General features: G+C 48.9%; 2 protein-coding genes across 16 annotated transcripts in view; both read right to left on the bottom strand.

The window, feature by feature from the left end:
• NLGN3 (neuroligin 3) overlaps positions 1–69,705 on the bottom strand; it is a 78,535-nt gene extending 8,830 nt beyond the window's left edge. The window contains exons 1-6 of one of the 6 annotated variants that reach the window (XM_081848285.1): positions 69,521–69,705; positions 21,184–21,895; positions 19,836–19,895; positions 12,754–12,816; positions 8,646–8,795; positions 5,665–5,850 (exon numbers count right to left, since the gene is read on the bottom strand). In XM_081848285.1, the coding sequence (XP_081704411.1) occupies positions 5,665–5,850; positions 8,646–8,795; positions 12,754–12,816; positions 19,836–19,895; positions 21,184–21,664 (940 nt within the window). In that variant the 5' untranslated portion in view covers positions 21,665–21,895; positions 69,521–69,705. The remainder of the gene's footprint in view (positions 1–5,664; positions 5,851–8,645; positions 8,796–12,753; positions 12,817–19,835; positions 19,896–21,183; positions 21,896–69,520) is intronic. The other 5 variants (XM_081848288.1, XM_081848286.1, XM_081848289.1 and 2 more) reach the window with 5 other exon arrangements.
• Positions 69,706–90,951: 21,246 nt separating this feature from the next.
• On the bottom strand, positions 90,952–142,005 carry MED12 (mediator complex subunit 12). Of its 10 annotated transcripts, none has more exons than XM_081848265.1 (45): positions 141,690–142,005; positions 139,417–139,521; positions 138,417–138,608; positions 137,413–137,572; positions 135,820–135,995; positions 135,588–135,698; positions 134,506–134,760; positions 132,994–133,170; positions 132,674–132,773; positions 132,171–132,307; positions 129,607–129,738; positions 128,136–128,262; positions 127,752–127,978; positions 127,540–127,623; positions 126,760–126,933; positions 118,821–118,965; positions 117,489–117,607; positions 117,082–117,126; positions 116,719–116,862; positions 114,851–115,014; positions 113,891–114,022; positions 113,562–113,789; positions 112,789–112,933; positions 111,747–111,867; positions 111,511–111,612; positions 110,336–110,449; positions 110,041–110,195; positions 108,683–108,862; positions 107,422–107,493; positions 106,826–106,980; positions 106,496–106,657; positions 106,274–106,385; positions 105,607–105,696; positions 105,164–105,273; positions 104,632–104,767; positions 103,546–103,707; positions 102,603–102,977; positions 101,888–102,038; positions 98,303–98,511; positions 97,637–97,714; positions 96,422–96,636; positions 95,091–95,249; positions 92,556–92,700; positions 92,357–92,438; positions 90,952–91,372 (listed from the first exon to the last, which is right to left on the bottom strand). In XM_081848265.1, exons 1-45 carry the CDS (start codon positions 141,786–141,788, stop codon positions 91,329–91,331), a joined length of 6,507 nt encoding a protein of 2,168 aa, XP_081704391.1. In that variant the 5' UTR covers positions 141,789–142,005; the 3' UTR covers positions 90,952–91,328. The 10 variants fall into 10 exon arrangements, with proteins under 10 accessions (XP_081704391.1, XP_081704390.1, XP_081704388.1 ...); XM_081848264.1 differs by having other exon boundaries at positions 92,556–92,696; positions 95,090–95,249; positions 97,637–97,717; positions 141,690–142,004; XM_081848262.1 differs by having other exon boundaries at positions 97,637–97,717; positions 141,690–142,004.
• Between the last annotated feature and the right edge of the window lie 731 nt (positions 142,006–142,736).

Here is a 142,736-nt window from a genome sequence, read left to right as displayed (position 1 = left end):
ATGGAGCAAAAGCAAGCAAACAAACAAACCCCACAAGCTTTCCCATATCCTCAGCATACAAGGATGCTAAAAAACCCCAACAGCCAGCTGCCCCAATGGAAAGTTTGCACAAGTGGGACACTGACTGTCTCCAGCAAAGGGGCTGCCTCCCGCCAGCCAATTTGCCCCCTTTCTCAGGAAGGGCAAAGGTTTGTGTCAATTCTGCTGCAGAACAGATGCATCAAAAGGTCTTGAGAAAAGGGCCAAGCCTGTAGCTATTTCTGAAAGAGGGTGGTGGTGAGAATAGTTTTGTGGGGCTCATTAAACTGCATTGACATCTTCTCCCGCCATTCTCTTGGCTGGCCCTGAAAGGATCACTTCAAGGATCCCAGGGCAAGGAAGTGTTCGTTATGCAGTAGTTTGGTCACCTCTGTGCGCTCACTAAATTAAAGGTGGGGAAGCTCAGGGCCCTGGGAATTAGGCAGCCCTCCAGGTCCCTAGGACTCTCCCCAGGACACATTCCCCACTGCCCCTGCTTTGCACCTTCCTTCGTGGATGCTTTTGCCTGGCTGGAATGTGTCCCTGGACTCTTGCTTGCCTGCATGGAGGACAGAGAGGGACGGGCGTGCATGCACATGCAAGCGACCCAATTGCACAAAGGTAAACCTGGCATTTATTGCTCTGTGCACTTTTGCCTCCAGCCCCGCTCACCACTGGCATGTGGCCCTTGGAAAGCAGCACAGAAAGGGATGTGGTCCTCTGACTGAGCATTATTCCCCATCCCCGTAGCATGTGCAACAAAAGCAGCCATGTGCTAAAACTGTCCCTTGTATCTGCCCACCTTGTGCTCACCACTAAGCTGCATGTCGGCCCTTTTTTTGCTTCCGATATACACTTCTCCAGCATGGTTTCATTGGGTTCCAGTGGCCACAGGGGCATCCTTTGCCTTCCCAGCTCAACAGATAACAGATACTGCCTTTCAGTGAGGTAATATCCAAAAGGAAACATTCTCCCTGGTACATGCACTGGTAGGGGAAGGCACCCCACACCTGCTGCCATGCTATTAGAAAATGGTCTGCTAGCTCCCTCCTGCCTGGTCCTGGTCCCCTCCCCTGGCTGGCTCAAAGAGGCCTGTTTATTCCCCGAGTCTGGCATATTCCTGCCAGCCTCCTTTGCTAGCACAGGATGATACTGCCTCTAGCTTGAGTGACAAGTTTTGCAGAAGCTGCACGACAGCAGCAGGGGGAGTGGCAGAGACCCTTCCTGCGTCTGCTGGTTTATGAGCCTCGGTAAAGAGCGAAGAGGTTCCACCACAGACGTACAAGAGCCTGTTTGGAATCAGTTCCCTGCAGGCAGAAGTGAGGAAGGCCAGGATGATGAGAGGTGTATTGCTGGCTCTTGACAGAACCATCAACGGGCCAGAGAGAGATTGGCGGCAGCCTCTCTCCAACTTCTTTGGGGCTGCTTAAGGAAGATCTGTGGGGAAGTAAGACACCAGACTATGCATGCTAAGCACATGGCTCCTCCCAAACAATTCTGGGCACTGTAGTTTGTTTGCAAAGGGTACTGGAAACTGTAGTAAGATATTGGTAAGGTACAGTGCCCAGGATTCTTTGGTGAAGCCATGCGCTTAAAATGTGTGATGGGGTTGTTGACCGAAAGGAGGGCCAAGTTCAGGAAGCATGCGCCAGCCATTCCTGAAGAGGCTTTCAGTTGGCCTGAGGGGGACTCATATTGCTCTGTGCTTTATACCATGTATTTGTTTCTGTATTTTAAAGCTGAAAACTGCCTTGACGGAAAGGAGGCATATAAATGAATGAATGCTCTAGGCCTCTGCTCTGCAGGCTCGAATTTGACCAGAGTTTAATGCTTTAGAGCAACAGAGGGAAAGAGAGAGAACACAATCCTGGATGGGCTCAGCATGTGCAACATGAGTAATGGGCTCCCAGCATTTATCAGCACAGTGCAGACACGCCCTCCCCTGTAATCAGCGACATTTTGTGTGACCTTTTAAGAATAATAATAATAATAATAATAATAATAATACAACCACCCTTTATCCATAGATCCCAGGGTGGTGTACAACATCAAAAACATAATTTACACTGCATAATAATAATGACCAAAGGTCTGGGTAAAGAGGAAAGTTTTCACCTGGCACCTAAAGTCCTGCAATGATGGTGCCAGGTGAGCCTCCCTGGGGAGAGCATTCCACAGATGGGGAGCCACTGCAGAAAAGGCCCACTATTGTGTTGTCACCCTCTGAACCTCTTAGGGAGCGGAGGACACAAAGAAGAGCCTCAGATAACGAGTGCAGGGTCTGGAACGATTCGCTAGGCGAGAGTTAATACGAACTACCTGCCGTTGCCCCACTCCCATCTTGCTAATTCAGTTTCCATTTACATATTCCATTCACACACACACACACACACACACACACACACACACACACACACCCCTCTGAAGATCCATGCAGTGAAAGGCAAAGAATCATGGATCATGAAAGACTCATTAATGCTTCTCCTTATTTACATAACTGCTGCTAAAACATAAATATAAGGACATATGAAACTGCCTTTATATCAAGGTCACCTGCATTGGCTCGGTCCTGTCATCTCTGACAATGGTTCTCAGAGGTCAACTTGGACAAAGGTGTTTCCTAGCCCTGTTGCCCAAGAACATTTTAACTGGGGTAGACTGATTCTGAGATTTTAGGCACACAAATGATATGCTTTCCACTAAGCTCTGAGCCTTTTCCATAAGTCAGCCTCTTCCATAGTGCAAGCTCACAGACAGAAATGAGCGACAGCCTCCATCCTGCTCTATCTCTTTTAGCAGCAGCCAGTTTGGGTTTTCATTCTGGAAAATGGCACAAGGCACAAGCACAATTCATTCCACACATGCATCCAGAGACTCATGCACACATAGGTCACATTCCAGAAGACCAACAACAACCCTGCAATTTCAAATTCCTAGCAGAATTTCTGATTCTGCATTGCAGCGGTTTCCTAGCCCCAAACAAGTCAATGGAAAGATGAAATTAACTACACCAGAGTCAAGCAGCTTCTGGTCTAGTTAACTGCAGCCCAATTAAAATAGCTCTTAAATTGTGAGACAGTGCTGAGAAGGAAAGTGGCATGGCATTACTTTCTTCAATCTGTAAAAACAGATCATATGATTGCTTGGTCAGTTAATACATGGACCCAATACCCTTCTAAAAATGTTATGCAAAGCACTGATGTATCTGCTATGTGATGTCTTTGGTGATGTCACAGGCACTGCCCAATAGGGTCTGCTGACAACTGTTCACACTCAAACAACAGCAGTACCAATAGCGCCACCGGGGCTTGTACTGGTGCCTGTGATGTTCTTGATGTTGGCACCCATCTGTCTTAAGACAGAATGTTCTTGATGACCCAGCCCTGAATCAGCTCTGCCGGTTTCCACGGTCAGTTTACTAACCTCATTCTGCCCAACCTTTGCTTCAATTGTAAGATACTCTCACTGCAACCTGCCAGCCAGGATTTAGAGTAAGTGAGAGCGTGAAGCCTTTGACCTAATTAAAACTCTTGAGTATTGCATTAGTCAGCCCCACAGGTTTTGTAAAATACAAATAAAAATAAAAGATTAAGCAGGTATTTTGTTCACAGCTTCCTTAGTTATGCATGGCAAGCTTCCAGATCTGTTTTACAAGGTCACTTGGAATGGATGGGTGGGCTGCTCTGGTTCTTTGCCGAAGCTGAGCAGAAACATCTCACAACAGACCTGACCTGCTGCAGCTGTTCTTTTTAGACTTGAAAAATGCCTCTACAGCACTTTTAACCCCTATCGGCCTTGGCTATTTCATGGGCTATCAAGCTGTTTCCCATCACTGCTGCTGATTTCCCCTTTAGGCCCATTATACAGCCAACATTTCTTTTAGTGTGGCTCCCTCTGGGGCTCAGGAGTTTTGCATGCCTCTGTTCAACTCCTCATGCCTTCTATGAATCTGACCCTAGGAAGGTCCTCAGACCATCTTCAGTCCACCCAGCTCCTTTTTTCTTCTCAAATGAACAGTTCCTTCTGCCACATTTGAATTCTACCGCCAAACCATTCCACACCAGCAAAAGCTGTGTGTTTTCATTTCTTTGCAAGTGTGCAAAGCACAGCACAGGGCACCAAACTCAGCACCCTGAGAATCATCCTCATTACAGAGGTTTTCTAAAAGAAATATCAAATGTAGAATGCTAACCCTCTTTCCAAACCATTCTAAACAGGAGTTTTTAACTTGGTTAAAATATATTACAAACGTGCAGAAGAACTTAAGAAGAACCAGGTGCCTGTAGGAAACCCGCCAGCAGGACCCTGATATTTCTAGCAACTGGTATTCGGAAGCATTACTGCCTCTGACAGTGGAGGCAGAGCAGAGCCATAATGGCTAGTGGCCACTGATGGTCTTATCTTCCACGACTTTGTCTCATCATCTTTGAAAGTCATCCAAGTTGGTAGCCATCCCTGCTTCCTTTGGGAGCAAGTCCTGCAGTTTAACTATGCACTGCACAAAGAAATACTTTGTCTGTCCTCTGCCTCTCACATGTATACGTGGATTTGCACTGTTGTACCTATGCAACCTTTCAGATAGATTGCTTGTTAATTTCATTTACCCGTTTCCTGTAAAGCAGAGGAGCAGCTTAGGCACTTCCTGATCCCTCAGTGCTGACACTTTCAGAAGCCTTTGTTACCATGCACCACTCCTTCTTTCCTGAATCTACTTTGCATTTTACTTAGATCTCCAAGATCTGGACCAAGGTACAAGAGCCACACACTTGAAGGGCATGGTGCCTCTCAGCACTTGCTGGGTTAAAAACGGGGTTTTGTTCTGAACATCAGGACTGAGCAAAGGCCACTGTATTAACAATAATAACAATAACAATAATTTATTATTATTATTATTATTATTATTATTATTATTATTATTATTATTATTATTTCTACCCCACCCATCTGGCTGGGTTTTCCCTGCCACTCTGGGCGGCTTTCAACAGAACATTACAAATTTCCACAAAAAAAATATTTTCCTATTTACCCCAAGGTCTCTTTGACAGTCTCATTTTGAGTGGAGGGAACTAATTTTGTGATTGATATTGTTAGAACAATTAGGAGTCCGAAATCCTTGCAAATCGCCCAAACCTCTACAAGTAGAGCCTGATCTGCTGACGCCTATGGTATATCTTTGCAGTCAAGATTATGTGAGCGTTAATTCAGAATTACTTTAACAACAAGAGCAAAGAGGCATACACATACCGGCTAAGCACCCGGGAACCTGCCATTCCCAGAGGAGCTAATGCATCAATGGGAGGTGCACATGAATCCTGGGAGCTGCAGCTTACCCCTCACAGAGCTACGGTTCCCAGCATCTTCGACAAACTACAATTCCCAGGATTCCTTGGGTTTGGGTGAAAGTCATGTGCCTTAAATGTATATGGTGTGTTTGTGCACAGCCATACACAAGGATAAGGAGGGTGAAAAGCACGGCTTCTCATGTCAGCACGGCTGGAGAGGCAGAGAAGTCCAGTAATTTCAGGACGGAGATGGGGGAAAATCTGCGCTCTTTCCAAACCCTTCTCCGACACACTCCACCTACTTGGCAAACGCAGAACTGGGTGCTGGAAAGAACTGGGTGCTGGAAAGACGCCGGTCTCTTACCCTCGGAGTGGTGCGACAGCGTGAGCAGGCTGACGCAGGAGGCACCAATGCCCGAACCGAAGACAGTGATGCGCAAGGGGTCGCCGCCAAAGAAGGCAATGTTTTCGCTGATCCAACGCAGAGCCTGGATCTGGTCCAGCAACCCATAGTTGCCCTTGGCAGCCTGGTCCCCGGTGCTCAGGAATCCTGCAGGCAAGATGATAGTAGTAAAATGGCACTGGCCCCAAGGCAATTCTCGCCTGCCCTTGCCCCTCATGCTACGCACTACAAAGGGCAAAGGCCACTGCCATGGGTCCCAGTTTCTCAGCTGCGACTGACCCCTTCCCTCCATCCCCTCTCAATATTGCGGAGATCCCCCACACCGTGCATTTGAAGCGCACCTCCTCACCCTGGCCCAAAGAATCTTGGGGACTTGTCATTTACCCCCACAGAACTGTCATTCTCAGCATGCGTAACAAACTGTAGAGTTACTGGGATTCCTTTGGGTGGTAGTGGAGTTAATGTGCTTTAAATGTACGGTGCATACACAGCCAAGAAGAACAAATGGGTGCAGTCTGCTCTGCATGCGGCTGTGGCTCTTTTGGTGTCTGCCTGTGGCGTACAGCCATTTTGGAGGGCTTGCCTCAGGAACGAGCCACCGTATTTTGGGAGAAGTGATGGTTCGTGTTTGTGTGGGCGTTGGGTCAAAACAAGTCAGCCTCTGTGAGAGGGGGCAGCTAGCAGCAGGGAAACGAGACCCTTGTCTGGGGTCAAGACTTGTCCTCTATTCCCTCACAGCTGACCCAGCCCCCCTCTGCCATCTTGGGCCTGCTGAGGGAATCTAAGGCCTCCAGACCTTAACTAGGTCAGAGCCTTTACGTACTTTGGCGCACTGAACAAAGCAGTTAGCCTGTTGGGGGAATTTTTATCTGTTTCCTTTTGGATGCTTTTTTTTCTTTTTTTGGAACAACTGATATATTTTATAGACATACTTTCCTGCAAGCCGCTTTTGGGCAACGTTTAGAAAAGCAGCTTTTGGACACTAGTGAGTCAAGTGGGATGTTTTACTTTTTTGTTTTACACCCACTCACCCACCCACCCCGATGAATCTTAATGAGCTAGGTGGGGTTTGTTCTTCTCCCCTGATTTTATGGTGGATATTTCCTTTGGTTTCTGGCCCAGGCCTTCCCTCCCCATGTAGTTATGAATGCTGTGTGATTCTTGTTTTTATTTATTTATTGTATATGATATATATCTTAAGAGCAAATGTCTCTAACAAACATTAATTTGCTAGGATGCATAATTGACCCTAGTGCTCCTGCTTAGAAGGGTTGTCAACTTACTAAAATCTTCTTTTAAAGTAGCAAATGTATCTTATTTCCAGACAGTGCCCCAGATTACCACACAGGCACCCACAAAATCAGAGATGCAGTTGCCATGAACAGTGGCCAAGGTCCCTCTGTCTTCCGGTGCAAAAGAAACAGATCCTCGGGTAGGGACTTGTTAGGGAGGGTGGCTTGTTTGCTTTTTTGTAGGGCAGACTGAGCTCCAGGGTACAGTGAGCAATACTCCCTTCGGGAAAAGGGAAGGCCCATATTCAGAATGCAAAGGAACGTGGAAGCCTCCTCAGGTCCCCCAAAAGGTCTAGCAATGTTGCCCCTTTAGCGATCAGCCATTGCCAGTCCATTTCCAGAGGAGGCTTGGCTGCACCCCAGCGATGGGGACATAGAATACTCCCTCTGGTGCAGCTCATTAGTGGCGCTTGCCAGGCCCCGCAGGAGGGAGGAGGTGAGTAAACACGTTTATTCAATATTTAACCGCAGATCAATATTTGCTCTGTGCTGTGTCAGGATGTGTAAATGAGAAAGAATTCCCAAGCAAGGGACCTAACGCCCTTTTGCACAGCCGACTGGCCACTGCCACAGCTTCTAGCTTGGAGAGAAATGGAGGGTCTGTGCTGGAGACACGTTGCCCGTGGAGAAATGCCCCCACGCCAGCTAGACAGCAGGTATGGGGCAGGGGACCTTCCTCCACCACACCTTCTCAACATGCCTTTGGCACGTAGGTGGAGCAGTTGGGCAGGGGTGGAAGAAGGCAAGAGGGTCCCCTGCCAAGGAAACATCATTGGGGCAATGTCTGCACCCCTCAAACATTTGGAATAAACACCTGGTCAGACATGCCCTTCCCACCCTTCACAGATATGTACACTGCCAGGAGGTGATGGTGTATTTATTAGTATCGAGGTTGCAAAATGCTCTGGCTGCTAGAAAATTAAGGGCGAGGCATTAGAAACAAACCAACCTAGAAGGGCGGGTGGGATGTTCTTTTGCTCCATCATGCACTAATTTATATGATGTCCCTTTTGTTCTGGAGAGGAAGTCTTATTTTAATTCCCCCCTTCTTTTCCTTATGCATATCATCTGATGGAATGTTCCTGGTGCAATGTGTTAAAATTGACCATATTTCTGTGGGTATCAGACTGCAATAGAGCTAAGGCTCTAAGCGATAAAAGGTTCAGTTCAATTCGCCAGGCCAGGTCCTGGGGTGGTGGGGGTCAGCATGAAGCATAGCATTTGGGGGGAAGGGGTGGCTACTGAGAAGAAGGCGGGTTTGAACAGTCTTGCTTGTATCCAGGCACCAGCTCCATGCAGAGCAGAACAGGACACTCCCTTCCTCATCCTTGCAAAGTTTGCTCCCAACATGGAAAGGAGCCTACGAGGATGTGATGGAGATAGGCAAGGACAACTTGCTGAATGGCTGTGGTTGTGGCCGTCCACCAATGTGGCTCTCACGGTGTCAAGAGAAGCCACATGGAAACCAGCATGCCTTTGGCCCAGCAGGGAAGTTGGGTCACCCAGATTCTGACCCACTCTGGTCTTGAAGGCACAGGTCGAAGCATCTCTGCCCATCTAGAAGGCTCATGACCTACTGCAGCACCTCTTTCCCCCCTGCCCCCCACAGCACCTCTGCCCCCCTGTGAAGCGGGCCCATTGGATCCATACCCAGCACTCCCACACGGTAGTTGAGGGTGATGACGATGACATTGCCGTAGCTGGCCAGCACGCTGCCGTCAATCATGTTGCCTGTGCCTTCCATGTATGAGCCGCCATGGATGTACACCATCACCGGCTTGGCCCCACTGTCTCGGATGTCTGCAAGGGGGAAAGCTAGAGACAGGAGTCCGACAGAACCACCTCCTCACCTCCAGCCTCATTGAGCCAATGGGGGGCAGCTCCTGGCACAGGGGTGTGGGGAAAGAGGCCCAGCCCGCCCACCTGCATTCAGAGAGACCACGGGCTGATGCTCAGCCCAATGACTTTTCCAGCAAGGCAGCCAGCATGAGAAAACCCTGAGGACTTGGCAGGATGCACAGCTCGGTTGAGTCTCAAACTGCTGCACTTCCAAAGCCAGACCCAGGATGGAATAGGGCCAGGGGCGGCCGGCGCAGGACCAGCGTTCCACCTTGTGAATAAACCATTGTGGTTTGCATTGCCTTCCCTGGGAGGGGGCATGGGGAGCCAGGAAGGGAAATGGGCAGCCCGCTCCCTCCCCCCAGATTTGTGTGATAAGAGGGTGATTTGAAAGGTGGGATGATTGGGGCCAATAAGGTCTCAGGGCCAGAGGGAGAGGACAGAAAGCAAACACCGCCTCTTCGCTCTGCCAGGGAACCAGCCCTTTCCACAGATGCTGCCAGAAAGGGCTTGCACCAGAGTGATCCCACCTTGCTCAGCCTCCATATTCCTCTCTCTCTCTCTCTCTCTCTCTCTCTCTGTGTGTGTGTGTGTGTATGTGGAGGGGTGGGGTGGGGTGGGGTGTGGGTGTTGCTCCTTAAAGACAACACATCCATCACAAGCAAGCTTTGTACTGGGAAGAGGCTTGGGAACGCCTCCTCCCAAAGAGCCCACCCATTCTGCTCTCATGGCCCCATTGCATCCACAACAGCTGTGCCTGACCCAGCTTCACGGAGCTGGACTCTACACCTGCCAAGGTGACCCACGGGCACCAGACCCCTCACTCCAACATGCACAGATCAAAGCGTCCTAACAGGGAGGCCTACATTGTGCAGGGCACACCAGGCATGGACAGAAGGGGGGAGGGGAGCTTTCTTTGAAATCCAATTGAGAGGCGATGCAATTGACTGAAGGAAGCCCTGTTCTCAGTAGCCACCTGTCCCCCCAAATAACAGCTCAGCGAGGACCCTTGTGGTTCTATATCCAGGTGCTTATTGCTGACGTTCTCAGCACAGCCACGAGGCAGCAGCCTTGGCAGAGGAGGGGAGAGCAGCACAGGGACTCAGAAAGAAGTGCACTGCCTAATTTAGTCTTTGTGTGGTAGAGGTCCCTGCATACGACTTTGGCCCAAACGGACTGGGCGGGTGGGGTGGGGGGGCCTTGCAGCCAAAGCAGGTCAAGTCCAGAAGCAGAAAGGTAGCAAACAAGACAAAAAGGACAAGGCGTCAGCATTGCTCCTGAAGGGTCCAGACCTCCAGAAGCTTCCAACACTCCATCCAGAGACTCATCATCAAATTCTGCCCCAAAAACCCAAACCAAGGCCTGAAGGTTGAGGTTGAGGGCTGGCCCTGGAGCAGCATCCTTGAGAATCCGCTAGGAAGATGGCGAGAATGCAGGAAACAGCCTTATCCTGAACCAGGCCACTGGTCCACCCTGACTGGCAGCAGCTCTCAGGTTTCAGGCAAGGGTTTCTCCCAGACCCACCACGAGATGGTAAGGATTGAACCCTGGACCTTCTCCAGGCAAAGAGGACGCTGTGCCACCAGGCATGGACCTCCAGCAGGAATTCACAACAAGCTCAAATGGAAGTTGCTGGCCTTCTGAGCTCTGAAACAAGTTCAGGTTATGGAGTCCTCCATTGCAGAAGAGAGGGAAGGGGAAGAAAGAAGAGTGTTGGCTCCTGGAATGGCTCTCCAAGTCCAGTCCCTGTTTGCTTTTCACAGAGGCTGCCCACCATCATGGGTGGCGAAGTTGCTCCATGGGGTTGGTGAAATACCTTATCACAGTGGTGTTTCATGAAGAACTCAGAATTTTGACCCCCTGCTGGGAAAAAAGGCAAGTCTGATAATCAGCTTCCAACATGGGTACAGCTGGGAGGAGGTCGAGTTCATCAGTCTGAAGTGAAGCCACAGGTCCTTGTCAACAGTGGGCATGATCTCAATGCCCACCCGCCCGCCCACCCACTTGCCTCCAATATATCATTGCAGCACCTCTGAAACCTTCCATGATGCAGAATGCTGTTCATGCCTGGTTTCCATTCTGCTGGTCTCTGGGGGTTACAGACACAGTCTTATGGTGGCTTCGCAGCCTCCAGCTGATGCCTCAGTGCCCTGATCAGGGTGGTGGAAACAGTTGGGAAGTTACCACCTAGAAGGAAACACATAATGCTCCCCAAAGCATTATGAACCCATACGGGGGGAAAGCCAGGAGAGGCGTCTGAAAAATGGTTGAACGTCTCTTGACATTTTCAACGTACTCAAAGAGTGAACCAATACAATGGGGCTTACATTGTCCCCCCAGCATGGTAGCTGTTTTGTAAAATTTGGTGCCCATCAAGGAAGACAAGCTTATCCCTTGATTGATTATGGTTCAGGAGTGGTGAGTGGTAGGCTGAGTTACCATGTGCTCTTTCAAAGGACTACACCACAAGGTATGCAATGGTATCCAACTTGAGCCTTTCAGATGCTGTGGACTTAAATTCCCACCAGTCCCAACCAGCAGAGCCAATGACCAGGCATAACACCTGTAGGGCACCACCCTGGCTACAGTCTCCCAGACTGGCAACCATTCTGTGGTTATTGCACGGCATCTGGGGAAATGTCAGATGGCTACTTGCGACTGTTGGTTCCAAGTTTAGTAGCTTCGGCTGTTGAAAGGTGGCTGCACACACACGCAATTAATTCATGAGTGAGTTCTTCATTGCAATGAATCTGCCAGTGCCCCAAAGTGGTGCACATCTTGCAATTCAGGAGGGGGGCCTGGGATGGCCTGCTGCAGTCTCTGGCTTCTCCATCATCCACTGCATCTACCTGCCCTAAATATAGCCACTGCCTAAGGACAGCTTCATCCTCCACACCTGGGTGTTGGTGTGAGCATTCCATCTGCTGCAGAGCGATTTGACCTGGACCTTGGGCAGATGAAGGTCTGTCCCCATCCCCCCCCCCCCAGATTCTGCATCTCCTGATCGCTTTGTCTGCCCTCTCGGCAACGGGATGGCTGCGTCCTCAGGATGCCTGCCTGGGTGCAAAAAAGAACAAGTCTCTTTTCAGCAATTTTTTTTTGCAACAGTCAGGTGACAATGTCCTCCTGCCCCTGGCAGATGCACAGCTCCTTCTGACCAACATGAGAGAGGCTGTTTGTGCCAGAGGGACTCAATCCTGTTCCCCACCCCTCCGGGTATAGTTGCTTTGGGAAAAGATGCTGGCAGGCACAGCTGAGTGGAAGGCTACTCTCCCTCCTGGGGGTGGGGGGCAGGTGTCAAGTGTGTGAGAGAGAAACAGAGAGAAAGAGCTGTGAGAGACACGCATTGCTGGTTGCAGGGTGCACAGAGGTTCTTCAGACCTGAGCCTTCTCCTGCGACCACAATACATGCTCCCTGCAACAAGCCAGCAGGCAGCAGGCCTTTGGGAGACCAGACCTGCTGAGCAGGAAATCCAAAGGGGACACCTTTTTGTCCAAACAGGAGATTGGTGACAGCTGGTATGTAACATTTATCCCAGCTCACCATGCTACCCACATCGCCAAGTGAGACAAGGTGGGGTTGGGGATGGGGGCAGTGAGCAGGCTCCCATAAGCAACCACATGCCCAGATCTGGGTGCCCCTTCCATCTCCCTCCTTCACTGCCCCCTGCCTGCCCACCCTGCCCACCTCCCTGGAAGAGGAGGCCGAGGCTCAGAGAGCATCGCCACCATGCCCCTCCCATGCAGCTGCTCAGCACAAGGAGACAGAAAGACACACACACACAAAAAGAAAAAACCAGCGGGGACTTCCTGGGATGGCAGCAAATGAGGAGCGCGCATGAAAAGGAAAGCGTGAGAGAGAAAGAGAGAAAGAGAGCAGGTTCATGCAGCCACAGCCACCTGGCGCGCACACAAATACCTTCGTCTTCATCCCCGTCATTATCCGCTAAGTCCTCGCCCTGTTTCTTAGCGCTGGAGCCGCCTGGGGGGGACCAAACATGAAGGAGACAGAACAAAAAAAAGGGGGTGGGAGAAAATGAAGAGGAGGGTGGGGGGAAGGGAAGAAAAACAAAAAAGGAAGAAAAAGAGAAACAAAAGAAAAAAGAAACAAAAAGAGAATTCAAAAATAGCATGATTGCAGAGAAGGTGGCACGTTACCTGGGTAGCGCTTGGGCTCCACACTAAAAAGCATCTTTTTGCCCCCCACTCTCTCTGACCTCCAAAAGCAGCACTGGGGGGGGGGGAGCAGGGGCTGTCTGGAGCAGTTTCCCTTCCATTTCCAGGTGAGGCAAGAGGCTACTCACAGCAAGGGGAGAAGGGCAAGCAGGGACACCTCCTTCAGGGTGCTCACCTGCCTGCCCTCTTCCAGGCAGGGGATTCTGGAAGTCAGGCCCGAGGAATGCATGGGAAGAGAGGGGTTGATAGAACCCATGGGGACCCTCCACACTGCAGATTCAGGCCAGGTACCCGCCTGCTCCCTTCCTTATCCCATGGGGGACAGGGATGACTCCAGGACTGATGCCTGAGTTTTGGGAGGTACCAGTTCCCTAGGAAAAGTCAACAACCCTCAAGAGACCAGAGGGGAAGTTGTGGGGGAAGGAACTGCCACAGCTGCCTTTGCCTGGGGAGGCAGCAGTGTTGGGTGGATTTACGGGCAGCAGCATACGTGATCAGTGTATGCTTTGTGATCAGACTCAAGTCATCGGTTGCTTGCACATGGGTGCCAGTGAACAAGAAGTCCCTCACTTGCCCATTGCCAACCACGCTGTACATGCACAATTCCAGTGTGTGTTCGTGGGAGGGAAGGAGGGAGGGGAGGAAGAGGTGTGTGCGTGCACATTGGTGTGAGCATGCTCACATGCATGTGGCAGAGGCTGGTGGAACAGTGGGAAGTCCTAGCAAGGGACAGAGAGGAGCACCCCATCTTCCCCAGGTTCATGGGGATAAGAGGCTGTGTCCATCTCATCTGGCCAACAACTTGGTTGCTCATGGCAGTAGAGCCTTCTATGAACATACGAAGCTTCCTTGGAGTGTTGATGCACCAAGCCCAATATACCACCTACTCAGACTGGCAGCAGCTCTCCAGGGTATCAGGCACAGAGAGGGCGGGGGGGGGGGGGGGGGCTTTCCTGTCCACTTGTTTGATCTTTTCTACTGCAGTTGCCAAAGACTGGGACTTTCTGCATGCAATGCATAGATACAATATTCGCCACAGGGAGGGTTCATTTAACTTTCCATCACTTTGCAGGGTGGTGTTGTGGAGGAGGCAGGCAGATTGCTACTTTAGGAGAACTGCAGAGAGGTAGTTCAGCAAGTTACTTCTTTGCCTGGCAAATCACAGGATGGCTCCTAGCAAGTTCACACGCATGGCACCACGGACGCCTTTTATTCTCTAATGCCTGAGCATTCTTCATGCGCTCCAGAAAGCGTAAATGAGCCACTTGCTGAATCAAAGACATGTATTCTAGTATGAGTAGCCCTTTCATTTTTTTTTTAATCCCTTATTTTTCACTTCCCTTGTGAATGCACACTCCGGAAAGCCACCTAGCACAGACTACCTTTCTAGTTTCCCTTGTCTGAGGCCAGCTTGGTTTTCCAAATGTAGACAGCCAAGGGCTCTTTGCTTTGCAGGCCCATCACTGGCATGGCTGTCAGGAGACAGCTGGGAACAGAAACTTGGCTGTGTTCATCTTAAAAGTTATTGCTTGCTGGAAAACAGGCAAGCCAAAGGATATGCAGAGAGGGATCCATGGGCTCATGGAGCAGCCACAAGCAAAGACAAACCAGCATATTTTTACCCAGAAGAACTAGGTTATCAGTTCAGCTTGCAGGACCCATTATGCTGCTCCCCACCACTGCCTCTGGAAGACAGAAAACCCTGACCTTAACCACCCACACAAGAGCACAGGCTAACAGCCCCAGCCACCTAGCCCTATATCACAGAAGCAACGAGTGACTTTTGTCAATTTGTTTTTCCAAGTTTTCATTTTTGCAATGTTCAGTGCATTGGTATTTCCACATCAGTTTGCAAAAATCTTTGGGGGGAAAGTCCTCATTTATCCTAATGTATAGATTTTGCAAGCATTTCCCCCAATGCAACACATTTCTGCATGTTATTTCCAGAAATATATGCATTTTAATGCAGACTTGCCCTTAGTTTCTGCTTCCTTGTGCACCTTTCTTTTGGCTGGAGAACTGCATTTCAATATTTGGGAAAGCACAAACTTTGGAGGATAGCAGTGCTTTGGTTTGCACAGCGTCTTGGGAAGTATGAAGTACACAGGTTTGCTTTACAATGTGAACCAAACTGAATTTATCCCCTCCATTTCTACTCTGCACAGGTGTCACTGTGACTGAGCCACAATTCCCTGGTCAGAGGGGATCACCTGCCTACACACTTTGCAGCAAACCATTCTGATTTTCCAGGCTGCAGGCAAGCTAGTGGCAGAAAAAAAAATGGGCTACAGTTAAACTAGTGGCCCTGAGCATCACCATCTCTCTCTGGTCTGCTGCAACACAAATGGGCTCCCAATGCCCACCCCCACCCCGGCCAAAGCCGTTGGCAACCTGAAACACTTGCACCACCGTGCAAGGGAATCTGCGTAGAAAAGCGTGAGGCAGGGAGGTAAGAAAGACCCTGCAACGCTGGGGGGCAGGAGATAGGCTGGGGCCAGAACAAAGCCTTGCCTGGACTGAACAAAGCTCCCCTGTCTGCAGCCGCAGTTCAGATTCCAGGCCTGCTCTGTTGCCATGGAAACCAAGGCAGAAAGAGACTGCATTTCCCATCAAGGAGCACCAGAGTCCCTCCCGCCTTCCGCTCGCTCCTATAGGGACCTCCATCCTGCCGGGGCTGGGCACAACATCTACCCGTTTCCCCTCCTGTTGTCACCCCCCTCTCCCCTCAAAAGGAGCTGACTTTTGGAGACAAGAGGAATCCACGGGAGGTGGTAGCTCCTTGTTCCCGCCACCACTCCTCTCCCCGCATCCCCGCTTGCTGCACGCAGGATGTGGCAGCCTTTGGGGACCCCAGAAGGCCTAGACAATGCACTGCATCATTCCCAAGGCCAACTGCCGGCAGCAGAAAGAGAAAGGCACACTCACGCACCCAGGGACCAGTCTCTGCTGATGGGCTGCTGCTGCTGCTGCTGCTGCTGCTGCCGCCACGGAGAGCCAGGCAGAGATGGGAGATGAAGCTTCAGCTGCACCAGGCAGAGGAGACAGGCATGCAGGGGTGAAGGAGGGTAGACAAAAACCAGGGTCCTTGGCAAAAACTTCCCATGGCATCTTCAGCAGCAAAGCGTGGCCCAGAGAAACAGCCCTTTTATTTGCAAATGCAGTCAAGAGTTGTAAAGGACATGCCTCCCTATTGTGCTCCAGACTGGGGCCTCAGGAATGGCTCATTACCCCACTGCCCTTAACTCCCTCTGTGTGTGCAGGTGCATGTTTGCAGCAAAGGGTACTCACCCTCCTATGTACTTGCCAGCCCAGTCCTGAAAGAGGGCAGGGGAGGAGAATGGTGTCACCCGACAGCCCTGGGCATCTCATTGCCTTCATTGGCTAGCTGAGTTCCTTTCTCTGAAGTGGAGAATGCAGCCTCCGTCCCCCACACCCAGAGAGCGTGGGTGAGGAACAAGTAAAAATGATCCCAGTCATTAGAACATAACAGATCTCTCTACTTACAATCAGAATCAGAAGCATGAGTGTTTGTGTTTGAATGGAAGTGTGCAAGGCTATACTACTTGAAATGACCATCTTGGTTCCTTTGTTTGTGAATGGTGCACAATGGTGAGGCCCTCAACTTGAAATCTCACCACAGAGGAGCAAAAACTAAGCAATTCATCGAAATGACACAGAATCAGGGTTCATTCCAGTTTGCAGACTGATACTCAAGACTTGCATGTCTCTTAAATAATTTGAAGGTTGTTGTTGTTTCAAGTTAACTTTTACAGAGTAGTCAGGATGTAAGGACTAACAGCAAGGGACGCATGCAGCCTGCTTTAACCAAAGCCTTCTAAACAAGAGGCAAGAGAAATGCAAGATCTCATCTTGAAGAACAGTAAAGGCTGCTGCCAGTGGAATGAAGGGTTTAACACTTTCTCCCTGCATTGCAGTCCTGGTCAAAAACACCCCTCCCACAAGCTGCTGCCCAGGGCCACATTATTCCTGTAAAACAGAGAAGGACATAGACTCCAAAGTGGTAGTCAAGGGACATGGCCTCATGGATAACATTTCCGGCTGCTAGCTTCAGTCAAGTTTCTGCCCTTCCAGCACCAAAACCTCCAATGCAATTCTACTTCAGCATTAGTCAACAAAAAAGTTAACATTTCTGCAGATGAGCAATCCCCATCTCTTTCTCTCATTGGACTTCCTCTCAACAGACCTATAATCACAGAACCAAAGAACTGTAGAGTTGGAAGGGGCCCCAAGGGTTATCTCATCCAGCCCCCTGCAATGGAGGAATCAAAGAATCCCTGACAGATGGCCATCCAACCGCTGTTTAAAAACCTCCAATGAAGGAGAGACCACTGGCTTCCAAGGGAGTGGGTGCAACTGTCAAACAGCTCTTACAAGCTCATTCCAGCGAGTCTTTGAGCAAATATGGGAATGCTTGCCCAGCTTGAAACAGTGGACACACCTGCACAGGGGCACACTGGAAGCTGTACCAAAGGGCTGGCACACCTTTCTTCAATGGGGTCTCAGTATTCGTGGCTATGCCTCCAATTTCCCCAGGTGCAGGTGACCTGGGAACCTGGCTGGGCCCATCTGAGATCAACCCCCCTGGAGAAATGAGTGGAGTATTTCCACTGACACAGCTGTACTGGATATTTCAGTAGACTCAAGGATCCTGAAGGAGCCAAGTCTTGTTCTTCTGCAAAGTTTGTTTCCTAAGCTTGGCAAACTTGGATAGCAACCTGCTCCCTCCTCCATCTTTTCCTTCAAATCTTGCCTTAAAACCCACCTTTTCTTCAAAGTCTTCAAGCACAATCTCCTTGTTCCCATCCTAGGCTGAGTACACAGACGCTCACATCCACAGTGTACATTTAAAGAACTCTTAAACAACTTTAACAGCCCTGGCTTCCCCCAAAGAATCCCAGGAACTGTGGTTTGTTAAAGGCACTGGGAACTGTAGCTCTGCAAGGGGTCTCTCAACAACTCTCGGCACCCTTAGAAAACTAGAGTTCTCAGGATTCTTTGTGGGAAGCCATAATTGTTTAAAGTGATATCACAGTGCTTCAAATGTAACCCTGATATAATGTTACGTTCATTTCCCCACTTTAACTCATGCTCCTCCTTTGCTGAACATTACAACCACATCCTCCTTGGGGAAAGTGACCTGTTCTCCTATCCTTCGTGATGCACCATGCAAGTTCATTGCGCTGCAACAAAAACGAAGTGCACTTACATGCAGTTTGGGGGACTTTGACAACCTTCCAAGTGGTTTTCCCCTCTTCCACCACCCCAAGTGCTTTAGGTCTCTTGCCATGCATAGAAGGATATGAGCAGAGGACATTTCCAGGGAACTTCATTAGCTGTGGGGCTTCCACATTGACACCCTGGGGACTCAGTTGTGGAATAATGGAAATATATCTTGACAATATTTTTACTGTCGCATTATCCATCTGGAAGCTGCCGTTCCATTGCTAAAGCTGAGCCAAATGCTTGCCAAGGAAGAAGGGAACAGGGTGTGCAGGCCATTCTGGGGCTTTGTGGATCTATGCCAATTTGGCAAGTGCTTGGAAGACCAGAGATCACTCTGAGGGCCCGTGCTGGGAGCCCCTCCAGGCAGAGCTGGATCTCCCTTCCCTGCCAGCCAGCCTTTCCTTGCCCACTTCTGCACACCTGGAGTTAACAGGCCCAGCCAAGGAGCTTCAGGAGGTGAGCCAGAGCTTTGGAGTGGCCATGACAATGTGCCAGTGCTGGTCCCTTGAGAAGCAGCCCTGGTGCCCAGAGAGATGCTGTCTCAATAGCCGGGGCAGGCAGAAGCTGGCGAAGCAAAGTGAAGAGTCCGAAGAGGACCAGGGCAGGGTGAGGAATGAGAGCAAAGGCAGCTTGCCTTGTAAAGTACCAGCTGAGGAAGAGAAGGCCAAGCTCACCATGGCTCAGGTCAGGACCCCCTCTCAGAGGAGATGCACATGCTGCCTTACCCATCTCTGCCACGGCAGGAAGGAGGGGAGATAAGGAGGAAACCCACCCACCCCCAAAGCGAGGCGTGTTGAGAGGAGGGTCTCTTGGGGGAGCGCGTGAAAGAGAGGAAAGGCAGGGAGGGGGTTGCAGCTGGGTGCCCAGGTGTGTTTGGCAGCACAGCCCACCAAAGAAACTGGGGGGGGGGGGCAGCAGCTCTACACAGGATGCAATGCCAGGACAGAGATGGCACAGGGAACAAGGCAGTTCCTATGGCAACCAGAGCCAGTCACGTCCCCCTAGCCGCACACCCAACATACAAAGCTCGGGGCCTGGGGGGGGAATGCCAGTGGAGGGGGACAGACTCCATTTTGTATGGCCCTCTCCGCTTTGCTGCTATGCTGCCCACCCACCCCCATGCATGACATCCCTGGTCTGCTGCTGGAGAAGAAGCAGAACGGTTTTTCCAGAGACGGATGCTGTTGGGTGTTTCTCACAGCTCTGCCAGTGGGGAGGGCAAAGGGAACCCCCATATCTGAAGGCCCCTCCCCAGATGACAGGCAGCCCACACCTACAGGGCAGCTTTGCATCACTAGGAAGACCAGCCCTGATCAGAGTGGGAACAGCAAAGGGAGAGAGTGGGGTGTTCCAAGGGGGAGCCGCCTCCCTCCCAACAGAAGATGGACGGACAGAAAGACAGACAGATCCTCTCCCCTGTGAGCTCCAGAGGAGGGCCCTCCCCCTCCCTCCCAGAGAATGAGGAGGGGGGGAACGCTGCTGTGGATGGGGCAGGCCAGGCGCCCCCTCGCGCTCGCTCCCTCTCTCTTGCCTCTCTCTGCGCCCCTCTTGCCAGCCCCGCCCCCCCGGCTCGCTACCTACCTCCTTTCCTACATATTTTCTTGTTGGGTTTTCGGGCGCATTCCTTGGAAATCCGTTTTACTGTAAAATGAATAAAAGACTACAAAATAACAGGAGGCTCCAGCGGACGGCGCAGGCATGCAATCCAGCCTCATTGTAACCCCACCGGTCCCCCACCACCCACACCCTGTCCCCCCTCCACCCGCAGCCTTTCCCTCCCCCCACCCTTGGGACTGACCGCAGGAGGAATGAGAGGGGGAAACTCAGGGTGGGGGTTGCTGCTGCTCTGGGAGAAAAACTCTGGAGCCAAGAAAAAGTGAGCTGGGTGGGGAAGAGGGGAGGGCACGCTAAGCAGGAAGCTGCCACCTCACCCATGGGGGGGGAGGGGTCACCAGCCCTCCCCAGTGCTGCTCTGTACAGACAAAAGCCCCCCCCCCCCGCCCTGCCTTCCCCAATGTCTCTATGGCTGGGCTTCCCCTCCCCTTGTGGTGAGGCTGAAAAAAGGTCCTTTCCATGCTGTGCTACTTACGGTTGGAAGAAGGAGAACCCCCTGGAAAGGAAGGGTTAAAGGAGAAGGGCACCCAGCCTCACCACAAAGGGCCAGGCCCCCTTGCGCTCCCCCCCCCCATGCAAGCCCTTGTCACTAACAGTGGCACCAGAGAGAGCGGGAAGTCCTGTAACTCAGCCTTGGTTTCTGGGGAGTTTCAGAAGCAATGCTGTCCCAGCAAGAAAGAGAAAGAGAGAGAGAGAAAGTAGGAAAGGGAAGAGAGGGAGAAAAAGAGAGACAGTCCCTACTCCCTGCCCTCTGTAGAATAACAGCACATGAAACCTCAGAAAAGGTGTGGGGAGGGGGGAGAGAGAAAGAGAAAGAGAACAGGAAGGAGGGAAGGACAACCCCAAACCAAACTCGGGGCCGAACTTGGCCGAACCTGGGTGCCCGGGAACCAGCCACTCGCCATGAAGATCTGCAGTCAGCCAGAGAGTTTTCTTTGTTTTTGTTTTGTTGTTGTTATTGCAACACAAGAGAGGAGGCCGTGATGAGGATGAGGATGCCATGGCAGGAGAGGGGCATGATGGGCAGAGGCACAGCACATATGAGACAGAGAGAAAGGAGTGTACACGGCAGAGAGAGAGAGAGAGAGAGAGAGGGAACAGGGAGAAAAAATGTCAGCCAGGAGGAGGGCACAATGCAAGCAGCGTGGGCAGAGAGAAGCATCTCCACAAACAGACAGACATGCATTGGGCGGCCAGGGAGGGAGGAGCAGGAAGGGAAGGGGGTCAACGCTGGCATGCTGCAACCGCATGAGACCAACCACCGAGAAACAGAGAGCCGCCGCGTCTCCTGGAGGCAACCCCGCTGGGGACTCACCATCCTCAGTGGGGATGTAGATGTTGAGGTACAGGCAGTCCTCATTGGGGTCCTGGATGTAAGTGGCCACAATGTCCAGGTTCGAGGTGAACCAGATGGGCAGCATGATCTCGGGGACGGCTGTGTGGATGTTCTGCGGGCACACCGGGGAGAAGTGTGTGGCGTTGCGGATCCCCGACCAGGAGGGGGGTGGCTCGGGGGGCATGAACCGCTTCTCCCCAATGGGGGGCGCTGCGTAGGGGACCCCCAGGTACTGGTCCACGGGCCCCAGGATCTCGCTAGGCAGGGGCACCCGCACGCCCCGCAGCTTCCCATAGTGCGTGTTGACGGTGGGAGAGTACGCCTGGCTCTCCATCTGTACCACGGCTGAGGCGAAGCTGAGGATCCACAGCGCCAGGCGGGCCTCCCAGCCGGTGGCAACTTCGGTCACTTGCAGAAAGGGGGAAAGGAGCGGTGGGCCTCGGAGGAGTGACCACCACATGGTCTGGGGAGGGTAGCACCGGAAGCCAGGCCTCAAGCAGATTCTTGGGGCTCACAGAACCCCCATGGCAGAGAGGGAAGGTTTTCTGAGAGGGGGTGGGGGGTGCGTCGTCCAGAAGCAAGGCGGAACAAGGCAGGTGGCAGCCAGCGGGTTTGTCTTCAGAGTCCTCGGTGTGCCCACGATGACCTCTCCCTTTTGGCAGGTGCTGCAGCTCCTCCGGTGCTGATGGTTCTGCGAGGAGGAAGAAGAGGAGGACACACAGGAGTTCAATAGCCACGGCCTCATTGGGGGTGACATCAGGCACTAAACATGTGCTATATTCCAGCATATTTATAGAACTCGCTTTGAAGTCGTGTGGCAGCTCAAATACAATGCAGATATTAACTGTTAGGGGAAAATAAGTAAAACAGGGTAAGCTGCCATGTGAATGCAGCCTAAGATGCACTCTTGCTGATTATATCCCCAATCATTATACATTGCAGCGATGCCAACCTATCAGGAGGTCCATGCGCTACAATGAAAGAATTGGGACTTTAGCCTGGTGGCACCTAACATTTGGATCTCCCGGCTGCTTCATATCAGACAGGCACCAGACCCCCTCTACTGTCTTTTTTGCACCTTACTGAAGACTTTCCTTTTTTCAACAAGCCTTTTAAGTGGAGGCCCGTATTCTAGTCTGCAACCGCATTGGACTTTAAATGGCTTGTGTTTTCATTGTTGATGTTTTTATTGTTGCTTTTATAATTTTTTAAAATTGTTAATCGCTTTATAGAATCATAAGAGTTGGAAGGGACCCCCGAGGGCCCTTTGCTCCAATCCCCTGCAATGCAGGGATCTCAGCTAGATCATACATGAAAGGTGGCCAGCCAATGTCTGCTTTGAGATAAACGAAACAGAACAAGATAAATAAACAACGATAATTTATAGGATCCAGGTTGGGTGGTGAGCAACCTTTCAGAGAAACAAACTCTGCATGCCCCCCAAGGAGTATGCCCCCAGCTCCCTCCACCTACTGAGTGGAAAGGGCAGGGCAATTCTGCTCAGAGCAGCAGAGGTGTAGTCCAAACAGGTTGGCCTGGTCAAGCAGAACAACCCCTGCAATGGCCGGAGACCACACTACTGCTTTGCCAGCCCAACCTGCCCAGGTGCCTTGAGAAGCCTATTTATGGGGTTGGTCGGACCTATATAACTGTTGCCCCAGGCTTGGATCCTTCATCTGAGCAATGTAGCTGTGAGAGGAGGTGCTGAGCCAGGGGTAGGGAGCATTCCTTTGGGGCTTCAAGGGAACAATCAGGAGGTTAAAATGAGCTCCTGGTTGTTCCTTTGCTGGTCTATGGTGCACTCCCACCCACATATCAGCTGAAGGGTTATGGGAGGTCACAGAAGTGCAGGGGAAGCTGCTTCTCCCTTCCAGGACTGCTCCTTGAATTTCCAAGAAAACCAGAGGTCCAGGTGTTGCTGTGCTTTCAAGCCCGATTGCCAGGACTACAAAGTGCAGTGTGAGGCTGTTTTGAAAGCGTTTTGTAAATAGTCCACTAATAGATCATTCCACAGTCTGGCCCTAGCTAGTGGGAGAGACGGATTAGAATAAAAAAAGTAGAAGAGAGGCGTAGATGAAGCTCAGTGTTAAGGCTTCAGGTTTTTTTGGGTCAAAAAGATCACATTTTAAAGGTGAAAACAGAAGCATATAAGCAAAAGATTAAGGGTATAGCGACAAAGCATCAAGGTAACAAGTGAGTTAAGCAGCTGATTATGTGCAAAGCAGGGCAAAGATGTGAAGGCAGTTCCTCCTCAAAGTGTCCTAACAAATCCCAGGCTTGCAGGTAAATCAACCCAATAAGCTACAGAAACATATATGCAGGTGGAAAGTCAATAGGGGCGTGGGAGCTATTTTGCACAGAATGTCACATGTACAGTGACCTGTCTGCTGAACAGAAGTTGTGTGTGCTCAGTGAAATGAGCTTCTGGTCTTCAGGGAATGAGATTGCTCCTCCTGAGGCCACAAAGGGTGAACGACCTGGAGAAGCTGAGAGAGGCACAGAGGCTGTTGGGTGAGGCCTCTAGGGTTGTGATGGCTTGTGTCCGGCTTCCACAGTATGACAACTTCCTTGCTGCCATGGAAAACAAGTGTCTTGGTGAAGGAGAGCATCAACTCAGGTGAAGAAGTTATTATTCCTTAGCATAAGGAACTCATTCTTCGGGGAAGGGGAGCAAGTCGTTAGCATCTCATGCCAAGGGTTATCCTCCAGAGGCTGGAGTTTTCCTAGTAATGGAAGGAGCCCACCATTAGGGACACAGACAGCCTGTGTTTGTGATGGGTGTGCAGATTGCAACGTAACAGGCCTGCCCTAGTTGTAGATGTCCTAGGCGATCTAAACAGCCTGGTGGATAGTGCTCAGGAGTAGTGTGTGGTCATGGTCCATGTTAGGGCGTTGGGGAAATGCTAGTTGTGCTGTCCAGGAAGCAAAGTATACACTAGTGGCCAAAATTGTGGAAACCTTTTGGGGAAAGTGTATTTCTGAGGTTTGATGGCTCACCAACACCACTTTTTTGGAGTAATACCATAAAATTATATATCAATGGAAAGATATTTAATGAAGAATGTAATGCAGCAAGGTTTGTTCAATTATCTGTATCCTATCAAAAGTTATAGCCAAATAACCAGAAAAGGGAGGCACAACTTGCTTAGGTTGATATGCAGCAGCTTTCCTTCATTTGAATGTAGCCAATGAGTAGGAGTGTTTAGAGAGCCAATCAGGTGTTATGAGCCATCAAACCCTGGAAATACATTTTCACCAAAAGGTTTTCACGATTTTGGCCGCTAGAGCAGGCTGCTAGGTAGGAGGTTGGTAGCCAGAACCTTCAGGGTAGCTTTCTCAGAGTGCTTCTGGTGTTCATGTGCAGAACCAGCTAGACAGGCACAGAGATGCAGTCTCAAAGCATGGATGAGGTGGTGGCATCTGAGGGAGAGGTTAGGATTTGTTAGGTTACTGGGCAATGTGTTCAGATGAAATGGACCTGTGCAAAATAAGATGGGCTCCACTTGAACCAGGAGAGAGCCAGGCTGCTGTACTTAAAACCAATGGATTTTAAACTGATTGCAGAGGAAGGTTTGGAACAAATTATCCTCACCCACCCCCAGAATGAACATGAAAGGTTTTGATGCACCAGGCGCACCTGGAGGTACGGTCCGCAAACAAGAGGTAGCGATGGCCACCAAATCGGATGGCTTTAAAACAAGATCAGATAAGTCCATGGAGAATAAAGCTACCAGTGGCTGTTTGCCACAACAACTATATGTTCTCCCTCTACCATCATAGGTGGTATGCCTCTGAATACCAGCTGCTAGGATCCCAAGTGAGGAGAGTGCTGCTGTGCTCTGGTCCTGCTTGAAACCACTATATCAGAATCTCTGCTAGAACAGAGTCAAGGAAGCTATTAGAGGTAAGAAGACTTCCTTCAGAGAAGGGACATCTTGCCCAAGAGGGAACAAAAGGAATGTGGAATTTGGCAAAAAGAAATGGAGAGAGACAATAAGGAGTGCAAAGAAAGATTTCAAGGAGCATATGGCTAAAAATAAAGACTCACATCATAAAAATTATTTAGACACGTTAGTAGCAGGAGACGAGTTAGAGAGGTGGTTGGACCTTCGGGTGACACCAGAGTGAAAAGAGTGCTCAAGGAGGAAAAGGAGATTTTAGAGAAGCTGAATGAACTCTTTGCATCTGTCTCCACAGTGTAAAATGCACCCTTATTGACAAATTTTAAATTGACAAATCACTGGGTCCAGATGGCATTCACGCAAGAGTTATTTAAGAATTCAGATGTGAATTTGCTGCGCTTCTAACAAAACTTTGTATCTTGTCTTTAAGATCAGCTTCCGCACCTGAGAGAAGTGGCCAATTTAGCATCTGCTCTGGGAAACCGGAGGTATGCATTATTAACGATAGAATCATAAAAAACATAGAAGATCCACTGCACTGAAGCAGACCACTCTCACTAACCTTTTAGAGTTCTTTGATAGCTTCAATAAGCACATAGAGGTGATCCAGTCAACACTGTGTCCTCAGACTTTCAAAAAGCTTTTGATACACTACCTCACCTAAGACTCCTGAGTAAGCTTAGCAGTCATGGGACAAGAGGAGAAGTCCTCTTATGGATCAGTAACTACTTAAGCAAAATGAAGCACAGAGCAGGAATAAATGGTCATTTCTCCTAATGGGGGAATGTAAAATGCCAAGTCCCCTAAGGATCAATATTGGGACCTGTGCTTTTTAACTTCTTCCTAAATGATCCAGGGTTGGGGGTGAGCTATGAGGCGGCATATGTGCTTATGATACCAAATTGTTCAAAGAGGTGGGGTTTTTTGTTTTGTTTCTTGTTTTAACAAAGGGATTGTAAGGAGCTCCAAAATGACCTCTCCAAACTGTGTTGGCAGCAACATGGTAAATGCAGTTCCATGTAAACAAGGGTAAAATGGTCACAATGGGGCAACACAACCCCCCCAAGTTTGAACATACAGGCATACCTCCGCTTACATATCCCTCTGGATACGTAAACTTCAGGGTGCGAACACGGCAAACCCGGAAGTATTTTTCCGGGTTTCGCCCCGTGCGCATGAGCAGAAGTGCTCTACACGCCACACACATGCATAGAAGCAGTAAATGGTGCCACATGCATGCGCAGAAGCAGTCCTCTGGTTGCAAATTCCTCGGGATGCAGCCGGACCTCCAGAACGGATCCTGTTTGCAACCGGAGGTACCACTGTACTCTAATCAGGTGCACCAACTCCTGGGGTGGAGGGGTCTTTGACCCCTCAATATCTGCTGGCAGGGGGCCAGCCCTCCTCAATGTTGAGGGGGCAGAGGACGGCAAATGCAGTGCGGTTCAGTGGCTGACTCCTCCTGAGCACAAGAGAGGAAGCCCTGCCACACTGGGCTCTGCACTGGGCCTCCTCCCAATGTCATGTGTGCATGACATCATGCACATGCGACACAAGTCAGCCCCCCAGTCTTGGGCACGACACAAACGGTATCTGAACTGGTGGTGAATAAGCAGGATCTGGGGTGACCTTAAAGTCACAGTGGACAACATAGTAAATATGTTGGCCCAGTGTGTGGCACTTGCTTAAAAGAAATAGCATGTTTGGGATTATTAGGAAAGAGATTGAAAATAAGCTGCTGCACTTCTTGTAACTGCTTTTCTGGTTCCCGTCCAAACCGATTTGCTTAAAGGTGCATCAGAATTCTCTGTGTTCCTTGCTCCCCATTGTTACCTGGCTGCATGTTAAAGCCTTTGAAGAGCTCTGTCGTTAAACCAATGTCTATTTGTTTAACAAATATGCCACTTTTCACAGAACTCACTTCTGAGTAGAAAGGTTTAGAATTACCCTGTAAGATTCTTTTAAAAAAGATTCTCAGTTCCTCAATGAAAGCATGAGGAACAGTAGTATTAACACCCCACTCAAATACCTTTCATTAAAAAAAATCTCCACCTTTCCCTCTCCATCATTATCTGGCTGCATGCTTAAGGCTTTGAATAGTTCTTAAACCAATCTATCTGTTTAACAAATATGCCACTTTCTCAGAAGTAAGTTGCACAGAATTCAGTGGCACTTCGTTTTTCATAGGCAGGTATGGGGCAGCAGAGCAGAGATCAATGAAGACATTTTCAAGCTTGGCAGATCGGAGCTCAACAGAACTGAGATTGCTAACAATGTTTTTTGTGATGGGCTGAGAGGTACCTCTAATGCAGGGGTCCCCAAACTAAGGCCCGCGGGCCAAATAAGGCCTGCAGGACTCATTTATCCGGCCCACAGCGACCCTCACCGCTTGCTGCCGCCGCCCGCTCTTACTGCCTGCTGTGCTGCGGAAATAGCTTGTGCTCCTCCGACCCGGAAGTGTGCCAGAAATAGCGTGTGCACATGCATATGGGCATGCGCTCCCCCACCCTCTGGCCCACTGCGTGATTGGTGCTGGAGGCACCGGCCCGAGGCTTGGTAAGTTTGCTGACCCCTGCTCTAATGCAAACTGCATGACAAAAAAACCACAAGCGTTAGCTGAGCACAGACAAGAAACAAGCCCCATCCCCAGCTGGGAATCACAAGTGGGGAGAGGTGCTGTTGCACAGAGGTCCTGCTTTCACACCTCCCATTAGGACATTTGATTGGCCACTGTGAAGTCCTCTTTGGCTGTGATGCAACAGGGCCCTTGTTACGTTCTTATGGCAGTCACGAAGGCCTAAAAACTTTCCCTGCTGACTTTCCTTAAGCAATTTCAGTAGTCTAATTCAGCATCTCTCATGGCTCAGTGGTCTCAGCTCACACATAACAGTAAGTTATGGCTCATTAAACCATGATTTTGTACTATGTGTGGACACTGCTCAGTGGCCTAACCATGGTTTGTTTACTGCCAACAGATGTGACCTGAAGCTGTGGCTTCTTGTTTGCTTATGAACATTGTTCTGCTTTAACTATGACTTAGTGTTACAGGAGAACCCAGCACCCTTCCTTTAACCATGGTTTGTTTGGTGCACCACCCCAGATGCTCACCAAGCTACAAAGTTCACAAGGCAAGAGTTGGCCGGAAAACAAAACAAACTCTAGGGAAACAAGCCATGGTTTGTTTGACCATCTAGTTTCTTAAAGAAGCCAGGCCTTAGTTTTATGAGCAAACCAGGGGTAGTTTCCAACGGTGCTCAGAATAGACCCATTTAAAACAAGTTTTTAGTGTTTGATGTTGTATTGTGTTTTTATCATTTTTTGGGGGGAGCTACCCAGGGTAGCTGGGGCAACCCAGTCAAATGGGCGGCATATAAATAATAAGCTGTTATTACTATTGTAATGCATGTAAGTTAGTCATGTCCATTAATTTAAACAAGTTTACAGTGGTACCTCGGGTTACATACACTTCAGGTTACAGACGCTTCAGGTTACAGACTCCTTTAACCCAGAAATAGTACCTCGGGTTAAGAACTTTGCTTCAGGATGAGAACAGAAATTGCTTGGCAGCGGCGGGAGGCCCCATTAGCTAAAGTGGTGCTTCAGGTTAAGAACAGTTTCAGGTTAAGAACGGAGCTCCAGAATGAATTAAGTTCTTAACCCAAGGTACCACTGTATTCTGAGTAGAACTTGCACTGGATACAACCCCAGGGCACTGCTTCTTATTCCGCCTGAGAGTCTATTGCTTTTATTTAAAAATATGTATAGATCACTGTTGATCAGAACACTTTCAAGGCAACCTGCACACAAATAAAAATGCAACTTTTAAACAGTGATAAAAGAAAATGCAATACAAAACTTTCAAAACAACCACAACACTGATATAACCAGGAACAGCACGTACATATCTAGCATGGAAACAAAAGACACTTTTAGCAAATCCGTCAAGCAAAAGGAGTACAGTAAAGCAAAGGGAATAACACTTGTGAGAACAAGTGGCTATTCAAGGCCATTCTAAAATCCTGAAATGTGGCAACTTTACGCAGGTCAGCTAGAAGCAAATTCCAGAGCTGTGGGGTCAAAAAGCCTTCCTATTCCTCTCTGTAAAATGCTTTGAGAGAGACTTGACCTGAAAAGCAACAAGCAATTAACTGGAGTCAATCAATCAATGAACGAATGACCCAGGGGCAAGAGAGATGTATTCTGTACATGCTCATATGCCTTCAGCATAACTCTGTAAGTTTCAGGGCTAATCCTGCCAGCTGAAACAAAACAAATTCCTTCCAGTAGCACCTTAAAGACCAACTAAGTCAGTTCTTGGTATGAGCTTTCGTGACTATGGCAGACCAACACGGCTACCTATCTGTAACCTGCCAGCTGAGTTTAAGCCACTATCCAAAGTTTTGCACTAGGCAGAGTTTGCAATGTGTTTGCATGGTTCGCAATGCGACGCATGGTTCGCGCCAACAAAAGTGAATCCATGGGGACTCAAAAGGAAAGCACCGAGGGCTGGAGGGGTCTGACACAACCACAGCTCAGAGCCCCCACAAAAGCAGCTCCTGGTGGGTTCCTACATATCTTATTACCTTGCCTCTAAGTTTTGCACATGGAGGGGTCTCTCCCTAACACACTGTTCTGATCATTATTCCCCTGGACCATTTTTACCGAACAAACAGCTTTAGTTACAGGTAGGTAGCTGTGCTGCTCTGCCGTATTCGAAACAAAATTAAAAAAATTTCCTTCCAGTTGCACCTTAGAGACCAACTAAGTTTGTCACTGGTATGAGCTTTCGTATGCATGCACACTTCTTCAGAAAGCTCATACCAATAACAAACTTAGTTGGTCTCTAAGGTGCTACTGGAAGGATTTTTTTGTTTTGTTTTTGTTTAAACAGCTTTAGTTTTCCACAAGGCTAATGCAATTTAAGCACTTGACTGGCTTCACTCAGGTGTCTGAAGGTACAATTAGCATCCTTAACTTCACCTTGGAACCAGCCCAGTACCTCCTTGTGTAGCACCCTGCTTGTGGTTAACGCTTAGCTGGAATGAAATATTCAACGCAGCAATAGAGAAATTAAAATAGTAATTTATTTGTCAGACAAATAAATAAGAGGCACAGTGGTACATGGTTACCAAGCTCTGGCCTGGCCTCCTGCCATTCTGGCCAGCACTTATATTCCCTTAATCCAGCCCCCTTTGCTCCTCCTGTGGCTGCCTCTGTCCAATCAGCCTGGTTGAAATTCCTATTGGCTGTTTGCTAGAGCCAATCACAAAAGATACACCCACAAAAGATACACCCACTTCCTTGCCCTTATATGGGAGACAAAGAGCTATATATAAATGACAAATAAGTAATAATATATCTTACATGGAATCTTAATTACCAGCTCACCTCTTGCCCTTCTTGCCCTATTGCCTTCTAAAACAAATGGTTTAATCTTACATTTTATGTTCAACAGATGTCAAGGATCTTGAGTTTCACATCAACATTGAAAGATTTCCTTCATTTAATGTTTCTAAACAAAATGCCTGACAACTATATATCAAGACTGCCCGGATGGCGTCTTCTGTCTGGCAAGGGGGGGGCTGGTGGCTGACTTAATTTCAGGATAAATACAACTCTTACAACCATATGAAATAAGAATCTAGCATTCCTTAAATCCTTTGCATAATTACATTTAAGCCAATATATTTAAGCTAATATATTTCATACATTTATCATAGGTAGCCTCTTAAAAGAATAAAGCTTCTCAAAGTGAAAAGGAAGGAACTCAATAAAACACAGCTTTTAAAAGAAGCCTCTTTAGTTTGCACCTCCCCCTTTCCCCCTCCTCTCCAGCCTCAAAATAAAATAGGAAGAAGCTGCTTCTTCTGCCAAGCCAGTTGCCTTTCCAACATTTAACACATTTTAACCTTTTTTAACTCTCTCAGTTTAAGAAACAGCTTTAGAAGAGACTTCCCCAAAAATGTTCTCTTTCCAGCTAAATGTTTCTCCCCATTGCTCCTGGCCTTTTAACCTTAGAAAGAAGATCTGGCTCATTTTACTGGGAGGCACTTTAGTATTATCTTTCCCCATTCCTAATGGTGTTTTCTCAGCCTTGGGGCAGCATATGTAATTCTCCCTTTTTTATGACTTTGAGAATTGTTTTTCTACTATAAATCAATGGGGCCCTTCTTGTCTTAGGAGGAAAAACATCTTGCCAAGGTTCTTTTAGGCAGCTGGTCTTTTGCCTGGCATGAAACATTTGAAAATCCTTTTTTTTTTTTAAGCTCATTTTTAAATACAAGCCTTGATTGAAATATATAGAAGCTTTGATAAACATGCAGGCTTATGATTAGATGCCTCATTCCCCCCTTTCAAGCTCAAGGACCTTCATCCCAAGTGTCCTTGATAGCTTGACCTTCATCATATTCCTGAGGTAAAGCTCTGTATAGGGCCATGATATGAGGTAGAGTTTCATTTGAAACCATCTTGCTAATTGTACTTCTAAAACATGAAATGATACATGGCATCATACATAAAACCAATACTACTACTGTCAAGAAAAACAAGCAAGACAATAGTATCCCTTTGAGTCCTGTGACATTAGGTAACCAATTGGTGAGCCATCCCATATCCCATCCTTCCCATGTTTGTACTGGGACATGTGCTATATTCTCCATCTTTGTGGCCAACACACGGATTGCCTCACCATTATCAGAAATGTTAAAGCAACAGGCATTCCCTGTCAAATTCAAGACTCCACATAGGCCTCCCTGCCTGGCAAGTACATAATCCATTCCCATTTTCAGCTGCAAAATGGCGGCTCTACTTTCATCCAACTGTTGTGCAATAAGTCTCAAACTCTGGGCCGTTGCATTGGTTACAAGTTCCACTACTGCTTGCAATCGAATTATTCTGTTTAGATTATAAATAGGATCCCGTGCCCCTTGTATGAGCTCACCAGGATTCCAGGAGGCAGGATCATAATAGGCTATAATGCGCTCTGGCGGCCAATCATCAGTACCGCTCCAACTTTGGGTACTTCCTCCTGCTATATGAGAAATATCAGCATTCCTTCGTGTTCGCCTGGCCGAACTAGTGGGCATAATCCACATTGGTGGTAATACCCAACCCAAGAAACAAGTCCCACTCCATTTGGAAGGGAGTTTCTTGTATGCCCATTCTCCACATATCCACCACAACCATCGGGTCTGAGGTTTTTGGTACGGGGAATACAGAAGGCGAAATACCAAAAGGGGTAGAGAGTTCACAGTGCAGTATGTTAGATTGCCTTCTTCTGTCACAGTTATGTTCCACACCACTTTCCATGCATGAATAAAAGGAGGTGCACAGGGCAAGGCATTCCGAGTTCGATAGGTAGTACCGTGTGCCCAGGTATGACTATTCTTCTTATAATCCCAAGTATAGTGACAATGAGAAGAGCCTATCATGGGAGAATCAGCTGCATCTGATGATTTATGTACACAGAATTCCCCTTGTACAGGTATAACTCGTAATGGTTTAGTTGAGTTCCATCCGGGGAAATTCTGTATTTCAGTTTGGTGTGGCATTTCGCTTACCATACCAATAGCATCTAATGGTATCGGTAATAAGGGCATACCTCCCTCTGAATCATCTGGCCCAAGAGAGCAAACAAGGCAATTGGTCCTATTTGCAACATTAGCTACCATTTCAGCTAAACCTACCCACATATTGTGGTCATGGCTGAATCCATATTTAGCCAATTTGGTCAGATTCAAGGACCCTTCCCCTTCCCAAGGGATCAGGATTAATAAAATCATGTTGATGTCTAGTATATGCATTCCTTCCACAAAAGATTACCTTATTGTGATAGCAAATAATTATTAGCCCCAATATAATTCCCCCAGTGACAGAAATGGGGAACCACCAAGACCAAAACATATATCCCGAGGATCCCCAATGAGTAATATCTCTGATAATTGTTCCACAAGGGGGGGGGGCAGTCAATCAATTGTATTAGAGAATCTTTCCGTTCACAGTCGCTGGTTCAGACGCTCCTCAAGCTTCAGGCGTGCGCAGGTCAGCCAGCTTCCAGGTTGTGGCTGCAGCAGGCCGGTCGTCAAATGTTGCCCGTGACCTAGCCCGTTCCCGGTAGGGCTAGATACAGGGGTTTTTGGAGAGAGTTAGTTTTAAAGGATTAGAGGGGTCACCTTTGCACGTCCAACTGCCTTCAGACTTCTTCAAACGAGAGTGATGAATCCAGGGGGTCACCTCAGCTACCTTCACCGCTGTTGGAGTAGAGAGCAAGACGGTGTAAGGTCCACGCCACTTAGGTGCAAGTGGATCACGTTTCCACTCTTTCACCCATACGCTATCGCCAGCCTGGAACTGATGAATCGGCTCGGCAATGCTGCACGGCGTACGCTCGAGGGCCCACCTGTTAAGAGAAACAAAAACACGGGAGAGAGATTGCACTTGTTCCTGTGTCACATGATCTCCTATTTGTTTAAGGTCAGCTGGAATATCCTGAACAAAGGAGGGCGGTCTCCCATACAGGAGCTCAAAAGGTGACAACTTAAGTCTTTTTGTGGGTGCACACCGAACACGAAACAGTGTTATGGGTAACACATCTACCCATCCCAATCCCGTTTCCTGGGTTAATTTTGCCAATTGGGTTTTCAGAGTCCGATTCATTCTTTCAGTTTTCCCTGAACTCTGAGGCCTATATGCTGTATGCAGTCTCCATTTTACTTGTAGGACTCGACATACATCTTGTACTACTTGATCAATGAACGCTGGCCCATTATCACTTCCAATGCATCTAGGTAATCCAAACCTTGGGATCAATTCAGTGAGGAGTCTTTTAGTTACCTCTCGTGCCTTTTCAGTTCGGGTGGGAAAAGCTTCAACCCATCCGGTAAGAGTATCTACAAACACAAGGAGATACTTGAATCCCTTAGAAGGGACCAGCTCTGTGAAGTCCACAATTAGGCTTTCCATGGGGACGTATCCCACATGCTGAATTCCAGGAGGTTGTACCGGTCCCTGCCTGGGATTGTTTTTAGCACAAAGAACACATTTCTGTGAAATGCAAGTTGCTAATTGTGATAGATTAATAATATACAACTTCCGACTGAGACTCTCTCTAGTTGCAGTACCGCCAAGGTGAGTAGATTCATGATAATTTCTTACAATTGTGCCTGCTAGATGATGAGGTACATAAATCCTATTGTCCGGCAGGATCATCCAACCGTCCTTCACAACTGCTCCTTCCTGTTCAGCCCACTTCCTCTCTTCTGGGGTATAGTGAGGTTTAACTTCTTCTGGAACTACCTCTGGTATGAGGGCTGCTATAAATCCTCCCACAGGCTTTTGGGCTGCCTCTCGGGCTGCTTTGTCAGCAGCATGATTTCCTCTGGTTATTGGATCCCTTCCTCGTCCATGACCTTTGCAGTGCATTACAGCAATCTGTTCTGGAGCCCATACTGCTTCTAACAGGATTTCTACTTCAGGTCCATATTTCAAAGCCTTCCCGTGGGCTCCGATTAGACCTCTTTCTTTCCATAGAGCTCCATGTGCATGCAGGGTTAAGAAGGCATATTTTGAATCAGTATAGATGTTTGCCTTACATCCGGCTGCCAATTGCAGAGCTCTAGTTAAACCTATAAGTTCAGCCTTTTGTGCTGAGGTGCCAGCAGGCAAAGCTTCAGCTTCCACAACTTCCTCATTGGTGACCACAGCATATCCTGCTCGTCTGGCACCTTCATGCAGGTAACTGCTACCATCCGTATAATATACAACATCTGGATTTTTTAATGGTTCATCTTTCAGATCAGGTCTACTGGAATAAACTTCATCCATTACTTGGAGACAATCATGTGATTCCTCATCATCTACCTCTGGTAGGGGCAGCAAAGTCGCTGGATTGAGCATATTCACTACTCGTAGATGAATCCTGGGATTTTCACACAATAGGCCTTGGTATCTAGCCATCCTTGGGTTCGTTAGCCAATAACTACCCTTATATTCCATGAGTGTCAGAACAGCATGAGGTACATTCACATACATCGTCTGGCCAAAGGTAAATTTATCAGCTTCTTTGACAAGGCTCGCAGTGGCCGCTACTGCCCTTAGGCATGGAGGCCATCCTTTTGCTACTGAGTCCAATTGTTTAGACAAATAAGCTACTGGACGGTTCCAACTTCCTAATCTCTGGGTCAGGACTGCCGCTGCAATCCCATTCTGTTCATGTACATACAGCTGAAAGGGTTTTTCCGAATTAGGCAATCCAAGGGCTGGTGCCTCCATAAGTCGCTGTTTGATAACTAAAAAGGCTTGTTTCTGCTCAGGTCCCCATACGAATGGGTCCTTTTCTGCACCTCGAGTGCTTTCATGTAAGGGCTTGGCCAGACTACTGAAATCAGGTATCCATAGTCTACAAAACCCTGCTGTTCCCAGGAATCCCCTAAGTTGTTTTCTTGTGGTAGGTTCCTTGATAAGGCAAATAGCTTCTTTCCTCTCTGGTCTCAATGCTCGTTGTTGGTGTGAGATGTCAAAGCCCAAATATTTGACCTTTTCTAAACATAACTGTGCCTTTTTCTGGGAAACTCGGTAGCCAGCTTCCCAGAGCAAGTGGAGCAGTTCCTCTGTCCCTTCTTTACAGGTATCAAAATCCTTTGCAGCTAGTATAAGATCATCCACATATTGCAGAACCACCTTTTCTCCCGGTGTTGAGGGGTAACTTGTTAGATCCCTCGCCAAGGCAGTGCCAAATAAAGTTGGGGAATTTTTGAATCCTTGGGGCAATCTTGTCCAGGTTAGCTGGCCTTTTGTTCCTGTCAAAGGGTCTTCCCACTGGAAGGCAAATATAGGTTGGCTCTGTGGTGCCAGCCGGCAACAGAAGAATGCATCTTTCAAGTCCAATACAGTAAAAAATGTTGCTTCTGGTGGGATCAAACTCAGCAAGGTATATGGGTTTGGCACATTTGGGTGCAAGGTCTCGATAGCCTGGTTTACGAGCCTCAAGTCCTGCACTGGCCTATATTCATCTGTCCCAGGTTTTCGAACAGGCAAAAGGGGTGTGTTCCATTCTGATTGGCAAGGCTTAAGCAGACCATATTTTAATAGGCGGTCCAAATGTTTCTGGATGCCCTCCGCTGCTCGCCGGGGTAAGGGATATTGCTTTACAGATACAGGGGTAGCCATAGGTTTTAGGGTTACTACAATTGGAGCTATATTCTTAGCCATTCCTGGTGGGCTATTTTCGGCCCATACTCCTGGTGGCACCTGTAGAGTTCGGAGGAGCTTGTTTAATTCTGTATCCAATGTGGGTTGGACTTGCAAGGCTGACATTAGGCGCCATGATTGTTCCTTAGGTACTGAGAGGGTAATTATTCCTGCTGCTTTTGATGGCAGTTTCATTTCTGGACCTCGAGGAGTGAAAGTGATTTGGGCCTGCAATTTGGACAGCATATCTCTACCTAAGAGAGGTATTGGACACTCAGGTATATACAAAAACTGATGAGTTAAACGATGTCCCCCAATCTGGCATTCCAAAGGTTGGAGGAAAGACCTCTTAGCTGACTGTCCAGTGGCACTTTTAATGACTACACTTTTAGATGCCTTTTTCTGCAATAGTTCTGGGAGTACCGAGTATTCAGCCCCAGTATCAATCATAAAGTCTATTAAATGGCTCCCTAATTGAATCGTGACCGTGGGCTCCTGGAAGCCTAACTTTATGGAGTCCGGTCGTTCCTAGTCTTGGGTAAAATCCTCTTCTGCCAGTCCAATGAAATTGTCTCTACTCCGTCCCTGTCCTGGTCTCTGATATCTTCCATCTCGGATCATTCCCCGTCCCCGTCCCTGGTTTCTTGGGCCGGAGCCTGGGCCTGGGCCTGGGCGCACTTCTTCCAACCTCAGGGGTTCAGGACACTCCCGCTTCCAATGACCCTCCTTCTTGCAATTTGCACATTGATTCCTTCCCAGTGGTGGATTCCTTCCTCGCCCTCGCCCTCCATTTAAGGGGCGGTGGTCTTGCTTCACTGCTGTGGCTAGCATTACCATCTTTTCCTTCTGCCACTTCTTCTTCTCTTGCTTCTCAGCCTCATCCCTATTCCGATAAACTCGGCGTGCAATGGCCATAATTTGGCTCATCAGCATCCCTTCCCATCCTTCTGATTTCTGAATTTTCTTACGAATGTCAGAAGCGCACTGGGCCACAAATGTAGCAGTAATCATTCTACTGTTTTCAGGGGCTTCAGGGTCAAAAGGAGTCCATATACGATAGGCTTCTTGCAGCCTCTCTAAAAAGTCTCCCGGACTCTCATTTGGTTTTTGTTCTACTTCTGAAACTTTAGACATATTAGTGGGCTTCTGGCATGCCCTGCGGATACCTTGCACAAGTGTCTGGCGGTAGGTGGTAAGTCTGGCCAGGTGAATTGCATTGTTTGGATCCCAATTAGGATCTTCCAAGGGAAAGTTATCTTGGAGATGACGGTCAATATTATAAATATTTCCCGCTCTGGCCTGCTCACGCAAATATATCTGTGCCTTTTCAATTATGTCTCTCCTTTCCTCAGTGGTGAACAGAGTATTTAGGAGCTGGCGACAATCTGTCCAAGTAGGGCTATGAGTATTTACTATTGAAGTCACCAAGTCCATCATAGCCTGAGGTTTTTCTGCAAAAGATGGGGTGTGTGTTTTCCAATTCATCAGATCTGTAGTTGTGAATGGAATATATTGCAGGGTCGAAGTTCGAGGTGGCCGTGGTCCGGGTTGCCCATTAACCAGCGCAGGCTCCTCAAGTGCATCAAATACTCTTCTAAGAGGGGCTACTACGTGATCTTTCTCTTTACTTTGCTCTAGGGGCCTCAAATCATAGGGGATGGTATCTGTCGCAAGGCGTTCTTTTAGCAGCTTTATACGCCTGGCTGTATTGCTTGCTGACCGAGCAAGGTCTCCCTGTAACTTCTGTAACATTTCTCTGGGACTTGGATGTACAGGGGTTTGGGGTGGGCAATCAGTTGTTCCACTAAAGGAGACTGTAGATGGAGGTCTATTAGGAGTCACAGGTGGAATAACCACTTCTGCTTGGGCTTTATTATAGAACTCCAATGCCTCCTGAAGATATTTATCATAATCTATCAAGGAATCAAGCTCTGTGACTCCACTCCCATTATTCATTCCAGTTTCTTGCCTTGGGGTTACAACTGGTGGAGTGTTTGGATTAAGCTCCCTTCGATGTGGAGCATAGGGTGGAGGTGGAAGCACCTCTTCCTCTGGCCCCTCAAAAATGGGTTTGAGTTTATTTGGCAAGATTCCTTTCCTAGCTTCGGCTTTTACAGCCAATAATTTGCATCGTTTGACTTTGCATTCCCTTATCCATGGAGGATTTTTATTTAATGTGCTCAGCCAGGAATCTATATATGGAAATTGTTCTGGGCACCCTCCAGTTTCTTTGGCGATATCAGTCCAAAGTTTGCTTACTAAATTTATATCAAAGGTTCCCTGGGATGGCCATCCAGTAATTTGTTTTGGCCATTCTAGTTCACATAACGTTCTCAAGCGCTCTGGCGTCATTTTGACTCCATATGCCCCTGAGAAGGCTTTCTTAAAATTATTTAACATACACTCAAGAGGTGTATTTTCCCCCTTTGAACCCCCAACTCCCATTGTATGGCCCTGTGAAGTATCCACTCAGTCACTCACAGACGCGCTTCGTGGGTTTCCTTGCCTAGATGGAGTCGCCTCACTAGGAATCGAAGTACTGCCCACTCCACACTCGGGTCAGCTACAGATTGCTCTGTACTTTCTCACACATACAATGCGCTGGATACTTCACCACACTCTACCTCCCAATTTTTCCTTTCCCTACACCAGATCACCATCTGATGTACCCAACCACCTAGCGTACTCAGTTTCCCCTTACTGAGACGCAGAAGTTTGATCAAGACTTCTCTTCCTCCTAATTAATTGGAGGGCCAAAAATCCCTTTGTGCACTTACCCTTGGTTGGTTCCCTGTTTCCCCCGGTCCGTCGCCGCCAGTGAGCAGGGTATCAGACAGACGAGTCTTCTGCGTTCCCCCTGGAAAAAATTACCAGTGCGCGCTTTGGGTAAGCAGTTGTCCTCTCTCTTGTACCCTGCCCAGTAGGGCGAAGGGGCTGCGTTCCAGCAGACCACTTATCCGAGTCACAGGGCACCATAAAATGTAGCACCCTGCTTGTGGTTAACGCTTAGCTGGAATGAAATATTCAACGCAGCAATAGAGAAATTAAAATAGTAATTTATTTGTCAGACAAATAAATAAGAGGCACAGTGGTACATGGTTACCAAGCTCTGGCCTGGCCTCCTGCCATTCTGGCCAGCACTTATATTCCCTTAATCCAGCCCCCTTTGCTCCTCCTGTGGCTGCCTCTGTCCAATCAGCCTGGTTGAAATTCCTATTGGCTGTTTGCTAGAGCCAATCACAAAAGATACACCCACAAAAGATACACCCACTTCCTTGCCCTTATATGGGAGACAAAGAGCTATATATAAATGACAAATAAGTAATAATATATCTTACATGGAATCTTAATTACCAGCTCACCTCTTGCCCTTCTTGCCCTATTGCCTTCTAAAACAAATGGTTTAATCTTACATTTTATGTTCAACAGATGTCAAGGATCTTGAGTTTCACATCAACATTGAAAGATTTCCTTCATTTAATGTTTCTAAACAAAATGCCTGACAACTATATATCAAGACTGCCCGGATGGCGTCTTCTGTCTGGCAAGGGGGGGGCTGGTGGCTGACTTAATTTCAGGATAAATACAACTCTTACAACCATATGAAATAAGAATCTAGCATTCCTTAAATCCTTTGCATAATTACATTTAAGCCAATATATTTAAGCTAATATATTTCATACATTTATCATAGGTAGCCTCTTAAAAGAATAAAGCTTCTCAAAGTGAAAAGGAAGGAACTCAATAAAACACAGCTTTTAAAAGAAGCCTCTTTAGTTTGCACCTCCCCCTTTCCCCCTCCTCTCCAGCCTCAAAATAAAATAGGAAGAAGCTGCTTCTTCTGCCAAGCCAGTTGCCTTTCCAACATTTAACACATTTTAACCTTTTTTAACTCTCTCAGTTTAAGAAACAGCTTTAGAAGAGACTTCCCCAAAAATGTTCTCTTTCCAGCTAAATGTTTCTCCCCATTGCTCCTGGCCTTTTAACCTTAGAAAGAAGATCTGGCTCATTTTACTGGGAGGCACTTTAGTATTATCTTTCCCCATTCCTAATGGTGTTTTCTCAGCCTTGGGGCAGCATATGTAATTCTCCCTTTTTTATGACTTTGAGAATTGTTTTTCTACTATAAATCAATGGGGCCCTTCTTGTCTTAGGAGGAAAAACATCTTGCCAAGGTTCTTTTAGGCAGCTGGTCTTTTGCCTGGCATGAAACATTTGAAAATCCTTTTTTTTTTTTAAGCTCATTTTTAAATACAAGCCTTGATTGAAATATATAGAAGCTTTGATAAACATGCAGGCTTATGATTAGATGCCTCACTTGCTCACCTCCCCCGTCACTCGTTAAATGAGGTTTTTGGCCTGCATCCTTAGTAAGTCCAAATCTCAGATGCAAACATTATGTTCTTCCGCCTTATATTTTAGATAAAAGCTTTGCTATGCCAGGATTTTTTATTTTTTTTATTTTTTTTTAAGATCTCTGAATCTGGCAGTGTGAGATGTGTTCCTGTGAGACTTTGTGCTTTACAGAGATGCCAGCCAGGACATGCAAAGCAGATCAAGTGACACATCTTAAAGCTTATTAAGTTATATATTTTGGAGCTTGGGCAGGAAAGCATCCATCAGTCTATATCAGACAGTGGCTCACCAGTCCAGAAAATGGAAACTTGGTGCTTAGTTTCTTTAGTTTGTAGGAACTGTTCAAAGGAGTCACTAAAAAGAAAAAAAGGCTTCTGATAGGATAGGTATTTTCACTCTGCGTGAACTTTATCCAACTTATGTCTTCTTGAGTTGGAATTTCATAGATGGGGAGTGACTGGGATTTTAAAACCTCTTAAAAACGAACACTGGCCTACCTGCAGTACTGCAGTTGTAAGGCATGCCAAGATAATGCACATGACGTGCACTTGGGGAAAGCACCATATATTGATAGCCAGAGTAGCATAGTGGTGAGTGCTGGGATAGAAACCTAAGAACCTAATAAGAGCCTGCTGGGTCAGACCAATGGCCCATTTAGTCCAGCGTCCTGTTCTCACAGTTGGTGACCAGATGCCTGTGGGAAACCTGCAAACAGGATTCGAGCACAAGAGCCGCTTTCTCCTCCTGTGGTTTCCAGCAGCTGGTAATCAGAAGCATTACTGCCTCCCGCTATGAAGGCACAGCCTGGCCATCATGGCTAGCAGCCATTGAAAGCGCTCTACCTCCATGAATGTGTCTAATTCTCTGTTAAAGCCACCTAGGCTTTAACAGACAAAGAATCCTTTCTTTTATCCACCCTGAATCTTTCAACATTCAGCTTCATTGGATGTCCCCAACTCCTGTCATTATTCTCTAAACTACAGTGGTGCCCCGCAAGACGAATGCCTCGCAAGACGAATAACTCACTAGACGAAAGAGTTTTCCGTTTTTGACTTGCTTCGCAAGACGAATTTCCCTATGGGCTTGCTTCGCAAGACGAAAACGTCTTGCGAGTTTCCCCCCCCCTTTTTTTCCTTTTTCTAAGCCGCTAATAGCTGCTAAGCCGCTAATAGCGCTAAGCCGCTAATAGCCGTGCTTCGCAAGACGAAAAAACCGCAAGACGAAGAGACTCGCGGAACGAATTAATTTTGTCTTGCGAGGCACCACTGTAAAAAGTTCCAAACACTGCAACCTTCGTTTATAAGAGAGCTGCTCCATCCCCTTGATAATTACGCTTGCTGTTTTCTGAAGCTTGGGAAAGCAGAGAAATCCCCGCTTAACTATGAAGTTCACTAGCTGGCCTTGGGCCAGCTGTTATATCTCAGCCTAACCTACTTCACAGGGTTGTTGTGAGGGTAAAATGGAAATGGGGTGGGTGGGAGAACCATTTATGCCACCTTAAACTCCCTGGCAGAAAGACGGATAGAAATGCTGTAATAAAAAAAAATCAGTAAATAGACAAATAAACATGAATATTATCACTGATGACGATGGTAGTGGACCATGTTCTAGGCCCTGCCATGGGCCCTCATTATCTGCCAGCTCAACCCCTCCTCTCTGGGAGGCACCTGGCTCTGAGATGGGCGCAACCATCCCTCTCAATACCAGGGAAGCAGTGGAACCAGGTCAGTGTGACAACTTCAAGAACAATTACAACAGAAAGTAAACACACCTGCCTTTGGCAGCCCTGGCGATAAGGGGGAGGGGAAATTCATTGATCTGGGAAGACACGGGGTGGTGCAGAGTTTGGATGGGTTGGGCAGGGAGATGCCAGCGAGACAACCAGTCTGCTTAGACCGGCAATGCCAAACCTCACCTACAATCACCCCGAAGCATCTCAGCATCATGCAATGAGCAGCAAGGCAGGTTTCCCCTCACCCCAGACAAGAGCTGCCTTCTGCAAGGAAACAGGCAAAGGGAAAGAAGCAAGTGCAGGTTGCAGAGAAGGGAAGCAGAGAAATCAGGAAGTCGGGAGAACCCTGATGAAAATGGAAACAGACGCAAAAATTGCTAAAGTTTGATTTCTTGTCCAGCAGAAAAGAAACTGATCCGGTGAACACTGACTGATATTTGCTGTTGGGGGTGGAGGGGTTAAAGTCCACAAATTATAGTGGGGGGGGGGGTTCCCATTTAAATTGTGTGTCCTTAGCATTGAACTAAATGGCCTTTGCATAGAAAGGAATGGTGTGGAATTAATTACGTCATTCATTACATTAAATGCACAGCTTACATAAATAATTAGGTGAATTAGATTAAATATCAGGCAATGAGATGAATAACGTCGTATTTGGCAGGCACCAAACTGCAGTGGAACAAAACAGTGATGGTTGTGAATGGAAATAGCTGCTGCCATATATCCCTATGGAGAAATACATGTGGAGAAGTCCACCATCTCTCCTTTGGTGAGGCCGTAAGAGGACGAGGTGGAAGGGCCAAGCCAAACTGCTTAAATTGTGCCCTATGTAGCAGGTGGGGACCACTGCGGACCAAACCACGTGAGGCTTCCCCACCACCACTGCTAGAACAATAATACCATTGAACAAATCTGTGGTGCAAGGCGCACCTGGGATACTGTTCACAGTTCTGGATGCCTCGTCTCAAAAGCAGTAAGGTAGAGCTGGAAATGATTCAGAAAAGGGCAGCCAAAATAATCAGCAGGATGGAGCAACTCCCCTATGAGAAAAGATAATAACATTTGAGGCTTTTTTGTTTAGAGAAAAGCAGAGTGAAAGGAGACAGGACAGACGGGCTTATAATTATGTATGTTGCAGAGAAAGTGGATTGGGATAAGATTTTTTTCCTTTTCTCTCTCTCCTAATATGAGGGACATCAAGTGAAGTGGGATGTTGGAAGGTTAAAGAAAGAGTCCTTTTTTCACCCAGCAAATAGTTCAAACAACGGCATTCACTCACAAAGGACGTAGTGATGTCCACCTACTTGGAGGGCTTTAAGCAGTAGACAAATTCATGCAGGACAAGGCTATCAGTGGCTCCTAGCAATGATGGCTTTGCTCTGCCACTGCAGTTGGAGACAATTCTTCTGAATGCCGCAGGACGGAAGAATGCTCCTGCGCTTTGGTGCTGTGCCCCTCTGTGCCCAGTAGCCATTTGAGAGCCCTTCATGTGTCACATAATTAAACTGTGGAACTCGCCGCCACAGGAAGCAGTGAAAGCGGCCAGCCTTTAAAAGGGGATTTAGATAAATTAATGGAGGCGGCCATGACTATGGTAGCTATGCTCTGCCTCCACTGTTGGAGGTGTTATGCCTCTGAATCCCTGCTAATGGGAACTGCAGTTTGGGAGAGGGCTGTTGCGCTCGGATTTCCCAAGAGGCCCCTGGTTGGCCCCTGTGAGAACAGGGTATTGGGCTGGATGACCCACTGGCCTGACTCAGCAGGCTCTTCCTATGTTCTTGTGAGGGCGCTGAGACACAGGAGACGATGGGAGGAAGACATTAATTTCCTTGAATCCGGCAGATGATTCTTTGGGGAGGGCTCAAAAGGGCTCCGCCAAGCCGCTTCTGAATTACTGGAGCATGAGAAAGTGGCCTGCCGGCTGCAGAGGCAGCTCTGGGCAAGTGGCGCTTGCTCACATCTAGAGCAGCTCCATTGAAAGCAGCAATGTGGGGTAGCGGAGTGGCCGGGGTGGGGGCAGGGAAACAGACCTGAGGAGCTTGCGTTGCAATGGAGCCAGGACTGGGCCAGGACGAAACCCAGGGAAGCATGCTCTGTGCTGAGCACCACCATGCCATTGGTAGGAACAGGGTCAGCTAGAGAGGTGAGGAGTGCTTCAAGGGCAGAGGGCTGCAGCTGGCCAGGTGGCAGCCCTGCCGACCCAGGTTCAGCATGGTCCAAACAAACCATCCAAATGCTCTATCTCCATTGTACACAAGCTGGCAGGAGAGATGCCTCCCACGGGCCTCCCTCTCCTCCTCTTGTTCAGTGCCTGCACGTGCTCAGAGGCCACAGCCTACGAAGGAGGTGGGGGGCCATCTTCCAGCCCCAGAGGCCACAGTCCATTGTGGGCAGCCTTCCAGGGGAGGAACAATGGGTTGGACCCTTTCCTATGCATGGGAGGCTACATTGCAGCCACATGCAAAATCCAGAGGTTTCCACATCAACACCCCCCCTCTCCCCATCTGTCCAGGCATGGCATTCAGAGACTCCCAGTGCCTGGCAGTGTGGCTTCAGAAGCACAAGTTGCCTAGGCCAGTGGTTCTCAAGCTGTTTCCTCTGGGCCATGATTTTGGAATAAAAACTTTCTCGCGCCACATTGATTTTTTAATTGGTAAGGAATACATTGGAAAAACAAAAAAGGAGCAACTCCAATCAGGGCTCGATTTATACAACACAGAACACAACTACTTTATTACATCATCACGGAGCATCAGAAAGTATAAAAACAAAGCAGGTTACCTAAGAACATGAACTGCTCCCAAAATATAACTATAAACGAGCCTCTTACGTATGTACCTTAAGTATGTAGACAAACTCAGTGAGAGGTGTGAACTTGCTTTTGCTGGGTGATCTCATTTAGACGAGGTCTAATTTGAGACAGTCAAGCTCTCGTCTCCTCATCAACACAAGGGAGCCTTTCTCTTTTCTGATCATTCACATGTTAGCAACAAAATGTTGTGGAGAACTGTAGAAGAATAGACAATGCCATTCTCCAGCACTCTGAATGGTGACACCGGATCACAACCAGGATTGTCCACAGTATCCCTTGATGCTCTCATTTTGGAAAAAAATTAATCTCTATCCATATTCTGAAAATAAAAATATTTTCATACTATACTACACTGAAATGTTTAAACATTTATTTGATTGTCCTAGAATCTTCCTGCCACGTTTGCCATCCTCTCCTGCTGCACTCTTTGAGAACCCCTGGCCTAGGAAACTGCCCAGCAAGAAACCCCAGTAAGACAGGGCAAGAACTGGGAACAAGGGAAATCTGCCTAATACTAGGCTGAACTATTCATCCCACCAGTCCAGGACTGTCTGCTCCCCAGGACCTCAGGCAAAGAAGAAGGGTCTTCCCTGGTGCCGGCTGCCTGGAGGTGCAGGGGGTTGAACTTGGGGCCTTCTGCACCCAAAGCAGGTGATCTCAGTGGTGGCTGGTAACCATAGGGACTGGGGGAAAGCAGGGAGGCCAGCTGTAGGGAGAGCTGGAGACAAAGGCAGCCAGAGCCAAATGGTTCTCGTTTTATCCCTGTGCTCCTCCCTGCCGAGTTCTGCAAGGGCAACACTGGGACCAAGGAGGAGGAAGTGGGCAGGAAGAAAGCAAGTGAGCGTGAAGGAATCAAGAGGCAGGTTGGTGAGGCAGTGCTCCATTTGTCCTAATGGAACAGCTTCCACTGGGTGTGCTGCCCCCAGAGCTATGGTTCCCTCTCCTAGCACGTTTGCGACACTGAGCCCCAAAACTATTGTTACTATATTGGCACAAATATAAGCCACCCCCGAATATAAGCTGTGCCTTTAAAGCTGGAGGGGGGGGGGAGAAAAAGAAAAAGAAAAAAATACCCATATATAAGCCAGTCACTTCCTTGCTGCTTCTGGCTGCATACTAGGTGGCGGTGGTGGTGGGGAGCTGCGTTGTTGGCGGTCTTTCCCCTTCCTGGCCTTGGGGGAGAGGATGGGGGACTACATACGGGGCAGGCACTGCTTTGCTGCGCTCCTGGCACTGTTTGCCCCGTGCTCCTGGCTGCGCACTGTAAGATCGCAAATATAAGCCACACTATAACTTTTCAAGGTCGAAATTTGGCAAAAAGTGAGGCTTATATTCAGGCCAATACGGTACAAGGTGACATCTCCACAAGCCAACCTGTTCCAGAGGAGTCTGGTGCAGCAAAAAGGCATGTCAGGTTTGCAACTCATTGCTCCTGCCTGTCTCCCACTTGCTCTTCTGTGAGTGCTGCCTGCAGGAACACAGCCACCTTCTTCCAGTCACAATGGAAGAGGGGAAATCTTGGCTGCACACCCCCCACACATTTAAAGCATGTACTCCCACCCCCAAGTATCCTGGGGACTAGCTTGCTAAGGGAGCTGGGAACTATAGCTCTATGTGGGATAAGCTACAGTTGCTAGGAGTCTCTGGAGGGACATGCTTTAAACACATGGTTGGCATGCAGCCCTGGTGTCACCCTGCAAAGTGAGGGCAATGCTATTTCCCACCTCCCACCCGTGAAAATGGTAGCAAGTGCTGGAAAATTCACAGGTTCCAGCGGCAACAGCAGCAGCTGGCAAATAAATGGGCTGCTCAAAATGGCGCAAGGGCAGGGGAATGGACTTGTGGCGTATCTGCCCACAATGATGCCATGAGTGCTGTCCAATAGGTGCCAAGGCAGCCAGTCCCCAGGGCAAAAGGTTCTTTCCCGGCAACTATATTTAGCAGTCTTGAGTGCACAGGAGAAAAGGGGAGATTGTTTCCTGACAATGGGACATCTAGGTGGATTAGGGACAGCAGTGCAGTCTGCTTGGAAGGGAGAAACCACAGAGTCTGTGAAAGCCCCAGTTATGTGCCATTGTCTGGTATATCGCAATCATTACTTTGAGAGTGGGGAGGCTGAAAACTGTCGCCCCCATTAGAAGAAGGAGCTGTTTAGGCTGGCCTTCTGATGGATGCCTTTTAATAGCAGCCACCCCCCCCCCAAGGATATTCCTTTTTCAATGCTGTCATTCCTTCGGTATTTCAGAAAACCAAAGGCTTTTCCAAACTAATGAATAGCTTTGCACATCTTTCCATCAGGATAACAGTCCATTTATTTATATTGTGGCTGCATGTAGCCCAAGGTGTTACCACCTCAAAAAACCCACTCCTGTCCCTAATCTCAGCTGGAGGAGTAGCTCCTGGTGCAGAGGCACCAAGCTCTAAAGAAAGGCACAAATTATCAGGGTCCACCTTAATTTCCTTGCTTAAGCAGACTCCCTGCTTAACCTCAAGACACAAGCCCCAGCCTACCACTTCTCTGTTGCTGAGCAAAGCAGCCATTTGGTGCCCTCAGTTAAGATGGCCACCATTTCTTCATAGCCACTGGAGAGCACCCTAGAAGCACTGGATCTCAGCCTTTTCGAAGGCAGTAGGCAAGGAATTGCCCTGAAGGGACATGGCTGAAACTGCAGTCCCACAGAAAGCACGTTTGGTCTTTGTTTTAAGACTGCCCACCTACACAACAAATACACTGTTTTAACTGTGGCACACATCCTACCTTTAAGCACATGGCTTCTTCCAAAGAACCCTGAGGGCTGTAGTTTGTTGAGCATGCTGGAAATTGTAGTTCCATGGGGGGGGGGTTTAAACTACAGTTCCCAAGATTATCTGGGGGAAGCCACATGCTTTAAATGCATGAGCTGCACACAGTGGCTAATGCCTGGGTCAGAAAACCAGCTATGGCCACAATGACAAACAAGCAGTTATGACCAAAAACAAACAAACAAACAAAACCACACACCCCAAATCCCACAGCCCTCTGGGAACAGTTAGCTTACTGATGGCCAAGTAATACTGCCTGTGTCCAATGGGGTGGGGGCTGTTTATACAATCAAGAGTAAGACACTTTGATCTTCAAGGGTTATCCTAAGATGGTAGTATCTGACAGTTCCAGAATTTTTTGTTCACATTTATCACTTGTTTTTACATATTTATATTCTGCTTTTAAGCAGGGGGAGGTAGTTTCACAACAAGGCAGCTTGCAAAACAGCTAAAAATGATCACAACGAAAAAAGCAACAACAAAACAAGTCAGCCTGCCACAATAAAAATCCTAAAAGGCTTTCCTGACTAAAGCCTCTTGGGTTACCCCCAGCCCTCCTGTTCTGTTGCAGAGCTGTGAGCCTCCCCATAGAAGAAACCAGTCCTCCTTCTGCTTCTGCTTGTCTCACGAAGAATTGCTCTCAAAAGGAAGCTGGGTAATATGGAAGAGTGAGGCTCTGCCCCCCAGAAAATGCCAGCTACCTTTCTGGCATCCTGAATTCTGGTGCCAGTTCTGGCGTTGATGCCAGGCTCAAATGATCCAGAGGCTTCTTACAGACTGCTTATCCAGGAGGCCGACACGGGAACCCCTTTCTGCCAGAATCCCTTCCTGGATCCCTTCAGCCTTGGATCCCTTACAAGACTAAGCCCTTGCCTCTATTCCCACTTCCCCACGGATTAAAAACAAGCAAACACAAAACCCCATCCTGGCTTCAGCAGAGCGGCATCCCCTCTGGTCTTCCACAGTTCTCTGTAGCAGAATGGCAGAGAATCCTACCTTTGTCTCCAAAAGCCTTGGCGCCTGATACATATGGAGCAGCTGCTCATGGGCCACAGTGCCAGCCCTGCCAGGAAGAACCCTGGGCTGAGCAGCAGCAGCAGCAGCTACCCCTTCTCCCTTGGGCTGCTGGCATCCCCAGCAACCAGGAATTTCCGACCCTCAGAAATTGCTATTTATGTAATCTGCTAGTCACCTAACAGCTTGGTTGGTAGAGCATGAGGCTCTTAATCTCAGGGTTGTGGGTTTGAGCCCCACCTTGCACGTAGGATTCCTGCACTGTAGGGGGTTGGACTAGATGACCCCTTGTGGTCCCTTCCAACTCTACAATTCTAAGATTCTATGAAAAACACGGGGGGGGGGGCGTGTGTGCATCTACTTTGGTGTGTGTTCTACTTTGCGTAGGACTTTGCTGGGTACAACCCATGCATTATTATTTTTTGTAAGAAGGACAAGTGTCAAAATTTAAGCAATCGAATCAATGCATAAAACACTAAGTTCTGCTGGGTCAGCAAATTAGGGTGAGGAATGGGACATAGTAGCAACTAGAGTGGCAACAACATCAAGGTTTTCTCATTGAGCAGAGTTTTTAGCAAACAGGAGTGGGGGTTTTTTAAGCTATTAACTTGCAGTCCAAAGTGTTACAGTCTGTTCTACTAAATGTAGGGAATTCTCTCTCTCTTTCTCTCTCTCTCTCTCTCACACACGGTCAAAGTGCAAGGTAGGAAACAGTTTTATATTTTCCCAGAACTGACCACTCTCTTTGAGCCAAGATGACCCTCTGCTTTCCAACATTCAAAACCCCTGACTGCCTATCTAAATATTTACCCAGGAATACTCAAGTGAAGCAGAAGGTCCTTCTCCTGACACAATGAGGAAGCTGACAGCAGGGATACTAAAAATATGCAGGACTCCCTGGAACTCAGATTTTCAACCAAGAGTCCAGCCCTCAAGATACTACAGATTACTTAGATAAGTAAGAAAGACAGGGAAGAACCTCAGCAACCCTCTCTGTAAGATTTTCAGGAATTACCCCAAAGGTTAAGGCCAGGGGTGGGGAAACTCTGGCTCCCTAGATGCTGGACTACAACTCCCATGTGCCATCATCGCTGATCACTGGCCATGCTGGCTGCAAGGACCTATGGGATTTGAAGTCCAAAAGCATCTGGAGAAGCCCAATAGGTTCCCCATCCCAAGTCTCAACCTTTGGGGTCATCCCTGAAAATCTTACAGGGAGGGTCTCTTCCTACCTGTTGGGTATTTTATTACAATCAAAAAGATATAAATCTCATGAAATAAGTAAATGCTGCTTGGGTTAGACCTTCAGTGTAAAGCAAGGCCCATCTTAGCAAGTCAAACCGTGAGGAAATCTTACTTGAATGGCCCACGACTATCAACGGACGCCTAAGGACATGTTGAACGCTGGCTCTGCTCCAAGGCACAAGCAAACCTGGCCTTGAACCCTTCTCACAAACAGAGGTGAAGTGGCCCAGGGTCATGGGGAGTTGTGGATCTGTTCTTATTTCTGCACCATCTTCAGCCTCCTACAGCTGTCCAATCAGCATGAAAGGGGAGCCTTTATAGCTGCTGCAAAGAAGCCTTCACACCCAGAGTGAGAGGAGGCGAGTCAGACACAGAGGATTGGCTCCCGGGGTCATTCCAGGGGAGGCATGTGGCAAGAGCCCCGAGGAGGAATCATTCTGTGTGCTCCAAAGCTGAGGAACACTTCAGTTTAAGAGTGGGGTGTGCAAGTGCTGTTGCTCATGATGGAACTTCAAGGAAAACACAAGTTAAGGCACTCTGAAAGAAGACACTTGAGCACTTCAAACCATTTGCCCATTGCTGTGCACTAGCTCTAACAGAAAGGTAGTGCGGAAAAATCTGCCCTGATCACTGCAATGCACCCCTCATTATTATCACTGTATGATTACAAGATTATTGCATAATATTGGGTTGCTGTATAATCTTAGAAGGGGGCATGGCTGTGGCTACCATGAAGGGGGCCTTCACTTCTGAATTTGCCACAAGCAGCCTGTACCACTTTAGACCCACGTGATGGATTGCTCCTCCATACAGAACAAGAAAAGCACACCCACTGCAGAATTAGGTGTCAGGAAGGGAACCATATATAGCCTTTCCCCCAACATGCTACTTCTGTTATCTGCATGGGCTTTCTTTGTTTAAGGAAGACATTAAGGTTATGGTGTGAGGCTCTGCTTGCAGTCTGAAGTGGCAAAGGCCAGAGACATGTTCTGCAAGTTTGAGAACAGTGATAAGAAAGTTCACCTTCCTTCCTCACACAGCAATGGGCAGGAGGGGTCCCTTCAGTGCCACCCAGTCCTGTCTCAGCAGAAAACAGAAGACAGAAGAGAATAGAAGCATGGGAGACCTACCTGGATATTCTCTGTTGCCTATTCAGCCCCTGGTCAACTTAGGAAAGCAAAGCTACTGCTTTATTCCATTAGGAACACTTTGCAATGCAAGATGAAGACTAACAAAATAAGAGGAGCTATACATTGCGCACAGTAGACCTCAGGTCTAATCCCCAGTGACATTTCCAGGTAGGAACAGAAACGACTCGAAGCCCTGGGGAGCCACTGCCAACCAATGTAGACAATATTGGGTGAGGTGGAGCCATGGTCTGACTTAGTGTAAGGCAGCTTCCAATGTCAAAGACATTTGCCTAGAGGAACGATCATAGCTCCGTGACAGAACATCTGCTTTGCATGCAGAATGTTCCAGGTTCAATCCCCAATGGCATCTGCAGGTTGGCCTGGGAGACTCTGAAACCCTGGAGAGCAACTGCCAGTCAGTGCAAACAGTGTCAAGCTTGATGGAACAATGGGTCTGGTTCACTATCAGGTAGCTTCCTTTGCTCCCGAGAGATCCCCAAAGATCTCACCAACAAATAAAGAACAATAAAAGCTAAACGGCCTATGTGTGATTAGGAGAGGAGCCACGGAAAGTAAGAACGGCAACTTTCGAGCCCTGGTGGACAGAGAGGACCACTCCACCTTCTCAGATGTGGGAGACTAACGTGGTCAGATGCGGGGATGGTGAAAGGAAACCAAGAGCTTCTTCCTCGTGTTCAGATTAGTCACTGCAGCCATTGGGGAAGTGGCAGGGAACCCCCAGCCTCAGCAGGACACTCGTGGTGCAAAGAGGCATGAAGGGATCCTGACCATCTTAGCGGAAGGAAAGACCAACAGCAGCAGCAAGCTTCCCCTTCACCTCCCCCCCAAAGGCTTCCCAGAGGTTCCTGCAGCAGCTGCTGCTCCTCCAGCATGACGTAAGGCTCCCTGGGGGAGGCAGGCAGCGAGGCTGCATTTAGCATGCAGCCAGCAACCTGCCCAGACTTGGTGTAAAAGCCCAGCGAAAGAGGCCTGCTCTTCACTAGCCACAGGTTGCCTACAAATTGAATTTCACACTTGTGCGCCCTTGAACAAAGCCCAGGTTGGCTGAAGGGAGGGTGGTGGAGGTGGCTGAATCAGGCTTTCCTGAGTGGTGCTGGCCTGCATACTCACTGGAGGCCCAGCCTTTCTGCCACCTGCGGTGCCCCTTCCTCTGAACCACAAGCACGCCTTGGCTGACCTGCTACTGGGGAGAATCATAGAATCATAGAGTTGGAAGAGACCACAAGGGCCATCGAGTCCAACCCCCTGCCAAGCAGGAAACACCATCAGAGCACTCCTGACATATGGTTGTCAAGCCTCTGCTTAAAGACCTCCAAAGAAGGAGACTCCACCACACTCCTTGGCAGCAAATTCCACTGTCAAACAGCTCTTACTGTCTGGAAGTTCTTCCTAATGTTTAGGTGGAATCTTCTTTCTTGTAGTTTGGAACCATTGCTCCGTGTCCGCTTCTCTGGAGCAGCAGAAAACAACCTTTCTCCCTCCTCTATGTGACATCCTTTTATATATTTGAACTTGGCTATCATATCACCCCTTAACCTCCTCTTCTCCAGGCTAAACATGCCCAGCTCCCTTAGCCGTTCCTCATAAGGCATCGTTTCCAGGCCTTTGACCATTTTGGTTGCCCTCCTCTGGACACGTTCCAGTTTGTCCGTGTCCTTCTTGAACTGTGGTGCCCAGAACTGGACACAGTACTCCAGGTGAGGTCTGACCAGAGCAGAATACAGCGGCACTATTACTTCCCTTGATCTAGATGCTATACTCCTATTGATGCAGCCCAGAATTGCATTGGCTTTTTTAGCTGCCGCGTCACACTGTTGGCTCATGTCAAGTTTGTGGTCAACCAAGACTCCTAGATCCTTTTCACATGTACTGCTCTCAAGCCAGGTGTCACCCATCTTGTATTTGTGCCTCTCATTTTTTTTTGCCCAAGTGCAATACTTTACATTTCTCCCTGTTAAAATTCATCTTGTTTGTTTTGGCCCAGTTCTCTAATCTGTCAAGGTCGTTTTGAAGTGTGATCCTGTCCTCTGGGGTGTTAGCCACCCCTCCCAGTTTGGTGTCATCTGCAAATTTGATCAGGATGCCCTTGAGTCCATCATCCAAGTCGTTGATAAAGATGTTGAATAAGACCGGGCCCAAGACAGAACCCTGTGGCACCCCACTAGTCACTCTTCTCCAGGATGAAGGGGAACCATTGATGAGCACCCTTTGGGTTCGGTCAGTCAGCCAGTTACAAATCCACTGAGTGGTAGCATAGTCAAGACCGCATTTTACCAGCTTCTTTACAAGAATATCATGGGGCACCTTGTCAAATGCCTTGCTGAAATCAAGGTAGGCTACATCCACTGCATTCCCTTCATCTAACAGGGTTGTAATTCTGTCAAAAAACGAGATCAGGTTATTCTGACATGACTTATTTTTCAGAAATCCATGCTGACTATTGGTGATCACAGCATTCCTTTCTAGGTGCTCACAGACTGTTTGCTTAATGATCTGCTCCAGAATCTTCCCTGGTATTGATGTCAGACTGACTGGGCGGTAATTATTTGGGTCCTCTCTTTTGCCCTTTTTGAAAATAGGGACAACATTTGCCCTCCTCCAGTCTGCCGGGACTTCACCTGTTCTCCAGGAATTCTCAAAGATGACTGCCAGTGGTTCTGAGATCACATCTGCCAGTTCTTTTAATACTCTTGGGTGCAGTTCATCTGGCCCTGGAGACTTGAATACATCTAAACTAGCCAAGTATTCTTGTACTATCTCCTTAGTTATTCTGGACTGTGTTTCCTCTGCTGAATCATTTGCTCCAAATTCTTCAGGTCGGGCATTGTTTTCTTTATTGGAGAAGACTGAGGCAAAGAAGGCATTGAGGAGTTCAGCCCTTTCTGTGTCCCCTGTTTGCATTTCACCATCTTCTCCTCTGAGTGACCCCACTGTTTCTTTGTTCTTCCTTTTGCTACGAACATACCCATAAAAGCCTTTTTTGTTGCTTTTAACCTCTCTAGCAAGCCTGAGTTCATTCTGTGCTTTAGCTTTTCTGACTTTGTGTCTACATGTGCTGGCTATTTGTTTGAATTACTCTTTGGTGGTTTCCCCCCTTTTCCATTTTTTGTACACATCCTTTTTAATCTTAACTCAGTTAAAAGTTCTTTAGATAGCCACCCTGGCTTCTTTAGGCACCTTCCATGTTTCCGTCTCATTGGTATTGCCTGAAGTTGTGCTTTTACTATCTCCCTCTTAACAAACTCCCAGCCATCATGAACTCCCTTTCCTTTTAATATTACTGTCCATGGGATCTCACCCAGCACTTCCCTAAGTTTTATGAAGTCGGCTTTCTTAAAGTCAAGAAATTGAGTCCTAGTATGCTTGGCTGCTCCTTTCCGCTGTATAGTAAACTTCAGAAGAGCATGATCACTCGCGCCTAATGATCCTTCCACTTCTACCCCACTAACCAGATTATCAACATTGGTTAGGACCAGATCTAAAATGGCTGTTCCTCTTGTTGCTTCTCCCACTTTCTGGACAATGAAGTTGTCTGCAAGGCCAGTGAGGAATCTGTTTGACCTTATGCTCTTGGCTGAGCTTGACATCCAACAAATATCCGGGTAATTGAAGTCCCCCATTACTACTATCTCCCTTCCTTTTGCATGCTTGGCCATCTGTTCCAGGAAGGCATCATTTATGTCCTCCGTTTGGCTTGGGGATCTATAGTAAACTCCCACAATGAGGTCCCTGGTATTCTTCTCTCCCTTAATTTGGACCCAAATGCTCTCACTTTGGCTTTGAGGTTCTAAATCTTGGATCTCTTCACAGGTATACACATCCCTGACATATAACGCCACTCCTCCTCCTTTCTTGTCTGGTCTGTTTCTCTGAAATAGATTATATCCCTCCATTATTACATTCCAATCGTGGGACTTATCCCACCAGGTTTCAGTGATGCCTATTATGTCATATTTAGTTTGCTGTACCAAGAGCTCAAGCTCATCTTGTTTATTTCCCATGCTTTGCACATTAGTGTACTGACATTGAAGTCCATTTATCATTCCCCCGTGTCTCTTATTTAAGGATTTTTTCCTCCCACCACTAGGTCTGCGTGCTGTTTGCTCCATTTGGTCTATGACATTTGGATGATCATCTTCATCAATTGATAGACTCCTACCTTCAGGAGCACTGTCTCCCTCCCCCACATTAGTCAGTTTAAAGCCCTCCTGATGAGGTTTCTGAGATTTTTGGCAAAAACATTCCTCCCAACCGTTGTGAGGTGCAGCCCATCGCTTGCCAGAAGTCCATCTTCAAGAAACTGCAGTCTGTGATCTAAGAATCCAAACCGTTCCTGTTTACACCATTTGCGAAGCCAGCTGTTCACTTCCACTATTTTTCCCTCTCTCCCTGGGCCACGTCGTTCAACTGGGAGGACAGATGAAATGGCAGATGAAGGTGATGGACTACACGGAACTGGCGGAAATGACTGGCAGAATCCGAGACCAGGGAGAAGAGTCGATGGAGGAAGATTGGAAGAAATTTAAAGACTATTTACAGAAACATTGTAAAATTAATAACTGTTAGAAGGATGTTGGAATAATATGATTTTAGCAGAAATGATATAAAGGATTTGGGAATAATTGACTGTTAATTGGTGAAAGGAGGAAAAGTAAAGTTACATTATATTAAGATAATTTACAGGATAAAAACTTTAAAAGAGGGAAAGGATTTGCTGAAATGGATTATTGACCTAGAATACAAAAAAGGGAGGTGTGAGGAGGTCAAGGAAATAAGCTAATGAAAGATAAGTAATGAGGAGATTTGATATATTTTTCTTTGTGTTTTTGTTTTTGTTTAATGGATTTTATTTTTTTGTTTTCTTATATTGTGATGCGTTGTTTTGTTTTTGTTTAATGTGGTATTTTTACTTTTTCTTTCTGTAACCTTTAAAATTTTAATAAATATTATTTTATTTTTTTTAAAAAAAAAGACAGATAAGATGACAATTTGTGCATTTAATTGCTTCAATTTCCTGTCCAGAGCCTCGTAGTCTCTTTTGATCTTCTGGAGGCTATTGCTTGCAGTGTCATTGGTTCCCACATGAACCAAGAGGAAGGGGTATTTGTCAGTGGGTTTTATGATTCCTTGCAGTCGTTCAGTTACATCTTGGATCTTAGCCCCGGGGAGACAGCACACTTCCCGAGACATCTTGTCAGGCCCACAGATCACTGCTTCTGTTCCCCTCAGTAGGGAATCCCCTATCACCACTACACGCCTCCTCTTAGGTTTGGTCGGGGTTTTTCCGTGAGCTGTCCGTTCCAAGGTCGCCTGCACATTCCCTGAGGACTGACTTTGCTGCTCGTCTTCATATACCTGATCGACTATAATGAGGGAGAGATCCTCAAATGGAGTCTGCTCTTCGTCTTCCATGCTAGGGGAGAGGACCTCAAAGTGATTGTGTATTTCTAAACAATCAGAGCGAACCCTGGGCCTCCTACTTCTTTGAGTCACGTTTCTCCATATATCTGGCTCCTGTGTTGGTGAACTAGCCTCCTTCTCAGGGGAGTACCCTGTCTCCTCCTTGGTGGAAACGGTGTGCTCTGTTGCTTCCAAGAAGAGCTCCAGCTCTCTAATTCTTTGGAGCGTAGCTACACGTTCCTCCAGTTGCTGGACTTTGTCTTTTAAGAGGGCAATCAACATGCAATTGCTGCAGGTCAAGCTGCCTGCAACCTTTGGCAAGATGGCAAACATTGTGCAGGAACCACAGGCGACTGCAGCTGTTCCCTCACTCTCCATCTTGAGAACGTGTCGTTGGGGGTGGCTACAGCGGTCCTCCATCATAAGAAGCATGCAGACAGGACAAATAACTCTCCCCCCCAAAAAACCCTAGGTCTCCCCCAACAAACGTTTGAGACTAGCTCCCCTAAATCTAAAAGATAGATCAAACTGTGCGCGCCGCTAGGCGCGTGCCGCTGCCCTGCAAGCTCTGATAAGCTCCTCCCACAGCTAATCACCTACCTCAACAGAAACCCTGCCCCCTCTGACCTTTGCACAGGGAAAGCAGCTAATCAGCCACAAGAAACACACACATAAGAAAAACCCTTTTTGCTCCTTCTTCAGCCGCTGCCCTGCAAGCTCTGATAAGCTCCTCCCCCAGCTAATCACCTACCTCAACAGAAACCCTGCCCCCTCTGACCTTTGCACAGGGAAAGCAGCTAATCAGCCACAAAGAAACACACACACGAGAAAACCCTTTTTGCTCCTTCTTCAGCTGCTGCCCTGCAAGAGAAAGAACTGGCTGAGTCGCAGGTCTGTTTTAGGGGAGGCTGCACAAAAACCCACCTCACATGCAGAAGGTCCCAGGTTCAATCCCCGATGACATCTCCACTTAGGGTCAGGAATGCCCCCCTGGCCTGAAAGCCCAAAGAGCTGCTGTCAGTCAGCAGAGATCACTCACTAGTCTACAACTGGAGGGTAGTAGGCACGGCTTGGTCCAAGGTGGGTTGGAGCAGTAGCAGCAGCAGCAGCAGCATTTTCACCATGTAAATATATTGTAAAGGATTGAGAAATGCCACCCTCCATGCATGTTTGTGTTAAAAGTGGGTCCTGGGTTCAAGAAGGTTGAAGGCTACTTGCATAGGCAATGCAGAGCTAGATGGACCAATGGGTATATTCCCATGCTCCCAATTGAATCAGCTCTTCATTCAGAACCATGAGGACTAGAATCTTACTTTCTTTTTAGGTGATGGGCCATAGCTCAGTGGCAGAGCACCTGCTCCATACCCAGAAGGTCCCAGGCTCAGCTCAATCTGTGATGGCATCTCCCGATAGAGCTGGAAAAGCCCCCTGCCCAAAACTCTTTCCCTCTCCTTCACACGGCGGCACCTCCTCCCTCCCTCCTCCTGGCTTCTCTCAGCCCCGCCTAGAGGAGGAAGGGGGCTGGGCTTTGTTGGTGCCAGCAGCAGCAGCAGCAGCAGACCCTATCCGGAGCCCTTTTGTGCACCGCTCACCATCCTGCCGCCACTGCCAGCCCCTGCTGCTCACAAGACACAGGTAAGCAGCCAGTGGGGCTTGTGGTGTTCTTGCATCATTTTTTCCCTTCAAAATATAATCTGGCCCCCCACAAGGTCTGAGGGACAGTGGACCGGCCCTCTGCTGAAAAGGTTTGCTGACCCCTGGATAAAAGGGCCTTGGGCCAGGGCCAGGACACCTGCTTTGCATGCCGAAGGTCCTAAGCTCGATCTCCAGCATCTCCAGGTAGGGCTAGGAAAGACTTGAGAGCTGCTGCCAGCCAGTGTAAACAGTACAGAGATAGATAGACCAATGGCCAGAAGCAGTACAAGGCAGCTTCCCATTCTCTTCCTCCCATGTTTGAACAAACTATAGTTTGTTGAGCTGTTAGGCAAGGTTAAAACCAATCTCTGCCTCTAGAAACCACTGCTAAGGGAAGGTGCTCAGTGGCGGAGCATCTGCTTGGCGTGTTTCAGGTCTGAGGTCCAATCCCTGGCATCTCCAGGTAGAGTTGGGAATGTCCCCTACCTAAAACCCTGGAGAGGTGCTGCCAGTCAGTGTAGGCAGTGTTGAGCCAATGGTCTGACTCAGTAGAAGTCAGGCTCCTAAATTCCAGAGTCTTTCTGTGTAGAGTCTGAGACCAGACATGCCTTACTCCAAGCCCACATCGCACTTTAATAGGAAGCATTTCACACTTTCGTCTGAGACTCATTAAGAGAAGCAGGGAGACGTGTCTGGACCAGCCTTGAGCCATCAGCCAGCGGATGATAAGCATCAGCTTAGCACACCAACATGTGGATAGGACTCAGTGTCCTGATATGCCAAAGGAAGTTGGGCAACTGGCACAGAATCTGTATTCTTGGGGAAACTCGGCTTAAATCTCTCCCTCCAGCAAAAAAAAAAAAGGGGGGGGAGGTTTCTGGCTTTACATCTGCGAAGCTGCAGATAATGCTGCCCAGTGGCCAATCTGCCTGGTGGCTTCCATCGCTCACTAGCCTCTTTCCTTCCAGCCTCTGTGCCACTCTTGGCCATGAAATCCCAACTCCTGCCAAGGCTCAAATCCTGGTGTCAGAGTCAAGCATGAGAGAAGGAAGAGCTAATGCAAAATGCATGAGTCAACGGATTAGTACGCGAACACGGTATTTCTTTTCACAAGGTGCCAAGCGAATCATCCCCATGCAGAACACAAGCTGGTCACTGAGTACATCTAAGTCCCTTTCCGCCTCTCTCCCCCCAGCAAGCAGCCAGCCCACCTGGGGCAGCCACCTGTACAGATCAGGTGTGGGGACCCTATGGCCCACAAGGTTGAACTGTTGAACTGCAACACCCATCACCCATCCCTGGCCACAAGCCATGCTTGCTGAGGCTGATGGGAGTTGTAGTTCAGCCAAAGGCTTTCCACACCTGGAGGCAGAGGCTGGTTTAGGTGGCAGCAGACATACTCTGCGTTTCAGTGGCACTTTTCTGCATGTTTCACACACAATGAATCCTAGAGTTGGAAGGCACCACAAGGGTCATCAAGTCCACCCCCCTGCAATGCAGGAATCCTTTTGCCCAATGTGGGGCTCAAACCCACAACACTGAGATTATGTTCTACTGACTGAGCTATCCAACATTGGTTGCTCTCAGTAATCTTTACAACAACCACATAGGGTAGGCAAGCAGCAGCATCCCTACATTGTGGACTGGAGGGCAGAGCTAAGAGGAGAGTACTTTGCCTTCCCAAATCTGGGCCCCTCCAGATGTTTTGGACAATATTGCTGGTACTGATCAAGAGTGCTTATTTGAAAACACATCTGGAGGACAGCAAAGTGGGGATAGATAAACTTTTTTTTTTGCTAAAGTTAGGATCTAAAAATTGTCAGCTCATTTGTGTACCTCCACAAATTCCTAATAGGATGTATCCTAATTGTAAACTGTTTAGAGAAGAAATCTTGTGTAAAAAGTGGGGTATAAAATAAAGAGGAACAACCTTTTTTTGAACTGTGAATAGACTGTCCATCTGAGCAAGTCATTATAAGAACCCTGTAACATCAAACATGTGGTGCCTGATTTTAGCTCACTTTCCTCTTCTCTCCTCATCCCGTTTTTCCTTTTGTGTCAAGTCTTTTTTACACTGCAAGCCTGATGGTGTGCTCCGTCTCATTTTACTGCTTTGCAAGCCACTGTGTGAGCTTTTCCAGCTGAATGCTCTGAATGAAGGAATGAATGAGGGAAGGAATGCTCTCAGCCACTGCAGTTACATCAGTTCTCCTGTGGTGGCTGTTAGTCTGGCCTTATTACCCAGACTCTGTAATCTGAGTGCATGAGTGAAACCACTGGCCCAGCTGGCTTGCTACTGGACACTCCGGCCAGCAGAAGCCACACACCCCTGCCCCACCCAGCAAAGTCTCAAGAAAAAAAGAGGCACTTCCAGGTCTGCTTTAACTGGAGAGGCATGTCCTCCATCACTGAGCAATGGACCATCCCTGAGAAAACACCTTTACAATAGCGCATCACCACAATAATCCCCACTTTTTGGACCATTTGCAGTGGTGCACAACCATCTCTGCATGTGGCAACTGTGACCATGAGGAGCACCTTAAAGCAACCTCTACATCACACCTGCAAAGCCCTTGCTTCTCTGAGGCAGAGAAATAAGCTACGATCTTTAGCTGAAGACTCTTTGGGTGCATCCTGCGCAGGGCCCTGAGCAGCCACCAGGATCGGTCAATATATGACAAGAGCTTGCGGCTCCTAAGGGGGAGGGGCTCAGTGGCAGAGCACCTACTTTGCATGCAGAAGGTCCCTGGTTCGATCCGCAATGGCATCTCCAGGTAGAGCTGGGGGACAACCCTGCTTGGAACACTGGAGAGCGGCTGGCAGTCAGTGTAGACAATACAGAGCTAGGCAGACCAATTGTCTGATTCAACACAAGGCAGGTTCCTGTCTCTCCAAGCCCTACCTGCAGATGCCAGGAATAGAGCCCGGGACCATCTGGAAATGCTTCCTCCTCCCCTTCCTGTCCGCCTGAAAGCCTGCCTGTCAGCATAGACCATCCTGGACCAAGAGTCTCACTCACCATAAGATGACATCCACAGGGAATGCTGCTTGTTTATCCGACCAAGGTAGGCCTTTCCTTCTCTGACCAACGAAGCCACAGGCTGCATATTCCAAGACATTTTGGTGGCAGCTTGGTTGGCCTAAGGCGTTGCCCTAACCCTGAACTTTGGAATCTTCCTTATGGGCCAGAGTTGTCCTCCTGTGGTTGATCTGTTTACCATCTAGCCTGAGGAACAGTTCTGAAGAACTCGGAAGTTGGCACACTATTTTGTGATGCTGCGGTTGTCCTAAAAAAGGAGGGTATTGCTCTGATAGCAAGAGAGTGGTGCAGAGAATAAGCTTTTCTGTTGGAATTGGTCAGGCACCATGCACATCCTCCTGCTGCGGCTCCTGTCCACCCAGATAACCTGGCCCCAAATGCAGACTCCTTCCTACAGCTCTACTAAGATTCCAATCCTGCTACTGCAGCTGGGAGGAGAAACTTCAACTGATACAACAAACACACTCAGGAGAAGAAGGCTCTTTGAAGTCATGTGGGGTATCACCTGCTGCAGACAGCAGAGAACAATGTATGGGAGGGAATCTCTGGCCCAGGGGCCAAAAGGCTCTCTATCAGGTCCTTGGGGCCTTCTCAAAGGCGCACCTCCCACTTGTCCACAGACCCCATTCCTCCCTGGGCCTGTTCTGTATGATTCTCGAGAGCTTTCCCCTGGCCAGAGATGTGCCCTTGAAGTCTGTTCATACCGCTTAGTTGCCTGGATGGAAGACAGGTGTGTGCAGTGCTAGGAACCAGCCAGGTGCCGGGCGCATATTGCGACTGACATGGGTCCACTTGTGACCACGTGGAGCTCTCTGGATGCCAGGCTGGCGACTGGGGGAAGCAAAATGTCACTTGGAGAAGGATCTGAAATATTTTCCTTGAAGCTTGAATTTGTTTTATTCCGAATTGCTTAATTTGATGCTTTAATGTGTTGCAAACCACTTTGAGATCTGCTCTTTAAAATATAAAGCACTAGAGAAATGAAATTTATCATAATAATAAACTCCATGGGGGGGAGGTGCCTAGACATTCCATTGTGTGGCTTAGGTTTAAGGTGCCGTTTGGCGATTGAATTATATGCCAGAGTTTCTGAGACTGTGTGTGTATGAGAGAGAGAGGGGGGGGGCGAGTGGTGTGTGTAGAAACTTGCCTACTGCACACAATGCTCCACTCGCTTTTGCCTCTGGCCCTGCCCATGTGGCCCCTGGAAGGTTAAGGTTAAGGCGAAGGGAACGCGGCCCTCAGGCCAATAGGGAGAATGGTAGGGAAGAGGACTTCAAGTCTCTGACTGCCTCTGAACATATATAGACATATATATAGAGACATATATATAGACATATAGACATATATAGAGAGTCAGACTGAAGAAGGACTAATAGGAGGAGCGCAGAGGACGCCTTCATCTTCCCCACCTGAAACAAAACATGTCTCTCTGCAGCAGGCGCTGTGACTCTCCAACAGTTTGACTTCACACACAAAGATACTCCTCCATCATCTCCTGAGCTAAACAACTTAAGCCTTAGACTGAGCAGAGCCATGACCAATTCCCCAGATGGACCCAGGTTACCTTGGGTCAGCTAGTCTCACTCAGCCTAACCTTCCTCATTGCATCGTTGTGAGGAGAAAAGGGAGCTGGGGGAATCATATAGGCTCCCTTGAGCTTTTATAGACATGTTATAAATAATGCGGGTGGCACTGTGCTCTAAACCACAGAGCCTAGGACTTGCTGATCAGAAGGTCGGCGGTTCGAATCCCCGCAACGGGGTGAGCTCCCGTTGCTCGGTCCCTGCTCCTGCCAACCCAGCAGTTCAAAAGCACGTCAAAGTGCAAGTAGATAAATAGGTACCGCTCTGGCGGGAAGGTAAACGGCGTTTCTGTGCGCTGCTCTGGTTCGCCAGAAGCGGCTTAGTCATGCTGGCCACATGACCCGGAAGCTGTACGCCGACTCCCTCGGCCAATAAAGCGAGATGAGCGCCGCAACCCCAGAGTTATCTGCAACTGGACCTAATGGTCAGGGGTCCCTTTACCTTTAATAAATAAGAGCAAAGAGTTTGGGACCATAGGACCCATGGTAAATGGAGGCAGCACCTCCTAAAACCATACCTGGCAGGGAATGTCAATAAAGATGCACACAAACACATACAAATAAACTTTGGGTTTGTTTTGTTTTAACCCCAGAATCTGCTGTCAGGTCCTTTTCATGGCAGTATTGCTACTGCTGCCAATTTATCATTTTTTGGAGGAAGTGAGAGAAAACAGGACATTCCAGTTAAGCAAGACTACAAAAGCCATTGGCCAATAAAAAATACTAACCAACCCGCCCCACTATAGTAGTCATTTGTGGCTTTCCAACGGCTTCAATGAGAAAGGGAGAGGGAGAGGACGAACTCTTTCCACATTTCCAAAAGGTTCTCTGCCAGGGCACTAGAGAGGATCCTTCATTGCCTGTGGCTCAGAGGCAGAGCACCCGCTTTGCATGCAGAATGTCGCATCTCCAGGTAGGGCTGAGAATGTCTTCCGCTTGAAACCCCATAGAGTCGCTGCCGGTCAGTGTTGACAATACTGGGGTAGATGGACCAATGGTCTGACTCAGGATAAGGCAGCTTCCTATATACAGTGCTACCTTAGGTTAAGTACTTAATTCGTTCCAGAGCTCCATACTTAACCTGAAACTGTTCTTAACCTGAAGCACCACATTAGCTAATGGGGCCTCCTACTGCTGCTGCACCGTGTGAGCACGATTTCTGTTCTCATCCTGAAGCAAAGTTCTTAACCTGAAGCACTATTTCTGGGTTAGCGGAGTCTGTAACCTGAAGTGTATGTAACCTGAAGCGTATGTAACCCGAGGTACCACTGAATAGCTCAGTCGGTAGAGCATAGAATCTTGGAATTGTAGAGGGGGAAGGGACCCTGAGGCCATGGTGGAGGAAGCCAACTTGGGTGCCTGGGGTGGGGCGAGCAGCCCATAGGCGTGGGGGCAGGACCGGATGTGATGATTTAGGTTTGATGATGAAGGTAATGGGGCCCTTTATATGTCCAGCTGTCCTTATTGCTTTTTTGTGAATATATGCTATATGGTCATTGATGGACCTAATAGGTATCTAAAGCCATTTGCACATAACAAAATATTTATTTTATCAAAGTAATTGTTGAACTGAAATACAATTAAGAAGCATATTAATAGTGAAATTCTTTTAAATGTTTTTGGGGGCCCCAGGAGAGTGGGGCCCTAAGCTATAGCTTGTTTAGCTTATGCGTAAATCTGGCACTGGGCGGGGTGAGCCACCCATAGGGGTGGGGCGCACTGCAGGGCCTCTGGAGTCTCAGCCGCCCTACAGCTGGAGGGAGGCAGCAGGCAGACCATTTGGGCAGCACAGAGCCTGCATGCGCTCAAGCCACCACATCTCTCCCAGGAAAGACGCGTGGTTCAGGTGTGCTGCAGGCCCCACGGTGAGTTCTGCCCAGCATTTTGTCACCCCCCTCAGTGGTGACACCTGGGGTGGCCTGCACCCAGCACACACCCCTTCCTCCACCCCTGCCCTGAGGATCATCTAGTCCAGGTGTCAGCAAATTTTTTTAGCCGCGGGCTGGTCCACTGTCCCTCTGACCTTGTGGCGGGCAGGAGAAGCGGCATGGGGGGACTGGAAGAAGAGGTGAGGGGGGCAAGTACTCCTCCCCACCCCCAACTGATGCACTAAATTTCCCAGGGGCTGCCACTGCCGCCGCCACCACCACCACCGCCATTGCTTCTCGTGGGTAAGCAGAGCGAGCTTGTCTGCTCTGCTCTCTGGCCACAGGAGACCAGGGTGGCGGCAGCGGAGGGACGATGAGCAGCGCGAAAGGGCTGGTTCCGGAGAGGGGCTGCTTAAAATGGCACTCAGCCAGCTCAGCCCAGCTCAGCCCAGCCCCCTTCCTCCTCTAGGCAGGGTGGGGAGAAGCCAGGAGGAGGGAGAGAGGAGGCGCTGCCATGGGGGGAATGGAATGGTGCGGGGTGGCGCATCCCAAACAAACAGAATCCCCACGCTGATCCACGGACAGTCCGTGGGCCAGATCCTGAAGGCAATTGGGCCTGATCCGGCCCGCGGACCTTAGTTTGCCGACCCCTGGTCTAGTCCAACCTCCTGCAGTGGGATGAGGGTCAGGGTCATATGTTCATGGGTTGTACTAGAGCAGGGCTGTCCAATAGGTGGATCGCAATCTACTGTTCGATCAGGGGGCGTCAACAACTCTGGCTTCCTAAAAAAAGCTCAACAGCTCTGACAATGGGTAGATCACTGCCAGTTTTTTAATACTGTGAGTAGATCGCAGACTCTTGGAAGTTGGACACCCTTGGACTAGAGGATGCTTGTACAGTCATACCTCGGGTTACAGACACTTCACGTTGCGTTTTTTTTGGGTGGCGGACTGCCAAAACCCGGAAGTATGGTAACGGGTTATTTCCTGGTTTCGGCAGTCGCAAATGCACAGAAGACCAAATCGCAACCCGTGCGTGCGCAGACATGCCGCTGGGGGGTTGCGAACGTGCATCCCGCACAGATCACGTTCGCAACCCGAGCGTCCACTGTACAGTCATACCTTGGGTTACAGACGCTTCTTGTGCGTTTTCGGGTTGCGCACCACACCAAACCGAGAAGTACCAGAATGGGTTACTTCCGGGTTTCGGTGCTTGCGCATGCGCAAAACACTAAATTGTGCTTTGCGCATGCGCAGAAGTGACTAATCGTGCGTGTGCAGATGGGGCGCTGCGGGTTGCGAATGTGCCTCCCGCATGGATGACGTTCACAACCCAAGCATCCACTGTAGTCCCTTCCAACGCCACAATTCTAGGATTCTGTGATTTATAGGCTTATCCCGAGAGCATGGCTTGAGTTCAGGCAATCTCCAACCCAAGATTAACCACTGTTTGCCGGGGCCTGATTCAGACCCTTTTCCACTGGCCAGTTGCCTTTTGACCCTCACAGTAACCTCTGTGCGAGCCTGGCCACTTACCTCCATGGACAGATCCTTGGACGAGGGCTATGAAGCCCTAGGCTTAGCACATGCAGTTACTGCTCAAGGATTTGGACTTCCAAGTCTTGAACCACATCCAGTTCTCAGCAGATCATCTGTGCTTCTGAACAACACCAGCACAATGCAAACATTGCGACTGGCCTGATCCAGTACAGGAGGCAGCTTATTATAGCAGGAACCATGGGGGAGGGGGTTTATGGCGGAAATCTTGTGGGGTGACTGCCATACCCACTGCCATCAGCAAAGCCTTGTGGCAACAGGGTGTGCATGAGGGCAACCGTGTCCCTTTCATCCATACATGTGAACTAGACATAAGTTCACTTCCATGGAGCAGGGAGAATCTCTTTAATCTCCTTCCCAGAGCCTGCTATGCTGATGGTCAAGAGTAGAGACACACACAATCTTCCTGATTGCAGCCCTTTCCCTTCGCTTCAGTTGCATTAGAAAAATGAAAAGGAATTTTGTTTGGAACAAGGAAAAGGAATTGCAAAATGGGAACACCCTCAAAAAAGGGTGTAAATTTTGTACACACACACACCTACCTCAGGGCTCCATCGAACTCTACAATTCTATGATTATATGATCCGTGAGGTACCCTGGACCTAGGTTTTTGGATAACACAGTTGGTTAGAGCATGGTGCTGATAACACCAAGGTTGCAGATTCGATCCCCATATCGGACAACTGCATATTCCAGCATTGCAGGGGGTTGGACTAGATGATCCACAGGGTCCCTTCTAGCTCTACAGTTCTATGATTCTGTGCCATTCTCACAGCTTGCAACTAGATACGCCAGTGGGAAGCCTGCATAAAGGACCTAAGAGCTAAGAATCATTCTTTCTGCTTGTGATTCCCAGCAAGCGGAATTAAATGGTGTGAAGTGGGAGCAGAACAGAACCATTCTGGCCAGTAGTCTTCTGCTCCCCTGTGAATTTTGTCTAAGCCTCTTTTAAGTCCATCCAAACTCATGGCCATCACTCCCCCCCCCCCCCAGTATCCTGGCAGAGAGGCAGCTGGGAGGCTTCAGCAAGTCCTAGTTCACTGGTGATGCCCACACAGCTGTAAGACAGAGTGGCAGGAGCCCCCTTCTCCAGCCAGCCTTCCTCCATCCTTGCTTCAAGAGAGTCTCAGCAAGAAGCTCTACCCAAGCGGAATGAGCCCTTTTCTGACAAACACGTGGAGGGTCAAATCGAAGTTACTAGTCCCTCGGGAGGAGAGAGACACCGACCTAATTCTACAGCACGCTGAAGCATATCTTAACACACACCACAGTGTGCTGGCAAGCATGAAGCCAAGGGTAACTGCTACAGCTAGTCCTATCTGGTCTTCCCTTCAGTTTCACTCCTGAGAAAGGGTCAACATCCAGGTCTCCAGCGCTGAAATCTGGAGGAGACTGGAACAGCCAGTCGGAGGGGCTGCAAAGTTTCCTGCCCTCTGCTAGAGGGAGGGAGTTGTGTAACCATGGGAACTAGGCCGGAAGGAGGGCCAATCAGGTGCCCTCCAGGTGTTTTGAACTACAGCTTGCAGCCGCCCCAGCCAGCATGCCCTGGGTGGCACAGGAGGGCACCGGGCTGCAAAAGGATGATGGGCAGAGTCGGGCTCACATGGCTCAGCTGCAAGGAGGAGATGCTCCTGCTGGAGACCGTCCCTCTTTCTCCACAGAAGCCCAACACTGCAGGCTTCCCTTCTGCCACTCCTTCTCTCCTCACCCACCAGGCGAGGGGAGGGTGTGCTCGTCTGCACCAGCACACGCACAAACGGAGGCAGGGGTACCTAAGTACCTCAACCAGGATGGGCCCGGGAAGGCTCCCAAAGGCAGCCAAGGGAGAAAGGCACTCTCTGCACATGCTCACGGGCCCCTGGCTCTCTTGCGCGCCACTGCAGGGGGAGGCTTCTGCGTGCCAAAGGAGTGCCTGGACCAACCTTGGTACGGATGCACAATCCAATGGCCACACTCCCGTAGGGACATCACCAATGCTACCCTTGCCTCCATAGGGAAAGGCAACTACATACTCCCCAACCTTCCGGAGATTTGGGGGAGGAGGGCCGAGCAGGCCGCCGCTCCCTGAGGGCCCTGTCTGCCAGCTTTGGGCCCCAAGTTCCCACCCCCACCCCCATTAGTCTGCCCGCTTGCCCCGAGACCCTCCGTACCCCAGGATCGAGGCCAAAGGGCCGGAAAGCGGCGTCCCAGCAGGCCTGGGCCGCCGCGGCAGCAGGAGGGGTGACGAGGCCTGCTGTCGGGGCTCCCCAAGGAGAAGGGGGGAGGACGCGCGATGGGGACGCGCAGGGGAAGTTGTGCACCCTCGTGGGCAGGCCCTCCAGCCATAATCATGGCGGATTGGGGCCACCCCACGCGCCAAGCTCCCCCTCCCCCGCAAGCACAAACCTCGATGCCGGCCACCCACCCAGACCCCTTCCTCGGCAACAAGGGGCGAGGAGTGAGGGAACGAGCGCCCGGTCACGCGTCCCCAAGGCACAGACACACCGACAACCATCGCCGGTTATAGAAATTTCGGGAGGGGGGGTGGGGAGGGTGCGCGGAGAGGTGATGGAGACGCGCGCCTGGACCGACAGTTGGATGGACGGGATGGCTCCTGTCCGGGGAAAACCGCCCCCACCCGTGTTTCTACCTCTTATGCCTTAAAAAAAAAAAAAAAAAAAGAATGGGGGGGAGGCTCTCCTCTATGCCATCCTCCTCCGCACCGTCTCCATGGCAACGCCACAGAGACCGGTCACAGCAGCAGCAACCCCCCCCCCGCTCCTCCGCCACCCCCGCACTTGCTCCCATCCTCCACCCAGACCGACGGACATCGCCCCTGAAATGGAGACGGGAATCGGGGAGAGCGCTCGAAGCTGCCGCTGCAGCTGGAGGGAAGGATTGCGAAGGGGGATTCCCGCTGTCTGCAACCCACCCGGCGGCGCTGGGCGGGTGAGGGGGTGGGGGGAAGCCTTCGCTCTGCCTGTCGGTCCTCCTGCCGTCCGTCCGTCGGTCGGTCCATCTCCCTCCCTCCCTCCTTGCTCGGCCACTCACCCGACGCGCTCCTGCTGCGCTGGGCTGAGGCGAGGAGAAGGAGGCGGTAGCGCGGGGTACCCCGCGGCGGCAGCCATGCCGGGCTAGTCCAGTCCGAGCCGTGGCGAGCGGTGGTGGCTTGGCGGCGGCGCGGGAGGAGGGGCGGCTAGGCGGGCGCGGGAGGGCTCCTGCAACGGCCGCCGTCAGCGCCGCCGAAGTCCCCGCCCCGCACGCGCGTGCCTGCCTCCCCTAGCCAGGCGCCTCGTCGTCGGCGTCTTTTGGTTCTCGCCTCTTCGCCCAGCCGGCCCCGAGAGCGCGCCCGGGCGGAGCACGCGGGAGCGAGGGGCGCGCGCGTGCACGGCAGAGAGGGGGGCGAGGAGGAGAAGGGGCTGCTGGGCCGGTAACCCCTTCATCGCCACTACCCGATGATGCAAGGAGGGACCACCTCCCTCTCCCCCAAAAAGGGACCCCCTCTTTTTGAGACTCGCCTTTGCGGGGGGAGGGGCTTGTTTCTAGCAGAGGAGGGTCGTCTGGGCATCTCCCCCTCCCGAGATACCACCCTCCCCCCAGAGCATCCTATTCCTTTTTGTAGCTCACCTGGAGCACAATTCATGACAGTCTCGCCCACCTCCCGCTTTAGGCTCGGCCTATGACTCTCCCCCATTCCCCCTGCGTCCCATGGTTGCGCAAGCGATTCATATTGTACCGAGGGGTGGGGTGGTTAGGGGGCAAGCAAGTTCCTGCTGTGGAACTCTGAGGCTGCTCCTCCTTCTCCCAGAGCCCCCCCCAGCCTTGGAGGTGAGTCGCCCACGCAGGACAGGAGGTGGGATGGGCTCTGCCTTTGACTCTGTGGAATCCCCAGCCCCCCAGAAGGCGAACAGACTCTGGTCCTGTGCAGGAAACGTGGGGACTCTGTGGGAGAGCACCTGCTTTGCCTGCAGAAGGTCCCAAGTTCAATTCCCTGCAGCACTCCAGGTAGGCCTGGACATGTCCCCTGCCTGAAACCTCAGAGTTGCTGCCAGTGAGCATAGGCAGTACTGAGCGAGATGGACCAATGGTCTGACTCAATTTAAGGAGGTTTCCTGCACTCCAATTCTCTCCCTCCCTGGTTTGAGCAAGCTGTAGGTTGTTGAGATGTTCAAACAGGCAAAGCAGAATCAGAAACCACTGCTTAGGAAAGTTGTTCACAGGCAGAGCACCTGCCTTGCATTCAGAAGGCCCACCCTTGGCATTTCCAGGTAGGGCTGGATAAGACCACTTCATGCAGACAACAGGTGTACCAAAGGTTTGACTCTGTGCAATGCATCTTCCTAAGTTTCGCCTGAGACTAACTTGGCCATGTGAGAGGGGAGATGTGGCACTCCACATGCAGTGCCACAAGCATAGGCACTTGGCAACATGTGGTGGTCATCCCAATATCTGGGAGGTGTCTAGAATGTCAAGGACAGCCACAGGAAGTTACAGATAGGTAGCCGTGTTGGTCTGCCATGGTCAAAACAAAATAAAAAAATTCCTTCCAGTAGCACCTTAAAGACCAACTGAGTTAGTTCTAGGTATGAGCTTTCGTGTGCATGCACACTTCTTCAGATACAGTGTATCTGAAGAAGTGTGCATGCACACGAAAGCTCATACCTAGAACTAACTCAGTTGGTCTTTAAGGTGCTACTGGAAGGAATTTTTTTATTTTGTTTTAGCCACAGGAAGGTGAGCCAGGGAGCTGCTGGTGCTGCCTGCCCCTCCAACATCTGCCACCTGAGGCATTTACCTTAATGGTAGGGCTGGGCCTGATCCTAGTTATAGAAAGGCAGGAGTCCCATGGGGAACCACTGCAGGAATGTGACTGGGACCTATTCCAGATCAATCATCCATAAATGTGATACCATCTGGTCAGCCACTTTAAAAGTTATTAGTTATTGGCTGTTCCAGAAAGTTTACAAGACTCCACAGCATCTTGACACCTGGTAGCTGTCTGTTTGGGTGCCCACCTTAGGGGAGTGCTGAGAAGAGCTGGAATGGAACAAGGGTCAAAGTTGGAAGCCTCTTGCCACTGGGTTAATGTAGTGCTGTCGCCCTCTGGTGGCTGACACACACGTGGTGAGTTACTGGTAGCCTATCTTTCTTGTCCTTGGGTGAGCGAGACCTATTGGGTCTCTTGGCTTGAGCCCAAGATAAGGACCTTGTTGTTGGTATCCATCTGTATTGGGAGACAATGGAGTTGCCTTCAGGGGTGAAGTCAAACTGCTAGAGAATCACAGCACCTGCTGTGGCTGCAGAGGCCAGTAACTCATAACTCCTGCCTCCTGCGTTGCCTTTGCTGCATTAGCAGCACCAAAATGACCTCTCCCAGGTGCAAGCCTGGGCAGTGTGTCTGGAGGTCCTGGGCAGCCCAGATGACAAGACCAGCCTTGCTGATATGGTTCAAAGGAAAGGAAAGCAAGATGTTTGGCATCAGCTTGGCTGCAGGAGTGGCTGGAAGGAAGTGTACAAGGTGCCATTGAATCAGCTTAGGGACTTAGCTTACTCTGAATTTGCATAGGGTTTACTCCTTAGCCTTTTCTTCCCTCAAAGAACTTCTGAGTAGGTAACAATATGGCATTCTTCACATCCAGATGCACTTTGAAAAGTAAAAGATATCTAAAAAGCCAGTGTTCTTTACAGAGGCTCAGAATTAGGAATGCTCAAACACAAGAGGAACCATGCTGGATTAGGCCAAGGACCCGTTGGATTCACCCTGCTCCTTCCCCACCATAGAATCATAGAGTTGGAGGATCATCTAGTCCAATCATTTGCAGCTGACCCCTACAGGGATCAAACCTGCAACCTTGGCGTTATCAGCACCACACTGAGCTATCCAGTCTGGATGCCTCAGGGAAGCCCAGAAGCAGGATAGGAGTGCAAAAGCACTCTCCCAATGCAACTAGCATTCAGTGATATGTTGCGTCTGATCCTGGTGGTGGTTGTATTCAACCTTCATTATGACCAGTAACCACTAGCCTTGTCCCCCACCATGAATTTGTCTAATATTTCCTTATTGCCAAGAGCCTGATCTTTTGGGGAAGACGGTTTTATTGCATAAGCCTTCCTAATGAACACGGATTGTGCAACCTAAAGTTGCCAGTATGTGAGTGAATCCCACCCTAAAATAGTGACCGTCTGGAAGCACCCTGTGTTTGCTCAGGAGTAAGTCCTATAGAATTCATTGGGGTTTACACCCAGAAAAGTTATGATTGCACCCTAAGCTGGGGGGGGGGACGACGACGACAACAAGGCTGTGCATCCTGGAGCATATACAGAAAAATTAAATAATCCTCCCATTGGGGTAAGAAACCATGGAAGGTGTTTGATAAGCTTGGTTCATTTCAGAGTGGGAGAGGAACTCTCTTGACCTTCCTTTTGCCACAACAATCTGGAGAGATTCAAAGTCTGGCACACACTTGGGTGGGGGGCAAGCAAGACCCTGCCGTGTGGCCTCCAAGGGCCCATTTATTCATTTAGACGCTTTCTATTTTGCTTGTTTAGAATATATTCTATGTAAAAATATCATGCAGCATGCAGAAAACTAAAAAACGTTGCAACACACACACACACACACACACACACACACACACACACCATAAATACAAATTACTAATAAATATATGCAGATACTACTTCCTTTGACACACCTTTCCATACAACACTTCTCAGCCTCCTGCCTCTTGCCCGGGAGCCCAAACTAACTCACCATCACTGGCCCTAGCCATTATGATTTTAGGCTTACTTTTATGGCACCAAGGTGGGTGGAACTTCCTGAGGCTGCCCCCAGGCATCTGTTCTCAGAGGAAACTGCATCCCAAGCCCCCACCACCAAGGCAAAGGAATGGACAAATCTGGCCCTGGGGGGAGCATTGGAAGAGTCATTTTGGGTAAACTATCACAGATCCTGTCTAGAGTTTTAAGACAACCGGAGACATAAACCAGTAAGGGAGACTCCACAGAGCACCTCTATTTCGGTTAACAGCCAATTAACCTTCCCTTGTCCATTTTCTGCTGTGTGAATTGAGTTTATTCGGATCTTCCATGAAACCGAGCCTGCACGACCCTCAGCTGAAGAGTGCTGGTTTCTGCCAGCAGTTGCATCAGAAGCAATTGACTCTTTGGAGCAAAGGTTTTCCATTTTTGCCCTGGTGGTGCGTCTTGAGCCACAAACAATACGGCTCAAGCTTCACCAAGGTCAGCCAAGACAACCACTCCCCTGATGAGCAGATCTGCCCTTGCCCTCTCTCAGCCATACCTTCAGTCTGAATGATGCCAAGCTGTCAAAAGGAAAGTGGGAAACGCAAGTGTCCTAAGTTGTCTTTGAAACACATGCAAGGGATGTTAGAAGGGCTGGGGGGGGGGGTGAAATCTGTCAGAGACAATGCAGTCACAAGGGACAGCTTTGCTCCTGCGGGAGGGCTCACCTTCATCTTCCAAAACAGCAGCTTGACAGCTTTTACTTTGAGGAGATGGCTTACACAGTGGGGCATTTTAGAAAAGGTTCTGCTAAGCCAGCCCTGCAGTGTCAGAGGCAGTATGTCTCCGTATACCAGTTTCTAGGAATCGCACATGGGGAGAGCACCACTGCACTCAGGTCCTGCTTTGGGGCTTCTTGTGAGGGCAGGTGCAGGAGACTTTTGGCCCTCCAGGTGCTGCTGAACTAGAACTCCCACCAGCCTTGCCAGCATGTGCAATGACCAGGGAAGGTGAGTGTTGTAGTTCAGCCACATCTGGAGGGCTACAGGTTATCCACACCTGCATTGGGGCATCTGGTCAGTCCCCGTGAGAACAGGATGCTGGATGGGATGAACCATTGATCTGACAGCACCTCCACCAGTAGCAGGAGAGGAGCAACAGCTGGGACAACTGCAAAGCAGGTAAAACTTTTGCCATCATCTCCCTGCTTTGCTTTGCCACTGCTGCCCCTGAAAGGAGAAAAAAGTCACCAGAAACCCTGGACCCACTCACCACTGATTTAAAGCAGATAGCCTGATGTGAAACTTCTGGGTATGATGGGGAGGCTAAAAGGGGGGGGGGGGAGAAAAATGTTGGGTTGACATGGTGTTGAGGTAGGGGTTGAGGGTTTTTTATCTGCTAGTTAGTGGGTGGGAGTATTGCTTTGTTTATTGTTTGAGTATTACTATTGTTTTCATTACTGTTTAGGGGACTGGTGTGTTGTGTTCACCCATACGTTGTATGAAATGTCAACATATCATACAATTTCTTTTTTCCTGTGGTATAATGTATTCACATATATTTTTCTTTAAGGTGCTTGTAGACCTTCGGGTGACATAAATAAACAAAGCAAAATGTTCCTGTTTAGAAGCCGTGTATGTCCTTCTCTGCTGGGGAGCACGAAAGGGCCCCATCCATCTCCACAGGAATCTAGATGTGTACCTGCCATCTGGAATTTTGCCTGCCAGTCACATTTGGGCCAAACATTCCCAGAAAGCTGCAAGGGATAATCATATCCACTCTTCTCCATTCCTCAGGCCCGCACCGGTTTCCTTTGATTGAGAGGGTACTCCATAGGGATTTGACCCCTCGTCTCCCAGGTCCTAGTCCAACACTCTAACCTCTGCACTATCACTGGCTCAAATGCTCTAAGACCCAAAAAACAAAGAGGGTGTGTGTGTAGAATGAGGGGGTGATGCTCTTTGCAGATCTGGCATTTCTCTCATCCCTCTTCCTGTTGAGTTCTGTGGAGCCCTGCTTTTGCCACAGAACAAATGAGAAACACAACAGAACGGTCACATCTGAGAAGCACAGAAGGTGATAGCTTTTTGTCAAACAGACCCTGGACCTTTCAAACCCCTCTGCAAGCATTTTAGTCACATGTAGGCTTTGCTTTTCTATTGTCCACCACACACAGGTGATCATAGCAAAAAGTAGGGTAGGGGGGAGGCTTGAAGCTTTACCTGTTTCAGCTCCATTTAGAGATGTGACAGAAGCTGGTGTAGAAGAAATGGAAAGATGTTTCTTTCTCTTCCTCAGACTGCTAGAACTCAGCGGGGTCATTCAGTGAGGCTGAATGTTGGACTATTCCAAGTGGATAAAAGGAAGCATTTCTTCACATGGCATGGAGTTAAAATATGGAATTTGCTTCCACAAGATGTAGCAATGGTCACCAGTTTGGACAGCTTTAAAAGAGGATTGGGCAAATCTGTGCAGGGTAAGACTGTCAGTGGCCACTAGCCAAGGTGGGTCCACAGTCAGAGGCTGAATGCCTTTCAGTACCAGTCGCTGGGAATCACAAGAGGGGAGAGTTGCTGCTGCTGCTGCACGATGGTCCTGTCTGTGGACGTCCTACAGGCAGCTGGTTAGCCACAGTGAGATCAGGACAGTGGACAAGATGGGCCTTGGTGGCCTGATTCTGCCATTCCTATTTACTGTGTTCTTTGCTCAGATTGCTTTTCCTTTTGGGTGCCTGTGAAGTATATAGCTTTCTTTCTTTCTCCTGACTTGAAAGCAGCCCAGTAACATGGCACCTCTATTATTTCCTGTCCATTACAAGATTCTGGTCCATTCTCTAAATAAACAAGCCCTACACATCAAAGAAACCAAAACCCGCTAGCTAGCCAGCCAGCCAGTTCTGTCTGGCATTTATATGAAGGAACATGCCTAGAAGTTGGAATAGTGGAGTTTTATTTGGGAGTTGGAAGGTAGGAGGAGAAGGCAGCAAACACAGAACCAGTCAGAAGAAACTGAAGCACCCACTTCTGGGAGTCGCTGAGTATGAGAAGAGCAATTCAGAGGAGCTAAATTTATGGACATAAGTATCTCTGTTAAAGTCTATCTGTATTATAGGGCCCAGGTATAACACCCTAACCCAGAAAAGAAAAGTAGATTGCTTTGATGTTGGTGAAATTTAATTCCTAGTTTGGGTGAAGCCAATCAGCAGCTCTCCACCTTCTGTCTGGTGCACATAATCTGGGACTCTCCTGTGAGAAGCGCCTTAAACAAAAATGAAGTGAGAGGAAAGTGTCAGGACCTTGGAGAGCACCATCGCACAAGTGGAAAATCTACTACCTTAAAAAGCATAACCAGAAAAGATGTTCTTGCCTTTAGAAGACATCCAATGAAGCTGAATGTTGGAAGATTCCAGACATATAAAAGAAAATGCTTCTTATTTTTATTATTTATTAATTTTTTGTACCACTCTTCATCTGTAGATCTCAGGGCTGTTCACAACATAGAAATACAATATAAAAACACAAAATATATAATATAAACAACAACAAAACACAAACCAGTAAACCCATCCTATCCCACAAACCCATATAAAAGGGGTATAAGATGTCAATCAGCCAAAAGCCTGACTGAAGAGGAATGTTTTCAAGTGGTGCCTCATGGTATATGGAGGTGCCCCTCTTTTCAGCTGAGCTTTCCCCAGCCCTGGTTTTTGTGAATGTGCAGGTGTGAAAACCTGGACACTCTACCTCTTCCTAATAGGGTTTCCCCCGCGCCTCCCTTGTGCCAGTTCAACACTCTTCTGAAACGGGCACCGAGCTTGTGTCCTTCCAGATATAGCCGAACTACAGATCCCATCATTCTTCACCATTGATTAGGTTGGCTGCAGCTGATTGGAGCTGGAATCCAGAGACATCCAGATGCCCAAAGATTCTCTGCTGCAGATCTAAGCTAAACATAGCAGGTTCCTCTTTGATCCTTCCCTTCTCCTTTCTTATATCCCACCCACCTTCTCAATTTATCAACATTTCTCCTGAAATGCACTTAACACTGTGTTTCAAAAGGCCTCTCAATGTGCCATGCTGAGTGGAGCAACCCATTTGGCTGCCTCCTGTACCTTAGGTACATTCCACCTGCTAATGCATCCTTAAAGCATTCTAATCTCGTGTAAGTGGCTGAGGCCGGCATTGCTCTGCCCTGGCTACTGTTGTTGGTGCGTGTGTGCAGGCATGTGTTTTTGTGAGAGAGGTTTGTATGAACATCGGTTGCGGATCTGATGACATTCTTGAGCCCTGATAATAGCTCTCCATCCCCAAAAGGGCACTTGCTTTCCATTCAGGAATGCCTGGTTTTGGAAGAGACAACCTGACAGGCAGTCAGAAAACCTTGCACAGAAAGCGCAATTCCTCTTCAAAGCCTGCAATTGATGTAGGTGGACGGTGCTGTGTCTGCTGCTGAGGCAGAATCTACTGCAGAGCACAAGGGCCAGAGACAATGATTTATCTGGGGCAGCCAGCTGGGGATAGCAAAACAGCAGAGGCAACTCCATTGGTATTTTGCACCACCAGGAGCTCAGTAGATTGCACACATTACTGCAAATGATCAGGTCAGGAGTCAACAGCAAAATAACCACAATCACCCACAGCCAGCCAGGCTGTGGCATAGACAGAGGGAGAGGAAGGCACCTCCTCCCTGGATTTCCCATGCATAGGAGAAGGAGGAGACTCCACCGTCACATGTGCTTGAGAACGGGATCTTGGCCAGGTGGCCAGAAGGGGGGTGGCATCAGAAGAGAGACTTTGTTGTTGTCTCAGGGGTCCTGAGCCCTGTAAGCAAAATGCAGTGCACCTGAGCTGCCTGTTACCAGGCCTAAAGGGCCAGGGCTTTGCCAGCTTTCCTCCTCTCCCATTCATCTAGGATGAAAGTCTCTGTGCTAGTTTAAAAGACTACAGCCTCCATTTGGAGAGTGCCAAATAGCATTCCACATGGCATAACTCCATGTGGGTGGGTGCAGTGTACATTTGTGGCCTTGCACCAACATTGGGCTGAGAGCTGTTGTCCAGGTTTATTGTTCAATTCGATTTAAAAGTGAGGAGCAGCGTGGACAGCCCCTCCTCCCCACTCAGCTTTCCCACACATCCATGGCTGGGCCTGCGGGATGGCCAACTTAGCGCTGCCTTGCCTAGTCCCGAATCCTCTGCCTGAATTGCTTTGGAAAACCCCAATCAGGTTGCTTTATGACCTGCCCTGTGGGGGAATCCGGAGCAGCTGCCAAAAGGGAGGCTGGTTTTCTCTCCGCATGCACGTGGGAGCCCCAAGAGATGGCCCTTGCTGAGCTCAAGCAATACATCCTGATTAGCGGCTGCTATTTGAAGGGATAATTGTTACATAATTATTCCGTGTGCTCAAAACACTGCTGTACATCTGTGGTCCCCAGGCCTTCCCTTGTTCTTTTCCCTGAACTAAACCAAGATTCCGCCCCCCCTGCATAGAACAGGGGTCAGAGGAGCGATTCTCTGGGCAGGCATTGTTGGAGAGGTTAGGAACAGGCTGTAGCCCAGTGGTAGAGCATGAGAAGGTCCCAGGTTCAATCTCCAATGGCAATATCCAGCTAGAGCTGGGAATGTTCCATGTCTGAAACCCACAGGAGCTGCTGCCAGTCAGTGAAGAAATGAGTGGAAAGTGCTAAAGCAATTGTTCCATCAGCACATCTTTGCACAATGAAACGTTTCCCCCTCTCTCACCCACCCCTGCTCCCCTTAAATCTGTCTTAAATCCTCAACCCTCTGGATCAGATTGTGGGGAAAAGGAATGCATGAGGAAGAGGGATTCCCATTGCACAAGGAGAATCCCTTGCACTTATGGGACTTATTTGTAGAATACCACCCAGTTTTAAGCTAGATGGACCATTGGTCTATGGCAATGGTTCTCGAAGCGTGCGCCACCCCGGTGTGGCAGGAGAGGGTGGCAAGTGTGGCAGGAAGATTCAAGGACAATCAAAGAAACATTTAAACATTTCAGGGAATGTAGCGTAGTATAGTATATAAAAAAATCATTTTTAATTGCAGAATATGGATAGATGTCTTTTCAAAATGAGAGCAAGAGCATCAAGTGATAGTGAGAACAATCCCAGTTGTGATCCAGAGTTGTTGGTTGAACAGAGTGCAACTCTGAGGGCTTTTCCCAAGCAATCAGAGACAGTGCCTGTGTGCCATCTGTCTTTGCTCTGCCAGGTTCACGCCTCTCCTGATTCTGGGAGTCAAGCAAGAAGGGGAGCTTGTTGCAGCAGGAGTGGGAGACACCTGTGACTCCTCACCAGCTTCTTCACTGCCTTTTGGCCTGCCTCCTCCCACTTTCCTGCTTCAGCTTCTACCTCTGATTCTGGATTTCTGTCTGCCACAGACTCTCTCTGCTCATTAAGCCCTGTTACCCCTTCAGCTTCCAACACCACCTCCCAGTCCTCTCCCTCTGACTACTCATCATCATCCCACCACCACTCCCTGGGCTCTGAGCCTTCTTCTTTTGGGGTTCCCTAGCTAGTTCCTCCCACCATTCCTCTGCATTCAACTAGTCCGTGACACTCATGGAGGGTGCAAAGCAGAGCCAGTGAGGGATGTGGCATGGGGAGGGCTCCCAGGGCCATTTGCCCTCCCCAGGCCTGAGGCACCCTATCTTTGCTGTAGAGGTATAAGGATACCTGGTGCAGACACTTTGCTGGTGCCCATCCGGACTGGAAAGGCAGGGAGCCCAACTGCAGGTAGAACCAGAGCCAGAGATAAGCAAAGCCAGCTCATCCAAGTTTCGTCCTCACCCTCCTGCTCTCTGCTGAGTTCTGACAGGGCACCACTGAGACTAAGGAGGAGGCAGCTGGCTGAGAGCAGTCTGAAGCTGGTAGTACAGTGCCACCCTCTGCCCTAAATAGGCCAGCTTCCACTGGGTGAAGCTGAGCAGGTCTTGGTGCCTGGATAGGGGACCACCTGGGAGCATCCCCACCTAACCCATTGTATGCTGCCTTGAGGTGCGTGGGAGAAATGTAGGATATAAATGTAACAGTTGTTTGATTTTTTTCTTCCGAAAACATGACAAGTCTCTAATTTCATCTGACAATGCTGGAGGCTTTGCTACAGCAATAGCAGCAGCAGGAAGATGCACCACACAATCCAGGAAGATGCCCCATGTTTGTCCTCTTTTCTGGAAAGAAGTGTTGCAGAGCAGGTTCTTTGTCTCATTCTGATGAAGACAGATGCCTCACCCATACTTCTGCATGCTTTCTAGGCATGGATCCAAGTGGTTTTCCATTTGCCCCACCGTCTTCCCCAGGAAAACCCACTCTTTATTGTTGAATCAGAGTAAACACGAATCCGCAGCAAACCCAACTGATGTTTGCTGTGATTCAACAATAAGGAGCCGGTTTCTCCAGGAGGAAGTACCTGGACAAGAGGAAGCATGGGTGAGCCCAGACACTGCTATAAGCTTTAAACTGGATCCTTTTACTTAACAACACCCACCATTATTGGTTACGGTGGCAGCGAGGAGGAACAATGTAAGAGAAGCTAAATTCACAGCTCAGGAAGGCCGCACATTAACCATTTAGCATCTATTCTCTCTCAGTACTAATTAATTAATTAAAAACGGTTGCTTATTCAAGCAAGGTGTGAGCTTACTCTCTCCATCACTTGGACAACTGGGCTATTATTATTATTATTGTTGTTGTTGTTGTTATTTTGTGGCATGGGTGGTTGTGGAACACAGATTTGAGGCCAAGACCAACATCATGGGTCTACTTAACCTTAAGCCCAGTTTCTGCAGTGCCAGATCACAGAAAATGATTGTCAATGTATTTGTTGGCCCTTACATTCTTGACCACGGGTGGCGCTGTGGGTTAAACCAAAGAGCCTAGAGCTTGCTGATCAGGTCGGCGGTTCGAATCCCCGTGAGGGTGTGACCTCCCATTGTTCGGTCCCAGCTCCTGCCAACCTAGCAGTTCGAAAGCACATCAAAGTGCAAGTAGATAAATAGGTACCGCTCCGGTGGGAAGGTAAACGGTGTTTCCGTGCGCTGCTCTGGTTCGCCAGGAGCAGCTTAGTCATGCTGGCCACATGACCCAGAAGCTGTACGCCAGCTCCCTTGGCCAATAAAGCAAGATGAGCGCCGCAACCCCAGAGTCATCCATGACTGGACCTAATGGTCAGGGGTCCCTTTACCTTTGCATTCTTGGCAGAGGTTAAGTTCCAACAGATATCAGGGTAGTTGAAGTCTCCCATAATGGCTACTATAGCTCTCATTTTGGAATGTTTGGTAATCTGTTCTAGGAAGATATCATCCATGACTTCAGTTTGGTTTAGAGGTCTATAGTAGACCCCCACTGAAGTCACTGTTGTTTCCCTCTCCTAAAAATTTTACCCCAGTACTTTCAACATGCCTTCCAAGCTGAAACCCCTCACAGGTGTACACATCCTTTACATTTAACGCTATTCCTCCTCCCATCGAGTTTCGTCTTTTCTTTTTGAAAAAGTTATACCCCTCAATTACTGCATTCCAGTCATCAGTTGCATCTCACCAGGTTTCAGTAATGCCCGTTATGTCTTATTTGCCAACCTGTGTTAAGAGCTCAAGTTCATCTTTATTTCCTATGCTCTGTGCATTAGTACAAAGAAAAGTGAAATGACAAGTTATTCCCCCTTATTACTTTATGGTCCCGGTCCCCCCATCCTTTTGCAGGTTCTTGTGCCACAGTCTCTTGTATATCAATGAAGTGATTATTTCCAGTACTTGGTGCCCCCGATCCTCTGAAAAATTTTCTCCCTGCACCACTGCCTCAGGGTTTAGTTTAAAGCTTTCTTTATCAGGTTTGCAAGTCTCCTAGCAAATACATTCTTACCAACCACTGAGAGGTACAAGAGCTCCCACACCCGCACATAATTGAGATGTGGGGAGAAACATAGTCTTCAGATGCTCCTGAATTGAACTCTCCACTCCAAACAACCTGGATCATCTATGCCACTAGCTCATGGGCTCTGTCCTATAACCCAGATGGTTGTTTAGCTGGATCATGACAGCAGCAATGCCCAGAGTCTGGCAGCATATGCCACTCTAGAGCCCCAGCCTGTCTATTACTGAGAGTAGCAACTGGGATGAACAGGCACCCAGAAGGGCAAGGAGACAGCTCTGGCAGTGGCATGCAAGGAGACTGCTCATCCCCGCTGGCTCTGGCACAAGTAGTGTTTAGCAGCAACTTGGAGAAGATGGGAGTCAAGAGAAAAGAGGCTGGGATCTGTCAGTCCAGCTTAACATAGAAGCTGGCTGGTGCTAACAGACAGGGTACCAGCCCACCCTGACAGCTAAGCTGCCAGAGGCCTGGCCTTGGTGTGTCTGTCAGGACAGAGGGCCATGGCCCCTGCACGGGTCAGGAAAGCCTTGGCCCAACATCAGGCCCCCAAGCTAGGACAAGGGGAAATGTTTTTGTAGTTGGAGTGCAAATGGGTATCACAGCTCTGCAATCTCAGAAAGAAAGGACATTTGGCTACCACGTAGGATGTTGCAGGCGTGGTCTTCTATAAAGCAAGTACGCTTCCAGCAAGGCTGATGGTGCATTGGCAGGAGGAAGTGGGTATCCACAGCAGGGGAGAGAGGAGGCTTGCTTGAGCAACTGGAAATAGCATAGCTTCCTTCTGCACTGAGTGTTTCGCCTTGTACTCAGATCTTGACTTGTCTTGGCATAGGTACTCATCCTTTACCCTACGTTTGCCACATCATAACAAACTAGGATCTGGACATGTAAAAAGCAATATGCAGTGGGCTAGTTTAAGAATTCAGCACACATACTGAATATGCGCTCCCTAGTTGAGGACTGGGGCTGATGTCAGTCTTCAGCTGCCCCTCCCCGCAAAGAGTTCCTGGTGCCCCTGTCTTCGGCCCACATCCTAAGAATCCCTATGTCCAAACAAAGGCCAGCCTTTAACATAAGAACAACCTGCTGGATCAGGTCACAGGCCCACCCAGCTTAGTCTGTTCTCACAGTGGCCAACCAGAAGACTGTGGGAAGCTTGCAAGCAAGATCTGAAACCAACAGTCCTCTAATCACCTCCAACACTAGAGAAGCGTAGCCATCAGCATGGTGCTGCTAACACCAAGTCTGCAGGTTCAATCCCCTTATGGGACAGCTGCATATTCCTGCATTGCAGGGGTTGGACTAGATGGTCCTCAGCGTCCCTTCCAACTCTACAATTCTATGATTCATTGTGGCTAGTAGCCACTGATACTTTTATGCTCCATGGATTTCTCTAACCCTCCTTTAAAGCTGTCCTTGTTGGTGGCCATCAGGAATAACTTGGTGAACTGCGTAGTTTAACTACGTGCTGAGCAAATAAACATACAGTCATACCTCGGGTTACAGATGCGTCGGGTTGCGCGATTTCGGGTTGCGCATCACGCCGAACCTGGAAGTACCGGAATGGTTACTTCCGGGTTTTGGCACTTGCGCATGCCCAGAAACACTAAATCGTGCTTTGCGCATGTGCAGAAGTGCCAAATCGCAACCTGCGTGTGCACAGACACATGGGTCATGGGTTGCGAACGCTGCGGGTTGCGAACATGCCTCCTGCACGGATCACGTTCGCAACCTGAGCGTCCACTGTACTTCCTTTTGTCCATCCTGAATCTTCAGCTTCATTGGATACAGTTCTAGTATTGTGTGGCATAGTGGTTAGTGTGCTGGCCTGAGACCTGGGAGGCCAGGGTTGCTCATTGGGGGATCTTGGGCCAGTCACCGTCTCTCAGCTTAACCTACCTCATGAGGAAGGGAGAACCATACACCCCACCTTGAAGGAAAAGGCACTATACAAATGCAGTAAATAAACATAAATAAACTTCCAACCACTTTTGTCTACACTTTGCATAATCTTACGTGCCATTTCAGCTTTGCATAGGAGACAGGTTGTAACTGAGCATGCAATTACAGTGACAAAGAACATGTAGTCTGCAACTCAGATACCCTCTTTTATGTGGCTGGGATCACTTGATTAAAGACATCCAAACTGTTTCCCCGAATTGTATATTGGTGGAGATCAGGAATGGGGAATCTGTGGTCCCCCATACGTTCCTGAACTATAACTCCCATCATCCCTGCCCACTGGGTCATGCTGGCTGGGGCTTATGGGAGATGGAATCCAACAACACCTGGAGGGCACAGGTTCCCCATCCCTGGTGAAGACATGTCTTGACGTAGGCAGACCTGAGCTCCTCCAGAAGCTATTTCTATGGCCCAGCCTTGGCCCTCATGAATTCCAATGAAAGGGAGCGCACTTGAACATGTGCAGTGCTTCCCCTCACCCACTTCAGTAAATGGGAAAAATGCCATCACACATGTGGAATTAAGAGGCAGGACTTCCAATGCCAAGAGCCTGACCTCTCACTGTCTTTCTGGGATGTCACTGGGGGCCACGGACCACAGCCACATCAAAGTGGCATAGATGGTGGAAGAACCCTGAGTAAAAGGCAGGGAAGTGAAGATTTCTCAGAGTGAGAGACTGGGAGAGAAGAAGAGAGCTCCCAAGTGAGAGCTGGGAAGTTGTTGCATTTTCTGTAGGGGTGGAGATTAAGACCTTTGGATAGATAGAAGGTTCTATAGTTGTGCATTTTTTTGTATTTTAGATGCTTATTCTCCTTTCTAATTTTTAACGCTGTTGCTGTTACACATATATTTCTTATAATGTATTTCTTACTATGATTGTGTTTGCATTATGCTCTATAGATATTGCATTGTTGACTTTTGTGTTCTGTGCTGTAACAACAACAACAACAACAACAACAACAACAACAACAATAATATATTTGTACCCTGCCTATCTGGCTGGGTTTCCCCAGCCACTCTGGGCAGCTTCCAACAAAAATTAAAAATACATTAAAATGTCACACATTAAAAACTTCCCTAACCAGGGCTGCCTTCAGATGTCTTCTAAATGTCAGGTAGTTGTTTATCTCTTTGACATCTGATGGGAGCGCGTTCTACAGGGCGGGCGCCACTACCGAGAAGGCCTTCTGCCTGGTTCCCTGTAGCTTTCCTTCTCACAGTGAGGGAACCACCATAAGGCCCTCGGCGCTGGACCTCAGTGTCCGGGCAGAATGATGGGGGTGGAGATGCTCCTTCAGGTATACTGGGCTGAGGCTGTTTAGGGCTTTAAAGGTCAGCACCAACACTTTGAATTGTGCTCGGAAACATACTGGGAGACAATGTAGGTCTTTCAGGACTGCTGTTATATGGTCTTGGCAGCTGCTCCCAGTCACCAGTCTAGTTGCCACATTCTGGATTAGTTGTAGTTTCTGGGTCACCTTCAAAGGTAGCCCCATGTAGAGCGCATTGCAGTAGTCCAAGCGGGAGATAACCAGAGCATGCACCACTCTGGTGAGACAGTCCGCGGGCAGGTTGGGTCTCAGCCTGTGTACCAGATGGAGCTGGTAAACAGCTGCCCTGGACACAGATTTGACCTGTGCCTCCATGGACAGCTGTGAGTCCAAAATGACTCCCAGGCTGCGCACCTGGTCCTTCAGGGGCACAGTCACCCCATTCAGGACCAGGGAATCCTCCATACCTGCCCGCCTCCTGTCCCCCAAAAACAGTACTTCTGTCTTGTCAGGATTCAACTTCAATCTGTTAGCCGCCATCCATCCTCCAACCGCCTCCAGACACTCACACAGGACCTTCACCGCCTTCACTGGTTCTGATTTAAAAGAGAGGTAGAGCTGGGTATCATCCGCATACTAATGAACACCCAGCCCCCAGTGCCCCCAGCTCCCAGCCCCTCAAGACGTTCCAGAAGGAGGTTATGGCTGATGGTATCAAACGCCGCTGAGAAATCCAGCAGAACTAGGAAACAGCTCTCACCTTTGTCCTTAGCCCGCCGGAGATCATCAACCAGTGCGACCAAGGCAGTTTCAGTCCCATGATGAGGCCTGAATCCCGACTGGAAGGGATCCAAATGGTCCGCTTCTTCCAGGCGTGCCTGGAGTTGTTCAGCAACCGCTCGCTCAATCACCTTGCCCAAGAATGGAAGATTTGAGACTGGGCAATAGTTGGCCATTGTGGCCGCATCTAAAGATGATTTTTTAAGAAGCGGTTTAATAACCGCCTCTTTCAGCAGGTCTGGGAAGGCTCCCTCACGGAGGGAAGCATTCACCACCCCACGAAGCCCACCGCCCAGCCCTTCCCGGCTAGCTTTTATAAGCCAGGATGGGCAAGGATCAAGGAGACAGGTGGTTGGTTTCACTCGTCCAAGCAGCCTGTCCACATCCTCGGAGGTAACAGATTGGAATTGATCCCACTCAACTTGACTAGACAAAACTCTGGCACTCTCCCGCCCCGGCCCTGCTCCCACGGTGGAGTCTACTTCTTCCCGAATCTGAGCGATTTTATCTGCAAAAAACTTTGCAAAATCATTGCAGGAGAACATGTGGCCCGTACTGGGCCCCGATGTTGCAGGTGGTTCCGCTAAATTGTGAACCACCTGAAAAAGTCTCCTGCTGCTGTTTTCTACAGATGCAATAGAGGCGGTGAAGAAATTCTTCTTCGCCGTTGCTATCGCCACTTGGTAGGCTTGAAGTTGAGCTCTAACCTGTGTCCGGTCAGATTCGGAATGAGTTATCCGCCACCGGCGCTCTAGCCGTCTCAACGATTGTTTCATTGCCCTCAGATCCGTGGAAAACCACGGGGCTGTCCGGGCTCCATGCAATCAGAGAGGGCGCTTCGGAGCCAAACAGTCAATAGCCCTGGTTAACTCCACATTCCAGCGGGCCACCAGGGAATCAGCTGAAAGGCCATCAACATGGGATAAAGCATCCCCTACCACTCTCTGGAAACCATTTGGATCCATTAAGTGGTGGGGGCGGACCATCCGAATTGGTCCCACCTCCCTGCAGAGGGGATGGGTCACAGAGAAGTCCAGTTGCCCCAGGAAGTGATCTGACCATGGCACTTCTTTCGTTTCGCTTTTACTTAGTGTCAGATCACAAACATCCGTAGAGGTAAACACCAGGTCCAAGGCATGTCCGCAGCTATGGGTTGGGCCAGACTTATTCAGGGACAGCCCCATGGAGGCCATGCTTTCCACGAAGTCCCGAGCGGCCCCTTGTAAGGTTGTGTCGGCATGGATGTTAAAATCCCCTAGGATGACCAAGCTAGGTGTCTCCAGGAGAACATCCGCCACGACCTGAAGCAGCTCGGGCAGGGAATCCTTGGTGCAGCGGGGAGGTCGGTACACCAAACGGAATCCTGTACTGCCCCTATTGCCCAACTTCCAGCACATGCACTCGGAAAACTGGGTCTTCCCAATAGGACGCCTGGTGCAAACTAATGACTTCCTAAAAATCACTGCAACCCCCCCCCTCCCCGCCCACATGACCCGGGTTGCTGTACGTAAGAGAAACCTGGTGGACAAGCAGCGGCAAGGACAGGCCCATCTGCTTCATCCAACCAAGTCTCTGTTACACATGCCAAGTCAAGTCCTCCATCCACGCTGTGGTCTTTTGATGAAGGGTACTATATCAATTTTAATAATAATAATAATTAAAAAAAAGCATAAAGCAACAGCAGCAGCAGCAATGCTGACACCAAATTAGGCCCTGGGTTGGGAAGCTCAGCCTGACACTGCCCCCCAGCTGTTTTGGAAAGTGATTCCCATTTGTGCTGGCTGCAGCTGATGGGAGTTGTAGTCCAGAGCAGCTGGTGTAAGCTGGGAGAGGACACCCAGCTCCTGGAAACCTCAGCTCAGCAAAGCCCTTGTGAAGGATCTGCACAAACTCAAAAAAAGCCAGACGCCGATGGCAGATTTTTTGGCAGCTGTTGCTGGACCGGCCAAAGAGCTGTTAGCTGGTCTAGATTAGCTGGCCTGGGATCATTAGCCTAGATTAGCTCTGGTGGGTTATAGCTGAATCCTGATTAGTTCATCTGTGTTGCTGAAATCCAGATTAGCATCTCTGTCTTTGTTAGCCCAGATTAAAGCTTTATAGTGGGGCGGGGACAGGTTTGATACACTCCAGTTACAGATAAAAGCAGGGACCAAAGTGCAGCAAGGAAAGGCAGACAGACCATGGGCTCTCTCTGTGTGTGTCTGCCTCCAAACAGAAGTTTGCTTGGATCAGTGTAGGTCACATGGAACTCAGCCTGCCATCCAACCGGTGAAGTTGCCCTGCAGGTGCACCAAGACTCTGGTTGTTCTGATTGATCTGTTAAGAGTCTGATAATGATGGCAAAAGAAACACAAACATTGGGGTGGGTGGGGCTTGCCTTGGCTCTTTCCGTGCCCTTGCAAAGCCCACTCAACCTGAACATTAGTACATTTGCAATACCTGTTGCCCAGCCTCAGGACCAGATTTGGAGCCTTTCCCTTTTGACTGAGCAGTGCCCCTTTCCAGGCACCTCCTGTATGTTTTGGCCCTTGGCTCTGCTCTGCTTAAAACATCTCGTGTCACAAAGGCAGGAGGTCACTAACCCCAGTGGAATAGGGTACTTGCCATCCGCTGCTAGACTCCATGATCCATGCCAGCTTCAGGACTGTTCAGCAACAAATATACCTTGTGCATGGGAGCTCTAAACACCAAGTTTTAGATGTGGCCGGATAGCCAAAGATAGGGTGGAGGTTTCTTTGGAAGCAGGCCAGCCTGATTGTGTGCTTGCTTCTGTGTCGTTTCAAAGTCTGCTCAACCTGTATGTTTACACATAAAAGTATTACAAAGGCACTGCTACAGTCTCCAGAAGCTTTCCTCCAAAGGGAGCTTCATGAAAGGGCCTCTGGATTTCAATTGCTCCAAGGTGAGCAGCACAAAACACTGTTTTCTGCCAAAAAAAAAAATGTTGTATGGGCATACTTGCCCTGTTTTCTTGAAATTGTAGTGATTATTTATAAATTTGCTTTTCTCTCCAAATATAAGTAGTAGCATATGCAGACCCATGTCTTCTCTTGGGGCCATGCACAAGTGGCCACACTTGGCCCCATTACGAAAGGGTGCAGGGGGCTCATCTAGCCCAGAGAAGGCTCTGGGGGAAGAGGCTGGTGTGCTGCAGCCCAGCAGAGGTGGCTGCTCCCAAACCTGGAAGCTGATTGAACAGGACAAGTTGGGAAGTGCACAGGAAGCAGCTCTGCCCATAGCTGTCCCCCCTCATTAGCAGAGAAGTCTGTCTCTTTCAGCTCTGATCAGGTTTTGTGGGCCCAGCCAGCTCACACGTGGTTTGCACGGAGGGCAGCTCTGCAACCCAAAGCTGCACAAGACTTGGAGTTGGGGGCGGGGAGAGCATTGCAAGTAGGGGGGAACTGAACCCTCCTGGAAACATTTTGACCTGGAGTTAACACAGCCTCCCCACCCCAATGCTGCATGTAGACTGATATACCCAGGCACCAGTGATTTCAAAGCCATTAGATCAAGAAGCCCTGCAAACCTTCCTCTCACTCAATAGCTGTGGGCAGTGAAGTGCCATGGAGTGAACAAGCACCTTGTTTAAAGAATTTCTACCTTGATCTTCAGTCACAAAGTTTCCATGCACAGCGGGGTTTCCCAGTGTTTCCCCATCCCCAGGAGCCTCTAAGTCCCCCCTTCCCTTGGGCAAGAGATGGGTACCTTTTTCTCCCTTGGAAAGTACATAGAGCTAAAGAAAGAAACTGCAAGAGCGGCACTCCTTCCCACCTCCTGTTCCAGCTACTGTTCAGAGGGAACAGGGGAGAGAGAAGACGCCCAGCCCTCATTCAAAAATCCAAAAGCCCTGAGGTCTAAAAAGGATGGTGCCCCCTGAATTGTGGGTAACATTACATGTGTGAAGCACCCATACTCCCTCCCCTGCAAATGCACCTACAAGTGTGCTGCCAGGAAGTGGGCCGGAAGCCTTACAGAAAGGAGAGATCTGAGTTTACCCCATTCCCCTTGCTCAGTTAACTCATGTGCCCAAGCAGTCAGTGTGTGTCACAAGTCATTCTGTATTTTCAGTTACTAGCAATAGAACGTGGGCCCAGGAGCTGAAGCACAGGGCAGCCAATGCTCTGGCGCTGCCTTATAAATCAACAGTATAGCCACAGCTCACCCATTCCTGGATACTTTCCCCACTTTGACAGATATGTATTTTGCTGAGGGAACAGCTAGGGAGGTCTCTAATATACAATAAGAAAGAGCCAGAGGTGGTGCAGTGGTTAGAGCATCAAACTAGGGACCTGGAGGGCCAGGGTTCAAATCCTCACTTGGCCATGAAGATTTCATTGAGTGACCTTGGGCCATTCTCTATCCCACCTTACCAGGTTGGGGTGGGGATCAAATAAGAGGGGGAGAACCATGTATGCCACCTTGAGCTCCTTAGAGGAAAAGGTGGGATATACAAACAAACAAACAAACAAAACAAACAAACTGCTTTAAACAAAACAAATGATGACATTTGCTACCCACGTCTGACTGCCTCAAAAAGAATGTCAGAAGTTCCCTTTAAGCGCAAAGTTAAATTCTCAAACCTGCATCAGGTTATGCAAATGTGTAAGCATGCCTTTCGTTTGTGTAATTAAAAGTTGCGGCAGGCTGCCTCTGCATGTCTGGAGCAGATTGAGGACGGGGGAGGGCGTGTAACACCAAAATGCCGCTTCAGCCCCCGCTGAGGCATGGTGGCGCCAGCCGCCTTTTCGGTTTGCTGGCGGATATCCAGGCGCTGAGGAAAAGCAGGAGGGAGATGCCTCAGAGCCTTGCCCACCCACTACGGACACACGACGCACATCGCCTTCTGGAAAGTACGCTCTCTGTATTTGTTTCAGAACATCTGTGATACAGGGTTTCATCCGGTATAAATAAAGTAGAAAATCTTACAATTCATTTTCGTCATTATTTTAACAAAAATACCAAAAAACTTATTAAACCTGAAATTAAAGGCGGGGAGACTCTAGCAATCACACGGGATTCCAAATCACTGGTAGAAAGGGGAGATCAAAAACACTCGTTCGGCATTATTAACCTTCTCTCTGCCCCGGGTGGCAAGGTGCTGCCGCTGCTGCAGAGCAGGCACCCCAGAGGGCGGTGGGGTGGGGGGCAAGCCGTCGGTGGCCCCAAGCAGACAGAGCCCCCCTCAAGTCCACTGCGAGGTCTCTCTCTTTGCTGGGCCTCAGTACCGTACAAAGGGGTTGCTGTTCTGCTGGGTCTGCGTATCTGTTTGGACCAAAACACAAGAATTAGAATCTACGGAGGCGAGGAATCGCCAGTTTCTCTGAGGCATGAGCTCCACACCCGCCTCCTCCCAGGGGTGTGTGTGTGTGTGTGTGTGTGTGTGTGTGTGTGATGCACCTTCACCCACAGCTCTCAATGCTCCAGTCAAGCTGAAGCAGCAGCACTCACCTCCCTCCCTGGAATGCATGGCTCTTCCCCGGCACATGGGCATGCGCGAAAGTGTGAAAGCGTTCCACAGCCCACAATACGGAGCGCTCGAGAAAGGAATCTTGGGCTGCCCTCCTCTCTGCCACCCTGCCCCCCACCTCGCCCTGCAGAAACCTCTTTTTGCAAAAGCCATATGTATTCAGTAGGTCAGATCACAGCTGCTTAGCATGCTTCCCTTGCTCAACCCTCACAAGCTAGGGGAAGGTCTCTTTCACACAGGGAAACAAGGGCAGCTCCCTCCTGGGAGCCTGGATTGAAACCAGCCTTGCAAAAAGCTGCAAGCTAGATGAGGGACAGGGGAGGGGGTGAGAAAAACAACCCTCCACCAAGAGACTCTTTCCAAGCTGGGGCTTGACACTCTTACGTCTGGGGTCTCTTAGCTCCCTGCTGCGTTCAAAGCCTATCTTGTTCTCATGTGCCATTGGGGCCATGCATGGCTGCTGCTGCTCACTTGGGGAAGAGAAGCAAGGCAGGGGCGGCTGACTAGGGACAGGGTCCTGCCTCCTATCACAGAGGGAGAAGAGGGGTCTTGCTGGAGGGTATTTGTGTAAGAGATCACATTTCCTATGATCTTTGAAGAGAGGGCTTTCACTGTCTCCTGCACTTTTTTCTCTACAGAGCATCTTGAGCGCCACTTTGCTGTTGGCCAGGAGGACCCTGCTGTACTCTCATGCCTCATTCGCCTTCCCTGCATTCTCCACTAGTGTGGAGGAGGGGGCTGTGCCCAGGGGACTGGGGGAGAAGGGACCTGGGCCTTACTGGAAAGCTGTTGCTGGAGCTGCCGAACCAAAGCTGCCGTCTGCTGCTGCTGCTGAGTCTGCTGGAGGCCTTGCCGCTGGAACTGCACAGAAAGGAGACAAGGAGAGAGGGAGTGAGAGAAAGAACAGATGCTAGAGGCTGGGTGGGAAAGAGGGAGAGGCAGCTGTCCTGGGGAGCTGAAGGGGCAGGGTATACTCACCAGAGGCTGCTGAGGAGGGATCCCCAGACCGGGAGGCTGCCCTTGGGCCTGGGCCTGGGGGACGGTGGGGACCTGGGGCTGCTGCTGGGACTGCTGAGGTGGGGGCTGCGGTTGCTGCTGCTGCGGCTGCTGCTGCTGTTGCTGCAGGGGAGGAGGAAGAAAGGGAAAGAAGTGCAGCATGTTAACAAGGCTGGAAACATCATATTGACTGTGTTCCTTCTTCCACAGGGGCAGTGGCTGCCTCTGAATACCAGCTGCCGGAAGTGGAGAGGCTGGATGCTGCACCCAGGTCCTGCTTTTGGGTCTTCCCATGGTAATCTGTTTGGTCCCTGTGAGAACAGGATGCTGGGCTAGGTGGGCCTCTGCCCTGATCCAGAAGAGCTTTTTTCCATGGTCCAATGTTTTGCACAGCAAGGTAGGAGATGTGTTTCGTTCTCATAATCTGGGGGAACCTATTGCCTTCCAGCCCCAAACAGCAAGGCCAGTAGCCCTAGATGAGGGGGACTTTTGTTCCCATACCATCTGTGAAGGCTACAGATTCTCCACCCCTGTTCTAATGCGTGGACACAGAATGTTCTCAGCTAGGCTGGGAGCAGTGAAGGGACCAGCACAGGTGTCTGCAACAAGGCTTAGCCAAAAGTCATCCATCCTTCCACTAGTGGCGATGTCCACTAGCATAGGTGTCTTTGAAGAGAAATTTTAAAAACCCACACGGATGTTTGGCTCATCCACGGTTGCTTTCCACAGAAGCTTAATGGAGCCTCCAGATGCAAAAGCATTGTACCAGAGGTGCAGGACAAACAGCAGAGGATGGCTCTTCCACTGCCATCTGGCTGGCTGGTTACGGATGATCTGCCAAGGCTGTTCTCAGGTTTCACTGAAGACCTATTACTTCCCAACCTGCCACCCCATCCTCTCACCCCGTCTGCAGCACAACCCTTGGGGAGCTCCAAGGAAGATGTCTGGGAGGAAGGAAGGTAAGGCGAGTTGAGTTGCCCACGCATTACTGCACATTTAAAGCACATGCACACCAAGAATCCTTGGAAATGTAGTTTGCCCTTCAGAGAGATATAATGCCCAGCACTCTTAACGAAGTACAGCTCCCATGATTCTTCTTTTTCGGGGAGGGGGGGTGCTTTAAATGTATGGTGTGTACCCAACCATTGTGAGGGGTTAATGGGGCAACCACATCCAGACCCTATTGTGCAAAACACCAGCTTGTGTTGTGAAAAAAGCCACCTCAAGGTTTCCACTCAGCTTGTGCAGAAAACTTTCTTCTGACACCAACCAGGCCTCGTTACTTCACAAGGTCTTGAAGATAAGACAAGAACGAGGACAGCAAGGCACTTGTTTTTTTAAAAGAATGTGAAGAAAGGAAGGAACACGAAGTAAGCAGCTGGGGTCACATGACACACTGAGGGATGATCCCCACTTTGGCAGTTCCTTTGTGAGCACAATCCTAACCAGTCTTTACTCCTCCTTCAGGAATACAAAAATAAAACAAGATGAAATATCAAACACATGCAAAATAAAATGAAATCAAGATGTAATTTCTCGGGTAACAAGAGGGAGAAAAGCAAGGAAAAAGATCATGGGTGGGTGTTTCTCTATACGGCAACAGAGCAGTCCAGTCACGATTTAAATTCAGAATCGTTCTTATAGTGAACAGGAATCAAGTTTTCGATAGATGAACATTATTATGTGTAATTTTGGTGGAAAAGGCCATTTGTTTTCAATAAGGGACCCAGCTCCCCAGGATTTCAGGAGCGGGCTTTCTCTCCATCTGGAGATGTCACTGTGGAAAGAACTTGGGACCCTCCACATGCAAAACAGATCATTGTTTAAAATCTCTATTGTTCTAGGAGCATTTTGCAAGAGGGAATTTCATTAGGGTGAGCTGCTTCTGAGCTCTGGGTGCAGTACTGTGCCCAGTGCTTTTTTTCTAAAAGAATGTTTAGGGGTACTCTCATTCCATCTGAGACTCAGGAAACACCATGACAGGAAATGAGGCCACCATTGGGGGTAGCAACGGAACTGATGATTCACCGTGCTACAGAAAAAAACTAAAAAATCTAAAAACTTTAGTTTCTTCTCTCATTAGATTCACAAAATGTTTAGCGGTATGCATAGCCCTGTGTTCCACCAGAAAAAAAGCAATGACTGTGCCTATGATTTCAGATTAAAACTGCAAGTTTTATTCTCTTTTTAATGTTCTGTTGAAAGCTGCCCAGAGTGGCTGGGAAAACCCAGCCAGATGGGCAGGGTAGAAATGATAAATTATTGTTGTTGTTGTTGTGCCCATAACTTGGGTTTAAGGTGCCATTTAGTTCCTAGCTTTCATATCTCAGTTTCTAACATTGAAACAGATGCTTCACCACTGATTTATAGTAAATAAATCAAAATATTAAAATGGCACGCCCAATGGCTGGTGGGGCATCTGAAAGGAAGAACTGAGCAGAAAAAAAGAGAAGGAGCCAAGTTGGGCAAGAGGAACATGCAACGCAGGTTGGTGGCAGCTCTGTCCTAATGCTTACCCTCAGCATCTGCTGCTGCTGCTGCTGCTGCTGCCGCAGGTACTGCTGCTGCTGGTCTGGCAGGAGCTGGCTAGGTCGGATCCCTGATGGGACGCCCTGAGCACTCATGTGGTTTAACCCGCTTATCATGGCGGCTTGCTGCATTGACTGATGAGGAAACCTGCAACCAGAAAAAGGGAAGGAGAACGTGGCAGTGTGCCTTGTAGCAACCAAAAGGAAAGGATGCCCCAGTTGGTTTGGAAAGAACTCCCTGCGGCTCTTGGTGGTTAGCGGTGCTATAAGCTCTTCTTCAGGAAATCTCCGTGTTGTTCTATGCCAACAGAAATCTCTTCCAGAGGGCAGACCAGATCCTCACTTCCTCCACCTCCTTCTCCTGCTAGGCCAAGTGTGGGGAACCTCAGGCTCTCTGACATTGCTCATTGACTGCTCCCACCACCTCTGGCCACTTGGCCATGCTTGCTTTTGGGAGTTGCAGCTGCAGAACATCTGGAGGGCCAAGGGTTCCCCACATCTGCCCTAGCCCATTTTGGCAGGCAGGTGAAGCCTGACCTCATCACACACACATCATTTTATTTGTACACCACCTTTCCATGGTTGAAACTAGGGCTGGGCAATATCTGGTTGTCAACATCATGATATATCACCAGCTAAGCATTGTGATATACTGATAGATCACCAATGTCTGAAATAAGGATGGAGCTATGTAGAGGCATGGGCTGGCTTCACGGTTTTTCTTGCATCGTGATTTTTGCATGGCACACGCGTACACACACACATCATGATTTGCAATATAATGCCAGGTCAAAAATTATGAAACCGATATCATGATATGGGCTTCAAACTGGTTCTGGAGGATATATCGATATATTGCCCAGCCCTAGTTGAAACCAAGCTCAAGGCGGCTCACGTAATTGTGAATGTAACAAAAATAGTCAGAAACAATAAATAAAATGCATAAAAAATGTGCTGTGATATCAGGTGGCAGCTTCAAAGGGGTTTGCTTTCAGCAAGGATCAGCTGATCTCAGCAGGGCTCACTGTTGGCAAGCCCTGCTTGGAAAGGAATAGCCAGGAGCTCACATTAACCTCCCCACTGTTTGGCTATTCTTTCCAAGTGTCCTTACCTACCATTGCACATGGCATCAGGTATGGCCAGAGGAAGAAACAGCCTCGTTTGCCAAGCTGGGACCCCGTGCCAGCTCTAATTAGACCAACAAGTTGGGGGTTCCCCACCCATGCTTCATTGCCTTTGATGAATGGTTCAAAATTCAGCCAAGCAGTCCCTCACTCACCACCCCTGCTTGCAGACCTGGTGCCTGGTCCCAGGAAGTACCTTTGGGCCGCGTTCAGGGCGTGTCCGTAGCCAGGTGCCTGCTGGTGGACATAGCCGCTGGGTCTCTGCATCGGCCTGACGGGGTCGACAAAGGCAGGGTTGGAGCCAGGGTGCGTGTTTTGATAGGTCTGGCTGGAGTAGGTGGGGGGCACCATGGCGCTCGACTGAGAGGGGTGAGGCTGGAGGCCAACGTGGGAGACGTAGGGGGTGTAGCCCTGCAAGGAACAAAGTTGCACGCTTTGTTAAAATCAGAGGGGCTGGGCTCCTTCATGAGGAAGGACAGGACCTAAACTAAACAAATAAACAAGATGGCTGACGGAAACAGGAGACAAGAAAGAGTTGTTTGCCAGCTATTATGATATAAAGTCCTCAACCCCCTTTAGAATCAGTTTACTTGAAAGGTCACCTTCACTCACAAATGCCCACTCAACTGTTTTGATCAGCAGAACTGTCAACTCTACAAGTGCCACATAATGTTCATTCTGCACTTGTAAAAAAACTAGTCTTTTAGTGTGGGAGCTCTTACACTCTGGAACTCCTTGCCCATTGACACCACGCAGGCCCCTTCGCTGTGTTCCTTTCTGTACCTGCTAGAAATTTGTTGCTTAGGCAATCTTAACCAGACCTGTAAAGCTGACCTATATTTTAATCTGCAGCTTTAGCTTGCAATGTAAACTTATAACAACAATTTTGGTTTTTTAGCAGACAATCTCAATGTACACTTTATACCCTTTGCAAAGCACTTGGATGTTTTGTTTACAGTTTAAGTGGTACACAGATTTTGTTGAATAACAACAGAGTGATATCTAAAAAGGTGTGGTGTCGTGTTTGAAATCTGCCGGATGAGGGGCTGTGGGATTTGCCCACTATGTCAGCAGAGTACTAGAGATGATGACCTCCTGACAGATACGCTGGCAGAGCATACCATCAGGAGGACTGTTCTGCCATCAAAGGCATGAGGGCAAAATAGGGGTGGGATGCGAGAGGCACAGAGGTGGGCATGGTGAACTTACTAATTCCATTTCCTATCCCCTTGCCTCCCCCAACCTGATCCCTCCTTTGTCTCCCTTTCCTTTCCATGGTTCTGAAGTAATCCCATTCCTACAGATGCTCAAAATGCATCAAGCAAAAGGTTCCGAGCGAGAGTGAGTCCCAGGTGGGAACTGTGGTGCAGACCCCACGCACAGGCCCAGCACCTGCCCAGCCCCATCTTACCTGTGACGGCTGCACAGATCCATAGGCCGGGGCAGGAGCCATCTGGCGCACGGGTGGTTGCCCCAACATTCCTTGGCTCTGCTGGAAAAGCAGCAGAGAGGTGTGGCTAGCAAAGGTGGCCCCAGGGAACCTCCCGCAAGGCAGGGAAGGAAAAGCCCGTAGCCTGCTTTGGGTGGAGGCTGTGGGGTGCGGCAGGGTGCCAGAAATTGGGGGAAAGCGGGTGTGAGACTCTGTCGAAGGCCTCTGCCAGCTGCACTCAAACAACCAGGCTTGAATCAAGTTGTGTATTTGAGATAAAGACAGCCTGAAGAAGTAGAGATGGCCACAAATTCTGCCAGCTTGGGAAGTAAGTTAAGAATAATTCATGGAGGTTACGGCTATTGGTGGCCAACTACTAACCATTTCAGCTGTGTACTTCCACCAGCGGTATACCTGCAAATGGCACTCCTTCCTGGATGCAAGGACCTACCCCACACCCAACCTGGACTGTAGGATCACCGAGGCACCAACACTTAAGCCCTGATGCTTTGGTCTAAATGGCAGAGCTAGCTGAAAGGAAGGGGAGAGTGCAAGGAGTGGAACACAGTGTTCTTGATCCCTCTCCCCGTCACTCTAGTTCATGGGCTGGGGGGGGGAGGGGAGGGTGGCTGAGGGCAGGATCCTTACCAGCTTGGCTTGCAGCTGCTGCCGAAGGAGCTGCCCCTGAGGACCAGGCGGCTGCTGCTGTCTGTAGATGGACGACTTGTAGGAAGGGTCGATTCCCATCATGCCCCCCATGCTCGTGGGCAAGACTCCAGTGTAGGGAGGGCGGCTTGGAACCCGTGTTCCCATTGGCATGCGCATCGGCCGGTAAGAGGTATCTAACCGTGGTCCACCTGAAGCGAGGGAGGAAGATGGATAACGTTACGGACATGACCACCCCCCTCCTGGACCTGGGTTCTCACAAAGCATAGAGGGAGAGGTTGATGAGGTTCAGGGTGCCACCCGCCAAGGGAGGATGCTTCCTTTTCACTGTTCGAGCTAGAGCATGCAGCCTTAGCCCCCACACCCAGATCTTGGAAGGAAAAGCCACATGGCCTTCTCCTCAACTCTGCAGATGAAGAATGCAATGATGACCAAGATGATCAAGGGTATGGAAACCAAGCCTTATGAGGAATGGTTGAGGTAGTTGGGAAGTTTTAGGCTGGGAAAGAAGAGACTGAGAGGTCATCTGCAAATGCCATTTTTTCGCCCTGCACCCAGAAGCCTGGGGCGCGCTGAGCTCAGCGCACCCAGGCTTCGGGCTTTGCGTGGCTCTCCACAAGCCATGGGAGAGCCACGCGAAGTTGCGCAGCTCTCCCACGGCTTGCGGATAGCAGCCTGTTCTGGGGGCTGGGGTCGGGGGAAGCTCGGGCTTCCCCTGCCCCAGCCCCGCACCTGGGGGGGGGGGGAAATAATTTTTTTTCTTTATGCCCCCCCCCAAAAAAACTAGGTGCGCCCTATGGGCCGGTGAGCCCTATGGGGCAAAAAATACGGTACTTAAATGACTGTCCCACGTGACAGAGGGAGCAAGCTTGTTTTCTTCTGTTCTGAAGGGTAAGACCTGAACCAATGGCCCTTAGATGTTTTTAAGCAGAGGATAAGATTGCCGGAAGAAATATCAACAACCTCAGATATGCAGATGACACAACCTTGATGGCAGAAAGTGAGGAGGAATTAAAGAACCTTTTAATGAGGGTGAAAGAGGAGAGCGCAAAGTATGGTCTGAAGCTCAACATCAAAAAAACGAAGATCATGGCCACTGGTCCCATCACCTCCTGGCAATTAGAAGGGGAAGAAATGGAGGCAGTGAGAGATTTTACTTTCTTGGGCTCCATGATCACTGCAGATAGTGACAGCAGCCACGAAATTAAAAGACGCCTGCTTCTTGGGAGAAAAGCAATGATAAACCTAGACAGCATCTTAAAAAGCAGAGACATCACCTTGCCAACAAAAGTCCATATAGTAAAAGCTATGGTTTTCCCAGTAGTGATGTATGGAAGTGAGAGCTGGACCATAAAGAAGGCTGATTGTTGAAGAATTGATGCTTTTGAATTATGGTGTTGGAGTAGACTCTTGAGAGTCCCATGGATTGCAAGAAAATCCAACCTATCCATTCTGAAGGAAATCAGCCCTGAGTGCTCACTGGAAGGACAGATTGTGAAGCTGAAGCTCCAATACTTTGGCCACCTCATGAGAAGAGAAGACTCCCTGGAAAAGACCCTGATGTTGGGAAAGATGGAGGGCACAAGGAGAAGGGGACGGCAGAGGACAAGATGGTGGGACAGTGTTCTCAAAGCTACCAGCATGAGTTTGACCAAACTGCGGGAGGCAGTGGAAGACAGGAGTACCTGGCATGCTCTGGTCCAGGGGGTCACGAAGAGTCGGACACAACTAAACGACTAAACAACAACAACAGATGGTTATCTAGCTAGGGATGCTTTAGTTGGGATTCCTGCACTGTAGGAGGTTGGACTAGATGATCCACGGGGTCCCTTCCAACTCTACAGTTCTAATGTGTACATCCCACAATTCCCAGAAGGTGGGGCTGACTGTGGAAGAAGACTCACTTGCCCTTATAAGCCGGCAGGTGTCTCCTACCTCTTGCTGTGGCAGCATCTCTCTTTGCTGCCTATTTAAGAAAGCCCAGACAGGCAAGACTCACTGGGAGCTCTCCAAGGTGCTGATCTGTTTTACCTAATCTGTAGGGCTCTCTGATTATTCTTGATGCGGCTGCACCTACTGAAACACTGTGGCAGGTGTAGCTTTCAGCCAAGGGCCGCATTCCCTTCTGGGCAACTTCCCAAGGACCACATGGGATTGGTGGGTGGGGTCAGAGGCAAAAGTGGATGGAACACAGTTAGGCCAGTTCCCTCCCACTTTCCCTTTCTATCCTCCATCCTGGCAAGCAAGATCAAAGTTCAAGGTGGTTCGAGCCCTCCCAGGGACTGCTGTGGGCATGATTCCTGCATTGCAGGGGGTGGACTAGAGGACCCTTGGCATTCCTTCCAACTCCACAGTTCTTTGATTCTAAGATTCTGTGACTCAGCTCAGGCAGGCAAAAACACTTGTGGTGCAAAGGTGCACCAGTAATGAATGCTGCTTGGGGAGATTTCAGAGGAGCTGATAAAGACACATTTAGGGCTGCATTCAACTCCTGAGCTGGAGGTTCCTGGCCTCTCTTCTGCTGGATGTGTGAAGTACATGACTATTCCAATTCGTTGCTAACTGCTGAGTGTCCCCTGAAGAAAAAATCCTGGACCCCTGCAAAGGTTTATTTCTCACACACAGCTTAGCTAGATGCCAAAATGCAGAGTCTCAGAATCTGGCACAGATTTTAATCTCATTGTTCCACAAAACTTTGCTGTTAACCCTCAAAGTTTGTACTCGGAAGGCAGCAGGCAAACCACTTCCACCACTTCCCCAATTCTGCCCTGACCTTGTGGTTTGGATTGTTCGAAAACTTTTTTAAGCTCTGCAGGATTCGGAAGAATGCCTGCTTGGGAGGAGGGGTTGGAGCTCTGGGTTTGTAGGCAAGGACTTGGGTCCAATCTGCTGCTCAGCCTCCATTAAACTTGCTGGTTGGCCCTTTGGGACAAGCCACCCAGTATTGGCTTCATGTGGGTGCTAAAGTGATCACGCCCCCCCCCCCCCGAAAAAGACCCAAAGCCAACAGCAATGGAAGTACTGAAAATGCTAGTGAAATAATAAACGGCAATTAAAAGGGTTGTGAATAGCACAGCAGGCAGCAGGAGTGAAAAAACCAGACCAGCACTCTGGGGACTGGAAGCCACAAAATACACACTTATATGGGTGTGTCAGTGTATGCATGCCTGTCTGCACTTTACACATTGTGGGTGGTATTCAACAATGTTCAACTTTGAAACATACCCATTGAAATTAATGAACCAAAGTTAGACTTCAGTGTGTCTGCCCTGCTTTGGAGTAGCATTAAATGCCACCCAAGGAGCATGCATATTCGTGCAAGGCTACATCGCCCAAACTGAGCGTGAATCTATCAAGTATTCCCAAAGGCACCAGTGTTTGGAACACAAAAGTCACAACTGCAGCATGTACAATATGGGTCCAGACTTAAAACCCAACAGTTCTACGTATCCTGGGCTCCCCATCAGGCTCTGTGCCACCAAAGAACAGGTGCAGAATACCTTCCCTTCCAAGGCAGGATCTGGAATGGGCTGGAGCCCCCCACCCCACTCACAAGTCTTGGCTCACCTGCTGGCAGAGGCTGGTTCTGGGCATAGAGGCCCATTGGAGACTGCCCGTAGGCCAGCCGTGACATGGGGTTCCCCGTCTGATGGTGTAGGAGGTCGGTGGGCATGCTACTTCCATAGGAGACCCCTCGGCCTGTGCTCATCATGTAGTCCTGCAGGGGGAAAGGCTGTGAAAAAGCAACACACACAGCAGGGCAAGCCAAGATTGGCAACAAGAGAGAAAAGAGCAAGAGAGAGTGTAGCACGCTGCTGGGGAACACTTCTTTTGCCCCACTGGGTGGCGGGGGGTGGGGGGAACTCTGAGAAACTGGGAGCTTGCTTTCCTAAGATACCACCCCATCCAATAACAGCAATGACAGCAGTAGCAACAACAACAACGTTATTAGTAGCATTTGTAATTAGTAAGAATACAATATTAGCAATTAATAGTAGTAGCAATAGCAGTAGCAGGAGTGGTACTAATGAGCCACCCTTCACCAGTAGGTTCCAGGGTAGCCTACAAAATTTTATAATTATTATTAGCAGTAGCACTACCACTAGTTATCTGCCCTTCACCAGCAAGTCCCAGAACAACACACACAAATGTACTACTCAACATTGAAACCTGTTTAATGATCCAGCCTGATCCAGCCTGATCCAGCAGCCAGGCTCATATTCAGTTCTTAAGTGGCTGAGAACTGCTTGGCACCCCAGGAAAAACTGCAACGCCCTCTTACCTCGTTCTTGTTGGCGGGTGGGGGCCTCTTCTTCGTCTTGGTCTTCTTTTTGGGCTCAGTGGCAGAGTTGGTAGGATTCGCACTGGTTTTCTCCACCTTGGTCGGCTCAACAGCCTTCTTCTCCGGCTCCAGGGCGACTGGCGTGGGGGGCTCCTCCTCTTCAGGAGGCAGCGGCAGGGGCTCCAGGTAGTAGCTCCGGGGCTTCGGCTTTAAGTGCGTGTGGTACAGCAGCAGCCTCTGCTGCTCCTCGAAGCGGGACACCTTGCGGTCCACCCGCACCGTCCCGAACCAGCCCCAGGAGAGTGGGGCAGAGTGCTTCACACCTTCAAAGAGGTCCCAGGGGGAGATTTTCTGCTTGGTGGACACCTGCAGGCCCTGGGGAGGGAGGGAAAGGAAGAAAATAGAAAGCCAGCCAACAGCAGCAGGAACTCATCCTCCTTGGTCCAGGTTCACAGGGCCAGAGGAGAGATGCTACCTTCTCCTTGCTCCCACAAAGCATTGGAAAGTGACTCCTTTACCTGTGCATACAATCATCAGCACAGATACCTGGGACACCCTCTTGCAGCTGCTGTCCATTTCATTTTATATATATATATATATATATATATACTCATTCCTTATCAGTAACAGGATCCCCAGGTGGGGTACAAAATAAAACACATTAGACCAAACACAGCACAACAATTTCAGAGAGGAATTGGGTGGTAGTGGGAAACAACACAGAGGTTGCCCAAGAAATAAATTATAATACCTGAATATGCAGGCTTGTATTGACTAGGCACCAAAACGAAAACAGCATGCTGTGCTTGCAAGGGGGGGGGGCACTCCACCAATGAAGCTGTGGGTGGGGCAACACACACACCCTCACACCCCTTTCCCACACCACCCTACACACTGAGAAGATGCAGCCACTCCAGGGCTGGTGGTCAGGGAAGCTACTTGCCTCCTTCTTGAAAATGGAGTCAAAGCCAGCGATCTTGTTGCCTTTGGTGTCAATGAGGGAGCCCTGAGGCTCACAGGTGATCACGTCCCGAGTCTGCTTGGGCAGGGGCAGCAGCTGCCGCACCTTCTCCAGGCTGTCAGACTGGCGGTCGCCCAGCTCCTTCTGCAGAGAAAGGAAGCCACAGAGAGGGCTGTTGAGAGGCCTGGGCTGCAGAAGCTCCTCCTGGAGCCCCTTTGCACTTCGGTCATCCCTGCTACATGTAAAAATCATCACATCCCACTACACTATGGATTGGGCCAAAATGCTACTTACTCTGTAAGATGGGACTGTCTGCCTGCCTTTCCGAGGAAAGTGGTGGGGTGCATGGCCCTGAAGCCGAAACTAAGCTGTGCAAAAATAAGCATGCAAGCTTGCTCTGCATCATGTCATTGGGGAAATTCCCTTGCTTTACATCATACAAACAAAGGATGAGGAACTTTTTCTCCCCTCCTGGAGAACATGCTAGTGGTGGGCAGGGTCAGAGGTGGAACAATGAGGTAAACATGAAAGTAAAGGACCCCTGGACGGTGAAGTCCAGTCAAAGGGTTGTGGCGCTCATCTCGCTTTCAAGCCAAGGGAGCCGGTGTTTGTCTACAGGCAGTTTTCCAGGTCATGTGGCCAGCAGGACTAAACTGCTTCTGGCGCAACGGGACACCATGACGGAAATCAGAGCGCACGGAAATGCTGTTTGCCTTCCTGCCGCAGCGGTACCTATTTATCTACTTGCACTGGTGTGCTAGGTTGGCAGGAGCTGGGACAGAGCAACTGTTCACCTGTTCACCTTCTGATCAGCAAGCCAAAGAGGCTTGGTGGTTTAGACCACAGCGCCACCCAATGAGTGCAGTTTCTACATTTGTACACTCGACCAGGTCCTATGAATGAATATCCCTCTCTCTGCAAGAGGTATTATCATAGTTCAAGCACGTCTTCCAGCCAGGCAAAAGCACCCAATGGGTGTGTGAAGCAGGCCAGTAGGGGTTGTGGCAGGGTAGAGCCCCAAGAGCCGGAGGGAAGGGGCACAGAATTCCAAGGTGGGCTCCTACTTACTCGGAGTTTCTTGACCAGGTTCATGTAGGCCCGCTTATTTTCCTCCATGCTGCCCTGTGAGATGCTGGACATATCTGCCGCAAGTGTACCATTGATAAGCACACTCAGCATGTCCAGCACTGTGGTGAAGAGCTCGCTGCCGGGTTAGAGCAAGAGAAAGGGGAGAAGGTCACAGGAGGAAATGGAACTGCAGCCACTATTGTCCCAGTCCCAACCTGCATTTCTAAGCGGCAGGGAACGCTGCTGTGGTCACCCATGCCAAAACAACCACCATCTTGGGTGCCCTCCTGACGTTAAGACCCAAGGGCAAGGATGCCTCCAAGGGCCGGGAGCCTGCATTCCTTAAGCGCATCCCTTCTTCCCAGGCCCTGCTGAAATGACGGGATGATTTGGCACACACACCTCAGCTCCTCCACTGTCATCCAGTGGCATCAGGGATGAACTCAACAAGGTTCAGGCTGAGCCTGCTGCCTTTCCTAACTCGGAACAGTTGATGGGGGAAGTGTGTGTGCACGCGCACCAAAGCACTCACTTGTTAGACTGCATGTCAACAGTGCCGCTGCTGATGATATCCAAGAGGAGCACAGCCCATTCTGTGGTCTGCTGGGTGCTGCGCTGCACCGTGTCAAACATGCCCCCCACCTAAGAACGAGAAGAAGAGGCTGCGTTGGCCCGAAGGAAGCACACTTGGAGGATGGCACAATGAGCACAACACCTATGGGGAACCCTGATGGAGAGGGAAGGAGAGGACAAGCACCAAGTGTCCCCACCACGCTGGCACAGTCAAGCCGCATTAACTAGAACAGACCCTCCCTAGTTTGTGCAAGGCAGAGGAACAAAGGTGAGTCAGGAGAAAAAGGTTGGGTCCAATCCTCAGGCTTATGGACCTGCCAGCTGGAGACATTCCTTGTTCTTTATTTCTGGCAGCACCTTGGAAGCCAGAGGAACTTGTGCCCCACCTCCCCTGGCACTTACCAGATTGAGCCTCAGCTTCAGCGCCTCGTGCATCAGCTGCTTCGCTTTGCAGTCATCCTGGTACTGATCTTCTCGCCAGTTGGTCACAATCTAGGTGGGCAGAGAGGAGACTTGCATCTGGCTAAAGGCCAAGCATGGAGTGTCCAGCCCCAGAGCAATGCCACCCTTAACATGCTCCTGTGACTCAATGCATGAAGAACAAAACAGGTGCTCAGGCCTTCATATGAGGCAAGAAAATAGCTCCAGAGATGACCGAAGTAGCCTCCCTCTTTTTCTCCCTCTCTCCCACCACCACAGCCATTGAACATGCCCTGGGGATTTTGCAGGAAAGGCTTCTGGGGCAGTAAATTCCAGGTTCAATCCGTGGCATCTCTAGGTAGAGCAGGCAATGTCCCCTGCTTGAAACCCTCAAGAGTCACTGCCAGTCAGTGTTGATTGACCAATGGTATAACTTGGTATAAGGCAGCTTCCTATGTCCCTGGAAACCTGGAGAAATGCCGCCAGTCAGTGCGGACAACACTAAGTTAGACAGACCAATGGTGCATGTTCTCTGGAGCCCCTTAGCTTTAACACTCAAGCCACCACCTGTGCTCTTCCCAAGAATCATAGTGGGAGTTGCGGAAAGGGTCCCTTTGCACTTCTGATGTGGCCACAGCAAAGATCTTACCTGCTGAACCTGGCTGTACAAGGAAGTGAGGAGGCCCTCACGCTGCTCATCCTGGCCTTTCAGGCAGGTCAAGACCAGGGACAGAAAAGGCTGCTGGCTCAGCAGGGACATGCTGCAGGTGCACCATGGTGCGAAGAAAGAAAGAAAGAGAGAAGGGTTGAGTGATGGCTCCTAAGAGAGCCTCCCCAAACCCAGCCTCCTTCTCCTTTGGGCCCCCCTCACCTCTTCTGTTTCTGGCGGTCCCGTTCCTTGCGGGATGAGGAGCCCAAGTGCTGCCCTTTCTCCAGCTCGTCTCCTGCAGCCTTCAACACGTAGCCTTGCACAGAAGTTGGGAGCTTGGCAATGAGAGGGGCCACCAGCCACACACCTGATCTCTCCAAGGAGCTGGGGAAGGCAGGCAAGAAGAGTTGTGGTAAGCCTCTCCTTATTATTTCCTGCAAGCTTCCTCATTTCCTGCAAATTTCTTTTTTTCCTTACAAACTTCCTTGTTTTTTTGCAGGAGTCCCTTCCCACCACTGCCCTGTTCTCCTGTGCCTTTTTTCAGACGCTCACCTGAGGATGGGCTTGGCTTTGGTGCTTGCTGGCACAAAGCTTGTGGAGCTGCAAAGGCTGACGATGCCGTTGCTGGCCGAGTTGGTCTCAGCTGACTGCTGGAACACTTCGATGGTAGCCTTGGCAATGTTCTCCAGGAGGGAGTTCATTTCCTGCTACAGAGAGGTGAAGCGGAGCTTTGGAGCAGCCAACTTCCTCATTTGCTCCAAAGAAGTCCCCGTGCCAAAAAGTCTGTTGCCACCTGTTCACTCTCCACCTCCCTGCCCCAGGCACCCACCCCTTCTGAGCACCCTTTGCAATCACATCTTATGCTGGGGAAGAGCCATAGCTCCGTGGGAGAGCATCTGCTTTGCATGCAGAAGGTCTCAAGTTTGATTCCAAGCATCTTCAGACAGGACTGGGACTCCCTGCCTGAAACCCTGGAGAGTTGCTGCCAGTCAAAATAGATAATTACAGCACAAGAAGGACCAAGGGTCTGGATTCAGTATAAGGCAGCTTTCTGTGTTAATATTTTGCTGCACACAAACATGAGGAGAGTGGCCCTTGAATACCCCATCATTCCTATGCTATCCCCAAATGTGGCACTGGATGCTTACGTTGTTTGCCGTCTGCTTGATCATGAGCTGCAGCTCAAGCAACGACTGTCGCATTGTCCACTGGTCCAGGTTCTGGAACAAAAACAGACATGCTGCCCATCACCCACCTGCTTGCTGTGGCAGTAAAACTCACTTGCATCTCTACCCCTCCTCTACTTTCCCAGTGCAAGACTGAATTTTTGGGCACCCTTTGCTGTTCCAGAATGAATGAATGAATGAATGAATAAATAAATAAATTATTATTTATACCCTGCCCATCTGGCTGGGTTTCCCCAGCCACTCTGGGTGGCTTCCAATCGAATATTAAAAACACAATACAGCATTAAACATTAAAAACTTCCCTAAACAGGGCTGCCTTCAGATGTCTTTTAAAATTAGGATAGTTACTTATTTCCTTGACATCTGATGGAAGGGCATTCCACAGGGCAGTTGCCACTACTGAGAAGGCCCACTGCCTGGTTCTATGTAACCTCACTTCTCACAGTGAGGGAACCACCAGAAGGCCCTTGGAGGTGGATCTCAGTGTCCGGGCAAAACAATGGGGGAGGAGACGCTCCTTCAGGTATACAGGACCAAGGCCGTGTAGGACTTTAAAGGTCAGCACCTACACTTTGAATTGTGCTTGGAAACGTACTGGGAGTCAATGCAGGTCTCTCAGGACCGGAGTTATATGGTCCCAGCGGCCACTCCCAGTCACCAGTCTAACTGCCACATTCTGGATTAATTGCAGTTTCTGAGTCACCTTCAAAGGTAGCCCCATGTTTATTTATTTTTCCAGCTGTCCCATAGCCTTCTTTTACACACCCCAAAATGCATCTTCCTTACAAACCTATGAACATGGCCATGTTTAAAGGAAGAGGGGCTGGGAGAAATTAATTCTGTGCTGATGCAGGCTGATTCTTAAGTGACCAACCTCAATTGTAGAAGCTAAGCAAAAGTGAACCTATCTAATTATTTTGCACCTTGCTTGCACTAGATTTTTAGGAAGAAGAAAAAAAGAAGTCTCATCTTCCAACCACAGAATATCCTCTTGCTAGCATTTCCCATGTATGCAATTAAACATTCTTGCATCCTAAGGGTCTAGAAAGATTTAACAAAAATAAAAGTGAGAGTCTGCTGAATTTAGCAATGAATTGTAAAGAGCAAGGCTCTCACTGGAGCTCACACTGCCAAGACCTTCAACCACAATGCAGGCTTGCCCTGCAGCCCACTGGGAAGTCCATGTTTAGCAATGCCCCAAGGAAATTGTAGCTGCTTGCACCTGTAAGATGCGCTTGATCCTCTGCCGCTGGGGATTCTCACCCTCCTCGTTGTCGAGCAGCCGGTGCGGGTAACAGATCAGCTGCATCAGCCTTTGGGCCTGGGTGCTGCTCAGGACAGGATCCTGCAGGTCATTGCTGTCTTCACACAAGGATTTCAAGCACCGCTCACCCACCCACTCCTGCAGGTGGAAGAGAGCATACAGGGGTGACAGTGCCCCACTCAGCCTGGGAGGCCTTGCCTCTGGGACCCACCATCTGAAAAGGCTGGTGCCTCTTCACCACACCACTTTTGCTGGTCTGCACTGGCTGCTGCTCCATGCACACAGCCCTGGAGAAGTTTGTATGCCAAGCATTTTACCAAAGTCACATGGCACAAGGCAAAGAGCAGCCTCTGGCCAGCTGAGTCACAGCTGGACTGCTGCAGAGTGAGCCAAGGCTCCCACACTGGGCCCTTTCTCTTGCACTGTAGAGGGAGACACTCCCTAGAAGAGGTGCTTACTAAAATCTAAAACTGCAGGGCAGGGAAGGAGAAAGGACAGTCTAGGTCTTTGGGAGTTTGAAGTTCACAATACAGTGGTACCTCTGGTTACGAACTTAATTTGTTCTGGAGGTCCGTTCTTAAGCTGAAACCATTCTTATCCTGAGGCACACTTTTGCTAATGGGGCCTCCCGCTGCATGCGTGCCTCTGGTGCACAATTTCTGTTCACATCCTGGGGCAAAGTTCGCAACCAAGAGCAGCTACTTCCTAGTCATAACCTGAAGTGTTCATAACCAGAAGCGTTCGTAATCAGAGGTACCACTGTAGCGTAATGAAAAGAACAGGACCTTAGATAGCTCCAAGGGCACCTGCTAAGGGAAGCTATTGTAAACATTGTCTCTGCAGGGGGCTGATGTCTAAGGGTCGGCTGACCAGACCTGGAATGTCTCCCAAGAGCTGCTGACTGCTTGGTTAAAATCATCATCCTCATCATCGTTAGAGGGCCTTCACCTTATTTTGCAGCCTCTGGCTTCTGTGGAAATCCTCTGAATTTGAGGTCAGTGGTAGGGCTCTGTCCATGAGGCTCACAAAAGAAGTGGCAGGGGCAATTCCTAACCCACTGGATGTAGACTGAACATTCCCTTGTCTGATTTCTCCACCAAGGTCTCCAGATTGTGGGTCTCAATAAGAAGAGTCCCCTGGTCCATTCATATTCTGGAACTCAACCATGTCCCCAGAGTTTTCTAAGGCATGTCAACGAACCCATGGGGACCTCACACAACAAGCCAGAACTCTGGCTGAAACCTGTCCACCATCCATGTCTCTGTGGAACAGGAGGCAGGAGCAACAGAAGGGCAAACGAAACCCACTATGCTCACCTGCTGACAGATGCTCCTCAGGACGTACTTGGCATAAATGTCCAGGCTGGCTGTCTCTATGGAGACCATCCGGCTTGCAGGCTTCTTGTCATCTTCCACAAGATCATCCACCCCGGCCGGATGGGAAAAGCCAGAGCCCTTCAGTTCGGCGTCCCCTGCAACCAGGAGCAAGGGTCACCCAGGGCAGAGACCCACATGTAACGGCCACATGTTGCTGTGCCTCTCAGATGAGGCAGGACTGTGCCCATCTCCTCACGTTCCTGGAGACAGGAACCTACATTCCCCAGGCACATACCCAGTACGAAGACAGCCTTCAACACAGCAAACACGGCTCCGTCCACAATGCGGTTCTGGGAAGCAGCCAGCAGGTGTCGATCGCAGGAAGAGCGGATGCCCACTGACGGCTTGCCTGTAGCAAGGTGACAAGGGAAGGGAAAAGCTCTTGCCGTGAACCGACTATGAATACTCCAGACCAAGCTGGGAGACAAAAAGGCACCCAAAGGCAATGCAGTAGCTGGTGAACACAGAGCAGCCAGGATGGTGTCATTGTACAGAACATTTAGCCATTGCTTATTGTTAAAGCCTTGGTGCTTGGGAAAGCTACAGTGATAAAAATTCTGGTCAAGAATGGAGCCTTCAGGACATTGTGAGAAGTGTTTGCTGGCCTCCTCCCTGGGACATTGGGCAGACCTTAGTTTCTTTGTGATCTTTTTGGAAACAGTTATGATAGCCCTGTAAATAAGCCTACAAAGTTACTCGCCTACAAAGTTACTCTCCTGCTTTTTAAATTTTTTTTGTAAACTGCTTTTGGGTTTTTTCTTGACAATCAAGCAGTGAATGGAATGGAATGGTGGCCAGACCTAGCCACAGTGCTCAAGACACCTGCTGGCTCTCAACCTAAGAGGAGCCCCAAGAGGGGTTCCTATCATGCTTAGCCAGCATGACCAATGGCTAGAGTCTGATAACTCTTGGGACTGTCACAGGGTCTGCATCCCAGCAATAAATGGAGACTTCCATTTAGCCATCCCAGCTAGTAGCTACTGTGTAGATATTTAGGGCCATCCAGTGCATTACTGTGGCCACAGGGAGTCACCATAAGGCACCAGAGGCCTGACTGGCCACCAGGGCAAAGGCTGGCTCAGTCAATGTGGGAAGGTGGTTTTGACCAGCCATGAGAAAGAAGGGCAGATGTCACCAGCTGGCCAAGTCTGGAGACACAGCAAACGAGGAAGCAAGGAAGAGGTGGTAAAAGAGTGTCTGTTTAGGATCAGTTAATGGAGTTAAAGGAAGAACTTGCAGACACCACCCCATGGGGATGCTCTGCCCCATAGGTTGAAGAGACAACTGTCAGCAGCAACAGGTTGACCACAAAACTGCACAGCAGGAAAGAGGGTTCGGGGAGAGCAGCATCCTCCATCAGGGCAAAAAGAGACACGGAAGAGGAAACGCCCCAAAGGAGCGATCACTTACTGCTGTCTTGCTGGCAGGGGTTCAGCTGCGGGGTCTTGAAGAGGTGGAGCAAAATCCGGCAGGTCAGGCGGGCTCCGGGTTCTGAGTCCTGCTCGCTGCAAGCTGCAGAAAGGTAAAACCACCAGTGGCAATGGATCTGAGCTGACCCTCTACTTTTCAAGGAGGGTGGGCAGGCCTCCATTTGCAAGACCCCTTACTAGGCAGCAGGGTCCCAGCCATTGCAAGCAGGCACTCACCAGCATTGAGCAACGAAGGGATGGCAGCACAGCGGATCAGGTCTTCGAGGAGGAGGCACTGGCGAGCAATGAGGATGGCCACGAACGTGGCAAGGGAGTCATGGAAAGACAAGTCACTCACCTAAGGGAAGGAGAAGGCCACAGCTGAGGCTTTTTTAATTTAAAAAAAGTCGCTTCTGTGGAACTGGAATCACTCAAGAGCAATCCACACACAAGACCTCGTCACGCCATAGCCTCAGGCTGGGGAGTATTTATCTTTCTCTTTCTTTCTTTTAAATAAAGTTTTATTAAGACTTTTCATAATATAAGAAACAAACTGATCTAAACAACAACAAAATAAAAAGAAGGAAAGAGATAAAAAAAGGATTAAAAATTACAAAAAGTCCTCTCTCACCTTAACTTTTGTACCATAAGAAAAGGTGGCATCCTCCAAGCTCTCACCTGGGAGCATCCCTTTCTTCCCCCAGCCTCTGACCCTGGGATCTCACCTTCCCTGCCTCTCACACAGGGTCCTTTACCAACTGTCTGTCACTTTCACCTGCATGCAGTTCTTACCAAAATATAGTAGGAGAGAATGTTAAAGGGAATAATAACAGAATAAAGAGAGAAAATGTAAAGAAATGAAAAAAAGAAATGTCTTGTGACAGAGATTAAAATTCCTCAAGGTAAAGCCCTTCAAGCAAATGCAGCACTCCACAGTATATATTTAGCTAGCAGCAGACATAGGAACACAGGAAGCTGCTTTGAACTGAGCCAGACCATTGGTCTATCTCGCTCAGTACTGTTTACACTGGCCAGCAGCTGCTCTCCAGGGTTTCAGGCAGATTCCCTACCAGGAGATGCCAGGACTGAGCCTGTGACCTTCTGCGTGTTAAACAGGTGCCTTTCCTCTTTCTAGCACCCTGTGTATTGCCTTGAGTTGCTCCTCAAGGATTTCACACCCTGACGCTTCTCCAGGTACCCTCAGCAGCCTCCACGCACACTCTATCCAGCACAACCTCCAATGTCCCCACCCCCATCACAGCCCAGGCCCTGCCCTTACATCCACATTGCAGAGGAGGTCATTGAAGCCACAAGTCCCGTTGTTGGAGGAGCAGCACAAAGCCTTCAGCACACCCAGCCACTCGGCACTGAGTGACTTGCAGTAGCCCGTCAGTTCAGCGCACAGGATCGCGATGTCGTTGACCCTGCACAAGAAAAGGCATTGGTGGTGGTGATGACGGCCCCTGGCCTGAATGGCTTCAAAAGAGGCGATTAAGACATACTAAATGGAGAAGAAACCTAGCAGTGGTTATTTAATTGTGGCGGTCAAATGGAACCTCCGCGTGCAGAGGCAGTATACCTCTTAAGAGACCTGCACTTCTTTAGGCAGGTCTGTCCAGAAATGTAGAATGGCTCTTTTGATCTTGGTGTTTTGATCCTAGTTTTAGCTTATCAGTGACTTTTAATTATTTCTGAAGGTATTAAATAATTGTTTTCATCTGTTTTTTTATGGTGAATTTATTGGTTTATTCTATTTGTAAATCGCTTCGAGGCTCTTCCACTTACAATCAAGCAGTATGAAAAGCATCACAATTTTTTTTAAAAAAAATTAAATGCTATATGCTCCTAGGAGGGAGGCAAAAATGTAGGCAAGGCCTACTGGCTCCATACTTTTCTTCTGAAGTGCCTATTGGCCCCTGTAGGAGAAGGGCTGGTGGGCCGGACGGCTCTACTCTAGTCTAGCCCACCCAGAGCTCTTACATGGTTAAAAAGTGTGACTAAGAGGACAGGTAGCCCAGCCCAGAGGCTCAACCAGCCTAGTCCAGCTCTCACCGATCAGGGTCGTGGTGTCCCACACAAACATGCATGAGGGCGTTGCACACAAAGCTGTAGCGGTTGGCCGGGTTGTCGGTGAGGCTCTTGCCCAGGTTGGTGTAGGTGAAGTTGTGGGCCGACGGATTCTCGATGGTGTCGATCATGAACAAGGGCTCCCACAGCATGTTCGAGTCGGATGGCTCCACGTTGCAGTAGATGGTGTTCTTTACCTTGGAGCAGAAGTCGCTGGTGGGGAGAAGGAAGGAAGGTGGATGAGGACCTTTTAGGTAGGAGAAACAAAACACACTTCCCTGCGTCACCTCCCTAAACAGCCAGATGGCGCTCACCTGAACAGCTCTCCAAATTTACTCTTCAGGTGGCTGCAGGAAGTGTAGAGGTCATAGAGGTACGCTAGGATGCAGCGTTCTGCAGAAGATCCGTCGGAGCGGTTCATGCCGTGCTTCACCACCCCACACAACCTGAAGGGGCAGAAGAAAGCAGGGTGAAGGAGTGGTGAGAGGGTTGGATTAAGTCAGGGAGGGTTTCAATCCTCCACTTGGTCACCTTGGGGCAAGCCACAGTCTCTCAGCCCAGCCTTCCGTCACCAGCGCACCCCCTCCCCATCACCAGTCTGGTGTATAGGCAGTTATTCCCAGGTCTGTGCTCTACGGAGCACCTGCAGCAACAGAGGGCCACACACTCCTTCCACCTGCATGGAAGCTGCCGCTGTGCTTCCCTCTTCAATCCCCTCCTGGTTCTGGGAGACAACGGTGCAAGAAAGGGTGGGGAAGCTCCTAGCCCTTCACTTGCCCAACTGGCCTCTTCCTCCTCTTTTCCTGACCAATCCTGTGTCCTGCCTCCCATCTCTGAAGCTTTCCCTGCCTCTGACTCTTGCCTACTGACTAGTACAGGTCCCCACAAACCACTGCCCCCTTCTCATGACTCCAGCCCCCTTTCCCCTCAGGCACACTCATCAGCATCCTGCCAGTCCCTGACACGACTGTTGTGAGGATTAAAAGTGGAAGGGAGGGGGAGAAACATGTATGCCACCTTGAGCTCCTTGGAAAAAATGGTGGGATATAAATGTAGCAACAGGTTTACAAATAAAGTGAGAGAAACTGTGATGGAATGCAGGGTGGTGAGGGGAAACTCAACATGCAGGGGGCAAGCAGGGCTGTCCACGCCTCCCCCGCCCACAGGGCATTTCCGGGCATTAAGGATGGGGAGCTGCACCAATAAGAAGCTCTTATGCAATGCAAGGCCCCTGACACCCTTAGAGCAGCAGCTGAGAAGCACTGGATTCCTACCCTTCAAATACTTGAGCCATCTGGTCCTGATTCAGGATAAGGCAGGAATGATAGTGCCGCAACACGGCCACGATGCACAGGCACAGGCTGGTGGTGTAGCTGCCCACCAGGTTAGAGGACTTCAGCAGCAGCTCTGCCTCCACCACACTCAGTTCATTCAGCAGCTGGATTCAACACAAGAAAACGTAAAGATTAAAGGAGGCATGTGTGAGTGACACAGCAGACTAGTTCACAGACCACTATCCCCAGCCCCTTACAAAAGCTGTTTCTGTTGACAGAAATAGGTCAGGAGTTGAAGTTTTCCAAAAGAATAGTGAGGGGCTTGGAGATGTAGGTCTGTGGCCCCCTCACCCATGAACTCTCTAAGTAGCCAGTGGCCAATTCCCCAGGGGGCTTTGTGCTCACACAGTCCCTCCTCTCTCCCAAATGTTTAAATGAATTACTTTTCCCTTTGGGGCAAAGCCACAATTTGTTGTAACACTTGATCCAGGAAGCTGTGACTTGCACATAGCCTCCAAACAAGGATCAGCAACCATCTGCAAACAATAGCTTGGAATCTTGGGTCTGGAGAACACAATCAAACCAGAGTTTGCAGGCCAGGCATCACAGTGGCAAGTGATGGGCCTTTTAAAGTGAAAACGTATCCAAGTTTTGCTTTTTGTTTTGGTAATTGAAGCCGCAAGATTTCTCTTGAGGCAGCTCAGCTTCAAGGTTTGCTGGACTACAACTAGCTAGCACAGCCAGTGGTCAGGGATGATGTGAACTAAAATCCAAAAACAGGTGGAGACTCAGGTTTGAGAAACATTGTACTAAAGTATCTCCAATATCAGAGACAGCATGCTCCAGAATAAGTTGATGGGGAGCACAAGTGAAAAGAGCACTATTGCACTCCTGTCCTGCTTGCGGCATTCTTAAGCGAACCTGGTTCACCACTGTACAATAACATGGTTCTGGGCCCGTGGCCTGACCCAGCAGGGTTCTTCTGATGTTCCTATGGAACAGAGGAGGGAGAAGCAGACTGGAGAAAGGCAAGAAGCAGACTTCTCTTTTATGAAATACAAAAGGCAGAACTTGAGAGGAAAGAACAGAGAAGATGCTCTGATCCTGGTTGGTGGGTAGAGACAGCTCACTTGGACGCCTCTCCCCCTCTGGACTAACAACAGTAAGGTGCAAACGGTTTGTGTACAGTCATATCTCGGGTTAAATATGCTTCAGGTTGAGCGTTTTCAAGTTACACTCTCTGGTGACCCGGAAGTAACGGAGCACGTTACTTCCGGGTTTCGCCGCTTGTGCATGCGCAGACGCTCAAAATGACATCACACACATGCACGGAAGCGGCGAAACGCGACCCGAACACATGCGTGCTATGTTCTACTCAGGATGCGAACAGGGCTCTGGAACGGATCCTGTTCACATCCAGAGGTACCACTGTATTACATGCACTTCCATTTGGTGTGTACAATTTTGTTCTGTCTGTTCATTCTCACTGCTATCCTTTCACTGCTATTGTATTTGGTAACATAAGAAGAGCTCTGCTGCATCACCTGACCATTGGTGATGATGGGAACTGTGAGTCCAACCATGTTTGAAAGACAATCGCTTTCTCCATCCCTGACTTAACCAAGCACAAGGTTTCTGGAAGGGGTGGGGTCAACGCATACAGCAGCAGACCCAACCAAGTGCCATCCTGGTGCCTTGGACCACCCAAGCCCAAGCCAGCTGTGCTGATGGGTGCAGGTGGAGTTGTAGTCTGAAACATCTAAAGGGTATCAGGCTGGAAAGGCTGCTATAAGGAAGAGGGGAGGGAGAGAAATGAAAAGGGGACCGAGGCGGCTTCTATCATCAGCCCCCAGCTTCGAGATGCCCACCTGGATGGCGAAGTCGATGAGCCCACTGATGTTGAGCGAGTACTCCATCAGATCGAAGATGAACTGGACGTGCTGCACCAGGGGAAGGTGGTAGGACATCCCTAAGGCAAAGCTGGTGATCTGCTCTAAGACGTTGCGCGATACCTGGAGTTGGGGAGCAGGGGGTCAACAGCCACCGATTACGAAGCCGCTGCCTTGCATCAAGGCAGCCCGTTGGTCCACATCGCCTGGGGTTGGTGGGTGTCAGCCCTGGAGGGGTACAGGTGCAGCCCTCCAGGCCTCTCTGGCTGTCCCAGGCCATGCCCCCTCCCCAGGCCACACCCCTCACTGGCCCTGTTCTGTCCCCTCCTCTAGGGACTTTACCTGGGTGGAATGTGTCCTTGCACTGTGATGGGATCTCTTGCTTGCCTGGATGAAGGATGGAGAGCGGGGTGTGTAGGTGTGTCTGGCCATGCCTACTTTGGCCACACCCACCACTGGCATCCCCCCCAAAAAACTTGCACACAATGGAATATGGCCCATGGCCTGAAGAAGGATCTGCATGCGTGATGTAGCCCAATACTGTCTTCACTGACCGGCAGCAGGTTTCTTTCTTTCTTTTTCTCAACATCTGCTGCGTGAAGCTATAGACCAGAGATGCCAGGGATTGAACCTGGGACCTTCTATGTACATAGCACATGCTCTGCCCCTGAGACACATGTTCCTTTCAGTAGTCAGCTGAAAGGCACATGACCAAAGAAGATCCCTGTCCTCATGCACAAGGCACACACCTGAGAGGTGACAAGGTGCTGGTCAAAATGAGAAAGGTGTTGGAACTTAGCAAAGATGTCCTCGGCTGTCGGGAAGGCCTCTGGCTTGTTCCGTTTCCTTTTCTGCCCCTCCTCTCCCCCTATACAGAAGGAAGGAGGAAAAACAAAACAAAGCAAAACCAGACGGCTGCTGCTTAGTTTTTGCTTAGAAATGTAAGCCCCACATTTTTCATTTGCATAAACACAAAGAGCAGCTTCAGGAAAACCATAAGCGATACAATGTCAGTAGAAAATCAATGTGAAAATGGCAATGAGTTTTGCAATTACTCGGTAAGTACAAAAAGCAGCAGTTTACAGTATGGTAGTTGGGAATTAGAAGCACTGTATATTATTGTGCCCCAAAGAACCTCAGCAAACAGAGTGGTTTTTAATCTGGTGCCCGAAACGTATCTCAGAGAAGGCCCCTGAATATCCTGGAAGATAGCATTCCATAGGCTAGGTGCCTCAAAATAAAAAGCCTCCTCTCCAGGTGTGGCTCACCTAACCTTTGCAGGAGGCCTGCAGAGGATGACCTTAGCAGGCTGGCAGATCATCAGTTCATTATCAATTAGGCCCCAGATATTGGAAAGGCTGCTTCCTTCCCTGGAGACCCTCTCATATGTTAAGATCCTCTTGGTAGCTCCACCACCCTCAGACGTTTAGGGCATGAAAGCAGCCCAGGAGAGTGTTCGCTATCTGTGGCAGCACTTAAGCTATGGAATTCATTCCCCACAGAGGCACATGTAGCATCTTCACAGGACAGCTTCCGTCCCATGCTGAACACGCACCTCTTTATTCTGGCATTCAGCACCTGAGGTGTGTGTTTCTAGGAGCCACCCTATCCTTTTGACTGTAAATTGCTTTAACTGACTTTAATATCATGTTTTTACACTGCTGTAATGTGGCCCTGGGACCTTACGGTGAAGAAACATGACGCAGATAAGAAATGTAATAATGGTAACAATAAGATGATAGTGATATTGGAGATGACCATTCAGGTAACCTGGTCACAGGCCACTTGGGTCAAAAGCAGCATTATGAAGTAGGCCAGGAAGCCAACACAATTATTTCAATACTGACCAAATGTGATCTTACCCACAAGCACTACCATATTTTGAACACATTGTCCTTTCCAGTGTTCAAAAGAAGCCCCATGTAAAGTGCACGATCCCATAACACAGGGTTTCCAATTTCCATTATCCCTGTCCACTGGTCTTGCTAGGTAAGGATGATGGGAGTTGTAGTCCAACAACAATGGCTGGAAACCCAAGTTTGGGAAACCCTGCTCTTTGGACACACAGGTGCCCCACAGACCTGTCTCTGCTGTGCTCTTCCTGTTTAACACCTTCAGGATATCTTTGGTTATCTTCTTGATGGCATGCCGTGCCTCATCACGCTGCTTCCCAACACCAAAAAGGACCACCAGCCGCTGGTTGCATTCATGGCTGCTTGACTCCTCCTGAGAAGCAAGAGGTTGGAAGGGGTGGGTGTCAGCTGCTGGTGCCAGGCGGGGAGGTTTTCCAGCTACCAGTGTTAAGAGGCCCTTGCCTACCTCACAAACCCAATGAATCAGGGTGTGGGGGACCTCAAAGACATTCCCCCTAAACCATGCTCACCTACCCCACACCTGATGTCTGGTGCAGTGGGCAGGTACTGGAGTGGCTGCAAAGGGACAACTAGGCAGGAGCAAGGTGCACCTCCACCAGCATTGAAACTGCTGCCAAAATAGAGGGAGAAAACCTCAGCTCTAATGGTCATTTCAATGCAAACAGCTTGGTGCTGCAGCAACAGCAAAGCCCCTTGCAAGGCAGTTCCCAAGCGCCTGACCACCAACTGGCTTCCAGGCGCTTGGGAAGTGCTGCACAATGGACTTCAACAGGCGGGTGCCCAGAGAAAGGTCTGGCCTGCTGAACCAAAAACAGTACTCTTTAGTGCAGGGTTGGTGAACCAAGGCAGAGAACATAAAAGCATTCCGTAACATAGCAAGCAGTGGGAAATGTTTTTGATAAAAATGCAAGAGTTGCTCATAGGAAGGTGCCATGTTGTAAATCAGAACTTTTGTCCACCCAGCCCATGATGGGCCTACTTTGTCCCTCAGCAGTTTGCAAGAGTCTCAGAAAATGAGATCTTTCCCATCACCTCCTATCTAAAGCCTTTGGCTGAAAATGCCAGCAGTCAGACCTGGGAAGTTCTGCATGCAAAGCGCACACTCTGCCACTGAGCTGTGCCCTCTCTCCTAAATCTACATGCATAAAGTAGCTGGCAGAGAAAAGTTTATATGGCGCATTGGCCATGTTTGCCACACTGCACCATGCACTAGATCAAGGGTGGGAAAGTTGTGGCCCAGCGGATGATGCTGGACTTCGATCATCCCTTGCCAGTGGCCATGCTGGCTGCTGGGGCTGCTGGGAGTTGGAGTCCAGCAACATCTGGAGGGCCACAGCCCCCACCCCGCTCCAGATCACAGTCTAAGAAGCTGCCTCCAAGTTTCTACTTTGCAAGTTGTTTCCAAGTCACTCTGAGTTCATGTTTCTGAAAAAAGCAGCTAATAAATATTAATCATAATAAGATGGCTGATAGGTCGCTTTGTTTTGTGTCAGTAGCCAAGCCCTGCTAGTTACCATACTACCTTTTTTAAAAGGGGGGGGGGGACAGCCACATTAATGTTTTTATAAATCAGGTGGGGGTGGGGAGAGGAAGCATGCACAAATTCATGTTCTAACTCAGGGCTTTCACATTTCCTAGAGTCCTCCCACCTTCTTCCAAAAGGTGGGAAAGCACTAACTAGCACACTGTCAGAGCCCTCAAACCTCCTTCCCAGAGTGCCATGCTTACTCGGCTTTGGGAAGGCAGCGCAAGCACGGGGGGGGGGGGCATGTCAAATGTTGAGGGCTGACAAAAGAGGCCTTGAAGGCTGCATGTTGGACCACCCTGTTCTAACCCAGAAAGGTAGCAAAACCCAAATGATGCAGGTCATGGGCAAAGAAGTTTGCAGAGAAGTTTGACAAGCACACAGAAGCAACTTCCGCAAATGATATCTCCCTCGTGTTCTTGAGGATGTAATGAGGGGAAAGTGACAGCATCTCAACTACACGGAAGGCAGTGGTGAGGAGGGAATTAAGTGGTGTCAGGTGGAATATGCAGCTTGTCAAACCCCAGATGGATTTCTGCAGTGCTAAAAGTTGGAGAGGGACTGCTGCAGGCAGAAGCCACCTCAAACACCATACTAAGTGGCCTGTTCCCATCTAGCAATATAAATTTATGCACAACAGGTGTCTTCTGCCAACAGAAACACAAGACCCAAATTATACACAACCTATTGTTATTGTTTACATATGAAAAACACACACAACAAAGAATCTACTTAGAGAGCCTTAAGGGGAAAAGTGCCAAACAAGATTTCCTTCACTGTAAATACAATGGTGCACATGACATCAAAACACAACAAGACCTACAAATTCTTGGCAGGATTATCTAAAACAACCATTAAAGGACATTATGAATATGATTTTAAATATGGGCGAGCAGCCAAAATCATGGAAGAATTCTTATATAATTTTGATTCCTAAACAAACCATTTGATAATGTGTCCTGCGATTTTATGTTTAAAGTTTTAGAATATATGGGTTGTGGAGACACTTATATAAAAAGAGTTAAGGTAATAAATACTGACCAGTCAGCTAAGCTGATGGTATATAGCGTTCTGACTGAGAAGTGTAAAGTAACTAAAGGAACAAGACAAGGCTGTCTGTTGTCACCTTTGTTGTTTATAATAGTTTTAGAAGTTTTGGCGCAAAGAATAAGATGTAATCAAGATTAAAGACGTAAGAGTGGAACTGAGACAATATAAATTAAAAGCATGTGCAGATGATGTGGTGATATCTGTAGAAGAACCAATAGAGTCAATCCCCAAAGTATTATAAGAGATTTAAAAAAATTGACGAAATAGTAGATTAATAAAGGTAAAACCAAACTCTTGCTTAAAAATATAAAGAGTAAGAGTAAGAACAAATTACAAGATGTATCCAGTTTAAAGATTGAAAGAAAGGTTAAATATTTAGGTGTATGGGTAACAGCAAATAATATAAATTTATATAGAGACAATTATATTAAAACCTGGTAAGATATTAAAATAAATTTGCAAATTTGGAACAGAATGAATCTTTTATTATTAGGTTGACTGTAGACCATAAAGATAAATGTGTTGTCCAGAATGTTATTTCTGTTTCAATTGATTCTGATGATTGACAGGACAGATTGTTTCAATGTATGGCAAAAAGATATCTCCAAATATATTTGGCAAGGGAAAAAACCGAGAATAAAATATAAAATAATGATAGATGCAAAAGAAAGCGGAGGTTTTTCCCTGCTGGATATGAAATTTTATTATGAGGCATCCTGTCTTTGTTGGTTGAAGGAATGGATGTTAGAAAATTCACACATTTTAGACTTAGTAGGTCATGATAATATTTTTGGCTGGCACACTTATTTATGGTACAAAAGGTGAAAGTTCATAAAGAATGTACAAATCATATAAATAGGAAAAACTTGTATAGAGTATGGGATAAATACAATAATTTATTAGAAGTAATAAATTAATTTTAAAAATTAAATTAAAAATTTTAAAAAAATGGCTCTCACCACTGGAAGCTATAGTGGTAAAGAAAAAGAATATGATAGAAGGGTGGGCAACTTATAGAAAACTATTAAAACAAGAGGGAGGAGAATATAAATTAAAAGAATTTAAGGAATTATCAGGGAAATTAACAACATGGTTACAATATCATCATTTGAATAAAGTATTTAAGAAAGATAAGATATCAAAATTGGAGTGAGGCCTATTGGAATATAATGTATAAGGTGTCTAAAATGTATAAAATATTATTGGAATGGGAGACAAAGAATGTGCAAGTAAAATCCGCAATGATACATTGGGCAATAGATATTGGTCATAATATAGACATGGAAGCATGAGAACAATTGTGGAATATGAATACAGTGGTACTTTGGGTTAAGAACGTAATTCATTCTGGAGGTCCGTTCTTAACCTGAAACTGTTCTTAACCCAAGGTACCACTTTAGCTAATGGGGCCTCCCACTGCCACACGATTTCTGTTCTTATCCTGAAGCAAAGTTCTTAACCCGAGGTACTATTTCTAGGTTAGCGGAGTCTGTAACCTGAAGCGTCTGTAACCTGAAGCGTATGTAACCCGAGGTACCACCGTATAAAATTTACAGCGTGTTATGGTTTAAAAGAAAATTATATGAAAATGATATATCGTTGGTACCTAACACCGAGTAAACTGGCAAAAATGTATAAATCTAAATCAATGAAGTGTTGGAAATGCAAAGCGAAAGAAGGTTTTTTTTATCGTATGTGGTGGTATTGTAGTAAGGTTAAAGCCTACTGGGAAATTGAATTGAGAAGGATGTTTAAAATAACATTTGTAAAAAACAACAACACAGAAGCTTTTCTTTTGGGCATTATAGGAACAGAACTACCCAGACTGTACAGAAATTTATTCATGTATGCGACTACAGCAGCAAGAATGTCACTCGCCCCAAAATGGAAAGAAGTCCCAGGAAAGGAAGAATGGATACAGAAACTTATGGAATATGCAGAAATGGCGAAACTTACCGGAAGAATAATAAATCAAGATAACAAACTTTTAATAAATGAATGGAAACGGTTTATTGAATATATACAGTTAAACTGTAAAAAGATTTAAAAATTGGCAGGATTACAGTGGTGCCCCGCAAGACGAATGCCTCGCAAGACGGAAAACTCGCTAGACGAAAGAGTTTTCCGTTTTGGAGGTGCTTCGCAAAACGAATTTCCTATGGGCTTGCTTCGCAAGATGAAAATGTCTTGCGAGTTCCTGCGGGTTTTTTCCCCTCCCCCCCCTTTTCTAAGCCGCTAAGCCGCTTATCCGCTAAGCCGCTAAAAGCCGCTAATAGCGCTAAGCCGCTAAGCCGTCAATGGGCTTGCTTCGCAAGACAAAAAAACCGCTAGACGAAGAGAATGCGGAACGGATTCTTTTCGTCTTGCGAGGCACCACTGTATTGTAATAACCTGCAGTTTCCTAAGAGTATACATTTAGAGTAGATAATTAAATGAGCAAATTAAATGAGTTTGGATATGCAGAATATATTAAAAAACAAATTTAAGGAACTGCAGAAAGAGGGGGAAGGAAGTCAAACCTTGATGGCCGAAATATTGGGAAATTTTGGAACAAGAGGGAGACAGACTAAAATTGCAGAGTTTTGAAAAACTAAAAAATAGAGTGCGAGATTGGCTTCATTATTACCAGATAATGGAGGCATATAATTTGGACAAAAAAATTGGCTTCCAGGTGGAAAAATTAAAATTGGAAACAGAATTGCTAGACCCTAAAATTAAGAACTTGTCAAGAATGTATAACTTGCTGTTGAAATGGAATACTCAGGATGAAACGGTGAAATCTGTTATGATTAAATGGGCACAAGACGTTGGACATAATATTATGATGGCTGACTGGGAACAGTTATGGACCGCAGGTATGAAGTTCACAGCATGTAATGCCTTAAGAGAGAATATAATGAAAATGATATACAGGTGGTACATGACACCAGTCAAGCTCGCAAAAATATATCATTTGCCCGATAATAAATGTTGGAAATGTAAAGAGACTGAAGGTACATTCTTTCACCTTTGGTGGACGTGCCCAAGGATTAAGACTTTCTGGGAGATGATCTATAATGAAATGAAAAAGGTATTTAAATATACCTTTCTGAAGAAACCAGAGGCCTTTCTCCTGGGCATGGTCGGCCAATTGGTGCCAAAGAAGGACAGAACTTTCTTTATGTATGCCACAACAGCAGCAAGAATACTCATTGCAAAGTATTGGAAGACACAAGATCTACCCACCCGGGAAGAGTGGCAGATGAAGGTGATGGACTATATGGAATTAGCGGAAATGACTGGCAGAATCCGAGACCAGGGAGAAGAGTCGGTGGAGGAAGACTGGGGGAAATTTAAAGACTATTTATAGAAACATTGTAAAATTAATATTTGTTAGAAGGATGTTGGAATAATATTTTATGATTTTAGCAGGAAGGATATAAAGGATTTGGGAATAACTGACTGTTAATTGGTGAAAGGAGGAAAAGTAAAATTGCATTATATTAAGACAATTTACAGGACAAAAATTTTAAAAGAGGGAAAGGATTTGCTGAAATACCCAATTGACCTAGAATACAAAAAAGGGAGGTGTGAGGAGGTCAAGGAAATAAGCTAATGAAAGAACAGAAAGGTGATTTGATGCTTTTTTTCTTTCTAATTTTGTTCTTGTTTAATGGGTTTTATTTTTCTGGATTTTTTCCTTTTTTTCTTTTATATATTGTGGTGTGTTGTTTGGTTTTTGTTTAACGTGGTATGTTCAATTTCTTTTTTGTAATTCTTGAAATTTTGATAAATATCATTTTTTAAAAAAAGGAAGTCAAACTTGAAATGTTAAAATGATTGTAAAATTAATGAAATGTATAAATTTGAAAAGTATAAATAATATTTTTTTAAAGAAAAGACCTACAAATTCTAATGGAGATTACATTTTTCAAAGTGACACAGGAGAAATTTGAATCCATACTACCTGCATGTTGCATTAGTCACTATTATCGGTCAAAGATCTTGTTTATAGAATGTAAGCTGATGTTATCGTTAAGTGTATTAAACATTACCAGCTCTCTTTATTCAGACAAGGGGAAGACAAATAGAGAGTTATGTTTAATTTGTTTTATTTATTTAAAACAACCACCCAATAACACCCCCCCCCAAAAACCACACATTTTGAAAGGGCATAGGATGTCAAACAAATCAACCAACGGCCTGGTTAAAAAAGAACGTTTTTGCCTGGCGCCTAAAGATGTATAATGAAGGCGCCAGGCGAACTTCCCTGGGGAGAGCATTCCAGATGGGGAGTAATGCAGAGAAGGCCTGTCCTCATGTTTCCACCCTCCAGATCTCTCAAGGAGGAGGCACATGAAGGAGGGCCTCAGAAGATGATCTCATAGGTTCGTATGTAAAAAGGCGGACCTTGAGGTATTGCAGTCCTGAGCCATTTAAGGCTTTATAGGTCAAAACTAGCACTTTGAATTGGGCCTGGGAACTAATTGGTAGCCAGTGCAGTCAGACCAGGATCAGTGTAATATGCTCAAACCATTTTGCTATGGTAAGCAACCTGGCTGCTGAATTCTGCACTAGCTGAAGTTTCAGCTAGCTGAACAGCAGTAGGCAGTTCACCACCTGCCTACTGCAGCATAACTTATCATCAAAAATAAAAAAGTAAAATAGTGGAAATATAACACAGGCAGACTCAGTTTGCAACATAAGCCATTTAAAAGCAATTTGAGAAATAATTTTTCTGAAACCAGGGTTATTTTCTAAAAGGGAGGGTTAGTCTTATTTATTTTTTTAGGTGCCAAACAAAAACTTTCCTCTGTAACTAGGTCTTCGGCCTAGAACTATCAGCAGCCTTGTAGAAGTGGGTGGAATGTTTTTAATGTAGGTTGTGGTTTTTTTACCCTATGGCTTCAATTGTCTGTCTGGTTGGTTGGTTGGAAGTTGCTCTGGGTTGTCCTGGGCAAGATAAAGCAACTAACAAATTTAATTAATTAATTTAATTAATTGGCCTGGTTGTGTTGAATATTTGTTTGGAACTCGAGAGGCAAGTTTCTTTTGATTTATGAAAGGTTTTGATTGCAAATTGACATGATGGTATGCAAAAATGAATGTGCTTTGTAGGAAAATTTCATATGGATACCCAGTGGCGTAGCGTGGGTTATCAGCACCCGGGGCAAGGCAAGTAATTTGCGCCCCCTAACCTGTGGATTTGCGCCCCCTAACCCTAACCCCCAGATGTTGCGCCCGGTGCGGACGGGCCCCCCTGCACCCCCTACGCTACGCCACTGTGGATACCAAACAATAGGCAAGCTTTCCAGCCTAGCTACAACTTAATTGGAGTTCAGAAGAAATAGCTAACTTCTAGTTCCTTGGGAGTGTGTGTAGTGGAAATGACCTTCACTTGTATTCCACTGTTTAGTAAACATGGTATGCATTTATCTGGAATGTGTTGTTATTCACTGCAGCGTGTGCTGTGGGTTTCTCACAACTGATAGCATAACACAATCATTTTATTTAGAGATTAGGTTTTATGCATCTGATTTCTACTCCTGTTCTCTCCATCCAGAGCAAGCCTTGAGCTGCTTCCTCTCCTACCTGTGGAATAGGGAAGTGCATGGAGTACTGGATATGCCGAGGCTGGTCATAGAGGGACGCCAGCATTCCATCTGCAACTCTGTCCTTCAGGAGAGGCTTGATGTCCTTCTCAAGATCCAGTTTCTCCGGAGAAGGGCTGGCTTTAGACTCGCAGTGCATGGGAGGGGAAAACATCTGGTGGGGGGAGAAGAGAGGTGCACACGCAGAAGGCAAGGTGAGGTCACTGAACTAGTTGGAAAGGGGGAGGAAAAAGGCTACCTTCAAAAAAAGCAGTCTCGGAAGGACACCAAAGCAAGGTTGCTATAGTCACGTGGCCAACACACCAAACAGGCCTGTCACTCACTGCATGGCTTTCATTGAGCACCAGACAGTGCAGGGGGAGGTGGGAGCCTAGGGTAATCAGCTGGCTACCAAGGATTCCAACGACTTGCTTCTGTCTCTCCCACTAAACCCACGTTTACGCTGTCAGGGCCACCTGACTCCCTGCACGCAACCCCACTTTGGCTGCCATGAGAAGGTGACTTTGGCTGTCCCAAGCTCTGCCCTCATCCCTGGCTGCCTCTTTGAATACTGAAATAAAACGGGCATTCAGGGAGCAGAATGCTTATGGGCTATGCCCTCTCTGCAGCATACCAGGCAGAGGAAACCAAAGGCATGCACTACTCCCCCCCCCAAAGCACTGGGGTGGGGGGCACACACCAAAACCCCCCATTATTTTATGAAGTCAGAAGTATAGGACTTAGAAAGGGGCCTGGCCAGGGCCACGCTGGCAGGTCATACCGAGAAATCTGTCTTCTCCATATCATCAAAAATCACGCTGGAGTTGTGGTCAATGTCCATCTGGCACTCTGACAGGCCCGTGTCCTGGGAGAGACAGGAAACAAGGCGCAGCCGTTCAGATCCTAAAAGCCCCACAAGCAAGCCCCAAAGTCCCCCAACAGCAACTGCCCCTTTTTCTCCTGCACTATCTCCTTCTCTTCCCTGGCCCACACCTCCAGCTTCATGCTGCTGCTCCCTTCCACCTCCTTCCTGTCATGCTCGTCGGCTGTGTCGTCAAAGGGCGAGGGAGGGCGAGGCCCATGCTCAATGGCCAGGTCCCCGCGGGAGATCAGCGTGCACATGTACATGTTGTGGGAGAAGACGTCGTGCCTGATCAGCTCACAGAACAGAAGGACCAGGTTGAAGAACTCCACCCTCTCGTTCTCGTTGCTGGGGTCGGCTGCAGCCAGGGAAAGGGAGAAGAGCAGGTGAGGAAGCAGCAGTGTAGCCACATTTCCCCAAAGGAGGGGTAAGGAAAGGAGGGCAATGCTTTCCCAACTGCCGCCTCGGGGCCTGCCAGGAGTTGAAGGTGAGAGTCCATACACCAGAGCCCATACTTAGCACGGGAGCCTGGGTGTCCAGGAACTGCATGAGGACGTCCTGAAAGACGGGCGTAACGACTGGCGAGAGGGAACCTGAGGAGATGGAGCCTTTCTCGTCCACCACTTCTGAGTCTCCGCACCTCTGGGCAGAAAGGGATGTGGTTAGTCCCTAGCCCCTCAACCGTCAAAACAAAGACCATCCCGCTTCTGCAGTTTGCTGCCTTTGGATGAAGCAAAAGCCTGCCCCAGTAAGCGAGGGCTTCACAGCATAGGAACCAGGGTAACTTAACAACATCTGTCTCCTGTATGGGCCTCTCAGCTCTCTAAGGATGTCAGCTGACACCCTGTTCTACATTGCCTGGCCTTCAGAGGTTAGATAGGTGGGCAAGTGGCTGCTTTTTGCACTGCACTCTACACTCTCCCCACTTCTGATTACCAACATCTGGTACAGTGGTGCCCCGCAAGACGAATGCCTCGCAAGACGAAAAACCCGCTAGACGAAAGGGTTTTCCGTTTTGGAGGCACTCCGCAAAACGAATTTCCCTATGGGCTTGCTTGGCAAGACGAAAAGTCTTGCAAGTTTTTCTGACTTTTCCCCCCCTTCCTCTAAGCCGCTAAGCCGCTTATCCGCTAAGCTGATAATCCGCTAAAAGCCGCTAAACCGCTAATAGCGCTAATCCACTAAGCCGTCAATGGGCTTGCTTCGCAAGACGAAAAAACCACTAGACGAAGAGAATCGCGGAACGGATTCTTTTCGTCTTGCGAGGCACCACTGTATTCAGAGGTACAGTGCCTCCAGTTTTTTGTGACTACGTTCTCTTCCACCAAGCTATGTTGTGTTGTTATGTGTTATGTTATGTTACGTTACGTTTTTGCTTGTTTTAAATAGAATTCTATTACCGTTTTTATTTTGGGGATTTTCTAAACAGCTTTTTTTTGTTTTTTTAACAGAAGAGTTGGTTATAATTTTGAAGCAAACAAAGCTACTGCCATGGTCATCCACACAAGAATGACACCAATATCCTGGAGGTGATAACAGAAGCTGTTACTAGCATTTTGTCCAAGGACATCTAGTGAGCTTCAGAGTTACCCCTCAACTCAAACTCTGCATCAAACCTTAATAACCAGGTCTAGGTGGAAGAGTGGGATTTTAAGAGTACTTACCCCAGCTTTTCCCAACCTAGTGCCTTCCAAGACTACAATTCCCATCAGTCCCAGAGGCTGATGGAGAGTTGTAGCCCAAACATCTGGAGGACACCAGGTTGTGGGAGACTGCTTTCCCCAAATCACTAGATTCCTTGCAAATTTTTCTTTTCTTCCACCCCTACAAGTTCTCCCTACAGCAAGGATGATGAATCTGTGGCTGTCCTGATGCTGTTGGACTGCTGTTAGCCCCAGCCAAAACAGCTAATCAATTATGCATCATGGACATTGTAGTCCAACAACTGCTGCCCGGCTCTGCAGTTGAAAGCACTCCCACACTCACCTCCGCTTCAATCTCAGAGTTCCGCTTCTCCAGCAGCTTGGCCACAACCATTGCCCTGTGGCGCCCAGATCGCTTGTGGCTGACAGCCCACTCACACAGAAGGGCCACCACTGCGTCATCATCTGGGGAGATCTGCCAGGAAACAGGTTGAATAGAGCAGCAGTTCTCAAGCTCCCCTCTGCCCCTGACCAGTTGAAAACTGCTGATGGTCCTAGCAGATCACTTAATGATGTTTTTTTCTGCCTGTTGTAGCAATTGTAATGCACTGTACTAGATGCTGTGTGATTTCTAACTGCATTTTTATCACTTCTTTTATTTCTTATGTAACAGATTCCACAAACTGCGAACAGTAATGCACGGAAACACAATGTCAGAAACAAAAGAAGCTTCTGTTTATTGCTTCTTCTTCTTTTTATTGTGTTATGGTGCATTATAGTTAAATATCAATACGAATATTTAACGCAGACATGCCCCAGACCACCTGAATTAAGCTTGTAGACCACCCACAATTTGGGAACCCCTGGTGCAGGGTATCTAAATGTGCCAGGGGCTGGTGACAGGCTCCATTTCTGCAGACTGACCATGAAGGGGTTCTGAGGTCCCATAGTTTCAAACAATCCCTACCCACAGACCCTGTGCTCCCCTCCCACATTGCTCAGAGAGAAAATGCTCTAGCAGAGGCCCAGAGATATAAATCCAGAGGTCAGGATATAAATTCAGGTCTGCAACACCAGCTGTTGCTTTCCTTCAGTCACAGTGTTAAACAAAGCAAACATTAATGCCAGAAGAGGCCTGCTAGAGTGATCCAAGGTGAGAGGATTACGACTGCTCCCCCCCCCCCCCCGAAAAGCAAAACTGCAATTGGCTTACGTTAGAAACCATGATAAACAACCTAAAGTTACACACACATACACACAAACAGTTCAAACTCAGTGCCACTCCACTAAAGATAAGCAGAACATTAAGGACCAAATGCCTGGGGAAAACAAGATTGTTTTCATATGGTGCCTCAGGACAGAGAGTGATGATCACTAGCTGCTCCTAACAGACTCCTGCATAAAAGCCTTCAGTCCCTTGCGAAAGCTTCTAGAACAGTTTCATTACTCCAGTTCTAGACTGACGGTGGTGACTTGCTGAGAAGCAACCTTCCCTTGGCCAATGACTGAACTTTCCCTCCGTTCTTGACCCTGGACTGTACTCTGGCTTTGCTCTCTGGAACATCCTGTAAACTGACTCTGAACCCCTGGCACAACCCTATCTCCTGAAGCAGGTGGCACACACTGCTCCTAAACCCCCGAGGTTATTGACAGCAGCCACTGACCGACCCTCTCCTACTTCTCCGCCTCTACAAATTTGCCTGATCCTCTTTTAAAGTCATCTAAGCCAGCTGCTGTCACCATATCTTATGGCAGTGAGTTCCAGAGATGCAGAATACATTCTCTGGAGAACTATTTTATTTTGTCTGTCCTGAATCTCCCAATATTCAGCATCACAAGGTGGTTCCGAGTACTGGTATTATGGAAAAACAGAGGGAGGGGGCAGGAACGGACTTACTTCTACCCACATTCTCTGCACAGTGCATGGCTTTTGTCCTATGTGCTTTGACATTGTGAAGATGAAACAAGAGGTGGTGAACGCTATGGACTGAACTGGAATCGATGCAACAGACCACAGTCTCCACATGAAACCTGCTTCCAACATTCTCTGGCTGCATATACTATAGAACTATAGAACTCAACACAAATCTGGAGTGGAGTCCTTAAGACAGTTGGAAGGCACTTTGTACACCTCCTTCCGGCAACTCCAGAGCCCAGCTGGTACCAAAGTTTTGCTCTGCTTTCTTTTGGACCACATCAGTGAGGCTGAGAGGGGGTGTCTTGTCACCTGGTCACCCAGGGCCTTCATTCATGCTGCCCTGGCTTAAGCACTGGGGAGGTCACTTGGGTGCTGCCAACACTGTGGTTTGACTTCACCCCCAGCACCCTCCACTGTCTCCCAAGATAGATAGATGCCAACAACAACTATATGTACCCCTCAAAAAAAAGGGGGGAATCATGCAAACTGTACTTTACCCCTTACAGAGCTACAATTTTCAGCACCCTTAAAACAACAGTTCCAAGGATTCTTTGAGGGGGTGCCTTACGTGTACGGTGCGTACGCAGCCTCAGCCACACAGACAAAGGGCCAGGGCTCAGTGGCACAGCACCTGCTATGCATGCAGAATGTCCCAGGTTCAATCTCTGGCATCTCCAGGTAGGGCTAGGAATGTCCCCTTCCTGAAACCCTGGAGAGGCACTGCCTATCAATGTGGATGTTACAGTGAGCTAGCTGGAACAATGGCATAAGGAATGCTGTTATTCATATCAGCCCTTTATCCAGAACCATGAGGACTGGAACCTTACTTTATTTTTAAGGGAAGGACCAAAGCTCAGTGCAGGACTCAGAGAACTGCTGGCAGCCAGTGTGGATGATGCTGAACTAGAGGGGTAAAGAGGATTTGACTCTGCAAAGGGCAGCTTCCTATGGTGAAAGAAACTGCAGCTGCTTTGTGCAATAGTCCTCACCTCGTGGCTGTCTTTGCTCGGTCCTCCCCCGAATATCCTGTTGTACAAGGAATCCAAAGAGTTGCTGAAGTCTGATCTCTCGAAGCTGTGGCTATCTAGCACTTCCAAGGTGTGCAGCACACGGCTTATTGTGAATCCTGGAATGGAAGAGGAAAGCAGAAGAGATACAGAGGCCGTCCTGCGGCAGGTGGCAGACTCTCCTTCCTTGGGAGGTTTTCAAGCAGAGGTTGGGTGTGGCTATCTGTCATGCTCTAGCTGAGATCCCCTGCACTGCAGGGGGTTTGATGACCCACCGGGGTCCCTTTTAACTCTACAATTCTAGAACTCCCCAAGTAGAAGAAAAACAGCCAGGCTGCCTGGAGAGTGAGAGGAAAGGCTCATTAACAACCGGCAGAACAGATAAAAGCACACGTGCAAACACATCAGGGCGTGGGGGTGGGGACATGAAGAGCAAACCACACTTCATGTGGGCAAAGTGTGGCACGCGTTGCAGCATGGCCTACCTGCAGTGGCTTCTTGGCATTTGTCAAAGGACCAGCGCACCTCCACTGCCTGGCCCCGCTCCTTGATCTGCTGCTCGATCTCCCGGAGTCTCGCTCGGACCTGACAAGGAAGGCACGTTGGAGAGGATATGGTGCAACCCCCAGAAGCACGAGAGGGGCTGCCACCATTTAGCCCCAAACACCCGAGAGGGGACCAAGCAGGGTGAGCCAGGGGTGACAGGGAAAGCCTGGTATGTCTCTCCTGCAGCTGGGCTACTGGCCCAGCAAGCTGTGGGAATCGAGACCGACCAAGATGAGGGGCTCCAGGCCCTGGTGCTCACCTGCTGCTCATTCCGGTCCCTGCTGCTCACCTGCTGCATGAAGCCAGCGCTGACCCCAGGCATGGGCAGGTTGGAGGGGGAGATGGGCAGGTGGTCAAGTGGGGAGCCAGTCTTTATTCGGCTGTCGGTTAGGGAGTAATGCCAGACGAGGGCACTGGGGCAACACAGGACAATGCTCTGAAGAAATACAGTAGAAAGAGGGACTGAGTTCCCTGGAAGGTCGGCAGGCTCCTCTTCCCTGTCCTCCTTCTATTCCATGCTTGCTATAAACATCCTGAAGACTTTGGACCATTTCCCATTTGCTCCCTTTTGCCCAGTATTAAAAACTCTCCACAAAGCATCTGGTCCCCACAAACCTGCTGTAACCAGATCCAGGTACATGTTAACTAAAATCATTGCATGTTATTTCTGTTTGCCCTTGCCTTGACCTCTCTCCTCATCCCCGCTGCCGTCTCCTTGTCTTGAACTATAGGCCCCATCCAGCACCTCACATTTAAAGCAGTATTATACCACTTTAAACAGTCACAGCTTCCTCCAAAGAATCCTAGGACCTGTAGTTTGCTAACAGAGTTCTTAGGAGACCCCTGCTCTCCTCACAGAGCTACCGTTCTCAAAGTGGTTCATACATCAATCCCTCTTCCCAGGGAAATCTAGGAATTGTAGCTCTGTGTGGGGAACAGGGGCTCCTAACAACTTTCAGCACCCTTCGCAAACTACATTTCCCAGGATTCTTTGGGTGGGAGGAAGCCATTACCTGTTTCAAGTGGTATGGCACTGATTTATACATATATAACACAGATGGAATTATATATTGTAAGCCTCCCAGAGTAAGGACTTGTCCTTGGTGAAGCATCACGCACACAAATCAGATGAGAATAAATTTGTTTTACATGTGCCCAGCTTGGTTGTCCCCACTTTGCCTAGTACTGCATTCCACCCCACTCAGGGTGACACACCCTGGCACTGCTTATTTCTTATTTGCCATCCTGTTAAGGTCAGGAGCCTCCGACCAAGATGGCCAACTGCTGCCTTCCAAGCCTGCATATCTGGCCATGAGAATTCTCCTAAGATAGTTCCACTGATTCACACCCTCCTCCAGTGTCCTTGCCTGGCTAGAATGCATCTTTGGACTCTGGTCATGCCTCCTGCTTGCCTGAATGTAGGATGGAGAGAGGTGTGCAAGTATGTGCAGAAACTAAGCTACTGTACAAAGGTAAAGTTTACATTTATTTCTCCACCCACTTATGCTTTGACCCTGCTCCTCTGGTAGGTTGCCCAGAAGGGAATGGGTCCCTTCGGCTGAAAAGGGTTCTCTGACAATGTGCTAAAATGATCACACCAATAAAAGGGCAAATATCTGTAGGATTTCCCAAAAGTCCCTTCTATGAACAATCCTATTCCACCAGTTGCCTAAACCCTCCTGGACAGTAGATGTGCCCGCTTTCCCACCCCCACCCCCTTAAACCGTCCCATCACTCCATTGACCAGGCATCTGCCTCTACCCTGACTTGCCTGGAGGATGCAGCTTAGCCCATAAACCACAGGGCGGTGCTGTGGGCAATGCAGCAGGTCACCGAATGGACTGGGAGGGGGGTTCCCCGCAGCCGGCTGAGGGGTGGGTGTGGATGGAAGAGCAGGGGTGCTCTGTGCCGTGAGGTGGTGGGCAGGATGCCCACCAATGCTGTCCAGCAGTATGGCAAGGCGGCGGGTGCAGAAGTAGGCGAGACGCCTGGACAAGTAGGCTGACTGCACGAACTCACCGGAATACTGTTGCAGAGAAAGGAAGGAAGGAAAACTTGTTCATTGCCAGGATGGAGGACCTGCCCCTCTACATGCAAAGCAGCTCTGGACAGGAAGAGCAACTTCAACCCTGGCCAGACTTTGAAGCCGAGGAGAAGGACCAAGGGGGAGAAGGAGCTTCCACCAGGTCACCACACTGTCAGATACCCTGAAGAAGCAATGGCCCCAGGACCAGGCGTCCCCACAACAGCTGCCTGCATCCCTGGGCAGTTCTCTGACTCCCACCCGCTACTCATTATCTTTGCCAGGGACTACTGGAGTGATTGGGCACGCAGGAGTTCCAGAGTCACTGCCAAAGAGCCTGGCTGGCTACTCAGGAGCAGGGAAAAGTGCATGGAAGCCACATGCCTGGATCAGGGCCCAGTTAGAGCCTCCAGCTCCTACATAAGCTCCAAGTCGTAGCTGCTTCACTGATGAAGAAACAACTATCCTCCAGGCTCCAGTCTTCCTGACCTGGTATCAGTCAGTGCAAAAATCTTCCTTCACAACAAACATGCCATGGGCAGCCATACCAGCAGCCATTCTATCAAGGGAGAGGAAGAGATGGACTCATTCCCAAGGCACAATTGAGAGACCAGCTAGCATTTGACGCCTCTTCCCCATCAGCTGTTTCCATTCAAGCTGGTTATTAGAACAAATTTGTGGTTTTAAGAACTGGGGCCCAATACTATTTCCTTCCACTCTTCTCTCCTTGTCCCTTTTTCCTTTCATGCCATGTTTTTCAGACTCTTAAGTCTGCAGGCAGGGAATGTCCTGCTTGTCGTGGTTGTTGCAGAGGAAGGGGGTAAGCTGACCTGCAACAGAAGGGGAAGAAGCAGCTTCAGGAGTTCATCTTCGCCTGGTCGAATCTTCTCAAAACACTCAAGAACCCAGGTCAGGAACTCGTGTCTATCCAGCATCCCATCCTGGAAGCAAAAAATTAGATCTGAGCAGACCTTTCCCTAGATGGGAGCCATTGCCTTTGAACCTCTGACAAGAGAAAAGGACAAGTATAGTCAAAAAGAGCAGTCATACCCTTTCCCTCACCTGGAACATGAACATAGCTAACTTCTCATTGTAGTCCCACTGCTTCACAGAGTACTCCACTTCCTGGGGCATGAGGCTAGAGGGAGATGCACAGGCCTGTGCCAGCAGCTGCCGATGGAAGTCCGAAATCTTCTGCAGCTGCTCCCACAGAAACTTGGTGATGATCTGCGTCCACTCTGGAAGGAAAGAAAAGCTGCTGGAGAGGTAGAAGGGGCTGGGGCTGAGCCTCAAGGGCTGCAAAGAAAAGCGCACTGACGAGGGGGAAATAAGAAGGGAGTCGTGGGAAGCCAGGGCAAGCTGCGGACTCAAGAGGCTGAGCTGCAGCATCAGAAGCACAAGCTGGTCCTGCCCCAGGAACAGGAGAAATAAATGAGCAGACAAGTACCAAAGGTCAAGGACAAGGGTGGGGAGCCTGTGGCACTCCAGTTGTTGTTGGACCATCAGCCCCGTCTAGAAAGGCCAGCCATCAAGATGAGGGGAGCTATGGTCCAACTACATGTGGAAGCCATAGGTCCCCCACCTCTGGTCTCAAAGCAAGGGTGAGGAGCCTTTTTCAGCCTGAGGACCACAACCTTCCCAGAGTCACATGCCAGTGGTGGGAGAGGCCAGAGGCATAGGGGACGGAGCAACTAATAATGTCAACTTTGCCAATGTCCAGTAGGCTTGTTTCTACACACCCACTCCCATCTCTCTCTCTCTCTCTCTCTCACTCTCACTCTCTCTCCTCCATTCAGGCAAGAAAGAAGCAGTAACTTTCTCCATCCAGGCAAAGATGCTAGGTCTGCAAAGCAGGCTCAGTGAGGGCTGTGCCCTGGGGAAAGTTTCAGGGGCCAGATAAAGAGGCCTCGGTGCCAGGAGCAGGTCAGCAATAACTCACACAAGTTCAGTGAACTCTTTATTCAAAGAAACAGGGTAGCTCAGGAGGCCACGCCTAGTGGGCACAACAACCCTTCCTGGTAGAATTTGAACCTATGAGGCAGTTGTGAGGACTGAAGGTCCCTGCCTTCCTACAGTTCCCTAAGTCTCCTCCTCCCCTGGTTCTTTCTCAAGCAATCTGAGACTCTGTTGTCTTGCCTGTCCTTACTCCACCCTCTTCATACCTCCTCTGGTTCTAGGAAACAAGGGGCAGGGAAGAGCTGGTTGCAGCAGGAGTGGGAGACACCTGTGACTCTTCACCAGCCTGACTCATCTCTGCCTCTTGGATCCAATCCACTCCAGTTTCCTCTTCTGCCTCTGATTCTGGACTTATCTCTGCCACAGCCTCTTCCTGCTCACTAAACCCTGTTATCTCTTATGCTTCCAACACCTCTTATCCCTCTGACGACTCATCATTGTACCACCACCAATCTCCTGGCTCTGAGCCTTCTTGTCTGAGGGGTTCCCTTGGCGGTTCCCTAGCTGATGCCTCCCACCGCTCCTCTGCATCCATCCCATCCATAATACCCAGGAACCACATTTGGCCCACGCATGGTCTTGAAGAATAATGACGCGCAACAGCTGGAAGAAGAAATCTCCAAGAAACCCAAGCCTGTCTAGTCCCACACTGCTGTATGGGTCTAGATGGCATTTGCAATGGGAAGAAGCAGTCCTTACCACTGAATGGATCGATGACATGCCGTTTCTTCACTTTAGTTTCTGTGATGGCTGCATAATAGGCACAGGTCATTTTGATCAGCCAGGCTGCCCTCATCACAGGCACGGTGTACTTTGCTAGGTAACCAAAGACCTCCTCTTTCTTACTGAAGATGGGCACCTGACAGAGGGAGGGTGGAGGGTGAGAGCTGTAATTGGAGAGGGGCTGTCCAGCAACAACAACTACTGGAGCTGAAGGCAGCTTGCTGGTGGAGGCAAAACAAACAGTGCTCCTGTTCTGCCCCAGCTTTGAAAGAAGTTAAAAGTGCTTAAAGTCATGGCTTCCCCCAAAGAATACTAGGAAATGTAGCTTGTTAAGGAGGCTGAGAGTCGTGAGGAGACTCCTATCCCCTTCACAGAACTACAGCTCCCAGATATGCCTGGGAAGAGATTGATTGTTGAACCACTGTGAGAACTGTAGATCTAATAGCGGGGGATAGGGATCTCCTCATCTGCAGTACCCTTAACAAACTACATTCCCCATGATTCTTTGGGGGAAGCCATGACTGTTTAAACTGATACTGCTTTCCATGTATTGTGTAGATGAGGTCTTGTTTATAAGGAGAAGAAGGCCATATTTGGAAAGTCAACATATGACCTGGTGCCACAGCTTCTGCCACAGCCATGGAAATCCCTCCCCAAAAGTTCACTAGCCCTTTCTCTACCAAATTCCATGCCTATCAACTCTTCTGAATCACTCTTGCATCTCCAAACTATCCCAAATAGTTCCTCTTTATCCTCTTCCCATTCAGCCCCTGAACTCAAGTCTGCTCTTCTTTTCTTTTCTAGCCACTATTCTCAGAGACATCTCTCCTCCCGCCCCAGAAAGGGTCTATCCTAGAATCACAGCAAGGAGGAGCCCATTTAGCTTCTGGGTCACAGTTCAGCCATCCCTACACTACAACTCCCCCCTCCCCTTCTTCCTAGCAGCCTAAGCTAAAAGAAAAAAGGGGAGGGGGAAGTACCTTTTTAGCCAGGTGAGTGAGGGGCTTGGTCCCAGCCAGATCGTTGAACCAGTTGTTAATAGCACTCTGGGAGCGGGCTGTCACCAGCCAAAAGTTATCCTTCTGGTTCACCTGGGGTTTTCGGCGGCCTGTGTCAGGCAGAGTGTTGCAGCGCAGCTTCTCAGCAATGATGCTGCTAAAGTTTGAACTGATCTGGAAAATGGAAAAGAACGAGGTGGTGGAGCTCCCAAAGAGACCCTGCTGCCCGCACTCTGCAAAGACTCACTAGCCACAGCACATTCGGCGTTAATCGTCAGCCACATACTGTCTTCATCTCAGCTATGAAAGCTTCGTGCAGAGGATCCAAGACACACACACTCACTCTCTCTCTCTCTCTCTCTCTCTCTCTCACACACACACACACACACACACGAACACACAAGGGAAAGATAGCAGACCAAAGCTCCCAGACCAAAGGCACTTTCCACCTGTATTGAGAAACTGGTAGGTTACAGGATGCAGACCAAGGTGAGTTTGCAGGGTGTCAAAGCTTGAACGTCACACCTTGTGACCCAGCACAAAGCTTTCATGCACACACGCACAACAGCTCTCCCGTTTCCGCTGCAAAGGACCCACCCCTCTGCAATCAGAACACTGGATCCAAAATCAGGAGAAGCAAGGGATAGCAAGTACGCATGTCATCTGACAGGAACACCCAGTAAATAATAATAATTTAGTAACGTTAAACTGATTTCTGTTTTTCAATGTTTTCAGTTTTCTTTAGTGTAAATCACCTTGAGACAGTTCTTTAGAAGGCAAATTAACAAATTGGGGTGATGATTATATCCCTAGAGCTCCAGGTAGCTGGTGGATAGCACTGAAGCAAAAGAGTACAATGATCGTAGCTCCAAAAAGCCAGTAGAACACCGAAGCTGAAACACTGATGCTGTTCCACAGAACCCAGCCACAATCACTTAGGAGGCTGCAGCAGGTGCACCTTCAGAACGGTCAAGCCTCTCACCTTGGAAGGATTGAAGTTGACATTTTTGGCAGTGCCATGCTCATCCCCAGAGACAGCCGGCTGGTTGTTGAAACCCTGCTTCACATTGAGAGCTGTCAGCTCATCCTGCAGAAGAAAGGGGGGGGGAGCATCTAAGACCAGGTGCTTTGGCAGAATCAATAAGGAACAGTTCTTGTAATCACATATGCAGTGGTGGTCAGTGCCCATTGGGACTGGTAGGGCAGAAGGCATGGAGACCAACAGCAGGCAGAGCCAGAGTCAAAGCCAGGCATAGCCAGAATCAAATGCAGGCAGACTGTAAGTAAGTTGACTGGTTGTGAGAGAGGCAGAAAGATGGGGATTGGCTTGAGGTAAGCTGAGGGCCAGTCTCCACTGCTCTGCTTAAGAAATTATATTAGCAATTATTTTTGTCTGATCCAGCAATGCAGTCCTTGTGATTGCATTTGAAAACATTAGGAACTACAGTTCCAGCAGGATAGTCATGATGTCATTTATTTGCGAAGTGGTATTCTGTTTTTCAAAAGCAATGTCTTTCTAAGAAGTCTCACAAAAATAAGACTGTAAAACCAGTATCATTAATATCAAATCAATAAAATCCAAAATTAATAAACTTTCTTTTTAAAAAATCAGAACCTAAAAGAGCATATCTAAATCACTGCAGCAACCAGCATAATGTCACAAAATCCCAGCACACTAAATAAATTTGAAACAAAAGTTAAGAATAAATGAGCCATCAAATTCTCCTAGTCAAAGGCTGATTGAAGCAAAAATGTCTGTACAGCCTGCCTAGAAAGCAGACATGGAAAGGGCCCAAACATATATCTCTAGGCAGGAAGGTCCATATATTCTGTGTTACAAATCATACTCCCGACAACATGGCATCTATCCAATGAAACTTCACGATACTGAAAGTGTAATAGGTCTATATGAGGCTATTAGCTATGAACATAAAAGGTCTGCTGGCTCAGGCTACTTGCTTATCTAATCATTAGAATGTAGGGAGGTTCTTTCTATACCACATCAAACCATGGGTCCATGCAGCTGAGGACGCTTATCTACACCAGTGTTTCTTAAACATTCTCCCAGCATGGAACACTTGAAAATTGTTGACGGCCTTGGCTGCCCACCTAATGCTTTTTCAGTCTGCTGTAGCAAGCGTAATGAACTGTGCTAGTAGCTGCCCGCTTCTTAGCTGTATTCTTTATCACTTCTTTTATTTCTTATATTGTATTACAACCTGCATCCCACAAAATTCAAATTGCAAACATAACAAAATGGAATGAAAGAAATAAAAGAAGCAATAAAGAATACAATTAAATATCAATGTTTAATGAGGACATGCCAAGGGGTACCTGAATGAAGCTTGTGGGACACAGTGGCCCTGGTCTATACTGAATGGCAGTTTCAGAAGAACTCCTGGGTTTCAGAAGCAGGAATCTCTCCCAGCCCTTCCTGTAAATTGAACCTGTGATAGAGCAAATGCTCTATCACAGCCCCCTGCCATCCTCCTCTCAAAGCACCCACAACCAAATGCTCATGGAAAGCCTTAAAGCTGGACCCGGCTGTAGCACTGCCCTAAACCCACTTGTGACCCCAGCAACTGGTTCCCGGAGGCATGCCGCCCTCCAACAGGTGCTACTTTCTAAGAATGGGGAGCTTCCATGTCCGAGCCTATATTGGGGGGGGGGGCTGAAGGAAGAGAGAGGCGGCACAAAGCATCCTCCTTGTGAGCTGCCTGGGGAGCGGGGGGGGGGCGGCGAGCAGCTGGGGGAAAGCAGCGCACCTGCCTGGCATGCAGTCACAGGTTGCCGATGGCCCAGAAGCTGTGTGCACAGCACACTTTCCCTCTGTCTGCTGCTGAGCTCACTCGGCACCCGGCGTGAGACTCATGCTCCCAGGGCCATGGTCTCGAGCCCCACACAGGGCGGAAAAAACATCCCTGCCTTGGAGGCGACTGGGCGAGATGGCCCTGGTCGGGACCCCTTCCAGCCCTACGATTATGTGACCGGGGCGCGGGGAGGGAAACGCCGGGTTCCTTATAAATCTGGCATGGGGCGGGGGGCAGGCAATGCGAACACAAGGGCCCTTACTCGGCAGGGGGCGGTTTGGATCTCAGGTTAGGGGGGGTGTCTAATTCCCCGCAGGTGGGTGTGGGGCGAGAGGGAGCCCCCTCCCCAACTGGCCCACAGAGGACATCCTCCCTCCTCCGACCCACAGGGGTTGTGCTGCTGACCCACCGCCGCCGCCCCCCGCCGCCGCCCCCCTCTCCCCACCTCCTTCTGCTTGGGGTCCTGCGGGTACACGTCGGGAGGCCCCAGACGCGGCCGCTTGAGGGGCCGGTGCTCGTAGCTGAGGATCCCGAAAGCCGCCATGGCGAGGGCCGCGGGGGGGGGGGGCAGCCGGAGCAGCGGGCGGTGGGGGCAGCGAAGCCCAGCCGGGCCCGCCGAGGGGGGCAGACGCTGGCCCCCGCGACAACAAGGGGCCGGCGGAACTAGCCGAGCAGGTCTCGACAGCTGCCGGAAAAGCCCGAGCCCAGCAGGGCTGCCGAGGCGCGGGGATTGTGGGGCTGGTCGGACGAAGTCTTCCGAGGGAAGGAGGCGGAAAGCGACGAGCGGGGCCGGAACGAGGGAGGGCCGGAACCAAAAGGCGGGGGCTGCGGTTGCCAGTGGGGGAGGGGAGAGCACGCCGGCTGCGCAGGCGCAGAAGCTTTCCGAGCAAAAGAGGCCGAAAGCGACGGGGCGGGGCCGGAACGAAGGAGGGCCGGAACCATTGGGCAGTGGCTGAGGTTGCTTGCGGGATGGCGGCGGGGAGGGATGGGGGAAGAGAAGGGAAGCGGAACATCGCGCGGCCACGCGAGGGGACGGTGACGTCAGCGGCCGGAATGAGAGGGGGGGGTTGAGCGCAACGTTCTTTTTTCTCCTCTCGCCCTCTCTGGAGGCTACGGAAATAGCCGAGCGAGGACGGAGAATGCCGAGGGAGCGGAGGGATGCTAAGGAGGCGTTTGCCCCCTGCTGGCTGACTTTGGTCGTTGCAGCAAAACTTGATGGGTCGCGGAAGAGGAGGACCAAATCATTTTAAGTCATTAAAAAAAAAAAGTTCATGAATGTAAATTCTGATCAATACAGCATTCTTTAAAAAAAAATAATCACCGAAAATGTTAAATAAAATATAAAAAATAAATCATAGAATGCGTATTCTTTTCTACAACAAGACAGGCGTTATTATACCGAAATAAAAAATTTAAGGTCTTTTATATATAAATGTTCATAAATGTACCAACCAAGCATGTACATAGATATGTGGACCACATGTCTGGAGCA

This window comes from Podarcis erhardii, assembly GCF_964252035.2.
Source record: "Podarcis erhardii genome assembly, chromosome: Z".
NCBI classification, from domain to species: Eukaryota; Metazoa; Chordata; class Lepidosauria; order Squamata; family Lacertidae; genus Podarcis; species Podarcis erhardii.
This window is presented reverse-complemented; position numbering and strand designations above follow the sequence as displayed.

Excerpts from the sequence above, each read along its gene's own strand:
- MED12 (XM_081848262.1), bottom strand. The coding sequence starts at position 141,788 with ATGGCGGCTTTCGGGATCCTCAGCTACGAGCACCGGCCCCTCAAGCGG. Across the intron at positions 139,522-141,689 it reads AGGACCCCAAGCAGAAGGAG|GATGAGCTGACAGCTCTCAA; the intron begins GTGGGGAGAGGG and ends TTTCTTCTGCAG. Across the intron at positions 127,624-127,751 it reads GCAGCAGCATGAAGCTGGAG|GACACGGGCCTGTCAGAGTG; the intron begins GTGTGGGCCAGG and ends TGTCTCTCCCAG.